The sequence below is a fragment of the Anabrus simplex genome, chromosome 1 (assembly GCF_040414725.1).
Source record: "Anabrus simplex isolate iqAnaSimp1 chromosome 1, ASM4041472v1, whole genome shotgun sequence".
Lineage (NCBI taxonomy): Eukaryota > Metazoa > Arthropoda > Insecta > Orthoptera > Tettigoniidae > Anabrus > Anabrus simplex.
In genome coordinates, this window is record NC_090265.1 from 116584966 (window position 1) to 116729144 (window position 144179).

At 41.0% G+C, this 144179-nt stretch overlaps 1 protein-coding gene across 1 annotated transcript; it reads left to right on the plus strand.

Moving 5' to 3' along the window:
- The first annotated feature begins 21374 nt into the window (after window positions 1-21374).
- On the plus strand, window positions 21375-83768 carry LOC136862466 (chymotrypsin). Its single transcript, XM_067138884.2, has 5 exons — window positions 21375-21521; window positions 40364-40530; window positions 69356-69448; window positions 76394-76533; window positions 83326-83768. Exons 1-5 carry the CDS (start codon window positions 21430-21432, stop codon window positions 83494-83496), a joined length of 663 nt encoding a protein of 220 aa, XP_066994985.2. The 5' UTR covers window positions 21375-21429; the 3' UTR covers window positions 83497-83768.
- Window positions 83769-144179: the final 60411 nt, after the last annotated feature.

Here is a 144179-nt window from a genome sequence, read left to right on the forward strand (position 1 = left end):
GAAGATACCGGCCAAAACGACCTCTTATATCCAGTTCCTCTTCAGGTGAAGATGAATCGGATTTCAGCATTGCTTCTTCAGGAAACAGACTACCAGACATCAGTTTTGATGAAGAGGAAATGGGTGAAGCCACCACCTCTCTGACTCCAATAGATGCACCGGAAGAATCTCTTCCATGCTCGTCCGTCAGGAGAACGTCCTAGAGAGATAATGCACTTGGTTCAGACAGGGGACTATGTTATCGTAGCATGGCAGCAACAGCAATATCCTGGAATTATTGTGTCCATGAACAATGAAGGAGAAGGAGTTGAGTGTCTTACAAATGGAATGTCAAGATGATGATTTATCTCCCAAAACGAGTCGGACGAGGCTGTTTTTCAGTGACTTAACTCATTCCGTATGCTTATCTACATTAAAGTGTTTCTTGGACTAAAAAATTCAGTGCTTGTAGAAAAATGTAAACAATGGACATTTCTTGCAAAATATTACAAATTGTGTCCGAGTATTGTTATACCGTTCAATAAATGCTGTTTTCTCGCCTGTTCTCAGGTTATGCTTTACTTAAATATGCTGTTCTTCAGTCCTACTTTGTCCCAAACACGCAAAAGCAGCTTTTGATATACAGAAAGATGCATGGGTCAAAGGAACCCAAAATAAGGTTAACTTTAGCCCATTATTTCAAAAATTTATTGTTCAACCTATATGGAGAAATATTATAACTAAACTGCTTAGGAATGTCCCCTAGTTCCTAGTTTATCTGTAAAGAATATTAAATACAGAAATATGTTATAGTAAGGCCCGGTTCACAAAGCAAAATGTCAAAAACATCGTATTTTTGGGCCAAAGTAACCTATGTTTACGGTACCCTCCTACCATTGTTCCCACCTGTTTGTACCAGCAATCATACTCGCCACTTTCATGTCTTGTACTTCTAACTTATGAATAAGATATACCGAGTCCACCCAGCTTTCGCTCCCGTAAGGCAAAGTTGGTCTTAAAGCAGACCGATGTAAAAGATAGATTCGTCCGGGAGCTGACTTCCTTCTTACAGAACACTGTTGATCGCAACTGTGAGCTCACTGCATTAGCTTTACTACACCTTGATTCAATCTCACTTTACCATTCTGGGAGAACACACAACCTAAATACTTAAAATTATCTACCTGTTCCAGCTTTGTATTACCAATCTGACATTCAGTTCTGTTGAATTTCTTACCTACTGACATCAATTTAGTCTTTGAGAGGCTAATTTTCATACCATACTCACTGCACCTATTTTCAAGTTCCAAGATATTAGACTGTAGGCTTTCGGCACAATCTGCCATTAAGACGAAGTCGTCAGCATAGGCCAGACTGCTTACTACATTTCCACCTAACCGAGTCCCCCTGCCACTTTATACCCTTCAGCAGATGATCCATGTAAACTACGAACAGCAAAGGTGAAATATTACAGCCTTGTCTAACCCCTGTAAGTACCTTGAATCAGTAACTCATTCTGCCATCAATTCTCACTGCAACCCAATTGTTAACATACATGCCTTTGATTGATTTTAATAATCTACCCTTAATTCCATCTCCCCCAGTATGCCGAAAATCCATTCCCTCGGTACCCTGTCATATGCCTTCTCTAGATCTGCAATGAAAACCTACCACTTGTTTTCCAGTCAGTGACCGAGTCAGGGATGGAATGAATGAAGCCCACATCTTGCGTCGAGGATAGGAATTGTGACGGCTACCGAGGCCTGTCGCACTCCTCTAAGGCAATGATTAATGGCTGCCAGATGCAATGAAATGATAGTGGCGAGTGTTGCTGGGACAACCGGGGTACACAGAGAAAAACCTGCCCCGCCTCCGCTTTGTCCAGCACAAATCTCATATGGAGTGACCGGGATTTGAACCACGGAACCCAGCGGTGAGAGGCCGGCACACTGCCGTCTGAGCCACGGACGCACATGCTTTCTGTAGATCTACGAAACATAAACACAACTGTCTATTCCTCTCGTAACATTTTTCAATTACCTGACGCATACTGAAAATCTGATCCTGACAGCCCCTCTGTGGTCTGAAACCACACTGGTTTTCATCCAACTTCCTCACAACCACTGACCGTACCCTCCCTTCCAAGATGTCAGCGAATACTTTGCCTGGTATATTAATCAATGAGATACCTCCATAGTTGTTGCAGTTCTTCCTATTCCCTTCTTATAGATAGGTGCAGTTCCTGCTTTTGTCCAATCTGAAGGTACAGTACTGTAACGGTTCAAATCCCGCTACAAGATAATATGTATATTATTATTATTATTATTATTATTATTATTATTATTATTATTATTATTATTATTATTATTATGTCCGTATTATTATTATTTTATACGTGAGATTACTATTATTTTGTTATAATTCTTGTTCAATTCAATTTGCAATGCTTGTCGCTTGCAGGATTGTACTTAAAATATGTATGCATATATACGTGTGTGTAAAATAACACTCAATACATGTACAGTGAGAATTGTTATATATCAGATGTTGGATATGACGTTGTTATATTTTGCACTACTGGCGATTCTGCCAAGTCATCGCCACGTCATGGCTACGTCATCGTATTTAGTTAGCACTGAGCTCATTTTCTTTGAGAAACCCAGCGTGCCGGCGGCAGTTTCACAACTATATGTAATATTTGCCGCGTTGTGGGAGTATGTGGAGATTACGTAGCTGTGTCAACCAACGTCTATAAAAGGTGGGTGCATATTGTAGCGTCAGTCATTATTTAAACGGAAGCAGTACAGTGAAGAAGTCTACTAGATGAAGAGACCTCAGTCGGTCAGTCAACAAGTATGAACGAGAGATGGAGAAGACTCAGTGAGCCATTAATCATTGGTCATTGAGTGAGTGAGGCCAAAGTTAGCTGGTCGTTCACTTAGTTGAAGACACGGATGCAAGGGCTTACCATGGAGTCAGAGAGGGATACCATATTGACTTACAAAGAAGTCAGATGATATGGAGAAGAAGCAGTCACAAGGATGTATCACCAAGTTTGGCGTGACACATCTACAGTAAACACCAGATCAAAGGATTACGTCGTAATTACACTCAAAGTGTTGAAGGTACAGTCAAGTGAATCAGTGAGGGAAATATTTCGTATATGTTGTTAAATGTCCGGTCAAGAAGAATTCAAATTCATGCCTAGTTTCTTTCAGTTGCAATGTCATAATTTCATATTCTCATCTGTTTTATCGCAACAAGACTCCATATTTTTTATATATTATTTAAAGAATATATTTTGTTCTATCAAACGAATTCATAGTTTTATTTCAATGACAGTAAAATATCTTAACCTCAAAATTAATGGGGAAACCGAACGCCAATCTCCTTTTCCCAGAACTTATATGGTATGTTGTCAAAAGTAAGCTTATTACCCCACACCCTAGAGATAGTCAAGATTCTCATTCTATTATTGCTGCACTGAGTGGCAGCTGGCGCCCTTCAAATAACGTATGTGTAAGTAAGCAGGTAACAAGTAAGTGTGAGTACAAGGTCCGACGAGTGTGTATTTTATTTAATGAATATTAATTTCCATAATTTCCATATTAAATTCAGATTTATATGTTTCAAAAGATAGTCAGCGACATAGGAACATGTCACAGTACCTTACCAACACTCCATGCTAATCTTACTACTCTATGAAGCCATTTTATCCTTGCCTTTCGATTATACTTCACAATTTCTGGTCTAATTTCACCTATTCCTGCTGCTTTATGACAATGGAGTTTATTTATCACCCTTTCCACTTCCTCAAGCGTAATTTCACCAACAATTTTCTTCCTTCCCATGAACTTGGTTATTCGCGACACCACCAGGAAGATTTCCTTTTACGTTGAGAAGATTTTCGAAATATTCCCTCCACTTGTCCAGTGATTCCCTGGAATCTGTTGTGAGTTCACCTGAATTACCCAAAACAGTGTTAATTTCCTTTTTCCCTCCCTTTATAAGATTCTTGATTACCGTCCAGAAAGGTTTCCCTGCTGCTTGACCTAGCCTTTCCAGGTTATTACCAAAATCTTCCCACGACTTCTTTTTGGATTTAACAACTGTTTGTTTTGCTCTGTTTCCTTCATCTACATACAATTCCCTGCCTGCATTGGCCCTTGTTTGGAGCCATTTCTGATAAGCCTTCTTTTTACGTTTACAAGCTTTTCCTACTTAATCATTCCACCGAGATGTTCGCTGTTTCTCATTTTTACACACAGTCGTTCCTAGGCATTCCCTTGCTGTTTCCTGTGTGCCATTCTGTTTTTATATCCTGAACATGTTTACTGTCCACTGTTCGAAACTTCTTACAAATCATATTCATGTACCGCTGTGTAATTTCCTCGTCCTGGAGATTATCTACCCTTATCTACCCTTATTCCTTTATTTCACTTTCTCTATCCCAGGCCTAATATAATTACACTAGTTCACTACAGATCAGATAGTGGTCTGTATCATCAAAAAATCCACGAAAAACCCGTACATTCTTAACAGACTTCCTGAATTCCAAGTCGGTTAGTATATAGTCTATTATGGATCTGGTACCCCTAGCTTCCAAGTGTAACGGTGAATAGTACTTATATTTGAAGAATGTATTCGTAACTGCTAAACCCATACTAGCACATAAGTCCGGCAAACGGTTCCCATTTGCATTAGCTTCCATATCTTCCCCCACATTTACCAATCACGCGTTCGTATCTTTCAGTTCTATTTCCAACTCTTGCATTGAAATCGCCCATTAGCACTATCCTGTCTTTACTGTTGACCCTGACTACATGCTTCATAAAACTTGTCAACTTCATCCTCATCTGCACCCTCACATGACGAATACACTGAGACAATTATAGAGGAAAAAAAGGGGAAGTGATCCAATTCTTCGAGGAATGAAGGTAGGGAATGGCTAAGAAAACTTTAAAAGTGGAACATTCTTCTGGCCTGATGTATACAATTCCACCAAGGTCGGAAGGAAGAATAGACGAATAGCGGCCAGACAGGGAGGACGGAAGTGGTACAAGCAATGGTCGACTCAGCTAGGGGTCTGGTTAAACTCCGCCTTGAATTTCAAGTCAAGCAGAAGATGCCATTGTACTTGATGCGAATAGGATGACAGCGCTTCGTATGGAGTGAGTGGCTGCGGGGTTTCGGCCATGTAGCTGTCTGCCTGTACCTTAATTAAGACCACGGCCGCTTCCTTCCCACACCTAGCCCTTTCCTTCCCTGTCATCGTTTAAAAACCTATCTGTACCAGCGAGTTGGCCGTGCGGTTAGGTTCGCACAGCTGTGAACTTGCATCCGGGAGATAGTGGGTTCGAACCCCACTGTCGGCAGTCCTGAAAGTGGTTTTCCGTCTCCGAGGCATGTGCATTTAGTGTAGGTAAATACGTGTATTATATAAGGTAAATTAAGATATTGCACCTACACACTATTTCTAATGGTTCTTAGCCCACGTTGAAAGGCATCCCAAAATGAATTTGACATCCGGTGACTGAGAAAATTTCGGATCGGGGTTCATTCCTTCAAATTGATACATGTCTCCTTACTCAGCAGTCCTAAAAGTATGTGTATTGACCGATTGGAAAGTTATACTAAAACTTAAATTGGCAGCACTGAACACATGGCTCTGGAACAATATCAATTTTGACGTAAATTTGTTTGTGGACCTCTCACTTCTTTCCAGCACTTAGTCTAGGGAAAGAATATACAAACCCGGCACGCTAAGACTTCATAAATGGTATCACAAAGTTGCTATATTTCATTTATTAATTTCTGAAAAATATTTAGTTGACAATTTTCAGACTTCCAGAATGAAAAGAAATATGCTATTCTGCTTATTAGTAAGACTTCTCATTATGATTGTTGTGACATCTCGTCCTACTGATTTACCGACTGAACGTTTGGGGTTTAAAACCACACGGCTGGTCATAACAAATTTGAAAATGTCCACCGAAATCCTAAGAGAACGTTATTTACTCCCATATTCAAATTATTCCCATCGCACAGTTTTTGTACTATAAGCCATACTCCTGTAATATTGCTGCGATTTCGTATAAAATACAGGGCGAGTCCTTTAAGGATTGCCGTCTTTCTTGCATGTTGCCTGTCGGTAAACGAGAGCATGATTGCCGTTACACCATCCTCGTATGCCCGTATAAAACCCAGCTATTTTGACGAATGGACAATGAGACTGAAAAACAAATAGAAAAGTAATAAAACTTACCGTACTGCATTAAGTGTTGAAAGTAATCACCCTCAGCCTGTAGACAAGTGTTGTAGCCTGTGATGTTGTTCCAGTTTGCTCTATACAACTGTCTCCTGAATCTTCGAAATTTATGTGTGAAATGTATTTAAAAAACTGCAGCAGACGAAAACTCGCTCTTCAATACTTAATTCAGAAGCCATGAAAAGCACTAAACCGATCAATTACTGACGTATAAGAAGCATTTACGCTATACGCTGCACGAAAGCTTATCGCAAATTAGCTGAGAGCATGACATCACTGGATGAACTATTGTATCATTCACTCGCTCAGACACGGCACAGGCAATATCCGGCACCTCGACCGAGACACTCTGCAAGGTGAAATATATTTTTCTTTTACGGACATGGAATATTTTAGTCCTTGCTACATCCATTAATGAGCTGCAGTCGCTTAAGTACGGCTTAAGTACGGCCAGTATCCAGTATTCGGGAGATAGAAGGTTCGAACCCCACTGTCGGCAGCCCTGAAAATGGTTTTCTGTGGTTTCCCATTTTCACACCAGGCAAATGCTGGGGCTGTACCTTAATTAAGGCCACGGCTGCTTCCTTCTCACTCCTAGCCCTTCCCTGTCCCATCGTCGCCATAAGACCTATCTGTGTCGGTGCGACGTAAAGCAACTAGCATCCATTAATGTCAGCCATGAAGATCTATAGTCTGTATCAAATGAGATGCGTTTTGGTCTAGAGTGGCTAGGGAATTGAGCCCTAGAACTTTATCAAGTCCACATGCCCACAGTTATCATCCTCGACCATATCAGAGTGTGGGAAATGTAGCAGAAGAATAACTGGAACAAGAAAATAATTATTAGTGTAGGATTATAAAAGCATTGGATTTTTCACTGAATATAATACTTTATGAATATACCGAAAAATGTAAGTATTATACTTCGTTTTTGGAATTAGAAAAGGGTAATTGTTTCATCTGTTATATTTTTTGTTGGTTGGTTCGTTCGTTTGCTTGTTTGTTTGTTTGGTTGGTTGGTTGATTACTCAGTCCAAAACCTGGTTGGGCCGTCAACAGCTCTGCTGTCTCCTGCCATAGATGTCCCATGCTTCAATGAAAACGTGTACCAAGGAAATGAGGAGTGAGGTAGTTTCCCGTTGTTTTCACCGGGCCAAACGTTGCTCTAACATACCAGCCAGTCAATCCTATTGAAATGCACGCACCAACCGACCCTATGAGGGACATTTTCACACCATTCACAATAGGGACTGGCTGCGTTACAAGGATTGCTCATATTATCAAAGCCAAGAATGAGTTTGAGATAATCCAATGAATGTAACAGATTTGTTCTAGACCATGCCAGAAGACATAGTACACTGTAAACACTATGATTCTCCAAGAAATATATTAGAGCTGTAACGGTACATTCAATATTGACTGTACCAACAGCAGCTTCTGATTCACCAGGATTTGATAATCCCTTCCATGGATGAATGTTAAATTATGATATTTTCGAAGTCTCAAGACGCAAATCCAAAAGATAGGCTCAAATAATAACACAGATTTAGACCTCAAATAATATAGATCATATTGGACAAGTTCTTGGCTATGATAGTCACGGCTATGGTATTGTAGTCTGCCATCATATGCCCGACCGATCGCCCTTGATAACGTTCTTCCATTGTCTCCAGGTCTTGATGGAAGCGTGCCCCCTGCTCATCGCTAACATCTCCAAGGTTTTCGCGAAAATGATTAAGATGGCTGTTCAGGAAGTGCATCTTAATACTCATTTTGCATGCAAGATCGCAAAATACCCCTTTAGCAGCCTTTTAACCAGAAGTACATAGTCTTTAGCCTTGTTATCAAGGACGTTCCTTAGTAACTGCTACAAGAGATATCCATACAGCTCTCTCCCTTTGATCCATCTTCCTGAAAAATTCCTCGTCACCTATAAGGAATCGAATGTGAGGACCGTCAAATACACCTGATTTTATTTTCTGGAATGACAGACCAGGAAAAGCAGAAAAAAGTATGCTGAAAACATTCATTTCAGCATTCAGACCCTTTACGAATTGCTTCATCAGACCAAGCTTGATATGAAGCGTGGCCTGTATCGGCTGGAAATTCACAGTATTTGGGATCCCTAATTCGAGAGTTTCACGTTCGGACCACTCCTTCTATCTCCTGTGTTTCTCCGGAGCACGGCTATCCCACACGCTCAGGTCGAAAGAACATTTCGTGAAACTTTTCTGCATGGAGGAACATTACCGTTTTAACATACGCCTTTCAGCGTTCAGTCTGCAAGCCTCTGTGAATTTACTAAACGTCGCCACAATCCTCGATTTGCAACTAGTGTTGTGGCCTCATTTAGTTCTATACCTCTTACTTTTAAATCGTTAGACACCGAGTCTAACCATCGTTGTCTTGGTCTACCTGTACTTATCTTACCCTCCATAGCAGAGTCCGTTTTTCTCCTAGGTAACCTATCCTCCTCCATTCGCCTCACATGACCCCACCACCGAAGCCGGTTTATGCGTACAGCTTCATCCATCGAGTTCATTCCTAAAGTAGCCTTTATCTCCTCATTCCGAGTACCCTCCTGCCATTGTTCCCACCTGTTTGAACCAGCAATCATTCTTGCTAATTTCATGTCTGTTATTTCTAACTTATGAATAAGATATCCTGAGTCCACCCAGCTTTCGCTCCCGTAAAGCAAAGTTGGTCTGAAAACAGACCGATGTAAAGATAGTTTCGTCTGGGAGCTGACGTCTTTCTTACAGAATACTGCTGATCGCAACTGCGAGCTCACTGCATTAGCTTTACGACACCCTGATTCAATCTCACTTACTATATTACCAACCTGGGGGAACACACAACCTAAATACTTGAAATTATCGACCTGTTCTAGTTTTGTATCACCAATCTGACATTCAATTCTGTTGAATTTCTTACCTACTGACATCAATTTAGTCTTCGAGAAGCTAATTTTCATACCATACTCATTGCATCTATTTTCAAGTTCCAAGATATTAGACTGCAGGCTTTCGGCACAGTCTGCCATTAAGACCAAGTCGTCAGCATAGGCCAAACTGTTTATTACATTTCCACCTAACCGAATCCCTCCCTGCCATTTTATACCTTTCAGCAGATGATCCATGTAAACTACGAACAGCAAAGGTGAAAGATTACAGCCTTGTCTAACCCCTGTAAGTACCCTGAACCAAGAACTCATTCTACCATCAATTCTCACTGAAGCCCAATTGTCAACATAAATGCCTTTTGATTGGTTTTAATAATCTACCCTTAATTCCATCTCCCCCAGTATGCCGAAAATCCATTCCCTCGGTACCCTGTCATATGCTTTCTGTAGATCTACGAAACATAAACACAACTGCTTATTCCTCTTGTAGTATTTTTCAATTACCTGGCGCATACTGAAAATCTGATCCTGACAGCCCCTCTGTGGTCTGAAACCACACTGGTTTTCATCCAACTTCCTCTCAACGACTGATCGCACCCTCCCTTCCAAGATGCCAGTGAATACTTTGCTTGGTATAGTAATCAATGAGATACCTCGATAGTTGTTGCAGTCCTTCCTGTTCCCTTTCTTATAGATAGGTGCAATTACTGCTTTTGTCCAATCTGAAGGGAGCTTACTAACACTACTACTCTATGAAGCCTAGCCTTTCCAGGTTATTACCAAAATCTTCCCATGACTTCTTTTTGGATTCAACAACTATCTGTTTCGCTCTGTTTGTTTCATCTACGTACAGATCCCTGTCTGCTTCGGCCCTTGTTTGGAGCCATTTCTGATAAGCCTTCTTTTTACGTTTACAGGCTGCACTCACTTCACCATTCCACCAAGATATTCGCCTTTTCCCACAGTTGTTCCTAGGCATTCCCTTGCTGTTTCTTCTACAGCTTCCCTGTATGCCACCCATTCACTTTCTATATCCTGAACCTGGTTACTGTCTACTGTTCGAAACTTCTCACTAATCATATCCATGTACTTCTGTATAATTTCCTCGTCCAGGAGATTTTCTATCCTTATTCGTTTGCAGACATATTTCACTTTCTCTACCCTAGGCCTAGAGATACTTAGTTCACTTCAGATAAGATAGTGGTCTGATTCATCAAAAAATCCCCGGAAAACTCGTACATTCCTAACAGATTTCCTGAATTCAAAGTCTGTTAAGATATAGTCTATTATGGATCTGGTACCCTAGCTTCCCATGTGTAGCGGTGAATAGCCTTATGCTTGAAGAATGTATTCATAACAGCTAAACCCATACCAGCACAAAAGTCCAGCAAACGCTTCCTATTCCCATTAGCTTCCATATCTTCCCCACATTTACCAATCACCCTTTCGTATCCTTCAGTTCTATTCCCAACTCTGGCATTGAAATCGCCCATGAGCAATAATCTATCCTTGCTGTTGACCCTGACCACGATGTCACTCAATGCTTCATACAACTTGTCAACTTCATCCTCATCTGCACCCTCACATGGTGAATACACGGATACAATTCTTGTCCTAATTCCTCCAACTGATAAATCTACCCACATCATTCGCTCATTTACGTGCCTAACAGAAACTGTGTTGCGTCCCTTTCTAACACCCGTCAAGTACACTTTATAATCTCCTATCTCTTCCTCGTTATCTCCCCTTACCCGAATATCACTTACTCCTAGCACACCCCGATGCATCCTCTTTGCTGCCTCAGCCAGTTCTACCTTCTTTCTTCCACAAGCCCCATTAATATTGATAGCTCCCCATCGAATTCCATTTCGTTCGCTAAGTTGTTTCCAAGGAGTCCCTCGCCTGTCAAATGGGAGTGGTACTTCATTACTCCCATAGTTCTGAGGCTTGCTTAAAATGTTCTGAGCTCGGTAAATTCATGAAGCAGGATGCTACCCTACTTGCACATAGTCCAAGTGAGGATCTCTCCTCTAACGGGTTATGGACCACCGGTGAATTGTATAGTCCTAGCCGCCTGAGCACAAGGAGGGCCAGGACTCAGAATATGTCCGAGATGCTCACTCGCATTCCATAGCAACTGGTATCCCGACTCTCAGGACCACTTACTAGGCCACTCAGCCGTTGCCCATGGTTCACGAACTAGGACGTGACTAGAGTAACCCATAAACAGCGAGACAACACCTAGCAGGCTAAGAAGACGTTTGATATCATGACAGTAAACAAAGTCTCTGTATTCAGAGAAGAACTCAAGAAACATTTCTACCCGCTTTATGAAATATGAAATTTTAGCTGATCGGTGAAATAAATTATTTTCTCGCAGCCTGGGGGCTAATATCTCAGCTGCTTTCTTGGAGAGGCCCAGGTCTGGTATTAAGTCGTTCAATTCAGACTGGTTGTGCTGTTGGTGGGTTAATGACTGCTTGTATCTGAAGAAGATCCGTCAGATTCTGCAACCACATCCTCATGCATCTCATGAAAAGTCTCTTGATCACTGTGTTCACTTTCTGTGTCATATGAATAAAAATCGTTGAAAACTGGAACCGGAAGCATGGGAGAGTGTGGGATGGGCCGTGTTGCTAACAAAATACTGGGATATGTAATACTATGACGGGTTTTCTTGCCAATACCCTTCGTATTAACCAGGCAGAAATAGCACTCACTGCTGTGGTCGTTCGGTTCACGCCAAACCATGGGAACACCGAAATACATACCATTTTGTTTACCTTTCGTCCAGTCTCGAAGCATTTCCACACACTTATGACACACAATATACGTAGCCCATTTTTTGTCTTGGTCACCTACTGGAATTTCAAAGTAGGTTTCAAATGCACGACTGACAAATGATGAAGTATTGCGCCTTTGAAGTTGAAGAGTGTAAAAGACACATAAAACAGAATGCATCAGAAGACAGAAGACATGGTAGCCTAGAGTCTGAAAAAAAAAAAGCATGTTTGTCATATGTTCGTATATTATGTATAAAAATAATCAAATGGTAAGCAATTAATTACCTTGTAGTTATGCTCAATCTATAAGGAGTTGTAGTAGTTGTTGTTGTTGTCCCCTAACTTAACTGTAAAACAAAATATGCAACAGTAATGAAAACCATATTGTATGAAAAATAGAATATTCAGCATAAAAACCAAGATCAGCAACAAGAATCAAAACTCATATTGCAGAAAATGTAGAGCATGCACAGGAAAACTAACTTTCTATTTGAAATCGATGATGCTAAAATACACAGAAACAATTGAAAAGTCCCATGCAACACAAGCATTTCTTTCCACTGTGTTATTATTCCTAGATAGCTTTAGTATGATTTCATTAATTCCATAATTTATTTCAAAATAATTTAGGTTTCCTTTGTTTGATGGAAGAAAGAGGCAGAACCTTCTGCTAAATAATCGCTGTTCATACTTCTATAAATGGTATGTTCGTTAGCCTTCTAATTCTTCAGTCCCCAATTCATCATCTATAAATAGAAAAAAAAACAATTATTCCCCACACACCCACTGTCGTATCCCCAGTCGCAATGGTTACAATACATTGCCTGTTATTGCAGGAGGGAAAGAATCCCTCGTTCAGTTCGAGGGTAAACGCGCGTTGGAGGATAGGCGGGGAAATTTAAAGAATAGTAGAGGTGACAGTGATTGCTTTTTGAGAGGCAAAACAATTATACTGCATACCGGTACTATACTACTAGATGTTATATCTGTACTCAACAGGTCGGCCATTTGAGCGGTTCGGAAAAATGGAGAAAAGCAATAAATGAGAGTAAAATACTTTGTGGGTGCTACTGAGTAACTTAAGATTCTTTTTCTATTGGTGGAAGGAATATTCTTCTATTAGAGAGCCTCGAAATAAACAATAGAGTGGATCTCACCGCCTGGCGCCTGTAAAAGGAAGACAATTAAAGCAGTTGCCTCGAGAGAGGATGTAGTAAGGTTGTAAAGGAGAGGGCGTTTAAGTCATTGATAACACACCAACTAGAGTATGGTTCCAGTGTATGCGACTCAAACTAGGATTATTTGATTCGCAAACTGGAAAAGATCCAAAGTAAAGCAGGACATTTGCTCTGGGTGATTCCGACAAAAGAGTAGTGTTAAGAAAATGTTACAAACTTTGGGCTGGGAAAACTTGGGAGTAAGGAGATGAACAGCTCAGCTAAACGGTGTGTTCCGAGCAGGGAGAGATGGCTTGAAATGACATTAACAGACGAATGAACTTGAGCGGAGCTTTTAAAGGCCGGAAAGATCATAATATGAAGTTAAAGCAGGCATTTAAAAGGGTAAATAAAGGGACATATTGTAGGGAGAGGGAAATTTGATCAAGTGAGATGTTTGGTAAAATTCCAATTTAAGAAAAGACTAGGTAAACAACCGTTAGGGAATCTGCCACCTGGGTGACTGCCCTAAATGCAGTTCAGTGGTGACTGATTAATCGATCGATCGATCGATTGATTGATTGATTGATTGATTGATCGATCGATTGATTGATTGATTGATTGATTGATTGATTGATTGATTGATTGATTGATTGATTGATTGATTGATTGATTGATTGATTGATTGATTGATTGAGCAAGCAACGTACAATTTGCCCACGGCAGACACATCGCGAATTTCCAACCTCCACTCCAGTGGTAGTGAACGTTTGGCGTTGCGACTTATGCACATGGACATGACAAATCAGACACTTACGGAAAACTGCCTGGAAAAGGAAATACAAGGTATACATACAGTTCCATACCTTCCAGTATCTGTTAAATTTTTTGGAGCTTAAAGGGATCATTCATAACGCCACGTATTTCGAGCAAAACGAGGAGTGAGGTGGTTTACCGTTTTATCACTGAGGCAGAAGTTGCTATTACATATCAGTCTGCCAAGCCTACTGAAATGCATGCACCAACCGACCTTATGAGCGACATTTTCACACCATTCATAATAGGGACTAGCTGCATACGGAATGGCATTTCTAGTGTTACTCAATTACTTTCACATTGTCAATGCCAAAGATGAGTTGAGACAGTTCAGTTCAAGTAAAAAACATGTAGCCTGTACTAGAAGACGTGGTGCAGAACATGGTCTCGCGACCAAATGCAAAGTTATCGATGACGATAAAATAATTCAATCAAAGCACATTCCAAAGGAAGACTTGTAGGCAACAACTCTTCACCGATCTCAGTGGCTCACTCGGTTAGTAATAGTCAGTAAGATAGCAGGTTCGATTCCAACTGAGGTCAGTATCATTTAGGTGTTAAAGAACACCTGTAAGACGAACTTATAATCGGCCCTGCGGTCCAGAGATAGCGAGTCTGCCTCTTACCCGCATGCCCTGGGCTTTCACCTGGATCTGAGGGCTGGTTCGAGGTCTTCTCAGCCTACGTGATTACAGCCGAGGAGGTATTTGAGAGTGGGATAGTGGGACCGGTTTAGAAAGTCAAGCGAATTCGTCGCACTGACGACGAATCACTATGTAATCTGCAGGCCTTCGGGCTGAGCAACGGTCGCTTGTTAAGCCAACGTCATTTATAGGCTGCCCCACCACAGTTTAGTTTTGTGATATAAATTTCAGACACCCTGACGTCCTTTAAAACCCATATATGACGAAGGGATGTTGACCAAGTTACATTATTATTGAAAGGAGTTACAGTAAATATAATGAAGTAAGGCAGAAGTAATCTAGAGTGTGAACTGGAACTTGAAGCTAATACCTTCTCCGCCTATTTAAACTGACTTGCACTTGTAAACTCCCCAAAACTTATGATAATTATTTGGGGATATTAGGTCGTGTAATATTAAATACTAGTTGACGCGTTTCGATCCTGCAACCAGGATCGTCTTCAGAGCTGTGCTTAACACCCTAATCAGCCGAGCAAGGGAGGTTTGTGAGCAGGTTAAATTAAACGGTGAACTTGAGTTCCTGACCAGAACATTTCTGAGCAATGGCTATTCAAGGAGACAGATTGACGAAGTGCTACATCCTAAGCCAAAAGACAGATTGTCACGTGATTCTCGTCCTTTGAGTCTGGCCTTCTTGCCATACGTACAATCTGTCACGGATAGGATTGGCAATATTCTCAGAAAGCACAATATCAAAACCATTTTTAAGCCTAATATCATCATTGGCAATTGTTTACGATCTGTCAAAGATCCTATTGGTTTAAACTGCGCTGAATATATATGATTCCTTGCTCCTGTGGATCGGTTTATGTTGGCAAGACATGTAGGAAGGTACCAACAAGGGTTAAAGAACATCGCGGGCACTTACGTCTTTGCCAGCCAGAGAAGTCTGCTGTGGCAGAACATGCCATACATAATGACCATCAAATAATTTTTGATGCAACTTCTGTCATTTGTAAAGAGGAACATTTTATTCCTAGAATCATTCGTGAGGCGATAGAAATTGCTAAACGCCCGAATAATTTCAACAAAGGTGGCGTCTATATACCGAGTAGATCATGCCTACCTTCCATAGTTAACTCGTCAACATCTTTCTCCATGACTCTGGAGGCCCTGGAATTAACTATATTCCTAACAGTGTCTCTCTATCTTTTGTCTGGTTACTATGGAGTGACAGTTGCCATTTTGATTTGTTATTGCTCTGAAGACGATCCTGGTCACAGGATCGAAACGCGTCAGCTAGTATTTAATATTACACGACCTAATATCCCGAAATAATTATCATAATGTCATTTAGTGGTCGTGAAAGTCTACGTATTAAGATTCCCAAAACTTTCTTCTTCTACGCTTAGATGCTCTACCATCGAATTGTTAGCGCACACTCATAGACTAAAAACAGACGAATAGATTAGGAAATTTCGTTTTTGTTATTGGCAAACCTTTTCCTGAAAATGGTTTTTTTAAGATACCGATGTTGTTAACACTTCTGATGGTTCCTCCTCCATTGTGATCTACCTATCAGATGCTTGTAAATATGTTCTCTAGCCAATCATACCCTTGGGTGTGTATAGGAATTCAGCCTATGAGCAAAGTGTAGTTCAATTTAATATGGAAGCTTCCCCTACGGAACTATAAAAGCAGGGCACTTTAGGGCCGTCTGGTATGAATTGCTCCAGTGCTTGAGAGTGCGACTTGACAGAGGGCTAGGGGGAGGGACGCGGTCTGCTTGAAGAACATCCACCGATACAAGGTACTGGCAGAATTTACTTAAACATGTGATAGCACCTGCGGGTAGTTTGAAGGGAACCAGCCGTTTTATTTTAATGTAATTTTGTAAAGTGGTGGTTTAAATGTAGGATTTTCGGCGAAGTCTGAGGTCTCTGCTTCTATTCCCTACTGGGAAATATGTAATGTGGGGGAACAAAGAGTGGTGACCCACTGCCATTTCCCATTCAACCTTGCTATTGTGTGACTAAAGTTTTCAACCTCTAAATTTTGTAAATCTTGTCTCGGCTTTGAATGTTTCTCCTTTAGTCACCCCTTTTAGTACGGGCTGCCTGGCCGAGGTGGTAAAGGCGTGCTCGGTTCGCCCGGAAGGACGCGGGTTCAAATCCCCGTCCGGAGGTGCATGTGGCCCTGAGGTTCACTCAGCGTACACCAAAAATGAGTACCAGGTTAATTCCTGGGGGCAAAGGCGGCCGGGCGTAGAGCTAAACACTCTACCCCATCACGTGCCGAGGTTAACAATAGTGCAAGCCTTTACCTTCCTGTCCTCCAAGGTCCTTCATGACCTGTACGGAGGTGACTTTGCTTTGCTTTGCACCCCTTTTAGTATAGGGTAGTCTCTGCATCACTGGGCCTTAAGTTCACTTAGGTTTCCAGAAATTTCTGTGAGGAGTGCTGGTGTTTTGCCTCCTTGCCTTTTGTTGGTGGCCCGTTATGTGTAACCCTTTCTTTTTACTATTATGGCCGTGTAGTATGGGTAATTATGCCCCTGTTTATTCTGAACTTTCATAGGGTAACTGTTTCTCCGTTTTAGTTCCCTTTGGGAACAGTGACTACTATTTTTGTTATGCAAGGGATACGCCTAACATGGGCCAATCGTGTTTGGAAACTTCGAAGAGGGGTTGCCAATTTTAATTTTAAGTGTGTCATAAGAGACTGATTGCCTCATTGTGGCTAGACTCTTGTATTTTGGAGTTCAGACTCCTGTGAATTGTACCTGCTCGGAGCAGATCTTGCTCTTTCAAAATATTGTACCTGTCGGGAGTAATAATGCTCTTTTCTGTGTAATTTAAGGACTAGGAAGTTAAGTTTTGAATCGGTACCTGATTTCAGGACTTTTAAGTCCAAGATTTTGTTAGAGTTGACGAGTTCATTATTAACCTGTTCAATTGCTTTGTTATTCATTCAGATTTCCTATCTCTCAATTTTAAGAAAGGAAAGAAATAAAATTTCCAAAATATGTTATGTTAATGAATAAGAGATTTAAAACAGAAAGGCCAGTTATATCATACAGAACATTGAGTCACACTGGAACAGTTAATTCTAGACAGAAAAATCAATAGTCTGATTGCAAATGGAGAGAAGCTAAACGGAAATTATGTTGGATAAAAATGCTACAAGCTTTAATGTAAACGAGTACACAATTGCAAACGGTCTGAGGAGACTAACAAGGAAGGCAAGAAAAGAAAGGCACAGAAAAGAGAGAGAGGGTATAGAAAAAATAGTAAATCACCAAAAGCATTACATTATTTAAGGTTAACAAACTAAGAACTCGACTATTTAAACCACAGATCAATGAATCGGTGGTACAGTGACATCTACCCCGGCTGAGGTGGTCGATTTTTGAAGTGCAGGTTGAAAATCTCCGCGAAGTGTACTCGCTGTTACTGAAAAAAAAAACTCAGCCATAGGAATCATCCAGTAATATTCCGCTTTTGTTGCTAGAAAGCAGCACAATCAGAATGTCGAAATTGGTAGGCAGGCTCCGCAGAGGGCACAAGTTTGAAAGGTCTGCAACTCAGTACCTGTGGCCATATGATGGCGATGATGATGATGATGTTGTTGTTGAATGTTATTATTATCACCACGGATCAGGCTCATGTCGAACTAGTGAAATGTTGTATGTGTGTATGTCTGTTTGTTTGTTTGTTTGTTTGTTTGTTTGTTTATCAGCGTGGAGGCTGGCTGGATCCTCAGATAGCACCAACAGTGGCTATGCAGTTATAGGGAAACCGCAGAAACCAATTCCGGGGACAAAATGGGGAGTGCTGGGCAAACTGAGGAGCGAGGTAATTTGCCATTGTTTTCCTCACTGGACAAGAAAGTACTAGTGGAGTATGGCTTTTCTTGACATTCAGACGCACTGGTCGTGCTCCGACTGTCATTACTCAGCACCACTCATACCACAGTAGCTTCGATATTGTCACAGCCTGGGACTTCGGTGGAAGCTACATTTTGCTCTGGCCTTTGCCAAGAGACAGACACAAAAGCACTGCATCCATATACATGTGGCATAATCGAAAAACATAAGGAATATTTTGAGTGACTCTTAATTCAGTGCATTAAACCGTATGATGAAGAATCCTTTGTCGAAGAAATTTCATTCTTTTCAGTTGAGAAAAAGACGTAGGTATTCCGTGAAGAACTACGAAGCTAAACTTCGTCCTCTTGCAGGTTGTTTTGCCTTTCGGCAGGTCCAATCATGGCTGTGACCTCCATGTCTTCTTCCCTTTTCTTTACCTCTGCATATCTTTCTTTTCCTTCTACAATATTGTCCCCTTCCTCGTTTCTCTTTAACCATCCTTTACATCACCACTCGTAATAAGGAATCACGCCGTAGATTATGTTCTATCCAATTTTGCTTTCTGTTTTCGACTAACGGCTAGCATGCTTCTGTCTTCTTCCGCTTTCTTCAGCACTTCTTCGTTCTTTTATTCTAACTTCCCAATTCACTCCTTCAATTCTCCTTCAAATCAACATCTCGGATGCCTCTATTATTCTCTGTTCTTCCTTTCGCGCTTAGCTGAGTGGCTCAGACGGTTGAGGCGCTGGCCTTCTGACTCCAACTCAGCAGGTTCGAACCTGGCTCAGTCCGGTGGAATTTGAAAGTACTCAAATACGTCAGCCTAGTGTCGGTAGATTTACTGGCACGAAAAAAGAACTCTTGCGGGTAAAAATTCCGGCAACTCGGCGTCTCCGAAAACCGTAAAAGTAGTTAGTGGGTCGTATCCTCAGATCATTCCCTAGTAGGCCACATTCCTTAGCTATGGGAATTAGGGCTTTTATATCTGTTGTAGAGTAGAGGTATTCAGTTATAATATGTCCAAGGTATTTAAACCTGTTCATCTGTTCGATAGTTTCTCTCTCTCTATCTTGTTACTTTTTAATGTTGAAAACGTTTCTTCGCAAACAAAGTACGAAACACGTAAAATTAAGCAATTTCCTTAATTGTGCCGAAAGTTGAAGGGCTAAAGGGCCCGGGGAAATTTCAGTTGTGAGTCTTGGAGAGCTCTGAAAATGAAAATGAAAACCTACAACCTGTGTTCCAGTCATTGACCGGGTCAGGGATGAAATGAATGAATCATATATAGGCTATTAGTACGATGGGGTCGCCACTCCCAAAGTGATTTAGTAATGACTGATAGATGCTACGAAATGAGAATGGAGAGTGTTGCTGGAATGAAAGATGACAGGGAAAACCGGAGTACCCGGAGAAAAACCTGTCCCGCCTCCGCTTTGTCCAGCACAAATCTCACATCGAGTGACCGGGATTTGAACCACGGTATCCAGCGGTGAGAGGCCGACGCGCTGCCGTCTGAGCCACGGAGTTGGAGAGCTCTATCGAACTAAAACACAAATTTAGAAAATCACTTCCACCCTAAATACAGTTCCGGTTAAACCTCATAAAATCGCTTGTTTCTCTACTTGTTTAATTTTTTAATTCAAATCCTAGTCAAATGAACTTATTTATTTACATAATTCTTTCTATAATGTGTTCCTTGGTTCGATACCCTCAGGGGTTTTTGATTTTTGAAAAATGTCCACACCGAATGTATTTATGAGGGCTTAAGTGAAACTCTGCATTGACTCACGTTAGCGCTCGTAGTGGTAGAAAATGCCAAATTGCTAATCTAATCGACCGGATGACGATGATCAAGAAAAGGATTGTAATATTTAGTTATAAATAATATATTCTCATACTTTATTATATTTTATTTACCTAAAATTCTTAGGTCGTATCCATAGGATGTTTTCAGCATTGAGTTGCTTGTGGATTTTTATCTTTGTTTGCAAATATCATGAATTTTGCACTTGTTATTTAGTTCTCTAAGCATTTTGTGGAAGGCCTTAATGTCCTCAGCTAGTACTGTCATATCATCAGCTAATGCATTCAATTCTCTTACCTCTAATATTGACTCCTCTCTTTCCATACAAACTTTTGTAAATTATTTTCTCTAAGTAAAGGTTCAACGAAGTTAGAGATAAGTAGCAGCCCTGTTTGGTTGTAATAAAATTACATGATTATTCTTCTCTCTCTCTCTCTTTCCAAACCAAACCAAACCAAACCAAACCCCATAGCACTACAGCCCGCGAAGGGCCTTGGCCTACCAAGCGACCGCTGCCCAGCCCGAAGGCCTGGAGATTACGAGGTGTCATGTGGTCAGCATGACGAATCCTCTCGGCCGTTATTCTTGGCTTTCAAGACCGGGGCCGCTATCTCACCGTCAGATAGCTCCTCAATTCTAATCACGTAGGCTGAGTGTACCTCGAACCAGCCCACAGGTCCAGGTAAAAATCCCTGACCTGGGCGGGAATCGAACCCCGGGCCTCCGGGTAAGAGGCAGGCACGCTACCCCTACACTACGGGGCCGGCCTCTCTTTCCATAGTAAAAGTAATTTCATGATCTTTTATTTATTGAAGAGGAGCAGCTCCTTTCATGAACACCCCCAAGATTGGATAGGAGCACGAACCCAAGAAAACGTAGCTAATCTAGGTTTTGACTCAACGACGTATTTTTATAGATGTGAAGTGAGTCCAACTACAACTACATCAAACCTTAAACAATGAGTTGCAATATGACGTTGGCAATAGATTAGGTTTGAGTATCATGTGGTTGTGACCTTGAAACAGGCATTTCTGAGTGGAAGAAGTATTCAAATTTCCGTGCGGTATCTTATTAAAGCTTGAATAATGCACATTGTATATTGATTTTTGTATTGGTTATTGCTATACTGGACTTTGGGTCTCTCTCCTAGGTAACTTGGATTCGTGGAAGTATTTCGCTTTCGAAGCAGAGAGGGGACAGTTCCCTTACATGGTGGTCGTCGTGGGGAACGACAAGCACCTGTGTGCCGGTTCGTTGATTACACCTACATTTGTACTGACTGCCGCCCGCTGCGTCGCAAGGTAAGCGATACCGACGGTCATTATCAGTGTCAATGTCAAAAGAATTTGCAAGCCTTTTTACTCAACGTCAAACTAAGTTGTGTGTAGCTTCATTCCTATCAAACTCAATCTCTTATCTTATCTAGCTTTCAGCCCACTAGCATACCTGGTCTATATGCCATCATTGCTAACCAATCTCCTGAAAATGTGGAGTTCCACTCCCTATGCTAGCCGCTACGTACGAGTGACAAATCGGCTAAAACAGGGTTCACCCTGCCTCATGAGATCAGCTGGGAAGCGGCTTAATATGAGCAATAGCGTCTAGGATAACTAAGCCGAGATCAGCAAGTGAGGTACCGGGATATGTTTTGCATATATCCGCTATAATATAGTATGTGGCAAAACAAACAGACCGAGGACCGAGCGAGTTGGCCACACGGTTAGAGTCGCTTAGCTGTAAGCTTGTATTCGGGAGACGGTGGGTTAGAATCCCACCATTGTCAGCCTTGAATATGGTTTTTTGTGGTTTTCAATTTTCACACCAGGCTGTTGTCTTAATTAAGACCACGGCTGATACCTTCCCATCCTTGCATCGTTAAAATCCTTCCATGTGTTACTGCTATGCTAAACCTCTAGACAAAAAAACCCTCTGAAATTACAAACATGATCTTAACATTATGGTACGTCCTATGAACATATCCGTCCCTTTTTTGTGTAATTCGCTTTGCATCACACCGACACAGATCGGTCTTATGGCGACGGTGGGATACGAAAGAACTAGGAATGGGAAGGACGCGACCGTGATCTTAATCAAGCTACAGCCTTGGTGCGAAAATGGAAAACGACGGAAACCAGTTTTAGAACTGTCGACAGTGGGGTTCAAACGTACTCCCTCCCGAATGCAAGCTGATACCTACGTGACGCAAACCGCGCAGCCACTTGCTCGGTAACATGCCAGCTGACGACGGCAACGCTGTGTCGGTGCAGCATGTGTTCTAAATGCGCACCCTCAGCTCTCACGCATTGTGCACGACGGTCTTGTAGATTCCTTCATGAAGCCCCATATGCAGGCATCCAGGGGCGAGTGATCCGGTGAGTGGGAAATTAAACAACCTCCCAAATGTTGAAGAAAAGCAAGTGACCTCCTCCCCCCACAGCCCACCAACGCAGCGTGGGCTGCGGCTCCATCTTGCAGCTTCCATTGCCACTGCAGTGGTAGATTCCTGGCAACATTCTTTACTGTTTGATGTTCAGAGCATATGTTATGTTATGTATATAACCGAAAACAATTTTTTCATGTATTATAGGCTAGGCACTATTTTAGTTTAATCATCTGTGATAACTCATGTATTATATCGTCGTTGCCGGGACGAAACCTCCTATCGATGGCCTAGAATGAAAACTTCGTATCTCACAAAGTTCTTCCTATCCATTATTTCCCTTAAGACTGGTTACGCCTCCCAGCCACACATGAATATGCAGTCCATCAGAACAATGTTCGTTGTGTTCTTTATTCCTATGCTGACGTGTGAAGGAAAATAAACCTTACCGTACCGTACTATAGGAAAGTGTCTGTGTGACGTATTTACTAACTCCTAGAGTATAATTTTTATAAGGTCCATTTTCCTTTACGCGTCAGCATAGGAAAATATACCCAACGAACATTGTTCTGATGGACTGCATATCCAAATGTGGCTGAGAGGCGTGCCTAGTCTTAAGGGAAATAATGGATAGGAAGAACTGTTTGAGATACGAGGTATTCAATCTGGGCCATCGCTATGTGATAATATTTTTGGAGATATACTGACCCGCAGCACATATATTATGAAGAGCGAGAATGCCTTGACAATATGCACACAATATTGCACCTTTTTAGATGATAGAACCGTCCGCCTCTGTGGTGTAGTGTTTAGTGTGATTAGCTGCCAGCCCCGGAGGTCCGGGTTCGATTCCCGGCTCTACCACGAAATTTCAAAAGTGGTACGAGGGTTGGAACGGGGTCCACTCAGCCTCGTGAGGTCAACTGATTAGAGGAGGGTTCGATTTCCACCTCAGCCATCCTCGAAGCGGTTTTCCGTGGTTTCCCACTAATTTAAGGCCACGGCCACTTCCTTCCCGTCTGGGCGAGGTACTGGTCATTCTCCCCAGTTGTATCCCCTTACCCAAAGTCTGAAACTCCAGGACACTGCCCTTGAGGCGATAGAGGTGGAATCCCTCGCTGAGTCCGAGGGAAAATCCAACCCTGGAGGGTAAACAGTTTAAGAAGAAGAAGATGATAGAACCTTACCGACCAAAGTTCTAAGCTAAAATATTTCACATAGCAGGTTTTGTACCGGCAGCGACGATATGCTAGGTTATATTTATTGGTTGTAAATTCATTTTCATGGTTTGAAGCCATTTACGAAACTTCTGGTTCTATGTGTATTACTGGAAGTCCGGCTCCATGGGTAAATGGTTAGCTTGCTGGCCTTTGGTAACAGGGCTCCCGAGATCGATTCCCGACAGGGTCGGGAATTTTAACCATCATTGGTTAATTTTGCTGGCACGGGGGCTGGGTGTATGTGTTGTCTTCATCATCATTTCATCCTCATCACGACGCGCAGATCGCCTACGGGTGTCAAATCGAAAGACCTGGACCTGACGAGCCGAACATGTCTTCGGACACTCCCGGCACTAAAAGACATACACCATTTCATTTCATTTACTCACTGGAAGTTAAGGTTATATAATTTTTATCACTTGTAGGTAACCGTCTGTGTTTCCCAAGTTGCTCAGGAAAACCCCCGGAGTGTGTGTGATAATGTAAGTGAGGTCTGGAATCTTGGTGTTCCAAGGACATGTTTTATAATATTCTACTGTAGATTTTGTAGAGATCTTTAGGTTATATGCCACAGTGAAAAACTTGCTTCAAGACATTTCTAGAACAGATACTTACTAAGGAAATTCCGATATTATTACAGAATCTTACGGGTATCTTATAGAAAGGAGAATGATCCAGAATCCTAACAAAAACCAAACCCCATGGTACAAAAGCCCCGAAGGGCCATGGCCTACCAAGTGACCGCTAGCGAGCACGATAGCTGCAGTCGTTTAATTACGGCCAATATCCAGCATTCAGAAGATAGTGGGAAGTATAAGTGGACAGTTCTGCGGCCTCCTCCTCCTCCGGCTACGCAGTATGTGCACAGTGTGTTTTTGATTTTTACACTTGGCAAATCATTGAAGTTGTACTTTTGCAATGTCGTTTACCGAGCGAGTTGGCTACGCAGTATGTGCACAGTGTGCTTTTGATTTTTACACTTGGAAAATCATTGAAGTTGTACTTTTGATTATCGTTTACTGAGCGAGTTAGCTACGCGATATGTGCACAGTGTGTTTTTGATTTTTACACTAGGCAAATCATTGAAATTGTACTTTTGCTCAGAACACATCAAACAATGTTCTGATCACATGTTGAAGTTAACAACATCGATTACAGTGTTCGATTCAAGTCTTGTTATGTTTCAATCTCATCTTCCTACAACAAAGGTATCCCCTAACATATTCTAAACACATGTTGTATCGAGTACAGTGTTCGATTCTAGTCTTAATCACTTGTGTACTGTTCTGAACACATCAATCAATGTTCTGATCACATGTTGAGGTTAACGACCTCGTGTACAGTGTTTAATTCTAGTCTTGTTATGTTTCGCAAGTCTAAACATGCACAATGATGTTATCGCTGCACACTCTTGCCTTCGCAATGCATGTTCGATAAAGCTATGCCTTGACATAGGATTCGGAGGAGGCGGAGGAGGAGGAGGTGAAGGAGGTGGAGGTGTAGGAGGAGGTGAAGGAGGTGGAGGAGGAGGAGAATGATGAGGCCTTAACAGCCTATGTATAGCCGCCATTGTTTAAAGATGACAGCTGTTAAAAGAATATTTCAAATTGCCGCCACCACATTTCAAAGGTATGAGGTTTAGTGCTGTAAAGATACCTGCACGATGCTCTGTTGATTAAAGATGAGAGCTGTAAAAAAACAGCACGTGGAATTTTACAAACGAGAACACGTAGAATTTTAAATTGCCCTCTACCGTATGCATAACAGCAACCGCCATCTTTCGCAGTAGCCTCTAAGCTAGCTTTCTTCATCAGAGCAGCCACCATCTTGAGTAAGCACCCCTAGGCCGTATCATAAGGAGCTGTGTATTGTCACCGTCTTGTCGCTGCTACCTTGCGCAAGCACCCCAAGGGCATCTCATAAGAGCAGCAGCCATCTTGTGCAAGCGCTCTTAAGCCGTCTCATTAGAGCAGCAGCCATCTTGTAGAATTAGATAGCTGCCAATGCCAAAGGGCCTAAGTAGGAATCGAACCGTTGATCTCATCATTAGACTACCTTTTTCTTATGCTATCATGTTCCTGATACTGCGAACCTAGGTATTGGGCATAACAATTATGTCCCTTTTGCTCTACGATGCACCGTTTTCGAGATATTTAACATTTTGCATTTAAGCCCCAAATTTAATGAATCGAACCAGCACAGGACGTTATACTTTCTACTATAGCTAGACCTGATCATGTTACAAAAACTTGCTTCAATACAAACTAAAACAGAGTAAATGCCAATGGGCCTAAGTAGGAACCGAACCGTTGATCTCATCATTGTTGCTCTACGACGCACCGTTTTGAGATATTTAACATGTTGCATTTAAGCCCCAAATTTAATGAATCGAACTAGCACGGCACGTTAGCCTCTAAGGTAGCTTTCTTCATTAGAGCAGCAGCCATCTTGCGCAAGCTCCCTTAAGGCGTCTCATAAGGAGTCGTGTATAGCCGCCATCTTGTGTCCGCCATCTTGTGCAAGCATCCTTAGGGAGTCTCAAGCCTTCTTGCGCAAGGACCCTTAAGCCGTCTCATAAGAGCAGTCGCCATCTTGATCAAGCATCCCTAGGGCGTCTCATAAGGAGCCATGTATAGTCGCCATCTTGCGCAAGCATCCCAAGGGAGTCTCATAGGAACCTATGTATAGCAGCCATCTTGCGTAAGCACCCTTAAGGAGTCATGTATAGCCACCATCTTGTGCAATTAGCGTCGAGAGATGGCTGCTGTGGTTTTTTATAAATTATCCGCCACCATATTTCAAAGGTAGTAGCTGAAGAGTGCAGCACTGAGGTTTGCGATGCAGGATGGCGGATGACAGCTGTGATGTAGAAATTGCCCACTACTACGATAAAGATAGCGGCACGATGCTCTGTTGATTAAAGATGGCTGCTGTCATAAATAATTTTTCTAATTGTCCGCCACCACATGTTAAAGGTATGTAGCTAAAGAGGGCAGCACGGTGCTCTGTTGATTAAAGATGGCGGATGACAGCTGTCAAAAAGCACGCGGGTTTGTTTTCAAACAAGAGCGAGTAGAATTTGCTGCCACCACATTTCAAAGGTAAGTAACTAAAGAGTGCAGCACTGTGCTCTCTTGATTAAAGATGGCGGATGACAGCTGTCAGAAAAGCATGTGGCTTTGTTTCCAAACAAGAGCGCGTGGAATTTTCCGCCACCACATTTTAACTAAAGAGTGCAGCACTGTGCTCTCTTGATTAAAGATGGCGGATGGTAGCTGTCAAAAAAGCACGTGAGTTTGTTTCAAAACAAGAGCACGTGGAATTTTCCGCCACCGCATTTCAACTAAAGAGTGCAGCACTGTGCTCTCTTGATTAAAAGTGGCGGATTACAGCTGTCAAAAAAGCACGTGAGTTTGTAAAGCACTTCGAATTTGCCGCCAACATATTTCAACTAAAGAGGGCAGCACGGTGCTCTGTTGATTAAATATGGCGGATGACAGCTGTCAAAAAAGCACGTGGGTTTGTTTCCAAACAAGAGCGAGTAGAATTTGCTGCCACCACATTTCAAAGGTAAGTAACTAAAGAGTGCAGCACTGTGCTCTCTTGATTAAAGATGGCGGATGACAGCTGTCAGAAAAGCATGTGGCTTTGTTTCCAAACAAGAGCGCGTGGAATTTTCCGCCACCACATTTCAACTAATGAGTGCAGCACTGTGCTCTCTTGATTAAAGGTGGCGGATTACAGCTGTCAAAAGAGCACTTGAGTTTGTAAAGCACTTCGAATTTGCCGCCAACATATTTCGACTAAAGAGGGCAGCACGGTGCTCTGTTGATTAAATATGGCGGATGACAGCTGTCAAAAAAGCATGTGGCTTTGTTTCCAAACAAGTGCACGTGGAATTTTCCGCCATCACATTTCAACTAAAGAGTGCAGCACTGGGCTCTCTTGATTAAAGATGGCGGATGACAGCTGTCAAAAAAGCACGTGAGTTTGTAAAGCACTTCGAATTTGCCGCCACCACATTTCAAAGATATGTAGCTAAAGAGTGCAGCACTGTGCTCTCTTGATTAAAGATGGCAAACGGTAGCTGTCAGAAAAGCATGTGAGTTTGTAAAGCACTTCGAATTTGCTGCAACCACATTTCAACTAAAGAGTGCAGCACGGTGCTCTCTTGATTAAAAATGGTGGATGACAGCTGTCAAAAAAGCACGTGGATTTGTTTCCAAACAAGAGAATGTAGAATTTTTGAAATTGCCGCCACCACATTTCAACTAAAGAGTGCAGTGCGGTGCTCTGTTGATTAAGGATGGCGGAGGACAGCTGTCAAAAAGTACATGGGTTTTTTCCATACAAGAGCACGTGGAATTTGCCACCACCACATTTCAAAGGTAAGTAGCTAAAGAGTGCAGCACTGTGCTCTCTTGATTAAAGATGGCTGATGACAGCTAACAGAACTTTTCAAATTGCCCGCTACTACGTGCTTAAGGTAGTAGTCATAAAGAGGGCAGCACGGTGTTCTCTAGATTAAATATGGCGGATAACAGGTGACGAAATTGCCTGCTACTGCGATAAAGAGGGCAGCACGGTGCTCTCTTGATTAAAGATGGCGGATGACAGCTGTCAAAAAAGCTCGTGGCTTTGTTTACTGATTCAAATCTCGCGCTAGTAAGGTTAAGTTGGCAGCACTGAGGTTTAGGCCCGTTAAGATAGCAGCACTGAGGTTAGCGATACGTTGTTGTCTGTCAAAAAGCACGTGGCTGTCAAAAAAGCACGTGGATTTGTTTACCAATTCAAATCTCGCGCTAGTGAGGTTAAGTTGGTAGCACTGAGGTTTAGGCCCGTCAAGATGCCAGCAGTGAGTTTAGCGATGCGTTGTTGTCTGTCAAGAAGCACGTGGCTGTCAAAAAAAAAGCACGTGGCTTTGTTTTCCAATTCAAATTTCGCGCTAGGAAGGTTAAGTTGGCAGCACTGGACGAGGCCCCTGGCTAAGGAGGAGCTGGCCCCTGGGAAGCCCCTCCCCCGTGCGGCGGCGGAGGAGGAGGCCGCAGAACTGTCCGATTATACTACTATAGTGGGTTCGAATCCCACTGTCGGCAGCCCTGAAGATGAAGGCAAATGCTGGGACGGTACCATAATTAAGGCCACGACCGCTTCCTTACCACTCCTAGCTCTTTCCTGTCTTATCGTCGCCATACGACGTGCCGGTGTGACGTAAAGCAACTTGTAAGAAAAAAAGCGACCATTGCTCAGCCTGAATGCCTGCAGATTATGAGGTGTCATACGGTCAGCAAGACGAATTCTCTCGGCCATTATTCTTGGCTTCCTAGACCGGGGCCGCCACCTCACCGGCAGACAGTTCCTCACAGTTGTAATCACGTAAGTTGGGTGGACCTCGAACCAGCCCTCAGGTCCAGGTAAAAATCCCTGACCTGACCAGGAATCGTACCCGGTGCCTCCGGGTAAGAGGCAGGCACGCTACCCCTACACTGCGGGAATCTGGAATCCTAGCCAGTGTTGAACGAAGTTGAATTTTACAGATATGAGAATTGGTGTTGTTTTTATAGTTCACATGTTTTGACACCGTAAGGTCGGGGATCGACAGTGAGTTGTTAAGGAAGTTGTGTTGTTGATACTGCGTCCGCAGATCAATCGTTGTTTAGTAGAGAGATAAGTGAAAACAGTCAGTTGTTGATATACTAGCTATCGTAGGTCAGTCGTACCATATTGATAGTGCGTGGCAGATCGATTGTAAATTATTGCATGTCATATTTCAAGTGTTACTGTGGTTGTGTTGAGTGTAAATATATGTAACGGGTGGATTTTAATGACATGTCATATGTTTACTTGAAAAGTCATTTTTGGACAAATTTAAGATATTGGTCATATTTCTGCTTGACGCGCGATGAAGTTATATTTCCTGTCATATTCTAAGGATTTTCATATTGAGTGAATTCTTGTGGCAAGCTATTCAGCGAGGGAATCTTGCTGTATTAGTTAGGGAGTCTATTCGTGGACTGAATATTACTCTGTATGCGGGAATGGGCAGGTAGCATGTAACTGAAATCATGAACAAGGGATCTTCTAGGAATTTCCTAATGAGGAGCACAAAGTAATCGACATTACTCAGGAGAAAGGCATCCCGGGGTGCATAGGTAGCTAATGAACTGGTATTTCTGTTTCCTAGAAAATATGCGACTGTCTGGCTTGTTGTTTTGAGACCACTTCTTCAGTGTACTTACAACATGTCTAAACCGAAATGTTCAGAGAGTGTGAAATTAAGGCTGTATGTTAAGGAATTTGGTCAGTAGAATTTTAGTAGTGATGGTGTTATTTTACATTGTAAACTGTGTGAAGTGAAGGTATGTGCTCAGAAACGTTTTAATGTGCAGCAACACTGCCCTACAACTAAACATCAGAAGTACTTAATGAATTATTTCGCGGCCGAGAATAGGCAGCGTTTGCTTTTTGAAAGGGCCTCATGTGCAGCTACTGCTCCGTCAGACAACAGATCGGAATTCTGTAAGGATCTCTGCAGGATGATGGTTACTTCAAATATTCCCTTGAAAACTGAACAGTGGTCCTTCTAGAAGTATGTCAGTCAACCTATTCCCAATGAATCAACTTTGAGAAAATTGTGTATCTCGAGTCTCCATGAAGATGTTTTAAAGAAGATAAGATCTGTAAGTTCTCAACCACAAGATATGGGTTTCATTGGACGAAACAACTGACGTAAATTGGAGGTACGTAGCTAACGTAATTATTGGCATTCTGAAAGATGGCAAGCCCGGTAATGTGTTTTTCCTGACGGGTGCGGTTTTAGAGAAAGTAAATCATTCCTCCATTGCAGTGCTGTTTGATGATGCTAGGAAGTTACTGTGGCCAGATGGGGTAAAACGAAACAACGTACTACTTCTTGTAATTGATGCCACCCCGTACACGAAGAAGGCAGCCAAGGACTAAATCTACTTTATCCGAAAATGGTCCACGTAACGTGCCTTGTCCATGCTTTGCGTAGTGTGGCCGGAGATGTTCGGAGCAACTATCCTGAAGTAAATGAGTTAATTGCAAATGGCAAGAAAATATTCCTGAAGGCTCCCCTTCGAGTTCAAAAGTTGAAAGAAACTGCTCCTACTCTGCCTCTTCCACCTCAGCCTGTCCTTACTCATTGGGGAACGTGGCTCGACGCTGTTCAATATTACTGCAGGAATTATGATTCCTTCAGGACTGTTGTTCAGGAATTTGATCCTTGCGATTCATCATTGTCAGGATTGTGCATAATTTGTTTACTTCTACCAGCTTGGTCGGAAATTTGGTGTTCATATCATCTAATTTCGCTGTGATACAAAGAACAATCACTCGTCTTGAAACTGTGGGGCTTCCACTAAGTGACACGTTGGATATTGTGGGGAACATTGAGTGAGCTTTAAAGAAAGGGAAGGGTGAAGTGGCTGAAATAATTCTGGAAAACTGCAAAGAGTGCTGTTCTCAAATGAGGATTATTCTATGCTTTGCAAGATAACTGACATTCTTTTTGGAGACCATACAACATTTGAGGATTTTCAGCAGCAGTTTTCTCTGGAAGACCTAACCTTGCACAAATTTGCTCCCATACATCGTGCGACGTCGAGCGGAGTTTCTCCAGGTACAGCATATTCTGCCTGACTACCGAAGAGGGTTCGAATTCGACAATTTGAAAATACACATGATTATCCAGTGCAATTTCACTGCCGGAAAGGCTTACTAAGACTAGGTATGGACATTTTCATAGTTATTTTTATAGAAATTTGCCGATTCAGAAGTAGTTAAATACTTTATCAGATCATAATCCATTACTAATTATTTCTTAATTTTTCAGGATACGTGTGCTGCCATATTTGAAGAGAACTTTGTGATTAACAGAAATTGAATGTAACAAACAAAGCGACAGATGTTCATTTTTAGGCCTAAATTAATCTGTTATAATGTGAGGTCATATTTTTTCCTTTTTTGGTCATATTAAATATTTTTGGGGTATATTTGCTTGCGTATTTCGAAGTGCAGTCAGTGATATTAGTCGTGTTTATTATTTAACTGTGTTCCCGTATTCTAATTCAGTAGTGTTTGTTTAGCCACGTAGTAAATACAGGGCCCCACTTTGAAAGCGCAAGACGCACAAGTAAAATTAAAATTCAGGAGACTCAATCGTAAAAAATTACCAGTGTTTCGCCCAGAGTGCGGCATGGGCTCATCAGTTGGATACCGCTCCTTTTCCAAGACACTGGCCGTGCATTGTGCTTATCACATGTATGGCTTGCAGTAGTGTTGCTACCGGCGTGCTAGCCAGCCAGTGTCTTGGAAAAGGTGCGGTATCCAACTGATGAGCCCATGCCGCACTCTGGGCGAAACACTGGTAATTTTTGACGATTGGGTTTCCTGAATTTTAATTTTAGCTATCTCAATCGGAAGCCATATTTTGGTCAAAACGCACAAGTGTTTTACAGCAACAAGTGGAGTCCATAATGTGCCGGACAACGATCACGCCGAGCTTTCGCGAGGTTGATCTATATGAGAATTCCTTGCAGTGTAATAGCGAGAAACCTTGGTGGGACTATGACTGAAGCTCTTAATTGAACGGAACATACAAAATATGTGTGTCAGAAGGATTTTGCTTCGCCTCATCTATTGAAAAGAAGCAAAGACATCTTATAACCGGACATGCGACGAAGACTAGTCCAGACTTTCCTATCCTAGACTACTGTGACGTAATCCATGCTGACACAACTAAGGAAAAAAACAATGAAACTACTGCGATCTTTGAACCGTTGCTCTCAGATTAATTTTTAGCTTTAGACTGACATGTATATAAATCCTTACCATAAAGAACTTCACTGACAAAAGGCGTAAGTGTCAGATACTTGTATTAATACATAAATTCCTACGTAACAACTCACCTCAGCACATTTCCTCCAAATTTAACTTTCTTTCCTCCTTTTATAATTGTAACACTCGCGCGGGCACTACCCTTACAATTCATCTTCACCATTCATCTACGTATAACAGTTCTTTTTACAGCGATCGGTTCCAGCCTTTGGAATTCCTTACCAGTCAGGGATTCATCAACTAAATTAAAAAGACCTTGCCAAGATTACCTGTTGAAAGCTACCGACTGACGTGTGTACTATACAGCTGAGTGTGTGTGTGTGTGTGGCGAAGGAGTGTTTGTTTCGCATTTGTAGACCTAGTTGACAGTTGTGTAATATGTGTACTTATTTTGCGTGTGGTTGAGCAATATTGTTTCAAATTGGTTAATACAAAGTATACTTCTATAATTATTTTGTACATATGAGTATTCTTCTTCATCGATGTCCACCATAATATAGACTCCCGTTGTTAGTTAAATGCAGTTACACTGTGCAACTATTAGATCGTGTGGTGTACATCTATTAAGTGCCTAACAGGTACTTAGTGAAGACTTAATGTGGGATAGCGCGAGCTGGGGCCGGAACCAGGGATCTCACCTTGTATTGGGAATTATTCTGAAGCACTGAAGTACTATTACATGGTATTCTGTTTACCTGCTGCGGTGTACACAGCTATTGGTTTTGACAGCCCCACTAAAGGTTTAATTAAAAAGAAGTATTCCATTTTCACGCAGCACTTCCCGCTGGGAATGTAGAATACATCCATGGGATGGTATAAGGTTTGTAAAGCCTAGGGAGTCTTTCAATTTCAAGTCCTTTATGCTCTTCCCTTTCTTTTAACAATATGTTCGTTCTTCAAACGGTGAAAACTCTTTCATTCCTGAATATACTTGACAGTGGATGGTTGTGTAGTTGGCACTTTCCTTCAAATAATCATCAATATTATTATTATTATTATTATTATTATTATTATTATTATTATTATTATTATTATTATTATTACGGAGCAAGTGACTGTGAGATTTGGGTCACGCAGCTTGCGTTCGTGAGATAGTGGGTTCGAACGCCACTGTTGGCAGCTCTGAAGATGTTTTTTTCGTGGTTTTCCATTTCCATACCAGGCAAATGCTGGGACTGTATATTAGACGAACTGAAAGAAAACATTACGAATGATTTCAGAAACATTACAATGGTAGAAAACTAACTCGCGTCAGCCACACTATGGTTATCAGGTAAAATGTCTGTATAACTCAGGGAGGACGACGCTCCCAGCATCTTTTATAAGGTAAAATTTCACGCTGAAAGCAGGGTGGCCGGCGCTATCTAAGTTCGCCGGAGGCAGCTGCCGTAGCGCACACTACAAACACCGTGCGTTCGGTCTGAGTTTATATGAGAGACCCTGAACTATTCTTCTTCTTCTTCTTCTTATTATTATTATTATTAAGGCCATGGTCGGTTCCTTCCCACTCCTAACCCTTTCCTATCCCATCGTCGCAATAAGACATATCTGTGTCGGTGCGACGCAAAGCAAACTGAAAAAAAAAAGGTCTCTCATATGAACCCAGACAGAATGCACGGTGTTTGTACTTTGCGCTACACCAGCTGCAGTATGAGAGGCACGCGCATAGTTCTTGACCTTGCAAGCAGCCTGCACGTGTTCGACCTGGCAAGCATGAGTCGACAGTCTGTTAATGTTCTGATTTCATTTTATTGGTCGTGTGAACAGTCATAATTCTCGCTATTGGTGTGCAAAAAATCCTAATGGTGTATATGAAGTCCCTTATTATGATAGGAAGATTGGTATTGGGTATGCTGTTAGAGCAAGACGAATAATTGGGTCTATTTTTTTCGAGACGAAAGTAAATGCAGAGAGGTATTCAAGCAAGAGGTGGATATTTAGAACTTCTTCTGTAATGACAATGACCTGCGGAAGAAAAACTTCCCGGTGAAGTTCAGTGTTGTGAATTCCATAACTCGGAAATGAAGCATTTCCGGACACAAGTTGCAATGCACTTTGATTGTCTACATGTAATGAATACATACCTGAAATTATGCCCCCTATTTTTGAAACACGCTGTATATATTCATTGGAGTCTATCTGTAGCGATGTAGAAAGGGTGTGTTTGCCATTATAATTAATATTTTACATCGATAATGGCTCTCAGCAGCAGGGCTTCTGCTATCGTAATCATTACTCTCAACATCGACTTTGTCTGGCAGTAGAAATCATATCCTTCTCCAACTCCGTTGTAACTAGTATTAGTAAGGAGGGACTGCCATTGTAATTAATAATTCCCTTCTCAATTTGAATAGCAAAAGTCAAGGAAGTATGAATTTTTCAAAACTCCCCTAACTGATTTTGGTTGGGAGCAGGCAAGTGTGTTCGCCATTTTAAACAAATTTACCCATCTAAAATATGATTGGCATTAGGTATAGTGGTCTTGCTATTATAATGGAAACTCACCAACTCGGCGTGACTGTCATTAAGAAAACGGGCCTGTCATTATAATGATAACAGCACAACTCAATTTTGACTGGCAGTAGGGAAGGTGCCTGCTATTATAATAAAAACTCCTCAATTGCAATCTGCCTGAAGGTAGGAAAGGGCGCCTGCCTTTTTAACGAAAACTCCCCAAATGGATTATGACCGCGCAATAGGTAAGGAGGCCTCCCATTATAATGAAAACTTATCTACTCGATTGTCAATGGCAATAGGAAAGCAGTAGGCTAAGGGCTCTATTCAGTATCAGAATTCAGGACAGGTGTCTGTGAGAAATTGGTACGAGTCACTGCAGGTAGAGCAACAGTGGGAAGACGATTAACAGGGAACTGTTGCTGAGAAGTGTGGAAGTAGGAGGAAGGGTAAAGGTAGGAAAGTGAAATGTGGAGTAGCGGATAGGAAAAGACAGGTGGAACAGGGTCGTGTGAGGCAGAAAAGGGAGGAGGAGGAAGTAGCTTCTGCAGCTGTCAGGAAAGATAAGGTTGACCAGGTGGGGAGGGGATCCAATGAGATGGTCAAGGTTGAGGCTCTGGTCATGGGGTATTCCATTGTTAGACATGTGGGGAAAGTGTGTGGAGGAAAGGGAACCAGGGTAGAGTGTTATCAAGGAATAAGGTTGAGGCAGATGTTGAGGAGAGTAGAAGAAAAGGAGGAGGGAAGGAGAATATGGTCGTGTTTCATGTTGGTACTAACAACGTAAGACAAGCAGTTATAACTACCAACATGTTTGGGGATGTGTGAGATCTGGTAAATGCAGCACGGGTGAAGTTTAAGGAAGCGGAGATTGTTATCAGTGGGATACTGTGTAGGAGGCAAACTGACTGGAAGGTGATTGGGGATTTAAATGAGACTATGGAGTGGGTATGTGGAAAACTTGAAATGAGATTTCTAGATCCAAATAGGTGGGTAGGAGATAGGGATCTGCCCTTAGATGGCCTTCACTAAAACCGCAGTGGTACATATAAGTTAGGACATTTGTTTAGAAGGGTTATAGGGAGGTACAATCAGGGAAACGAGGTGGCCTAGGGAGCGGTGATAAGAGTACAGGGATCTGAAATCAAGTAGAGATGACATAAAAATGTTAGTGCTCATCTGTAGAAGTATTGTAAAGAAAGGAGTAATTTAATAGATATATACTTACCAGATATTGTAATAGGAGTTGAATCATGGGAAATTATATAATGGATGCAGAAATATTCTCACGGAACTGGAGTGTGTATCATAGAGATAGGATAGGAATGGTGGGAGGGAGAGTATTAATTGTGGTGAAAGAAGAATTTGTAAGCTACGAAAAAGTTAAAGATGACCAACATGAAATTCTAGGATTAAGGCTCATCTCTAAAGATAACAGGCAACTTGATGTCTTTGGAGTGTACAGACTGCAAAAGGGTAGCGCTGACGCTGATTCAGAATTATTTGATATGACAATCAGCTATGTTGGAAACGATATGGAAAGGAATGTGATAGCAGCAGATGATCTCAATTTACCAAGTCTCAGTTGGGAAGTTAATGCAAACGACTGGAAGCATGACAAACAAATGGCAAATAAGTTAATATGGGAAGGAGAGGTGGTTCAGAAAGTGACGGAACAAACTAGAGGGAAGAATATTCTGGACGTGGTACTGTCAAAACCAGATGAGCTCTATAGAGAAACCGAAGTAATAGATGGTATTAGTGATCACGAAGCTGTTTTTGTGGTATAAATATATAATTTCGTGTGGCTATTTCTAGCCGAGTGCAGCCCTTGTAAGGCAGACCCTCCGATGAGGGTGGGCGGCATCTGCCATAGGTAGGTAACTGCGTGTTATTGTGGTGGAGGATAGTGTGGTATGTGAGTTGCAGCGATGTTGCGGACGGCACAAACACCCAGCCCCCGGGCCATTGGAATTAACCAATGAAGGTTAAAATGCCCGACCCGGCCGGGAATCGAACACGGGACCCTCTGAACCGAAGGCCAGTACGCTGACCATTCAGCCAACGGGTCGTCTTTTTTGTGGTAGTTAAAAATAAATGTGAAAGAAAGGAAGGTATTAAAATCAGGACTATTAGGCAGTATCATATGGCTGATGAAACAGGCATGCGGGAGGTTTTGAAAAGTAACTATGTTCGGCGGAAAATGGTAAGTAAAAATGTAAACAGACTCTGGGATGGATTTAAAGCAATTGTTGAGGAATGTGAAAATAGGTTTGTACCTTTAATGATAAATGTCAACTATATTATAACAGAGAAGTAAAGAGACAAAGAAGGAGGTGCAGGTTGGAAAGAAAAGCAGAGTTAGAAATGGCTGTGGAAGCAATGAGAAATTGAAGGATCTTATTAGGAAATTGAATCTAGCAAAGAAGTCAGCTAAGGATAACATGATGGCAAGCATATTGGGCGGTCATACAAATTTTAGCGAAAAATGGAAGAGAATGTATAGGTACTGTAAGGCAGAAACAAGTTCCAAGAAGGACATCCAGGAATCATTAATGAACAAGGGAAGTGTATGTGCGAGGATCTTCAAAAGGCAGAAGTAATCAGTCAGCTTCATGGCCTGTACGGAGATGACTTTGCTTTTTGGCTAATATAATCAGAAAGAATTTTTTCCTAAAGCTTACATGTAATGCATGTCAAACTCATTGGCCTGTAATTTTCAGCGTTATGTCTATCACCCTTTCCTTTATATACAGGGGCTACTATAGCAACTCCCTATTCATTTGGTATAGCTCCTTCAATCAAACAATAATCAAATAAGTATTTCAGATATGGTACTATATCCCAACTCATTACCTTTAGTATATGCCCAGAAATCCTATCAATTTCAGTCGCTTTTCTAGTTTTCAACTTTTCTATCTTGCTGTAAATGTTATAATAAGTAAATTTATAATAAGTAAATTTAATACTTCTCTAGTATTAGTCACCTCCTCTATCTGGACATTATCCTTGTAACCAACAATCTTTACATACAGATTATACCCTTGGCGCGACATCTCGCGAATCCTGGGCTCCGAAGTGGCCAAGCTCTAGATGCGATGTATATCGATTACTAACATGTAACGATTGCAAGTTTCCTTCATTATTTCTTAATCCGTTTACCCTCCAGGGTTGTTTTATCCCCTCACACTCAGCAAGAGATCGCATCTCTACCACCTCAAGGGCAGTGTCCTGGAGCGTGAGACTTCGGATCGGGGGATACAACTTTGGAGGATGACCGGGACCTAACCCAGGCGGCCTCACCTGCTATGTTGAACAGGCACCTTGTGGGAGGATGGGAAGATCGGAAGGGATAGACAAGGAAGAGGGAAGGAAGCGGCGTGGTCTTAAGTTAGGCACCATCCTGGCATTTGCCTGTAAGAGAAATGGAAAACCGCGGAAAACCACTTCGAGTGATTGACTCAGTTGACTTCCCGAGGCTGAGTGGACCCCATTTCATCCCTCGTACCACTTCGCAGGAGTGGCGGGAATTGAATGCGGGTCTCCGAGAGTGGCATATAGTATCACTAACCTCTACACCGCAGAGGCGCACATAACAAATTAAAATTCTGCAAATAGCTCTAAAACAAAAGAGACCGCAGATAATAAATTACTGACAAAATAAAATAAAATACGGGATGTATCAGTAAAAGAAAACAGTGCTGACCAAGGTCGGACTCTCACTCGAAACCTTCATATCCCAACGCATATGCGCCAGCGACTACGCCACGGAGACAAGTAACAATTATCTTAGGGAATAAGACTACAAAAGTTTGAGGTTAGATTTTATACGTTAAATTTTTAACAAATTAAGGCTCATTGGTAAAACTGCTCGAACGGGGCTAAAATATTTTTAATGGAGGACAAATCCTCAAAATTTGAACACTTTTCTAGAAAACCACATGGCGACCTCTCCAAGATCACGCAGAACATGTCCGCTCGAATGGACAGAACATGTCATTCTGTAAGTTCATTTTTTGTGACTTATCTTCCTGCTTTTGTTATATATTGTGTTCGATTGATTGCATTTTTTCCTTCACATTCTCTCTTTTTACAAAACCCTGAAAACCATCGCTACTAACCAATCAGATTATTCTGGAAGCCGGACAAAATTGAGAAACTAATAATTGAAATCACTAAAAGTTAAGATCAAAACGTATGCACTTGCTTGGACTAAACATATTCAATTGAGTATAGTAACGTTTCTTTTCCTCATTTTATATCAAATTTTAGTTAATACAAAACTATGTTCGACTGACTACTGATTTTTTTTTTACATTCTCATTCACCAAAGGAAAAATAATATTCTCTATGAGATTGATTCTAATGTCGTCCTGCGAGGTGTTGTAAAATTGAGCATTTTTGGGTTTGAATTGATTCTCAAGAGTAAATATCCGTTTGTTTACAAAATAATTACGGAGATCGAGTCATAAGTCATGGCAACAACACGGGAAATCTAAGATATCAATTTGGAAACGTACGGTATGTACTTGCGTATGATGCCACTAGATTGTGTATGTAAACAACAGTGTGGGTCTAAGCATGCCCCCAAGTTCAGTGTGTGAGTTAGAGCGTCACAAAATGGAAGTCAACAAGCAGGAGCAACGATCGTATATTAAAATAGCAGTTCTCCGCGGCAAAAATGTACGCCACACCCGCCTTATTCGCCTGATCTGAGCCCATGTTACTATGATCTAATCCTCAAAGTCAAGAAGCCATTACGTGGACAACGGTTTGCTAAGATGACATCGTAACAGCATTTCGGAGTGAGGTGTCACACGTTAGCGATACACATGCAGCGAATGGTATTCAGCGCCTGCTCCACCGCTGGCAACGCACGGTGGAAACCTTGGGTGATTATTTCGAAGGTCTATAACCAGTGGAGACCTGTCCTTTGTACGTAGTATTGTGTATTTGCTGTATATACCATAATAAAACAATGTTTACCAATGGCCTGTATTCTGTCACTTTCCTACGAGAATCTCCTGAAGTCAGAATTTGTCTTCAGGCATTATACATAAGTACCTGCCTTATATTTGTAGATGCATATCTTAGACTTTCGGTGTTGTGGCCTGTTCGCGAGAAAAAATAGTAGTTGCCATGACTTATGACGTGACCCTCGTATTAATTTATAATAATAAATTATAAATTTAATACATGGATTCAAAATCAGGTAAACGATATTTTTCAGGTATGAGAACTTCACCCTTTACCTTGGAGCACATGACATGACAGCCAGAGAAAAGAGTCGGGTTGGTTTAATAACCACGTTAAAAGTGGTACACTCTGGATACAATGAGACAACTGGACACAACGACATAGCTGTCATAGAACTGCCCCGCAAAGTACGTCCCTCAGGTAAGAATATTTTTAGTAAATATGTAACGAAATTTCATAGTAATGGTCTTAAATGACTATCAGAACACTTAAGAGTTTCTAAAAAAATCCAATATCTTGAATTATGCGAAAAATAAAATACTTTCAATCAATCACTACTGATCTGCATTTAGGGCAGTCGCCCAGGTGGCAAATTCCCTATCTGTTGTTTCCCTAGCATTTTCTTAAATGATTGCAAAGAAATTGGAAATTTATTAAACATCTCCCTTGTTAAGTTATTCCAATCCCTAACTCCCGTTCCTATAAACGAATATTTGCCCCAATTTGTCCTCTTGAATTCCAACTTTATCTTCATATTGTGATCTTCCCTACTTTTAAAGATACCATCCAAAGGTATTCGTCTACTGATGTCCTCCCACGCCATCTCTCCAATGACAGTTTGGAACATACCACTTAATCGAGCAGCTCGCCTCCTTTCTCCCAAGTCTTCCCAGCCCAAACTTTGCAACATTTTTGTAACGCTACTCTTTTGTTGAAAATCACCCAGAACACATCGAGCTGCTTTTCTTTGGATTTTTTCCAGTTCCTGAACCAAGTAATCCTGGTAAGGTTCCCATACACTGGAACCATACTCTAGTTAGGGTCTCACCAGAGGCAAACATGCTCTCTCCTTTACATTCTTACTACAACCCCTAAATACTCTCATAACCATGTGCAGAGATCTGTACCTTTTATTTACAATTCCATTTATGTGATTACCCCAATGAAGGTCATTCCTTATATTAATACCTAGGTATTTACAATGATCCTCAAGGAGAACTTTCACCCCATCAACGCAGTAATTGAAACTGAGAGGACTTTTCCGATTTGTGAAACTCACAACCTGACTTTTATCCCCGTTTATCAACATACCATTGCCTACTGTCCATCTCACAACATTATTGAGGTCATTTTGCAGTTGCTCACAATCTTGTAACTTATTTATTACTCTGTACAGAATAACATCATCTGCGAAAAGCCTTGTCTCTGATTCCACTTCTTTACACATATCATTGATATATATGAGAAAACACAAATGTCCAATAACACTGCCTTGAGGAATTCCCCTCATAATTTTTACAGGGACAGATAAAGCTTCACCTACTCTAATTCTCTGAGTTCTATTTTCTAGAAACTGAGCGACCAATTCAGTCACTCTTTTGTCTAGTCCAATTGCACTCATTTTTGCCAGTAGTCTCCCATTATCTACCCTATCAAATGCCTTAGACAGGTCAATCGCGATACAGTCCAATTGACCTCCTGAATCCAGGATATCTGCTATATCTTTCTGGAATCATACAAGTTGGGCTTCAGTGGAATAACTTTTACTAAACCTAAACTGCCTTCTATCAAAACAGTTATTAATTTTGCAAGCATGTCTAATATAATCATAAAGAATGCTTTCCCAAAGCTTACATACAATGCATGTCAAACTGACTGGCCTGTAATTTTCAGCTTTATGTCTATCACCCTTTCCTTTATACACAGAGGCTACTATAGCAACTCTCCATTCATCTGGTATAGCTCCTCTGACCAAACAATAATCAAATAAGTACTTCAGATATGGTACTATATCCCAACCCATTGTCTTTAGTATATCCCCAGAAATCTGATCAATTCCAGCCGCTTTTCTAGTTTTCAACTTTTGTATCTTATTGTAAATGTCATTGTTATCATATGTAAATTTTATTACTTCTTTGGCCTTAGTCTCCTCCTCTATCTCGGCATTATCCTTGAAACCAACAATCTTTACATACTGCTGGCTGAATACTTCTGCCTTTTGAAGATTCTCATATACACACTCGCCTTGTTCATTAACTATTCCTGAAATGTCCTTCTTGGAACCTGTTTCTGCCTTAAAGTACCTATACATACTCTTCCATTTTTCACTAAGATTAGTATAGCCACCAATTATGCTTGCCATCATGTTATCCTTAGCTGACATCTTTGCTAGATTCAATTTCCTAGTAAGTTCCTTCATTTTCTCCTGACTTCCATAACCATTTCTAACTCTATTTCATTCCAACCTGCACCTCCTTCTTAGTCTCTTTACTTCCCTGTTATACTATAGTGGATCTTTACTATTCCTTACCACCTTTAAAGGTACAAACCTTTTTTCACATTCTTCAACAATTGCTTTAAACCCATCCCAGAGTTTGTTTACATTTTTATTTACCGTTTTCCAGCGATCATGTTTACTTATTAAAAACTCCCTCATGCTTTTTTTTATCAGCCATATGGTACTGCCTAACAGTCCTAATTTTAATCTCTTCCTTTCTTTCACATTTAATTTTAATTACCACGAAAACAGCTCCGTGATCACTAATACCATCTATTACTTCGGTTTCTCTATAGAGCTTATCTTGTTTTACCAGCACCGCATCCAGTATATTATTCCCTCTAGTTGGTTTCATCACTTTCTAATCAGGTGCCTTTCCCATATTAACTTATTTGCCATTTATTTGTCATGATTCCTGTCGTTCGCATTACCTTCCCAATTGAGATTTGGTAAATTGAGATCACCCGCTACAATCACGTTCCTTTCCTTATCGTTTCCCACATAGCTGATTATCTTATCAAATAATTCTGAATCAGCATCTGCGCTACCCTTTCCTCGTCTGTACACTCCAAAGACATCAAGTTGTCTATTATCTTTAGAGATGAGCCCTAACATTTCGTCTTCGTCATCTTTAAAGTTTTCATAGCTTACAAAATACTTCTTTCACGAGAATGAATACTTCCCCTCCTACCATTCCTGTCCTATCTCTACGATACACCCTCCAGTTCTGTGAGAAAATTTCTGCATCCATTATATCATTTCTCAGCCATGATTCAACTCATACTACAATATCTGGTAAGTATATATCTATTAAATTACTTAGTTCTATTCCTTTCTTTACAATACTTCTACGGTTGAGCACCAACAGTTTTATGTCATCCTTACTTGATTTCTAGTTCCCTGTTCCCATAACATCGCTCCCTAGGCCACCCTGTTTCCCTGAATGTACCTCCCTATAACCCTTCTAAACAAATTTTCAAACTTACATGTACCACTGCGGTTTAAGTGAGGCCATCTGAGCGGAGATTCCTATCTCCTACTTTTATTACATATAGCACGCACCAAAACAAAACCCGTATTGTTGCAAAGAAATACGAGTACAGTATATTATACGCCCATTTTTTTCTTTGGGTTTATCGGATTGTTGTAATATGTTACACCAAATACTGTACGTTGCAATATCTGGCATTATATATTCCAGCAAAGTACAGCAGTCATTTAAACAATTGACAATATTTGGGCAACTGTATTTACACCTGACTATAATGACAGACTATTTCGAGGACGTACAGTCTAATGTTTGATATCTTGAAGAGAAAAATAACGTAGAGCAGTGAGTATGGTTATCGGTAGAAAAGAGACCTAAATATGACTAAGGAGCAGAGATGAATTTTATTTATAGTAGGTAGATCATTTCTAGAATGTGTGTTCAATCAATATATCATCAATCAACATTGATGTTCATTTAGGATGGTCGCCTAGGTGGCAGAATCCCTATCATTTGTCTACTTGGAAATTTAGGGAACATTTCCTTTCATGATTTATTCCAATCCTCAATTTCCCTTCCTATGAATGATTTGCTCCAATTTGTCGTCTTCTGAATTCGAAATTTATCGTCGTCATATTGTGGTCTTTCATACGTTTGAATGCTCCACTCATGTTTATTCATATACCAATATCATTCCACGACACCTCTCCATTGACAACTCGGAAAATCGCACTTAGTCAAACAGCTCGTCTCCTTACTCCCAAGTCTTCCCAAATTAAGTTTGCAACATTTTCGTAACACAGCTCTTTTTTCGGAAATTTTCCAGAACAAATCATGTTGCTATCCTTTGGATTTTTTCCAGTTCTCATATCATGTAACCCTGATGTGGGTCCCAACACTGGAATCATAAAGTGGATTATTACCAGATACTTATATGTCCTATCCTTTGCATCCTTACAACAACCTCTAAATACCCTCACCACCTTATGAATAGAGTTATGTAACCTTTCTCTACAATCTCGTAAATGTGAATACCCCAATGAAGATATTTCCTACCGAGCTCGATAGCTGCAGTCGCTTAAGTGCGGCCAATATTCAGTATTCGGGAGATAGTAGGTTCGAACCCCACTGTCGGCAGCCCTGAAAATGGTTTTCCGTGGTTTCCCACATTCACACCAGGCAAATGCTGGGGCTGTACCTTAATTAAGGCCACGGCCGCTTCCTTCCAACTCCTAGCCCTTTCCCGTCCCATCGTCGCTATAAGACCTATTTGTGTCGGTGCGACGTAAAGCGACTAGCGAAAAAAAAAGAAGATATTTCTTTATATAGGGCCTCTCATATAAACCCATACCGAACGCACAGTGTTTGTACTGTGTGCTCCGGTAGCTGCAGTATGAGAGGCACGCGCATTATTAGGCATGCTCTTGTTCTCATTGAGAGAATGACAGTGTGATTAAGTTGTGAATAGTGTAATAATGATGACCAACCATACAGTATTTAGAAATGTGTGCACAATACTCTCATATAAATACAAAATTTAATTTACAGATAATATTCTGCTTTGACCTACTTGAATACGGTACAAATTCAATCTTACGGTTCTTTTTAATGAAGGGGTTATTAACGTCAAACGTGAGTTGAACTTTATTTTAAGCCTTCTGACCATATTTAAGGGTGCTCAAGTACGTCAGCCTCGTGTGAGTAGATTTACTGGCACGTCAAAGAACTCCTGCGGGACTAAATTCCGGCATTGCGGCGTTTCCAGAAACCGTAAAAGTATTCAATGGGACGTAAAGCCAATATTATTATTAATAACTTTATTTTAAGCAACATTTTCTCCATTGCTAACAATGAAAGTCTTAATTCCTCTTGAGTTATTCTGTAATGTGTATTTATGTGCTTTAGCGTCGAAAACGAGTTTTTTAAATGTTCAGGTCAGGGCATCTCAGGGTGCATGCACCGGTGCATTGCATGGCGCAAAGTGCAAATGACGACCTCGCTAGATTGACCAGAGTGCAGACTCCCACCAGGCCCTGTTCCTCGATTTTGCGCAATAGCGCTGTCTCTCATTTTCCCCACGCCAGCCTCGGTCGCTCCGCCTGTCTCCCTCTTCCTCACTTGCTCCACTATTCGAGCAGAACTGAGCCGAGCTTAGCCGAATCACCCCGAGACAAAACATTGGTCCGAACCGAGTCTGACCGATGCACGGTGCACAGAACCTCTGTGCCTCGATTTGCACGCGTGAGATTTTGTGCGTTTGAGAGGCCCTGGTTTAAGTTCTTAAATCACTTTTGTACTGCAGCTCGTTGTCACCAGAAAACAGAAGACAAAAGGTAACTAAACAACTTTGTTTGTTTAATCGATCTTGCTAATCGGTGTGTATTCTTGTACTGACACTCACTGAAAAAACACATTAGAGACTACTTGATTAAAATATATTTGTTAATAAACTGTCGATAACACGCACTTCTAACGACTAGTTGGTATCCATCTTAATACCTTGAAATGAAGAATAAACTTATAACTGTAGCAGTTTGCGTACATAGTTCCTTGAAAAAGTGTTGACTTCAGTGTATCGCACGCTGAAGCTCACTGGTCAGAGCAACATTCACCCCGTTTGCTCTCTGCTCTAGTCTGTCTTCTTTTTCTTTGTTAGAGTTTGGACATCGTAGTAACACACAGCGTCCAGGCGCTGGTTTGCGGGTTAGTTATACTACTGTATGTACCAAACCAAACCAAACCCCATGGCACTACAGCCCTTGGAGGGCCTTGGCCTACCAAGCGACCGCTGCTCAGCCCGAAGGCCTGCAGATTACGAGGTGTCGTGTGGTCAGTACGACGAATCCTCTCGGCCATTATTCTTGGCTTTCTATACCGGGGCCGCTATCTCACCGTCAGATAGCTCCTCAATTCTAATCACGTAGGCTGAGTGGACCTCGAACCAGCCCTCAGGTCCAGGTAAAAATCCCCGACCTGTCCGGGAATCGAACCCGGGGCCTCCGGGTAAGAGGCAGGCATGCAACCCCTACACCACGGGGCCGGCTACTACTGTATGTACCAAATTTAAAAGAAATGAATAATTTAAAGTAAGGGATGATTTTTTTTATTGGGCTATTTCATGTTGGGAAAATACTAGAGTAGTTAATTACCACTTCGACAGGTTTCTGTTATTTGGATTTTAAACACAGAACTGAGACACATGGTCCTAATCATTCACGACTGTGTGATCCATCACGGTGGCTTACTACTGACGAATTAGACCGGATCACAAAAAGGGAATAGGATTTTACTGTATATAACTTATTTTAACTGAAGATTTCATATTTGGAGATTGCTGTACATTCGCTGAAGAATCTGGTTATTATTTCTGCAATGTGAACGTCGGATGGCACACCAGACATGAAGCATTTAAAAGAAGTTGGTAGCCTGTATCTAGGAGTTTGGTTATGAACTCACGTCGCTGTTGTTCATTTGTCGTGCATTGGGAGAGGATGTGATTTATACTACAGATTTCCTTTCGACTTTCAATAATATTTATGCGAAAAAGATGTTCGGCGTGCATGCATGGTTTAAAAGAAGACGTATAATCGTAGTAATATGACGACGAATGGAATTTCCGAATGCAAACCACGATAGTCTGTGTTTAAGCAACAGGGTATGACGAGTCGAAGAAGCGAGTTTGGTTATAAGAACGCATAAAATCACAATGCTGTAGCGAGGAATTCGCAGCTCCCACAAACGAGCAAGCATGGGCCTTCGATACACAATACCAAACTGAATATGTCCGACTCGTCGACTGAATGATCAGCATTCAGGCCTTCGGTTCAGAGGATCCCAGGTTCGATTCTCGGCCGGGTCAACGTGCGGTTAGGGGCGCGCAGCTGTTAGCTCGCATCCGGGAGATAGTCAGTTCGAATCCCACTGTCGGCAGCCCTGACTATGGTTTTCCGTGGTTTCCCATTTTCACACCAGGCAAATGCTGGGGCTGTACCTTAATTAAGGCCACGGCCGCTTCCTTCCCATTCCTAGGCCTTTCCTGTCCCATCGTCGCCATAAGACCTATCTGTGTCGGTGCGACGTAAAGCAATTAGCAAAAAAAAAAAAAAAAACAAAAAAAAACCGGCCGCGTCGGGAATTTTAACCTTCACTGGGAATTCCAATGGCCCGGGGGCTGGGTGTTTGTGTGTTCCCAACATCCCTGCAACTCACACACCACACATAACACTATCCTCCACCACAATAACATGCAGTTACCTACACATGGCAGAAGTCGCCCACCCTCATCGGAGGGTCTGCCTTACAAGGGCTGCACTTGGCTAGAAATAGCCACACGAAATTATTATAACTCAATATAACTGCGCTCGCTCAAGACATCTTGTCTCTGTAAAATAAAGGCCTGAATTGAATGAATATAAATGCATGCATGATTTAGTAAATACATATTTTTGCTATCTCAAGTAATAAACTTGGACAGGAAGCGCGGAAAACCGCCTTCCTGTGAAAATGTCACTCAGCTGTCACATCTCTCGGAGATTATAATGCCAGAGGATATTTGTAGCAAATGATTCAGAGTCATTTTTGAATTAATACGTTGGTGAAACTTGACGTATGAATACGCTGAGGTTATGAGAGATTTGATCAAGTATTTCCCCTGTGGGTGGGGGCGGTAGAATAACACCCACGATGTTCCTTGCCTGTCGTATGAGGTGACTCTTAACTTGGGAGTGTGAGTTGGCGACCGCGGGGCTCCTTAGTTTAGATTTAGATTTAGATTTATTATTTTTCTTTAGATCTACAGTAATAATACCCATTTGATCCGTTATAAAGAAAAATAACAATGTCCAGCCTAAGCCAAATTACATACTACTAACTTGGTGGACCCTACACAGGCGGAATACCGGACAACCATGCAAGGTTCCACCCCTAGCTAAATCTGTTAAGCTGCCTCTAACATGGACGGATGACCGGCTCACATGCTAGGGCACCCCCTATCTCTAAATTAAGCCTATAACTAATTACAACATTAAATCTATACTAATCTATCTTAAGCTGCCTCTAACATGGACGGATGACCAGCTCACATGCTAGGGCACCCCCTACGTCTAAATTAAGCCTATAACTAATTACAACATTAAATCTATACTAGTTCTAAATCTATACTAATCTATCCTAAGCTGCCTCTAACATGGACGGATGACCAGCTCACATGCTAGGGCACCCCCTTCATCTGAATTAAGCCTATAACTAATTACAACATTAAATCTATACTAATTCTATCCTAGTACCTCTTATCATTAACTAATAAATCAAAACCAATACTGTCTCAATACACATAAATACACCTTCACTTGAATAAATACCCTCTAAACTTCGCTATCTTTCCTAATATCCATAAATACACCTTCACTTGAAAAAATACCCTCTAAACTTCGCTGTCTCTTTTAATATCCATCCATCGAACTCAACAATCATTCACTTCATTTCCATGCCACATATCATTACATATCTACCTCTTATCATAAAGACACCTTTACTAGAATAAATACCCACTAAACTTCGCTATCTTTCTTATCATCCATTCGCCACCATGCCCCTGCTGAACATACACACAAACCTTTGCACATTCCATTCCTCCTACATTTCCTCTACTTGTCTCTCTCAGGGTTGCTGATTCCATGCTTCAGCGGTATTATGAATGTCACAAACCCCATACACGCTAACCTTAGCACATTCCATTCCTACTACATTTCCTCTACTTGACTCCCTCGTGGTTGCTGATTCCATACTTCCGTTGCACTCACATTCTGCTACTACGTATTCTACTCATGTTGCAATTTTATCACTGCACTACCTATCTATTCCTGCTCATCTCATTCAACCATGCTTAATCTAATTAAATAATCATCTAAAACCAACTTTGCTTGCCGATTTACCATTAACTATATAAATCACTTACCAATACCATTTAAACTTCGCTACCTCTCTTAACATTCATCCATCATCGTCATACTTAACACTTCAATTCCAGTCCTCATTCACTTTACAATTATAATACACATTAAGACATCTTTACTTGAATAAATACCATCTAGACTTCGCTACCCCTCTTCTCATCCATCCATCGAATTCAACAATCTATCCATCTTATATCTCAAGTCTCATTACTTGAATAAGTACCATACAATTACAGTACACTTAAAAACACCTTATCACCTCGCTACCTCTCTTATCATTCATCCATCATACCATACACATGCAGATACCATCACTTCTTTACTTTAACCATTACAATGCCCTTCGAACTCAACAATCCATCCATCTTATATCTCAAGACACCATTATATGAATACGTGCCATACAATTACAGTACACTTAAAAACACCTTATCACCTCGCTACCTCTCTTATCATTCATCCATCATATATCTATTATCATCACCTTTCATATTTAACACTTCAATTCCAGTAGATACCATCCAACCTCCTTTATATCTCCAAACTCGTAACAATTACACTACACATATAGACATCATTACTTGAGTAAGTACCATCTAAACTTCGCTACCTCTCTTATCATCCATCCATCTAAACTCTGATCCAACTTCTAAACATCAATACATATCTACCTCTTATCATTCTTCACTTGAATAATACCCTCTAAGCTTCACTACCTCTCTTATCATCCATCCATCGCACTCCACAATCATTCTCTTCAATTCCATACCACATATCCTTACATATATACCTCTTATCATTAACTAATAAATCACTCACCAATACGATCTCCGTCATGCCATCACTTGAATAAATACCATACACTTGGTCTATCCATCTTCTACCTAAAGACACCATCACTTCAATTACAATTATACTACACATACAGCCACCATTACTTGAGTAAATACACACATACAAACACCACCATAACTACGCTTCTGTCCTCCATCATAGGCAAACTATGTTACTTACTACTGTTACTTGACTTTTTACTTCTCGTAATTATTCCTTCCATTTTTCCTTTTTTGTCCCATAGGTCCTTCAAACTCAAGCTTCTCCCTTTGATCCCGGCACTTCTTACTTCTGCTTCCTCCCTCAAACCATTATTCTCGCTCCGATTCTGTCCGCTTGTCTTCCCCTGTGGTTCTTTTTCTTCCCTCGCGCAGACTTCCGACACTAATTCGTCCATTAAATTCCTGACTACTTCCATCCTTCTTGCATTTACTTTTTCTTCAGCTCTTTTCATGATCTCTTCCCAGGAACCCCATCTACTCAGTGTTCCTTCATTTACAGTATGTACATCAGCCCTGGTAGTAGTTTCTTCTTGCCTCGAACTGTCAGCCCTGCTAGTTTCTTCTTGCCTCAAACTCTCATCCATTAATTTCAGTTTCGATATTGTCCACTTTCGGGTCCAATTCCTGTCGCTCACCACGAGTATCTGACCACTAATATAATCCCTGAATTTTTGCTTTCACAAGATGTTTCTTAAGAATTTTAAAATTTCTACTCTCTTCTCTTCCGAAATCTCTCTTAATTCTAATGTTCTCACACTGTAGATTACCAGCGTTCCTTATCACTATGTCTGCCATCAATGAAGATAGCAGCGACACTTTTATGGGCCTGTGCCCTCCCACCTTGCCAACTCTCTCCACATTGTCTATATCTACCTCACTGAAATTTATTTTCATTTTTTTTTGTATAACATCTACCACTTTGTAAATAATGTCCACTTTAGATTCTGCCTTGTCTTCCTCCACCCCATAAATAAATATGGATTTCTTCTTGCGCTCCTGTCTGCAGAATTCGATTTCTTTCTTCAGGTTTGCCATCTCTTCATCCATATTTTTTATTTTCTCTCTTAGTGACACCAGTTCTTTCTCGCTGCCTTCTATCATCGCCTTCGTATTCTTCATATAATCCTGGATCCACTGTCTCGTCTTTTCTTGCTCCTGGCCTTGTTCTTGAAGCATTTTCTTTAATTGTTCAAACGGACATACCTCCTGTATTACTTCTCTTACTACTTTCCTCATAACCTCTACGTCTACCCAATTCATCGTATCTATCTCCTTGCCGACCGCTTGACCTTACCGCTTCCTCACTCTTAATCCACTCCACTCAGCAGGCGCACGCCACACGACACGTCCGTCCTCCTCACTGGCTTAAGCTAGACTGCCGGGGCTCCTTAGTTGAGTCCTGGCATTGTTTCCACTTACTTATATCAGGTTCCTCACTTTCATCTATCCTATCCGACCTCCCTTGGTCAACTCTTGTTCTTTTCCGACCCCGGCGGTATTAGGTGTCAAAGCCTAGGGAGCCTTTCATTTTCACGCCTTTCGTGGCCCTCGTCTTTCTTTGGCCCATACCTTCATTTTTCGAAGTGTCGGACGGTTGCATTTTCCCCCTCTGATTAGTGTTATATAGAGGATGGTTGCCTAGATGTACTTCCTCTTAAAACAATAATCACCACCACCACCACCAATTGATTAAGTATTGACGACATCTGGATGTGAAAATTCATAAAACAATTCACTTTAGTGAGTAGAGTAAGCTTTCCTGAATCCAAAAACAAATAAAGAATAAAAAATAAATATATGTATAACAATGTGTATGTTTCTTCAACAAAAGTACATTTTAAGTGGATATTTACATATGGTGGCATCACTGTCACCCTCTCAGATGATAGTATTACATATCTGAAAGCGACATTTTTGAATCTTAAGTTATACTTTTCTCATGAACAGTAATAGAGGATCAGTGAAAGTGGGACCCATAGGATAGAAGGTTCAAGAAATTAGGTTAAGATAGTATGGTCATGTGCAGAGAATAGGTGAGGTTACGTGGGGAAAACAATTGGAAACCTGGAAATTGAAGGGTCAACGAAGAGAGTAAGACCAAAAATGAGATGGAAAGGCGAGGTAGAAGAGGATCGAAGAGATAAAGTTTGGAAGAGGGAAGACGCATTGGATAGACATTCATCGAAGAGAAGAATCCACCAAAGCAACGCTGATTCTACGTGATGTGGGAAAAGGCTGAGATAAAGAAGAAGAAGAAGAATAACTAGAACGACCAAAGTCACGAGGGCATACCACGAAGTAGATATCATGAAATGTGACAAATGGTTCCAAATGACGTGTCACCTTCGAAGTCGGGGTCACTATCCCATAGTGTGTGCACGGAATGAAGGTACCGGTAGGGCATACAGAGTGTAACAATAACATACGGCCCAATTTTCAGGTCATATTCCTCACACGTAGAAGAAGAAAATATGTTGAAAGGGATGGGGTCCGGAAACGCATTATAACCATGTTAGAACACATTTTGTACATCTGTACACGGTACAGTGGTCATGGAAAACACACAGAAACAGAACGTACCAACATACCACATTAAACTCTGTCTTATGTGAAATGTTAAAAATGTGCTCCGTTATCACTGATGAACTATTCCTGTGCGTCCTAAAAGTTTAGTGCTGGGCTGAGTGGCTCAGATGGTTGAGGAGCTGGCCTTCTGACCCCACTTTGGCAGGTTCGATCCTGGCTCAGTCCAGTGGTACTTGAAGGTGCTCAAATACGTGAGGCTCGTAAAAGAACTCCTGCGGGACAAAATTCCCTCGGCGTCTCCGAAAACCGTAAAAGTAGTTAATGGGACGTAAAGCAAATAACGTTATTATTATTATTAACATTTTGGCCGTAACTTACTTGTTACACCCTAAAGTTCTCCTCAGAAATGTTCGTCAGCCGAGTGGGAAGAATGGGTAGCCAGGTGGGGAATACTACAAAAAAATGAATATGATATAATTTAAATTTATTACCCTCAGGTCATTATTAATAATAATAATACTGATAATAATAATAATAATAATAATAATAATAATAATAATAATAATAATAATAATAATAATAATAATAATAATAATAATAATAATAATTGTACCGGGTGGTACACCTCCACGCCGCTAATTTAAATGCGCGCCAGTTAAAACTCCTCTGCTGGAGGAAGTCTGAACTTTATTGACGGTATTAATTTTCTACCTTCTCAGAAGATGTCACTACCTGTAAATTTTGGAGTTTTAGAACTGTGTCACTTTTGATGTGTTTTTGTTTCGCTTGAAGTAAGAAGTGTGAACTTTCTCTTCTAGAGGACACTACTGAAGATCTACAATAGTGCAACCTAGTGCGGAGTCAAAGAACTATTTTTTTTTTTGGAGAAAATTTAATTTCAAGAGTTTGTTCTTTGTTAAATTTCTTTCTGTCATTGTTTAAGTTGGCAATATTTACCCCTTTCTTCCCCTTGTTATGAATGTATCCAATCCCGAATTTCTTCTATTAATTTCTGACCAATCTGGTGTATCTTCCCCCAACTTGAATCTGTTGCGGGGTCCTACCCAATAAAGAGTTTGTGGGAGGGTGTTTTCTTTCCCCTAACGCCTAGAACCTTCCGCGAGAGGATATAAACTGCTGATTTTCGGGTCTCCGGGCCACTTCTGTTCAATCTTTCAGTGTATTAAGTACACAGCAGGGGGCGGGAAGCGCCTCTTTCTTCTCCAGCCGTTCAACACCAGGTAATGGCCGATTAATAAATTCTTTCTTTGCTAGCTCAGCAGTTTAACTTTCGGGGCGGGTTCTAGGCCTTCCACCATGTAACTTTCCTTTAAAATGTAAAAACTACTGGTATCTATTCTAGCTTTCAAACGACATATCGGGATAGAGAGTGCTTAACCCTCTCGAGCTCCCACTCACATCGTCTTGAGGTGAACTTATTTTTCTCAACCAATTCTTCCGTAATGTAATGTAAATTGCTATTAAGTCACCTCTGTAGTATGGGATTAGCCCTTGTATTAATGGCCTAGTGCCAAGTAGGTCTTAAGCAAAGTGTATTAGGAGTGCAAATTCGCCTCCTCTCAAATTGTATTTTAGAGGTCATGTATTAACCTTTCTGTCATTTAACAGACCTCAGTAGGTTGGGTATTTTACCCCTGTGTATACGTCCTTGGAGGACAGCTTAAAAGTGGAGTTTGGAGTGGCCTATGATAGGCTTGTATTTTAAGGGGAAGTTGCCCTTTATTGAAAATTGTGTCTCTGCCTCCAGGGGGCTTTTGGGTGTAATTGGAAGCAAATGTTTCTGGCATGTTTGGGGGTTTTCGGCCCCTTTGTTGTATGGTGTTCATTGTAAGGTTGGTCTCCTTGCTCAAGAATTATGTTTCTGACTTTTGAAGCCCCAAACGGGGTACCTATGTAAATGTATTTTTCAATCGTGTTTCGGCTACTAAGTACCTGTTCTATTTGTTGTTACCTAATTTTGCAAAGAAAATATAACCTTGTTAAATTTTAAAATTAATTTCACTTTAGTAGCTTGAGACCTATTCACCACCCAGCACCTTCTTTCATGCATAACTACCACCAAAACACGGTAACAAGTGGTAGCAGAGCGTGGTTGAATGGGTCTCAATTTAGCCCCTTTTGACGGCTACACATTGTTTTGATCCGAACTCTAACCATTTTCTCAGTTGCTGGAATTTTTTGACTTTTTCAAAATTGTTCTGTCATCATGCCAGGCCCTCGCGATGTTCTCCATCTTAATTATTTACGCAAAGAGGAGTTGATCTATGAATTAAATATCAGAAATGTGCAATCTGGAGGCACGGTTGCAGTAGACACTAACAAGCTTAGAGAGTCCCTTGATTTGCCCATTTCCATCCCCAATTTGGGAGAGAAAGAAATTGACGATTCTCTTTCCACGATCACGGAGAATGTTACTGGGCTAGCTTCTGTAGTTAGTTTTTTTGATGAAAATGATCCGTCTCCGAATCAAATTAAGCGTGTGCAAGGCAGGCTATATCATTTTTCGAATAGGGTTAACGATCTGTTGTCTCTAAAACTGAATGACGTTCAGAGGAAGGAAGCTAGTACGCTCCTGGAAAATATTTCCGAATTATCTAGTAAGGTCACTCAATTGTTAACTGGGGAAGTTCCTCCCAAATCTGATCAGCCCACCATAGTGAATGTAGGTAGCGAGGAAGAACCTGCTAAGGGAGAAGTAAATAGGAAAACCATCGCTGCTCAAACTATCTCTGCCCCATTGGACAACGAGTCTGAACGCCGTGCATCGCTGAGTAACATCCGCTCTGAATTAACTTCTTTGCCATCGAAACCTTTACCTACTATGTCACCCGGGTTTAGTAGCTTGCCTCATCCATTGGCAATGTTGCTCAGAGGTATATCTAAGTTTTCCGTTAATACCACCAGTGACGTAATTTCATTTTTAAGATTTCTAGTGGAATTTCAGGATCATGCCCTTGTTTTTTCTCTTTCTCCATGTCAAATCTTGCAAATTATCTATCCGTATGCTATTGGTATTCTCTCTGACAAAATAGTTAGAGCCATTGCCGAGCAATCATCTATTGAGGATTTCCATGCCCATTTGCTAGCTAACTTCATCCCAGCTAGGGCCAGGTCCTCCCTTATTCAGAAGTACTATTATCGTGTACAGCGCTTGGATGAAAACTTGGCTGATTTCATACAGGACATTAAGTTTTATACTAGGGTGTTTGCCCTTCATTTTCCTGAAGATCAGATTGTACAGGCTATTGTAGAGGGAATTTCACCTCCCTATAGGTCATATTTGTGTTTCGCGGCGTGCCCGCAAACCTTCTCTGAACTTGAAGCATTGGCCGTCCCAGCGGAAGGAGTTAGATACGCCGATTCTTTGCGTGTCGCGAAAGAACCCCCGCCTTCCTTTAGTAACACTCGGCCTCCACCTCGCCGATCAGTCAATCCCCGTAAATGTTATGCTTGCGGGTCGCCTGACCATCTGCGCAACAAGTGTCCGCTGATCAAGTGAAGTGGGACAAGGAATGGAGCCGGGTCATCACAAGGCTGTTTTAAATGTGGGGCTTTCTCACATATTGCCAAGAATTGTCCCAACTCAAATAGCACCCCCTCCTGCTCAACTTCTGGTGCAAATTCCACCTATGCCAATAATAAAAAGTGACTAGTGGCTTCGGCTGAGTCGACTAATCCATCTTCCCGAGACTCAGCCCCTAGTAAACAGGTTGTAAATGTAGAGAACGATCAGCCTTCAAATTCATCTTTTGAATGCCCTAAAGAATGTCTTAGGATTGCGGCGGATACCCCCGCACCTGTTCCTTTTCTTAAGATTGAGTTAAATAACGAGCCTATAACAGCTCTCTTAGATTCAGGCAGTGTTTGTTCGATTATTTCGGCTGAATGGTATTCTAAATTGAAATCGGTTTGTAAACTTCCTGACTATGTCTCTTCTCCTGTTCAATACGTTTCGGCTAATTCATCTCCATTAGAAATTCTAGGTTCCTTACTGGTCAAGATTCGTATTTTTAAGTTTACATGGAAAATTAAATTGTTTGTGGCCAAGCAATTGTCTTGCCCCATTATATTGGGAGCGGACTTTATTTCTCACACTGGTCTTGTGCTCGATCTCCAGTCTAGGTCGTGCACATTCAAATTTGCTTCTAGTTGTAAAATACCACTATTAAAGTGTAATTCTGTGTCATGTTCTTCTATTTCGCCTACCCAGGATGAGATGTTGTTAGACCTTAGACATCTACCTGAGGAGCAGGCTGATAGTATTCGCAAACTGTGTCAGTCGTTTCCCGAGGTGTTCTCTGATACTCTTGGTGTTACTGACCTTATTGAATACAAAATTGAGGTCACGGATTCGATTCCTGTCCGTTTTCCACCTTATAGGCTATCTCCACCTAAAATGAAGGCTCTGAAAGAAATTATCGATCAGATGTTGAAGGATGGTATTATTAGGCCCTCTAAGTCGGCGTATTCATCGCCTATTTTCCTAGTCCCGAAACCCCAAGGAGGCTTCAGGCCTGTCATTGATTACAGGGCTCTCAATCGGAAGGTGGTGTTGCAATCTGTGCCCCTTCCTGACCTTCATTCTTGTTTTTCATGGTTTCGTAAGGCCAAGTTCTTCACCATCTTGGACTTAAATCAGGCCTATAATCAAATTCCCCTTGCCGAAGAGTCTAAACACCTTACAGCGTTTGCCACGGACTGGAATTTATATGAATACAACCGCGTGCCTTTCGGGCTCCCTACGGGAGCAGCTGTGCTCACTAGGCTACTAGATAGGGTCTTCTCCGACATCAAATTCGAGTACTTATATCACTATTTAGATGATGTCGTCGTATTTTCAGAGACTTTTGAAGAACATCTAGATCATCTGCGAGAAGTTCTAGATCGCCTTCGTAAGGCTGGGTTAACTGTTAAGTTGTCCAAGGTTGCCTTTGCTAAGCCCTCTATGTCATTCCTAGGGCATATTGTGTCACCCGAGGGTGTAGCAGTCGATCATTCTAGAACACAGGCCATCCGTGATTTTAAACCTCCCAAGGACATTAAAGGTATCGCCAGGTTCATTGGTATGGTGAATTTCTTCAGAAAGTTCATTCCTAACTTTGCTAATAGAGCGGCGCCCTTAAACCTTCTTCGTAGGAAAGGCATCAAATTCGAGTGGGGACCTTCTCAACAAGCCGCTTTTGAAGATCTTAAATTAGCTCTCTGTAATGCCCCTGTCCTTGCTATGCCTGATTTCTCAAAGAAATTCATCGTCCAAACGGACGCGTCATCGTCAGCTGTAGCTGCAGTCCTTCTTCAAGAGACTGAACTAGGGAGGCGACCCATCGCCTATGCATCTAGGACTCTATCGGCTCAAGAAGCCAAGTATTCCATCTATGAGCTCGAAGGGTTGGCAGTCTTATTTGCCTTAGAAAAGTTCCGTCTCTATCTGGAACATGTCAAATTCGACCTGGAGACAGATAATCAAGCCTTAAGCTGGGTCTTAGGTAGGCCGCGTCGTACTGGTCGTATAGCCCGCTGGGCTATTCGTATTTCCGCCTTCCAGTTTGATGTTAGACATATCAGAGGTACCGAAAATGTTGTTGCTGATGGACTCAGCCGTATGTTTCATAACGACGTAGAGACCCACGAACCGGTCGACAGTTCATCACCTTCCGAGTCCATACTATCTGGTGTTAATGGCATCTTAACAGATGCTCCCATGCTTTTTAGGGATATTGAGAAATACCAACGTGAAGATCCGACGCTGGCTCCGATAATGGAAACCCTTTCTTTTGGGGAACATGCTGTCCCTTATGTTCTGAGGAATGGTGTTCTATGTTGCCCTTCGAGGCATGATAAGTTGATGAAAGTTGTTGTTCCAGCGGTTCTTGTACCTATGATCTTCAAGTATTATCATGAGACCCCATTAGGAGGGCATCTTGGAATCTTTAAAACCCGTGAAAAGATTCGTGAAATGTTCATCTGGAAAGGTATGGACGGCGAAATTCGTGAACTTGTAAAAGCTTGTAAATCTTGTTTGCTCAGTAAACCGACCATGTCCACCAAGGTAGGCCTCTTGTCGTCGCATCAAGCATCGCGCCCCATGGAACGCCTGTATATTGATTATGTAGGACCCTTCCCCCCGTCAAAGGGGAATGCCAGCAAGTTCATCTTTGTATGCGTAGATGGTTTTACAAGATTTTCGTGGTTATTTCCAACTAAGCTGGCTACCGCTCAGTCTACAATTACTTGCTTAAATTCTATTTTTGCTTCTTTTGGTCCGTGCCAATATAATGTATCTGATAATGCTAAGGCTTTTACATCTAATCTTTTTCGTAAATTCTGTTTTGACTTGTCCATCTCTCATGTAACTACTTCTGCTTATTACCCTCAACCATCCCTGGCTGAACGGGTTAACCGTAATCTCAGGTCCGCACTTATTGCCTATCATCATGAAGATCATTCCAGGTGGGACACGTCCCTGCATTGGATAGCTTTTGCTTTGAATTCGGCGGTTCATGAATCTCACAAGTTTACTCCAGCTTCTTTGATGCTTAAGTTTGTTCCCAACACGCCGCTCTCTAACCTCTGGTCTCTGAGTGACATTCTGCCCGAGACAATAGATCCGGACAACATTAAAGATCTTTGGAAGAAGGCTAAAGCTAATCTTAAAGTATCTCATGAAAAGGTTAGGGAAAGGTATGATCGTGGACGGAGACCCACCCCTTTAAAGGTAGGTGACCAAGTAATGGTCAAAAATTTTGTTCCCGCGGGCAAGCTTGCCCCCAGATTCCATGGGCCATGTGTTATTCTCGATTTCCTCACCCCGGTTACGTTGTTATTAAGCAATCCAGCCACCGAGAGGATATTTAGGGTTCATCTGTCCCAGGTGAAACCGGTGTAATTTCTGTGTTAACTTGCTTCATATTATTTTGAAAGGATATGAAGGTTATATTTTTTTTTTGAGTGTCGCTTTTAAGGCATTCTGCCCCTTCTGTAATATTTTGGTTTTAGATGTAAGCCTTTTTTAAAACCTGCCCCGATCCGTTAAACTGCCATCCTGTCCTTGCCACGGCCATTACCACGCTCCCGTCTCCTGCTCCACCTTACACAGTGGCTTAACTTATGCCATGGATATTTGCACGCCGCTGGCCCCTCAACCTCTCCACAAGCCTGTACCCTCAAAGAAGATGATAGTCCAACACAATTCTGCCGCCTAGCTTTAATGTTTCAGTGCCCCCGCAGCCGCGCGGCGCTGTCCCGCGGCTGGGTTCGAGGACGGGCCCCTTCGGCCCCAGCGAGGACGACATGTGCACGGCGAGCCGGAGCTCTCCTCCCGGCCTAGGCTGATGTGCGGCGCACGACCTGCTACTTGCCCGCAGCCTGTATATGTTCACCGCGGGCGCGGCGTGCTTCAACACCTCTGCTCCCTCATAGTGCGGGCGAGCGGTATCTCAGGGTACTTGAGGGGTCCGAGCGGTTCCCTTTGGACGCAAGCTGCAACGGCCGGTCTGGCCATCCAACTTAGCCTACATCACCTACATGGACAGTCACTATAAGAGATGACTACACTTGGGAATTCAACAGCAATATTTGGTGGACATTGCAACATTTTTCTTCACTTTTAAGTATTAAAAGTTTATCTTCAGAATTCAACTACTACAAACAGAAAGACTTTGCCTCACCTGCAACAACAAAATTTTGGAATTTCTCAAATACTTCTGCAATTTTTTTAATATCAACATCAAAACTTGGACCTTATTTTCAAACAAAAGTTTATGTTCTTCTGTGTTACCCCTTGGAGGACCTTTGGGGGGGGGGGGGGGGAGGTCTGTACCGGGTGGTACACCTCCACGCCGCTAATTTAAATGCGCGCCAGTTAAAACTCCTCTGCTGGAGGAAGTCTGAACTTTATTGACGGTATTAATTTTCTACCTTCTCAGAAGATGTCACTACCTGTAAATTTTGGAGTTTTAGAACTGTGTCACTTTTGATGTGTTTTTGTTTCGCTTGAAGTAAGAAGTGTGAACTTTCTCTTCTAGAGGACACTACTGAAGATCTACAATAGTGCAACCTAGTGCGGAGTCAAAGAACTATTTTTTTTTTTTTGGAGAAAATTTAATTTCAAGAGTTTGTTCTTTGTTAAATTTCTTTCTGTCATTGTTTAAGTTGGCAATATTTACCCCTTTCTTCCCCTTGTTATGAATGTATCCAATCCCGAATTTCTTCTATTAATTTCTGACCAATCTGGTGTATCTTCCCCCAACTTGAATCTGTTGCGGGGTCCTACCCAATAAAGAGTTTGTGGGAGGGTGTTTTCTTTCCCCTAACGCCTAGAACCTTCCGCGAGAGGATATAAACTGCTGATTTTCGGGTCTCCGGGCCACTTCTGTTCCATCTTTCAGTGTATTAAGTACACAGCAGGGGGCGGGAAGCGCCTCTTTCTTCTCCAGCCGTTCAACACCAGGTAATGGCCGATTAATAAATTCTTTCTTTGCTAGCTCAGCAGTTTAACTTTCGGGGCGGGTTCTAGGCCTTCCACCATGTAACTTTCCTTTAAAATGTAAAAACTACTGGTATCTATTCTAGCTTTCAAACGACATATCGGGATAGAGAGTGCTTAACCCTCTCGAGCTCCCACTCACATCGTCTTGAGGTGAACTTATTTTTCTCAACCAATTCTTCCGTAATGTAATGTAAATTGCTATTAAGTCACCTCTGTAGTATGGGATTAGCCCTTGTATTAATGGCCTAGTGCCAAGTAGGTCTTAAGCAAAGTGTATTAGGAGTGCAAATTCGCCTCCTCTCAAATTGTATTTTAGAGGTCATGTATTAACCTTTCTGTCATTTAACAGACCTCAGTAGGTTGGGTATTTTACCCCTGTGTATACGTCCTTGGAGGACAGCTTAAAAGTGGAGTTTGGAGTGGCCTATGATAGGCTTGTATTTTAAGGGGAAGTTGCCCTTTATTGAAAATTGTGTCTCTGCCTCCAGGAGGCTTTTGGGTGTAATTGGAAGCAAATGTTTCTGGCATGTTTGGGGGTTTTCGGCCCCTTTGTTGTATGGTGTTCATTGTAAGGTTGGGCTCCTTGCTCAAGAATTATGTTTCTGACTTTTGAAGACCCAAACGGGGTACCTATGTAAATGTATTTTTCAATCGTGTTTCAGCTACTAAGTACCTGTTCTATTTGTTGTTACCTAATTTTGCAAAGAAAATATAACCTTGTTAAATTTTAAAATTAATTTCACTTTAGTAGCTTGAGACCTATTCACCACCCAGCACCTTCTTTCATGCATAACTACCACCAAAACACGGTAACAACAATAATAATAATAATAATAATAATAATAATAATAATAATAATAATAATAATAATGAGATCGATAGCGGCAGTCGCTTAAGTGCGGCCAGTATCCAGTATTCGGGAGATAGTGGGTTCGAACCACACTGTCGGCAGCCCTGAAGATGGTTTTCCGTGGTTTCCCATTTTCACACCAGGCAAGTGCGGCTGTACCTTATTAAGGCGCCGCGACCGCTTCCTTCCCACTCTTAGCCCTTTCCTGTCCTATCGTCGCCATAAGACCTATCTGTGTCGGTGCGACGTAAAACAACTTGTAAAATAATAATAATAAAATAATAATAATAATAATAATAATAATAATAATAATAATAATAATAATAATAATAATAATAATAACCGTATGGCCTCAGCTACCGTGTGCAGACGTTTTAATTTGACCCATCTGGCTATCTGCTCGTCAGTTTCGACGTTCTGTTTTATTCTAGGACTACTAGATGGCAGAGTAAACCAAACCTCTCTGGGGCGTCTATGGCTGAATTATATAGGGCACACAGCAAATGTTTCCCCAGAGATCTTTTACTCGCCGACATCGTAAGACATGGAGTGTGGAATGGACTTTCTTCCGCCCTTCAAAAATCCGTCTACCTCTGGCAGATTTGAACCCGCTGTCCTGGGATACGGAGGCCTACACTCTACCGCTGATCCACAGAGGACATAAACAATAATATTAAACGGGTAAACATTACCTGCAAAGTTGAACTGCAGTATTTTAGTGTTATGAAAAATGAAATGAAATGTTGTATGGCTTTTAGTGCCGGGATATCCCAGGACGGGTTCGGCTCGCCAGGTGCAGGTCTTTCTATTTGACTCCCGTAGGCGACCTGCGCGTCGTGATGAGGATGAAATGATGATGAAGACAACACATACACCCAGCCCCCGTGCCACTGGAATTAACCAATTAAGGTTAAAATCCCCGACCCGGCCGGGAATCGAAACCGGGACCCTCTGAACCGAAGGCCAGTACGCTGACCGTTCAGCCAACGGGTCGGACATTTTAGTGTTATTATCACGAACAAGACATAACAGAATATTTTGAACTTCTAGTGTTCTACTGCGCGTTCATAATCATGTAACACCGGGGCATACCACTGGGTTGCTGTGAATTGCCTTACGGGTTTGTGATGTCATGTGGAATCGAGTGCTCGCATGGATGATACTACATCAAGGCCTGTCAGAGTGCATGCAACGGCGCACTGCACGGCGCAAGGTGCAAAAGACGACGACGCTAGGTTGACCAGAGTGCTGGACCCCCACTCCTTGATCTTACAGCAGTAGCGCTGTCTCGCTCGCTCCGCCTGTCACCCTGTTCCTCACTTGCTCTACAGAGTTCCACCATCCGAGCAGAGCTGAGCCGAGCCTACCCGAGTCGCCCCGAAACTAAACGCTGGTCCGAAGCGAGCCGAGTCGGACCGATGCACGGTGCATAGAACCTCCGCTCCTCGGTTTGCTTGTGCGAGATTTCGGGCGTTTGAGAGGCCCTGCACTACATGATAGTCAAGCTAAATATTTAAAATCAGTTGTAATTGATGCAATATTGCAATAATGATTTATAATTTATGTACCGGGCGGTACACCTCCGCTCCGCTAATTCAAACATTGCGCCAGTTGAAACTCCTCTACTGGAGGAAGCATGAACTTTAACTACAGTGTTAATTCTCTAGTTTCTCAGAAGATGTCCCTACTTGTAAATTTTGAAGTGTTCTGAACGGTGTAGTTTTCGATGTATTTTTGTTTTGCCTGTAGTAAGAAGTGTGAACATTCTCTTCTAGATGGCACTACTGAAGGACTACAATTATGCACCCTAGTGCGAAGTGAAAGAACTGTGTTTTTGGAGAAATTTTGTGTTCATAAGTTTGTTCTTTGTTAAATTTCTTTCAGTCATTGTTTAGGTTGGCTGTATAACCCTTCACTTTCCGCCAGTTTTGAATTCGACCAATGAGTAATTTCTGTAATTAATTTTCCACCAATCCTGGTTTTCTTCTTCACTTCTGACATGTAATATTTTGGTCGTCCAATAAAAGGCTTGTGGGCGGGTGTTCTCATTCCTGAAAGGTCTCGAATGTTCCGCGAGAGTATATAAACTGCTGATTTTCGGGTCTCTGCGCCACTTCAGTAACATCTATCAGTGTGTAAATTATGTAGCAGGGGGCGGGAAGCGCCTCTTTCTTCGGGCAGCAGTTCAACCACCAGGTAATGGCCGCCTTATAACTTCTTTCTTGCTAGCTCAACAGTTTAACCCTCGGGGCGGGTTTGAAACTTTTATCATGTAACTTTCCTTTAAAATGTAAAAGACTCTTTGTATAAATTCTATCTCTTTAAACTACAAATTGCAATAGAGAGTGCCTACCCTCTCGAGCTCCCTTTCATATTGTTCTTGAGGTGACTACGTTTTCTCAACCATTTTTCTTCGTTTCGAAATGTAATAAGTTTTCCTATCGTGTCAACTATTTAGTATGGGATTAGCCCTTGCATTAACGGCCTAGTGCCAAGTAGGTTTTAAACAAAATGTATTAGGAGTGCAGTTTCGCCTCCTCTCAAGTTGGTATTTTTGGAGGCCATGTAATTGTCCTGTTTCTTCACTGAATAGGCCTCAGTAGGTTGAGTATTTTTACCCCTGTGTTATTGTAATTGGAGGACAGCTTAAAGGTGGAGTTCGGTGTGGCCTTTGATAGGCTTGAATTTTGAGAGCGGGTTTGCTCTTTCTTAAAAGTTGATTTTGTGTGCCTCGAGGAGGCTTTATTAGGTAATTGGGAGCAAGTGCTCCTGGGCATGATTGGGGTTTTCTGCCCCTTTGTCGAATCTTGTATTTGGGTAAAGTTGGGCTTACTGCTCAAGAATTGTGTGTCTGGCTCTCGGAGCCCAAATCCTGTAACACTGTAATTGAACATTCTCGATTTGTTGTTAGGCTACTGTGTACCTGTTATATTTGTTATTTCTTGATCTTGAAAAGAAAAATATAACCTTGTTAAATTTTAAAATTTAACTTTAATTTCGTAGATTGAGTCCTATTCATCCCAGCACCTTCTTTCACCTCTAACTACCACGGATAACTCCGTAACAATTTAAATAAACAATTTTACAGTATACACGTTTTAATTTGTAGCACACAATTACTCAAATATGTATTAGTAAATAGAACATATCTAGGTTATGTTAGCCGGGCGGTCTGTAGAAACGGTAGGGCGGTGCACCTATTATAAAGATTATATCTAGGGGAAACACTGCATCGTAATGGTTGATATCACCGAAGCGAGAGCTTTGTGCGAGAACGAGTCTCAGGCAGACGCCAAGTCATCGGACTCCCCTAAATGAATGTCAGAATATTGATGTGCATTATGTGGGAGATTTATAAAAGGATAAAAATAATTATTTGTTTAATCTATATAAATAAACTCGTAACGACCGTGTGTGTGTATATTGACTATTTTGGAGACATTTTCAATCAGTTGACCGTTTCAGGTATAATAATGGCCATCTGCAAATTTTTAGCTTTGGTGTCTGTTTTGTCTGAGTTCTGATAACTTGAAAACTACTGGATATATTTATACCTAACTTCATATTTAGAATCCAGCTGTCCTCGGGTAGGATTCAGGATCAATATTGTTTCTAAATCCCTGAAATGACTGGGGATTTATACGAAACCGAAAACCGTAATTGTGCACTCCCACAAAATATACACAACCAAACTTAATGGAAATCTACCTGCCTTAATGGAAATCAATTTCTAAAACTTTTTTCTCGTGTGCATCATTTCGATACGAATAAGAGAGATATCATTAATGGACCGTTTTTCAGTCTAACTTCGAGCGGACATTATTTTTTTGCTTTTCTGTCGATTTGTCTGTTCATCCGTTTGTTGAGTTCTTATAACTGTATGTCTGTACTTTGCCTGTACTTAGGTAGATATTAGGGGCAATACTATTGCTAAATCCAGGATTGGTTTGGGGTTTATAGGAAGTCGGAACAGTGATTTTAGCCTCCCACAAAATATACGTGACCAACCTTAATGGAAAACTACTAGCCTTAATGGAAATCAATTTATAAAAACGTTTCTCTCATGTGCTCCTTGTCGATAGGAGTATTACAGGGCAGTTATCATTAATGGACTGTTTTACTGGCTGTCATATCATTTCAATTCGTGTTAAATGGTTTAACTAAAGAGCCATTTTACTCTCTTCGATAGAACACATAATGACGGAGTTTATCGTCAACGACTGGTTTCACGATTCTTCAGCCACAGTGCCACTCTCGGCTTCAGATGAACAACAATATGTAACAGAGAAATAGGGAGAATTACGCACAATTCCGGGCCAGGAGCTGTATCGTACAATAAAATCTGTGATCTACCCCATTCTGTCTCCAGTTTGTTCAGCTTTATCGTACTTCACGTTACTACCACGTGCTTTCGTAGAAGAATATCAGTTTAACATGTCGTATTAAACGTTTGAGTACAGGCATATAACTTCGCATAAATTTAGGAAGGAATCGTAAAATCGATTACCAAATCGTGTTCGAAGAACGGTACATATCATCGTTGCCGGGACAAAACCTCCTATGTGATAATACTTTTGGAGATATACTGACCCGCAGCACATACTTTATGAAGAGCGAGAATGCCTTGACAACTGTCACACAATATTGCACCTTAGATGAGAGAACCTTACCGGCTAAAGTTCTAAGCTAAAATATTTCACATAGGAGGTTTCGTCCCGGCAACGACGATATGCTAGTTAATGATAATGTTACAGTACAAGTGCCACGTACCATCATTCCTGTTTGCTAGAAACAAACAGGAGATTAATCAGCATGTTGGCTGCGACATTTTGCAGATGTTGCTGGATAGTTTACATCATAGAAACACGCAAAACGCACGTGCAAGAGATTGAAGTCAACATGTAGATTAATTTTCTATTTGTTACTAGAAAATGTGTCGCACATGCACTGTACATTTATCATTAGTTATCTCGTGTAGAAACAATCGTTTATAATCTTCCGTTTTATGAACATCAATATTCTGACATTCATTTACAACAGTACAGTCTCGTTACAGTACATGTTCCCGTTTCGAAATGTGTGTATGATACGATGTTACACAAGCCTTAGACAAACGTCTCTGGCGCTGTTTGAATCAAGGATCCTTCACTTTCTAACCCCGCGTAATAACCACTCCTTCACCCCAATACGACAGTGGGCTCGTAAGTTGAATTGCTATGCCTTTCCAAGACGCTGACGGGTAGTGCACTGTTAAGATACCACTGCAAGCATCTTTGCAGGACAATGCAGAGACGGTGCACTAGGGGTGTTGAATGCATTTCTATCACTTTGGCTTTCATATCAAAAATTAAATTCCAGCTACCACACTGGGGCGAAAGTCTGGTAATTTCACGATTGAAAAAGACTGAAGTGCCTGAATACGTATATCAGATCACGGTAGAAAGAGTCACTGAAAACTGGGACCTTACTTCGTTTCAAATATTGAACAAAATTTGTTTTCTGTTCTCCGTTCTGTCTGTCTGTTAGATTGCCAGCCCAGAGGCTGGTTGGATCCTCAAATAGCACAAACAAAGATTGTGTGGTTATAGGGAAACCGCAAAAACCGACGGCATCGCAAAATGAGGCATACTAAGCAAGGTGAAGCGTGAGGTAGTTTGCCATTGCTTTCCTCACTGGGCCAGAAAGTGCTATTGCAGCACTATTGACCCTATGAGTAACGCTTTTCATAACACTCAGACACATTGTTCGTGCTCTGAATGTCGTTATTCAGCACCACCCATATTTCAGCAGCTTCCATATTGTCAGAGCCATGGATGAGACTGGGACTTTAGTGGAAGCTGCACCCTGCTCTGTGCTAAGAGACAGATGCAAAAGTACCGCATCCATCAAGAACTAGTAATAGGCAGCTCTCATTCCTATGGCTTGGACTTGTATATGTGACTTCAAATCTCTACTACTGATCTGTGTTTCAACCTGATACACTTGGTGGGCTTGTACTCTTGCGTTGTAACACGGTGCTCTGATGTTTCTGAAGCTTGCCTAAATTAAACAGAAATGGGCTTTTGGCTGTGCATGATTCGTTCTCATTTTATTTATTCAAGCTATTCCCATAGGCGCAAGAAGTGGTGACAGAAAGACAGGAAAATTTATGGACCGCAAAAATGCTATCATAAAGTTTCTGTCGTCTCGGTATGTGTGGAATTCTACAAGGAAATCGGAGTCTTCCCTCATTGTTTATAACGCTAAGTATTATAGCCTTGATTGTATATCACCTAGTCTGTTATTCCGTCGAACAAGGAGATTTCTGGCGTGAAATTTGGTTTATAGTAGCGATTTCTTTGTGCTCAGTGGTAAGACATTACAAGAAACCACTCCAATTTGTATTGCTTAGCTGACTCACTCGATATCATTTTTCATACGAAGTAGTGTATGACAAACTAAGTGTATAACGATTTTCAATACTGGATGATGTGAGGGAATATTATGAGAAATTAATGCGCTGATTGGTGGATAAAACACGTGATTGTTTACCATGCGTCAGATATTTCTTTGATGGTGACGACTGGAATTTAAGGTTCGCTTTGTCTCGTGAAGGCAAATGATAAGCTAATGAGTGTGAAAAATAGCATTGCTTTGGAGCGATCACTCACACTGACTGTATCACATAATGAAGAAAGACATCGTTAATTTTCCCCACGGATATAGAGTAGCTAAGTGTTTACTTTGATTGGGGGACTTTCCTGAAATTCATGTTTTTAGCTGAGTGGGTACTATACACTAAGCTATATTGTCGGACAAACACGGGTGCTGTGTCTAAAAATGGATACGGGTTTAAATTATGCTCTGAATGTCCGTTTTAGAAACCTTCAATATTCTGATAACAATAATTAATTTTCATTTTATTTCTAGAAGGCAAATGTGTATGTATTTTTCCTTTATAGCATCAAATATATTGAATGACGTAGAGGCGACATTTCAACTTGTTTCACATGAAATGATCTGTTTGTGAAAAGCACATCATCTTGTACACTATTGATATTAAAATAAATGTTTATATTGCTATGGCTATTTATTTTATATTATAGAGCACATCCAACTCGTAGAACTACCTAGAAGGAAAGATCTGCTCTTGGATTCCGATGTAGCCAGCATAAGTGGCTGGGGTCTCTACAAGGACAGTAAGTAGAATATAATAGAATAGAATAGAATAGAATAGAATAGAATAGAATAGAATAGAATAGAATACCTCCTTCCATTTCTCGTACCAAAAACTGAGGAGAGATATTACTTTATAGTAACCCAAATTGTCTAGGTACAAGCATTTTATAATCATCGTTATTACTTATTGTTATTATTTGCACCTGTTTCATTTTAATTAGATGTAAGCAGTGTTAATACACCCATTTTACACGTCATTAGATTTTATAAGTCCTAGATATTAAACAGTGTAATATACCAGGATGCCCTCCAGCCTCGTACATTCTACGTATAAGTGTCCCGCATGCACCAGTGATGAACGGTATGCCTGATCGCTGGTTTACAAAGGAGCGCTGCGAGGTGCTACAGTATATTTCGGATGTGAAACAAAGAGCAGTCATTTTACCATACACGTTCCCAATGGGGATGCAGAAAATAATGATTAATCACTCATTACGTTATGCATGAACAGACACTCCAATCAATCAATCAATCAATCAATCAATCAATCAATCAATCAATCAATCAATCAATCAATCAATCAATCAATCAATCCTGATCTGCATTTAGGGCAGTCACCGAGGTGGCAGATTCCCTATCTGTTGTTTTCCTAGCTTTTTCTTAAATGATTGCAAAGTAATTGGAAATTTATTGAACATCTCCCTTGGTAAGTTATTCCAGTCCTTAACTCCCCTTATCAAAAAGTTGCTTCTATGTGCCTTGAGCGATTCCCTAGCTCTTAATTGCAACTCCGTTCTATGAAATACGTGTATGGAAGGTAGGTGGCTATTTGGAAACTCCTGCGCATACCGTCTGCGAGCTTCGGATGCATTCCGACCAGATTTTCCAAAGACTAAAATAATGTGTATTCGTCGTTGCTGAACACACCAGCCATGGTCAGTACTGTATGTTGCAGCAACGATAGTGCTGCTGTACCAAATACCAGCCTACTGTCCGGCTCCATGGCTAAATGGTTAGCGTGCTGGTCACAGGGGTCCCGTGTTCGATTCCCGGCAAGGTCGGGAATTTTAACCATAATTGGTTAATTTCGCTGGCGCTGGGGCTGGGTGTATGTGTCGTATGTGTCGTCTTCATCACTATTTCATCATCACGACGCGCAGGTCGCCTACGGGAGTCAAATCAAGAGACCTGCATCTGGCGAGTCGAATTTGTCCTCGGACACTCCCGGCACTGAAAGCCATACGCCATTTCATTTACCAGCCTACTAATATGCGTTCGAAAACGAGGCTTAGTAACGCAAGAGGGCGCATTAGACGGGTAGCGCTGAGGAACATGCAGCGAGCGGCCGTCCGGTTGTTATCTCTTAGTATTCTGACGTAACTTACCTGCAGGCAATAAAACCCCTGCGAAAATCAGCTTTAGACATCCCATTCATCACTAGTGCATTAGGGGCACTTATAGGTAGAAAGTAGAGCGCTGGCGGGCCATCTGGTATATCTCGAACAAACACGTCTCCTACCGTTCAATATTTACATTAGTGTTTATTTTCTTTACATTTAATAGATACTCGTTGTTATACGAAACAATTTCTACATAAATAAATAAGTCTTATGGTTGGGGGTTATCTGAAAATTTGCGTCACGAAACTGGTGATAAAAACGTGTGACGTGATGTTACCTAGCAACCGTGCAGGCTGTGATGTGAAGTATTGCTGGAAGGCGGAGAGACGTATTATCAAAGAGGGACTTTAGAGTACAGATGGACGATGTGATCTTGCAGGAGATGATGTGAAGTATTGCTGGATGGCCGTGGCTGAGAGACCTATGTCATATATCAAAGAGGCTTCATCTCATTATACCCTACTGAACCCATTCGTGCTAGTTTCCTAGGCCCTGAGCAAGCTTCCACCTTACGATGCCCTGAATCCTACACTTGGTCGACTCACAAATTCCATATACATGTCTCTCGAAAACGATTAGTTAGATGAAAATAAACAAATCGTTAAGAATTTGAGTTTCATTTATTGAAAGACATTTGTAATCCTTTGATTTTCCCAAAGGGAAATTTGACAAAACTGTTTTGTCTTTCCCGGTGCGATCCAATTTTTAATGAATAGTTTGACAAATGTAGGCTATAAAATTCTTCCCTCTTTCTATTATAATCTTACAATTAGCTTCCATGACGGCTTTCTTCATAACGAAGGTTCGTTCGTATGCCTCCGGATGTATTATTATTATTATTATTATTATTATTATTATTATTATTATTATTATTATTATTATTATTATTATTCACTATTTGTGAAGAGTGCTACTATAAATCGTAACTCAATTCTACTACACTTGAACAGTGCTTCAGATGTTTCCTTGCATGGTCCTTTGATAAATAGTTTCCCACGTTTGATGCCTGTTGTGGTTTTCCATCTTATCTGCTATTCGTCCCTCCACCAGCTCGCGATGACTTATGTAATACAAGACTTGGTTATAGTCCTATTAAGCATGATGTTGATCCCTGTCTACAAGTTCGTCAGCTTTGAATTTCCCTCAACGCCTTTGTGACCCAGTATCCACAACAGATTGACATAATTGTTTTATTCAATGTTCGGGAATGCGTTGAGGCGTTCTTCTACCGGTTTAGAAGTCACTTTGGGAATGCTGCTTGGCTGTCTGAGAATACAGGAATCTGTTTGCTTACAAAATCTCTTATTATATTTTCATATACACGCTGCAGGATTGCTACTCTCAGTTTGGACTACTGTGGCATATCTGCCCAAGGAGAAGCTTATGGTTCCTCTTGGTCTGATTCCATACACCACCGAACCTTCCCCCCAAGTCTGCTCTTGATCCGTCCGTAAACCAGACCAAGGAATCCTCAGGATGGGCAGGTTCTTTCTTTCAGTAATTTGGGTCAATGATGGCCTTAAATTTATTCTTGAATTGATATTTTATGGTTGTGCAGTCTGACTGCATTTTTAATAATAATAATAATAATAATAATAATAATAATAATAATAATAATAATAATAATAATAATAATAATAATAATAATAATAATGTCCGCCTCTGTGGTGTAGTGGTTAGCGTGATTAGCTGCCACCCCCGGAGGCCCGGGTTCGATTCCCGGCTCTGCCACGAAATTTGAAAAGTGGTACGAGGGCTGGAACGGGGTCCACTCAGCCTCGGGAGGTCAACTGAGTAGAGGTGGGTTCGATTCCCACCTCAGCCATCCTGGAAGTGGTTTTCCGTGGTTTCCCACTTCTCCTCCAGGCGAATGCCGGGATGGTACCTAACTTAAGGCCACGGCCGCTTCCTTCCCTCTTCCTTGCCTATCCCTTCCCATCTTCCCATCCCTCCACAAGGCCCCTGTTCAGCATAGCAGGTGAGGCCGCCTGGGCGAGGTACTGGTCATACTCCCCAGTTGTATCCCCCGACCAAGAGTCTGAAGCTCCAGGACACTGCCCTTGAGGCGGTAGAGGTGGGATCCCTCGCAAAGTCCGAGGGAAAAACCGAACCTGGAGGGTAAACAGATGATGATGATGATGATAATAATAATAATAATAATAATAATAATAATAATAATAATAATAATCGTATGGCCTCAGCTACCGTGTGCAGACATTTCTATTTGACGCCATCTGGCTGTCTGCTCGTCAATTTCGACGTTCCGTTTTACCCTAGGCCCACTAGATGGGAGACAGAGTAAACCGGATCTCTCTTGGGCGTCTATAGCTGAGATTTAATAATGAATTTTGTCGGGTAAATACCAAATGTATCACCAGAGATCTTTTACATGCCGACATCGTACGACATGGTGTATCGAATGGACTTTTTTCCGCCCTTCAAAAATCCGACTACCTCTGCGGGGTTTGAACCCGCTATCTTGGGATCCGGAGGCCGACACTCTACCACGGATCCACAGAGGCAGATACTGCATATTTAATGGTTGCCTACAACTTCCTTTATGGTAAATATTCCTGTCACCGAACTCGGAATGATTAGTTATAGCTCTGCTGCATTCCATGAAGTGCTACCCTAGCCTCCCTTTGACCAAGTTGATTCTGGTTCAATAGCACCTCCATCGCCGCATTTGGGGCTGTTTTAAATGCTCCTGTAATAGGCAGGCAACCCACTCTTTGAATCTTGCCCAGATGAGATTTTTCAACCCGCGATCACAGGCGACACCAGTTATCATTCATTACTTCATCCAGTCTGCGTTAATCCTTGCATTCACCTCTCCAATACGTTGGCAGTAGTCAGCAAATGTTAGACCCAATATACAGTACAGTGTCCGCCTCTGTGGTGTAGTGGTTAGTGTGATTAGCTGCCACCCCCGGAGGTCCGGGTTCGATTCCCGGCTCTGCCACGAAATTTGAAAAGTGGTACGAGGGCTGGAACGGGGTCCACTCAGCCTCGGGAGGTCAACTGAGTAGAGGTGTGTTCGATCCCCACCTCAGCCATCCTCGAAGTGGTTTTCCGTGGTTTCCCACTTCTCCTCCAGGCGAATGCCGGCATAGTACCTAACTTAAGGCCACGGCCGCTTCCTTTCCTCTTCCTTGTCTATCCCTTCTAATCTTCCCATCCCCCACCAAGGCCCCTGTTCAGTATAGCAGGTGAGGCCGCCTGGGCGAGGTACTGATCATTCTCCCCAGTTGTATCCCCCGATCCGATGTCTGAAGCTCCAGGACACTGCCCTTGAGGCGGTTGAGGTGAGATCCCTCGCTAAGTCCGAGGGAAAAGCCAACCCTGGACAATAAACAGATTAAGAAGAAGAAGATACAGTACAGTATTTAACCTCTTCAGGGGCAAATTATTCTTATTCTGTATTTGAGAGTATCGTATGGCATGTATGGTTTTATTACCCTATTATACAGCCAGTGAATCATACTAAGTTATAATCCCCACCTATTGCCATGCATTTCCATGACGCTTAGTTAAGGCTCTGCCTCTTTCGTTCGCAGTCGGCAACATTCAGTAGGCTACTATAAAGTGTGATGTGGCATTCGACGGTGCGACAGATGTTCGATTTGCGGAGATTTTTCAACCCGCGATCACAGGTGACACCAGTTATCGTTCATCACTTCATCAAGTTTGCAATAATTCTTGAATTCACCTCTTCAATAAGTTGGCAGTCAGCAGTTTTAGACCCAAGGTATTTGACCTCTTCAGGGGCAAATCATTTCTTGTGTGTTAAGAAATATTTGAATGGTAGGAAATAAAAAAATTCAACAGTTTGTCATAGAATTTTTAAACTTAGGGGTTGCACAGCACATTGATGCACTTATGGAGCTTGTGTGGTTATAAATAAATTCAGAGAGGAATTACTGGCCGCCTCTGTGGTGTAGTGGTTCGCGTGATTAGCTGCCACCCCCGGAGGTCCGGGTTCGATTCCCGGCTCTGCCACGAAATTTGAAAAGTGGTACGAGGGCTGGAACGGGGTCCGCTCAGCCTCGGGAGGTCAACTGAGTAGAGGTGGGTTCGATTCCCACCTCAGCCATCCTGGAAGTGGTTTTCCGTGGTTTCCCACTTCTCCTCCAGGCGAATGCCGGGATGGTACCTAACTTAAGGCCACGGCCGCTTCCTTCCCTCTTCCTTGCCTATCCCTTCCAATCTTCCCATCCCTACACAAGGCCCCTGTTCAGCATAGCAGGTGAGGCCGCCTGGGCGAGGTACTGGTCATACTCCCCAGTTGTATCCCCCGACCAAGAGTCTGAAGCTCCAGGACACTGCCCTTGAGGCGGTAGAGGTGGGATCCCTCGCTAAGTCCGAGGGAAAAACCGAACCTGGAGGGTAAACAGATGATGATGATGATGATGATGAGGAATTACTACCCTAAAAATTTAATGGTCATATGATTATGTGCCAATCTCCCTTTGTTGAATTGCCCAGTTGATATTTTCGTTCTCGGATTTGGCGTTGGAGATCAAATTTGTTTTCGATTATCAAAATGAAAACAGCAGAATATATATTAGAAGAACATATGACATCTGAAAACCTAGAACTAGTAATTTTCCATTTATTCCCACGAATCTAGTGCCATATTAGGTAGATTATCTGATATCTGGAAATGTCGCAGCACTTTCATTGGGTATCACTCATCCACAGTATAATTTTTTGAAGTTTTTTTTGGGTATTTATTTTACGTCGCATCGGCACAGATAGGTCTTGTGGCGACGATGGGAGAGGGAAGACCAGGGAATGGGAAGGAAGCGGCCGTGGCCTTAATTAAGGTAGAGCCCCACCATTTGCCTGATGTGAAAGTGGGAAATCACGGAAAATCATCTTCAGGGCTGTCGACAGTGCGGTTCGAACCCACTATCTGCCGGATGCGAGCTCACAGCTGCGCGCCCGTAACCGCATGGCTAACTCGCCCCGTTTTCCAAAGTTCCTATGGGTACAATACATGTTAAGACAAATCGATATTATGCTATTTTATGTTTGATATATATATATGTGTGGGTGTGTGTGTGTTATATATATATTTACGACTGACTTTACGTTCCACCGACACCTTATGGTGACGATGAGAGAGGAAAGGGCTAGGAGTGGGTAGGAAGCGGCCGTGGTCTTTATTAAGGTACAGGCCCCGCACTTTCCTGGTGTGGAAATGAGAAACAACGAAAACCACCTTTAGGGCTGCCGACAGTGGGATTCTAACCCACTATCTCTCGAATCCAAGCTCACAGCTGCGCGCCCCTAACAGCACGGCCAACTTGCAAGGTGTTATTTTTATACATTACACTTGGAATAAGCTTGACAATATTTTCTTCTTTTAGATATAAAAGTACAGGTAATTTTTGAGAGCCACTGATTTACAGATATTTGTATTAGTAGTTTCTGTGAAGTAAATCCCGATAATAACACACAGCACGACACATGAAAGACAAACTAATTTATTGATTTATTTCTGGTGGACATTGTTACTGGGTTATTTCTTCTACCTTGGTTTTTTCCCCTCGTTTTTTGTAGACGGCAATCCGAGTGCAGTTCTTCTCCATACGGTTCTGGATGTTATTACCAACGCAGAATGCTACCAGAAATATGGTCACGACAGTATCATCCATTCAGAACTATGTGCAGTTGGCTATGATAACCGCAGCCCTTGTGATGTAAGTGCAAATAATTTAAGTAGATATTAGTTTTTGGTTTGGTCTATTAGTTGCCTTCATGGTGCTTTCGGGAGGTATTCAGTAAACCCTGGCATAAAATCTAAGGCTTTCACAACTAGATTTATGATACTAAATAGAGAGATTGATAATCCGCCTAGTCAATTCTATGTATTAAAAATTTATTTACAGTTCACATTTACAGTATATAATATAGTACATGTTTCGAGAATATGTTCATTCTCTTCTCCAGTTAAATAGGTTAAAATTCGTATAATACAATAAGACCTAATGAATCAGGGCGGCCCCCGCTAAGAAAACTAAAACTGTGACATGTACAATGTGACATATTAAAAATTGATGAATAGTGGCATGGAAGTTAATTCCATCTTGTCATCTCCATATATCGTAAATATGAAATGTAAATACCTTTTTTAATACATAGGAGGATTATCCACCTCTCTGTTTAAGCCAATATGGACCCAATACTGGCCATTATGGTCAATATTTTGTATTAATGACTATATAAGGCATTTTGCAGGCTCGTAGGTCATGGTTGAATTGGGTTCCTAGCATCCAACGTTTCAGCGGAAACTAATATTCAAAAGAACCTTGGTTTATTTTCAAGCTCGTAGCGAATTTTCTGCCCAATGAACCTGGAAATCTGTGCTGTTATTGTTATAATCTACCATTTCATAATCTCATCTTCTTAAAATAATTACAGGTAGGAATTATGGACAGACTACTTGACATTTGTTCAAAAATATTTCTTCATTTTCAGTTCAACGGAAGTACCTTAAAAGTCAATATTGCTGGTTCTAAAATCATTAAACGTGAAAGCAAACTGACAGTTACGTAACCCGAACAGCGTAACCAACTCGATCAGTGATTATCATTTAAGGGAAAATCTGGACATACAGTTAATAAATGTTTCGGCCCTTCGAAGAATTAGGGCTTAGTGAAAGGAAGGGAAGTGCCATGAAACCTGTAAATTAAAGGCTACCATGACCTTACACACCCAATACTTCTGGGGTGACCCCCGTGGGTGACGACGGTAGAATTCATCCACGGTATCCCCTACCTGTCAAAAAAGTGGCTGAAAAGTGATTCCATGAACACCCAACTTGGGAGCGTGGTTGACGACCACGGGGCCTCAAGCTGAGAATGGAACTGCTTCTACTTATTTGCACCAGTATCCTTATTTTCATCTTCCCTATCTAACCTCTCTTCGCCAATTCTTGTTCTCTTCATGCGAGGCCTAGTGGGTCTTCCCTTTCCTTGACGTTGTAACTTTTTCCTTTTTTTGCCCATAACTTTATCTTCGAAAGTTCGGACCTCTTCCTTTTCTTTCTTTCTGATTAGTATTTGGATGCTCGCCCAGTTGTACTTCATCTTAAAATGATAATCACCGCCAGAGTGGTGCGGAAAGGTGCAATATATAGTTGATCACGAAAAGATCGGAGGGATGTAAATGAGGAGTCTGGCAGATTCAGCCTGGTGGCGGCTGCTCCACTTTCGCAAATACAAAGCCTCTGGGGAAAGGAATACATGTTGTATCACAATGCATGCTTATTGTTAATTATAGTCTATCATTCGGCAGTCTGAACCATTATTTGGAATTTGCATAACATCACTGCTGTTTGCGTCCGGCTCCTTGGCTAATTGGTCAGCGCAGTAGCCTTTGGTTTAGAGCAGGGGTTTCCAAATGACGGCCCCCGAAGTCATATTTTGCGGCCCGCGAGGGCTCTAAAAAGTTTATTTTAAGAAATGTGAAGAAAATGCCCAAACAATTTTCATAACTCTTTCAAAAATGTATTATTTTTATACCCTTTGTAGATCCAAGTCATAACTAATTCATTCTTTAATATTATTTCCTGTAGTATTCACAAAATCTATTATTTTTCATCATCATCATCATCATCTGTTTACCCTCCAGGTTCGGTTTTTCCCTCGGACTTAGCGAGGGATCCCACCTCTACCGCCTCAAGGGCAGTGTCCTGGAGCTTCAGACTCTTGGTCGGGAGATACAACTGGGTAGTATGACCAGTACCTCGCCCAGGCGGCCTCACCTGCTATGCTGAACAGGGGCCTTGTGGAGGGATGGGAAGATTGGAAGGGATAGGTAAGGAAGAGGGAAGGAAGCGGCCGTGGCCGTAAGTTAGGTACCATCCCGGCATTCGCCTGGAGGAGAAGTGGGAAACCACGGAAAACCACTTCCAGGATGGCTGAGGTGGGAATCGAACCCACCTCTACTCATTTGACCTCCCGAGGCTGAGTGTACCCCGTTCCAGCCCTCGTACCACTTTTCAAATTTTCGTGGCAGAGCCGGGAATCGAACCCGGGCCTCCGGGGGTGGCAGCTAATCACGCTAACCACTACACCACAGAGGCGGACATCTATTATTTTTGATTTTTTTAAAAATCCGAACTTGGGCGGAATATGAGCCCTCACAAATGCCAGTGCTAGGTCTTAACCATGATACAAATGGCTATGGGATCCATACCAAATCTTGAACTCCATGCCAACCACACTGTGTAAATTTCATGCAAAGTAGCATGAAATGGCCGGCCCCGTGGTGTAGGGGTAGCTTGCCTGCCTCTTACCCGGAGGCCCCGGGGTCGATTCCCGGCCAGATCAGAGATTTTTACCTGGACCTGAGGGCTGGTTCGAGGTCCATTAGATTTGAGGAGCTATCTGACGGTGAGTTAGCGGCCCCGGTCTAGAAAGCAAAGAATAACGGCCGAGAGGATTCTTGGTGCTGACCACATGACACCTCGTAATCTGCAGGCCTTCACGCTGAGCAGCGGTCGCTTGGCAGGCCAAGGCCCTTCAAGGGCTGTTGTGCCAAGGGGTTTGGTTTGGTTTGGTTTGCTAACATGAAATGAATGCCAAGAAATACTTTAATTGCCATTGGTGTAAGAAGCGGTTTAATTTCTTCTCTCATTGGTAGTACTGGCTGGTACACAGTGGTGCACACTCGAAGAAACTTTCAGGAAAATATTCCTGAAAGCACATTGTTTGGATTTTAGGCTCTTACAACTGTATATCATTGTTCCCTTCACACTACTCCCACTAAATTCTTCTTCTTTAGGTTTTGTTTTGACTACATCATTAATTTCAGTTTGTATTTAGGTACAGTTTTCCCCCTTTTTTTTTGATTAGTCAAATATTAATTCAAATGAACTGATATTGTTGGGTGCACTTCGTCCAAATTAAATTGTTCTGGGAATAATAGTGTTTATTTTTAATTCCACTCATTTACGCTATTGTAAATTATTAAACCTTCATTTTAATTGATCTATGCATATTATTTCATTCTGGTACCTCTGTTACATTTGCGAAATTTTACGGAAATGGCCTATTATTAAAATGCAGCCCGCGATCATGCCTAAGGTTTCCAATGTGGCCCTCGAGCCCTTAGAAATTGGAAACCCCTGATTTAAAGGAACTCAGTTCGATTTCCGATCGGGTCTGGGATTTTAATATTAAATTGTTAATTCCCTTGGCTCGCGGAAAGGATGCTTTTTTGTTCCCAATATTCTTACACCACACATAACGCTACATTCCACCACAATAATACACGACAGATGCCGCCCACCTACGTCGGAGGGTCTGCCTTACAAAGGCTGCACCAGACTAGCGATAGCCACACAAAATTATTGTTACTTTGTATAGCAGTTGTAGTTCCCAGGGTAAGCACCGTAAGTAACTGAAAATAATATTCTTACGGTGTTAAAATTACCCTTTAGTACATGCGCATTTAATTCTAACTTGAGTACACGCGTTGTGCACCACAGTTACTATCTGCGTCTCACGAGAAATCGCGTCAGCTTGTAGGTACGAGCGTACGACACGAGGTACACTAAGCTACAAACATTACTCATGAGTCATGACTCATGATGAACAGTGCGAGCTGAGATGCATGTTCATTATTAAGCGGCTCATTATACAGTACTTATAGTCATAATAATAATAATTTCGTGTAGCTATTTCTAGCAGCCCTTGTAAGGAAGACCCTCCGATGAGGGTGGGCGGTATCTGCCATGTGTAGGTAACTGCGTGTTATTGTGGTGGAGGATGGTGAGTTGCAGGGATTTTTGGGACAGCACAAACACCCAGCCCCCGGTCCACTGGAATTAACCAATGAAGGTTAAAATCCCCGACCCGGCCGGGAATCGAACCCGGGACCCTCTGAACCGAAAGCCAGTACGCTGACCATTCAGCCAAGGCGTCGGACAGTACTTACAGTAAATGTGTAACTAAAGCGCAATCGCACCAGCAATTTGAAATTTCACAGCAGCTCCTTAGTTGACAAGAATCACAGCGGACAGAATCGAAGTTTGCTATCAGGTCTTGAGACTTGAGATTGGCGCATGCGCAGTAGCCATGCTTACCCTCCGTACCCCTTGCCCCGCATGCACGTGACTTCTCGTCCGATGACCATAGTAGTTTCATGTATGGCACTATATAAAATAAGGTGTTGCATTTCTTCTTGTTATAATAAACATACCAATACTTATTCTTTTCCTAATCTGTTTACCCTCCAGGATTGGTTTTTTCCTCGGACTCATCGAGGGATCCCACCTCTACCGCCTCAAGGGTAGTGTCTTGGAGCGCGAGACTTTGGGTCAGGGGATACAACTGGGGATGAGGACCAGTACCTCTCCCAGTCGGGCCCCACCTGCTATTCTGAACAGAAGCCTTGTGGAGGGATGGGAAGATTGGAAGAGACAGGCAAGGAAGAGGGAAGGAAGCGGCCGTGGCCATAAGTTAGGTACCATTCCGGCATTTGCCTAGAGGAAAAGTGAGAGACCATGGAAAACCACTTCGAGGATGGTTGAGGTGTGAATCGAACCCACCTCTACTCAGTTGACCTTCCGAGGTTGAGTGCACCCCGTTCCAGCCTTCGCACCACTTTTCAAATTTCGTGTCAGAGCCGGGAATCGAATCCGCGCCTCCGGGGGTGGCAGCTAATCACGCTAACCACTACACCACATAGGCTGACCCATACCAATACACCCCGTTAATTTACAATGTTTCTTTATCATAAATACAAAAGTAAACTTATGTCCTCATCCCGAGGTGGTGCAGCTCTTTTCAGGCGCACTCCCAATGGAAGTGTGCTGCACGTGCCATTTCAACCAAATACCAACGCTGCTGCTATTCTTAAATTTCTGGCAGTACCGGGAATCGAACCCGGGCCCCCGAGGACGTAAGCTAATAATGCTAACCGTTACGCTACTGATGCGTACTACAAAGCTAATACGCAATGCATTTGCATCTTAGGTACCCAACACTTCATCATCGTTTTGTGACGAAAGGTTTATTTAGCCACCTTAAAATCTCTGATTTACTGGCTATAGTCAAATTATATCACTGCATCTACTCCTAACAACATACAATATAAATAAGGCAAAAATATACTGTTTTATAGCGGAAAATCTAATCAGCTTGGTTCGAGAATACAACGCCAAATATACGTGGGCAGTGGTAAAGAAGTAGGGGACTGGAAATAGTAATGATTTTGCATTGAAAATTACTCACATGTGTTTAGGGCTCCATTTTGAATATTATTAGGTCCCGAAATGTAGCATTATTAGTGATTTTGTGCGTAATTTTGGTAATAATTGCACACAAGAAGTAGGAGGATATATTTATGATAGTCATCTTTGTTTCCAGAGATGTTATAGTATAGACTGGTTACTTTGACTTTACAACAAAGCAAGGAATTTCAGATAGGTGAGAAGCATGGATGTTACAACATAAAGCATGGATGTTACAACTCCTCTAATTTAGTAGCTGTAATTTATCTTTGCAAATTCAGGCCAACCTCTGTCATAAGGGGACCACACTCCTTTAGAAAGGCTCTTAACTATCGCCGCGGCACATACTGCCCGCACGGCAAGAAAAAATATAATTTAGTAGCTGTAACATATCTGCAAAATCCAGGCCAAGCTCTGTCATGAGAACAGTGGCCCACTCCCTTCGAGAGGCTCTAAACTATCGCCGCGGCGCATACTGCCCGCACGGCAAGAAAAAAGTATAATTTAGTGGCTCTAACCTATCTTTGCAAAATCCAGGCCAACCTCTGTCATGACAATAACATATTTGCATTGTAACTTCCATGCTTTGTGTTGTAACATCCATGCTTTCTAATGTAACATCCATGCTTTCTAATGTAACATCCATGCTTTGCATTGTAACTTCCATGCTACTATGCTTTCCAATGTCAAAGTAACCAGTCTATTCCATAACATCTCTGGAAACAAACAAAGATGGCTATCATGAACACATCTTTATGCTTAATATGTGCAATTATTACCAATATTACCGACAAAATCACTAAGAATGCCACATTTCGGGATCTAGTCCTGAACACAAGTGAGTAATTTTCAATGCAATGTTATTATTATTTCCAGTCCCCTACTTCTTTACCGGAGCCTATACGTGCAGAACACAATGGTACACCATTGTACATTCGAAGTGTTTAGCAAAGAATACTACTACAAAACAAAGCGTGTGAATGACTGAAGAATTGCAGGGGAAAGTGTCAAAGCAGAGTATCATAAAAACCAGTGCTCTTAGCAAGCACTGTTGTGTTCCGTACGTGCATTGGAGTGTAGTGTCACAGTAGCCCCTTAACATATCATTGTATACTTTATGGTAATATCATTGTGGTGGATGAACATGTGGCCCAACATAAGAGTTTTAGTCTATATTAGAGGTTACTTGATATGACTGTGAAATTTCATGTGTTACCGATTTGTTAAACATATGTGATATATATATTTTCAGGGTGATGAAGGAGCTCCATTGGTTATCGCCCGCAACGGCATCTGGAAACAAGTGGGCATCATGAGCCATCGTTTGAACACAGTATGTTCCAACAACAGTGTGTCATCGTTCACGCGATTATCAGCCTATCTTGATTGGCTGGAGGCTAACACCGGCGTCAACGTCGATTAGAATATACAATTACAAGTCATATTCCAAGGAAGTTACCTTCACTTACTGTTTCGAAGGAGGTCGTTATTGGCTTCCCGAAGAATTGCAGAATACGAAATCGTGAATGATTTTTAAATCTTTCAATTTCCCGATCGAACGTTTTGTTGTACCATTAACCCTGCATACCGTAACGCCATTTCTAAAATCTTAAGAGTATAAATATGTTGCCACTGAAATCTTTCTCCACAGGTGAGTTGATGAATGAATAAAAAAATAAAAATTAAATTAATAAATATTGATTAATAAATGCTTTGCTTTGCTTTCATCATCATCATCATCATCATCATCATCTGTTTACCCTCCAGGTTCGGTTTTTCCCTCGGACTTAGCGAGGGATCCCACCTCTACCGCCTCAAGGGCAGTGTCCTGCAGCTTCAGACTCTTGGTCGGGGGATACAACTGGGGAGTATGACCAGTACCTCGCCCAGGCGGCCTCACCTGCTATGCTGAACAGGGGCCTTGAGGAGAGATGGGAAGATTGGAAGGGATAGGCAAGGAAGAGGGAATGAAGCGGCCGTGGCCTTAAGTTAGGTACCATCCCGGCATTCGCCTGGAGGAGAAGTGGGAAACCACGGAAAACCACTTCCAGGATGGCTGAGGTGGGAATCGAACCCACCTCTACTCAGTTGACCTCCCGAGGCTGAGTGGACCCCGTTCCAGCCCTCGTACCACTTTTCAAATTTCGTGGCAGAGCCGGGAATCGAACCCGGACCTCCGGGGGTGGCAGCTAATCACGCTAACCACTACACCACAGAAGCGGATTTGCTTTGCTTTACGGTAGTGAAAGCTGGGTGGACTCAGGATATCTTATTCATAAGTTAGAAGTAACAGACATGAAAGTAGTGAGAATGATTGCTGGTAAAATCTGGCAGGAACAATGGCAGGAAGGTACTCGGAATGAGGAGATAAAGGCTAAGTTAGGAATGAACTCGATGGATGAAGCTGTACGCATAAACAGGATTCGGTCTTCGGGTCATATGAGGCGAATGGAAGAGGATATGTTACCTAGGAGAATAATGGACTCTGTTATGAAGGGTAAGAGAAGTAGTGGGAGACCAAGACGACGATGGTTAGACTCAGTTTCTAACGATTTAAAGATCATCATCATCATCATCTGTTTACCCTCCAGGTTCGGTTTTTCCCTCGGACTTAGCGAGGGATCCCACCTCTACCGCCTCAAGGGCAGTGTCCTGGAGCTTCAGACTCTTGGTCGGGGGATACAACTGGGGAGTATGACCAGTACTTCGCCCAGGCGGCCTCACCTGCTATGCTGAACAGGGGCCTTGTGGAGGGATGGGAAGATTGGAAGGGATAGGCAAGGAAGAGGGAAGGAAGCGGCCGTGGCCTTAAGTTAGGTACCATCCCGGCATTCGCCTGGAGAAGAAGTGGGAAACCACGGAAAACCACTTCCAGGATGGCTGAGGTGGGAATCGAACCCACCTCTACTCAGTTGACCTCCCGAGGCTGAGTGGACCCCGTTCCAGCCCTCGTACCACTTTTCAAATTTTCGTGGCAGAGCCGGGAATCGAACCCGGGCCTCCGGGGGTGGCAGCTAATCACGCTAACCACTACACCACAGAGGCGGACACGATTTAAAGATAAGAGGTATAAAAATAAATGAGGCCACAGCACTGGTTGCAAATAGAGGATTATGGCGACGTTTAGGAAATTCACAGAGGCTTGTAAGGGGCTGCCTGGCCGAGGCGGTAAAGGCGTGCTCGGTTCGCCCGGAAGGACGTGGGTTCGAATCCCCGTCAGGAAGTCGTAAAATTTAAGAAACGAGATTTCCACTTCCGGAGGTGCACATGGCCCTGAGGTTCACTCAGCCTACACCAAAAAATGAGTACCAGGTTAATTCCTGGGGGCAAAGGCGGCCGGGCGTAGAGCTAACCACTCTACCCCATCATGCGCCGAGGTTACGGATAGTGGAAGCCTTTACCTTCCACCGCTTCAAGGGCCTTTATGGCCTCTACGGAGATGACTTTACTTTACTTTTACAGAGGCTTGCAGACTGAACGCAGAAAGGCATAATGGTCTATAATGATAATGATGATGATAAATGCTAATGGTTACATATTGGCAAACTCAAGGCGACATCAGTTAATGAAACTGTGACCTCAAAATCGCAGTAAGTTAATCGTTATCCTCCTGTTCTCAAGACAGCAGTTCCGAATCTGGCTCAGGTCTATGTCATTTGGAGGGTGTTTAAATGAAACAATGCGGGCATTTGATCTCTGATGCATTTATTAATGACTGCGGGTTCTCGGTGTTTAAGAAAATTTATGACAAATGGAAGGACATAAGAATATGATTATTGTTAACATTGATGTTTCATTGCCCGTACTTGTAGACACGATGATAATAATAATAATAATAATAATAATAATAATAATAATAATAATAATAATAATAATAATAATAATAATAGTAATAATAATAATAATAATAATAATAATAATAATAAATTAAAACTGACCCTAGCTTTCAAAACTTTACAGTGGTAGTAGTCGCTTTAATGGATGAAGGGAAGAAATGTTATTCCTTTTAAAATCTTTATTAACCCTGATCATAGGAGAGAACGAGAGTATACTCTTCGAAAACTGAAGCTGTTTTTTTTTCTTCTTCACAGAACGTTGGTGACCATCAAGAAGTAATTTTTCGTATTTTGTGTTTCCCTTATCAGAGTTGCCGTATCCTCGTGTTTGTCGAACCACTCTCGGGGGTTCAACGTCCAGGATAACCTTTCCTACCCTTCTCCACGTTTCCATTCTATAGGCTGAAGAAAAAAAGAAAAAGAAAAGAAAGAACATTCGCAGGTCTCACGTACGTAAACCTGGGGGGTTGAAACTCAACAAGATTTGGCGTAGGGAGATCGCCTACAATACAATAATAATAATAATAATAATAATAATAATAATAATAATAATAATAATAATAATAATAATAATGAAATCGTGTATGGCATCTGGAGAGGACTGGCTTCGAGGCTTGCCATAACGCAAGGTTTAGGCTTGAACTTAGCGTTCCTATTCGAAATTTATTGTATTTCGACATTCACTTCACTCTCTCCTCAACCTTCTGAATCACCGTGTATATCCTTCATTTTACACGTCTTGCTTTTTGGAAATTATATTTTCATATTTCAGGCTTTTGTACGTAGTCAAAATTTTAATATTTTACAAAGATTATTCCGCTGTTTTGAATATGTCAGAAAACTTCTTGTCACCATCAACAGCTGTAATGTATTCGTTTTAAAAGTATATGTTGTAACGAAGCAATATGTTCCTTTATTTCGTAGAATAAACAAAAACTTCCACTGAGTAGCCGTGCCATTTCTAATTGTAGAATTCGAAGTGTCGAGCGCTGCTATTCCAATTCGCATGACGCGCAGTAGGCACTCGGTAGTACATAATAATGCTATTCGCTTTACGCCCCACTAACTACAGTTAGTGGGATGTAAAACCAATGACATTAAACAATATTATTATTATTAATTAATAAAGGTACTAGTACGCGAGAAAATGAACTTGTATTTTTTGTAGCTACACTGCATCTTAGGAATGTTTGGGACCTCTAGTAAGCGAATTGTCATGTATGATGTTATTTACACATCGTCATTAATACCACTCTGCGAGCCCGCCTAGTGGCCATGGTCGTTAGGTCATGAAGTCTATATGGTCTGACACCGTAGTTAGCCGGTGTTCGAGTCCCGTTATTTGAAAGAAATTTCACCATCAGATTGTTGGTCGGCAGGGTAGCAGGGGTGAAGGAATACAATTTCTAATCAATAGATTGCGTGCTGAATGATTGGCTGAATGCTCAACATACTAGCCTTCGGTTCTGAGGGCTGCCGGTTTGATTCCTGGTAGGGCCAAAGATCTTAACTGCATAAGGTTAATTCCTCTGTTCGGGGACAGGGTGTTTGTGTTCCTCTACATACAAAACACCACACCACAATTCACCACAAAAACACGCAATAGTGAATAAATCTTTCCAGACAGGGTTACTCGTCGCCATAAGACCTATCTGTGTCGGTGCGACGTAAAGCCCCTAGCAAAAAAAAAAAAGACAGGGTTACAATCAGGAAGGGCATCCGTTTGTAAAACAGGGTCAAGCCCACATGCGCTACATATTTTGCACCCTCGACCCTACCAGGATGTAGAAAAAGCGGAAAAAGAAGAAGAGTGCATGCCGAGCACCTGGATTCAATTTCAAACCTCTCTGCAGTGCTCATATGGAGTGAGGCGACAGGCGTAGGCTATGTGCTGACGCATGATTTCACCCTATACCTACTTCAATAATGCCATCGTCCCACATCCAGATGTGTAGGTCGCCTATGGGAGTTAAACAGGAAGGCGAGCCGAATATGTCTTCGGACACTCCCGGCATAAAAGCCATACGATAAATAAATAAAACCGCTCAGGGGTAAAGACACGGTTTATTGTAGAGCAGGGCATCTCAGGGTGCATGCACTGTGCACGGTGGAAAAGACGACTTCGCTTGGTTGACCAGAGTGCAGAACCCCACTCCTCGATTTGGAGCAATAGCGCTGTCTCTCTCTTTTCCCGCGCCTGTCTCGCTCCCTCTGTCTCCTTCCTCACTTGCTCCGTAGCGCTCCAAATCCGAGCCGAGTTGAGCCGAGTTGAGCGGAGTAGCCCAGAGACGAAGCGTTGGTCCGAGCCGAGCCGAGCGGGACCGATCTACTGTGCACCCGTGATATTTTGGGCGTTTGAGAGGCCCTGTTGTAGAGGGTAGTAGAATCGTAACTCTCTCCACTCTTTCTGAGAACCAGTGACGTTGCACAACAGCACAGTTATTATGTGGGTACTGTAAAAAAGATTATTTATGTTACCCCAAATTAGTCTGCTGCACAATTTACAACATTTACTAACAGAGCACAAGATGTTTAGAAGACGTAATAAGCCGACCAGATCTTATCCTCACAATGGAATAAAGCCTAAGTAAAGTTACTATATATTTCAGTTACAGTGAAATTAGTCGGGGGTCCCCTGTTAGTACCACTATGTCATTGTAAATGTATAGCTTGGGCTGCAATATTGATGAAAGGACAGTTCAATCTGCTAGGAAAGTTGCAGGAAACTCGAAGAAATATTCGAATGTTGTGGATCATGTTTTATTTTTCTCCACTAACTTTCTAACATTGGGAGTTGGCACACATCAGGCGAACCAATGCCTTGAAGTGTGTATCAGAAAGGTTGACCCTTACAAGTTGGTCGGGACCTCATAAGATTCATTAAAGAAATTGCATATTCACGTACAGTACGTGTAATGTCTTGAACATGCTTATTACTCAATCTTCCAGGTTGGACTAAACCAGAAATCTTTCACGTGGGAAGCATTTATAAAATGCCGATAGCATTTTCCATAAGCATAATTTTTTCTTCAGCGTACGTTCAGAGACGTACTTCAATAATCTCCGTCTGAAATATATGGGACACCTTTTTACGATCAACTGTAAAATGAGATGGTAAATTCTGACTTGAAATGCGTGAGATCGCTGAAATTGTGTTCAAATATTTCCTTCACGTCACACAGCAAGACATTGTAGTCACTAAATGGAGAAGCACGTTTTTCCAAATTTTCCTTCCCAAATACTGGTTTTAAGCTAGGAAAATATACTATGTTATATTCTGCCAGATGGCGAAACCTAACTTTTATCTTTCGTTGAAAATCTACAATACAGTGGTAGAAGTCTGTAATTATCCTACTCTTACCTTCAAGAGCTGTGTTCAAACCGTTCGAATGAGTCATCACGTCAACGAGGAAGACAAGATGCTTAATCGACTGAGCTGTGACATTGGCTTATTTTTGAACTGCCTGAATAATTTGATCTCCTCACGCATACTGGCATAGAAAGGAAATCGTGGCGGTAGCCATGAGATAATACGCTAGTTGGTGACGCAGCCAGACGCGGGTCAGCTCTGAGCCGCTGGCGAGAACCACGTTCAACTCATCGCTCCCAGGGCAACATTTGTTCATCACTGTTGAACGGTACTTCATCATCTATGTTAGCATTTGTCGAGAACATTTTTTTTGCTAGTTGCTTTACGTCGCACCGACACAGATAGGAGTTCTAACCCACTATCTCCCGAATCCACGTTCACACCTACGCACCCCAACTTCACGGCCAACTCACTCGGTTGTTGAGAACTGACAGCCACACCAGACACCACTCAAAATAGGCCCATGGGGCATATGGCTCTGAAATACCTTGGCCATTCTCCTTCTTTTTCATGGCCTTTCCTCCAGTTTGTTGGGGTCGCCAATTGGGAGTGTATATTGCTCAGTTTAACCACCTGATACCCTTCCTGATGTCAAACATATTTGGGGGAATGTATTCACTGTTGCGTGTTGTTGCAGTGATTGGTAGTGTGTCGTATGTACTGTAGATGAATAAATGTATAATAAAACGAGCAGAAATACCCAGTCCCCGAGCCAAAGGAATTAACCATACGCAATTAAATTTCTCAATCATGCCTCGAATCGAATCCGGGATCCTCTGGACCAAAGGCCAGGGCGCAGACGATTCAACCAAGGAGTCGGATTATCTGGTCCGTCATTAAATATATTATAGTACTAACAACACATTTAATAGCAGAAGTTATTGTTATATATTATTATTTAATCAGTTTACAATACAGGTTTGGTTTCTCCCCAAGACTCAACTAGGGATCTAACCTCTATCGCCTCAAGGGCAGTGTCCTGAAGCGTGAAATGTTTGGTCGGGATACAACTGGGAAGGAGGGCCAGTACCTAGCCCGGGTGGCCTCGCCTGCTATGCTGAACTGTAGCCTTGTGTGGGATGGGAAGTTTGGAAGGGATAGATAACGAAGGTGGCCGGAAGCGACCCTGGCCTTAAGTTAGGAACCATCCCGGCATTTGTCTGGAGGAGAAGTTGGAAACCACACGGAAAACCACTTCGAGGATGGCTGAGGTGGGAATCGAACACCCCTCTACTCAGTTGACCTTCCGAGGCTAAGTGGACCCTGTTCCAGTCCTCGTACCACTTTTAAAATTTCGTGGCAGAGCCGGGAATCGAAAACGGGCCTCCTGGGCTGGCACCTAATCTCTACAACCACCATTACACCACAGAGGCGGATGAAGAGTAGAACATAAACTTTAAAAATAAATTTAATAGGTACGGTTAATTCATTTGTTTGTATGGTCGTAGTGATGGCAGTGAGTTTAGGACATTACAATAGTTAAAGCGCGGGCTACAGTTTATTACTGAAAGCAAAGCGATCAGAGCTCGATATGATACTGCTGTTATCATAAAACAGCCATGACTATAAAAATCAGATAAAAACCACTCCATAAAATTTATCAGTGTATTCACTGTAGCTGGATCAGAATTTTAGCACCAGATATTTGTTAAAACATGCAGTAAGAGGAACTTTACGGCATCCATCGCTTATTCTGTGGCATATTGTTTTGTTGGAGCATGGATTTGATTTTCAAGGTATAAATGGATCTGTTCACGATTGTCTAGAAAGAGGAAAGTGTCGGGAACTGAAATATTACATAACAGTGAAAGAAGGAACTCTGAATCCTTTAAAGCAAATGTGTTTTAGGTGGAAACGACGTACGAAAAATTAATATACATTGATTCCAGAAATCAATCAATCAATCAATCAATCAATCAATCAATCAATCAATCAATCAATCAATCAATCAATCAATCAATCAATCAATCAATCAATCAATCAATCAATCAATCAATCAATCAATTATTGATCTTCAGTTAGGGCTCTTGCCCAAGTAGCAGATTATCTATCGATTGTTTATTTAGTCTTTTGTGAAATGATTTCAAAGAACATGGAACATTTCTCTTAATAAATTATTCCAGTCACTAATTCTTCTTCGTATAAAACAGTGTGTCCCAATTTGTCCACTTGAATTCCAACTTCATATTATGATCGTTTCTACCTTTAAAACGCTCCGCTCAAGCTTATTCGTCAACAAGTGTCATTGGACGCCATCTCTCCACTGACAGCTTGGAACATACCTCTTAGTCGAGCACCTCGTCCCTTTAATCTCAGCTCTTCCCAGCCCAAAGTTCGCAATAATTTCGTAATACCGCTCTTTTGTTGGAAATCACTCAGAACAAATCGTTCTTCTTTCCTTTGGATCCCTATCAGTTCTCGTATCGTGTAATCCTGGTGTTGGTCCCATACACTGGAACCGCACTCTAACCGAGGTCTTACTAGAGACGTATGCGCCGTCTCCTTTAGGTTACTTCTTAACTATAGTCGTGATATCGAAAGATGCTTTCTGACAGTTCTTAGAGGGAGGTCCGCATACCGCCTGCCTGGATGGGGAGAGGGGAGTAGTGGATATGGTTGTCATAGAAACGAAGGCAGTTCCACTGCGGTTGCCATGGAGATGAACCTGCTGGTCCTCTCGTGTTGCTTGGAGTTGCCAAACCTTTCACTTCTGAGCTACATATACTAGAACACAGCGGTCTGAACGAACGAACAAGTGGGCCGAAAATGAGGGGATGGAGAAATGTGTGTAGGAATTGGCAACACCGTGAAATGGCACGTGCAATGCTTCTTTCTCCAGTCCTATCTGTCAAAAGGCTTCTTTCAATATTACGGGTATACAACCCCTAAATACCTTCTTTACCATAAGAAGAGATCTGTAAACTTTATTTACAACTTCGCTAAAGTGATTACCCCAATGATGATCTTTCCTTATACTAACACCTAGGTACCTACAATGATTACCATGAGGTACAATCACCCCAAAACGCAGTAATTAAAACTGAGAGGACTTATTCTCTTGGTGAAACTTTGTGATTCGCCATTCCTTGAGCATACTTCCTCCCTGTTCTGCCCCATTTTCGTTACCTACAGCCTACAGTATGTGCTTACCGACAGACACTATTCATATATCTGAACGACACAAATCCCAAGTCAATTTTGAAATGGATTTGAAGCTTTGGGTATACTATGAGTTTACTGGTCTTTAATCATAACGTACACCCACTGAATATTCTTACTACACTATCTGGGGGTATTTTCAATACGATTATGTACCAATATTCAACACTATGGAGAGGTGAACATTTTTGGGATAGAAATGTGTTTGAATCGGTGCATACTTTGAAATTACATCGACACTCCTCCGCTCTCATAAACACAATTTCACTGCTGGCACAACGACCTTTGTCTTAGGACATCTTTGATCTTCCTATGGAGCGTGTACACACACACACACACACACACACACACACACACACACACACACACACACACACACACACACACACACACACACACACACACACACACACACACACACGGCGCGTGCGATAGAGTGTTATGTACGAAGCTCTGAAAACGTTAATGCAATCGATGTGTTTGAATTAGTTGGATAATGGCTGGACTTCGGAATAAAAGCTTTTGTACTACTCTTGACATTATATGACGGTATTTAACGGTCTTCAAAGGCAACGGCGTCGTGCTGATTTAGCAGCATATAAATTAAGTCTTTCGAGTAAACATTTCGACACCCGGCCTTCTCTGTAATGAAAGCTATTGTTCAACAGAAGGGCTTCTAACTACAAGACACGAAGAGTTTATCCCCGACTTTTCAGGTGAGATATGGTCATCTCAGCTATCTGACCAGATGCTTATAGTGTTTTTAAAGGTAAAAACTGACCGATGAATAGTGTTGATCCCACTGTCCCAACCTACATCCATGTTCCTGAAAATTTGTAACCTTTCATTAAGGATCCCTCTCTGATATGTTATTAGACCACTCTTACATTTACTTCATTTTCTGTAATGAATTTAATACAGTATAATAATTTACCGCCTCTGTGGTGTAGTGGTTAGCGTGATTAGCTGCCACCCCCGGAGGTCCGGGTTCGATTCCCGGCTCTGCCACGAAAATTTGAAAAGTGGTACGAGGGCTGGAACGGGGTCCACTCAACCTCGGGAGGTCAACTGAGTAGAGGTGGGTTCGATTCCCACCTCAGCCATCCTCGAAGTGGTTTTTCGTGGTTTCCCATTTCTCCTCCAGGCGAATGCCGGGATGGTACCTAACTTAAGGCCACGGCCGCTTCCTTCCCTCTTCCTTGTCTATCCCTTCAAATCTTCCCATCTCTCCACAAGGCCCCTGTTCAGCATAGCCGGTGAGGCCGCCTGGGCGAGGTACTGGTCATTCTCCCCAGTTGTATCCCCCGACCAAGAGTCTGAAGCTCCAGGACACTGCCCTTGAGGCGGTAGAGGTGGGATCCCTCGCTGAGTCCGAGGGAAAAGCCGAACCTGGAGGGTAAACAGATGATGATGATGATAAGAATTTACATCAACTGAAGTGGAAACAGGATAGTACATAGGTAATATTGATCGAGTAAACATAATGTTGATGAATTTTTCCAAGTTCTATGCACTTTTGTCACATTCGGAAATTTCACGAGTTTCTGATAACAGACATTACCTGAATCCGGATTTGAACTCTTGTAAATTTACTCGCTGGATCATCATCCATCAAGATGTTGTCTGAAACACCGGAGATTCGGCATGGAAGGGTAATGCGTTCAAAATTTAAATGGAACATCGTTTTGAGCTAATGGAGGCGCCAAGGCCACGCTCTTTCGCTCGTCATTTGTCACCCCGTCAGGAAGTTACGCGCCCTGACTGCCAGGTGGCAGCGCCAGTAGGGTGCGAGCGAGAGTGAGAAGAAAAGCTGGTGAGGAATAAAGAATTTCTCCGGCTCTCTCCATTAATCTTGTCGCGCGCAGCGTTTGTTTGGGCGCGTGCTGTGATATTGTAATGCCTTCCATTAGAGGGCGCTGCCGTGTGACAGCTACAGGTGGCAGGGTGGCCTACAACAGGTTCGGACTTAATGATAACGCTTACTTGGAACATAGTCATAGAAGGGTCTTTTACAATGTGCATTAATTACTTTAGCTAGGATCAGACTTTTGATCATACACACAAAAATTTCGATTGAAGATTGTAAGGCTGAAGCTTAGGTAAGAGAAGGAATTGAATTATTACTTTGAAATAGAAACTACAGTTTTCTTCTTCAGACTCTGCGTCGGGGACAAAACTGGGGAGGATGACCAATACCTCGCCCAGGCGGCCTCACCTGCTATGCTGAACAGGGACATTGCGGGGGATGGGAATATTGGAAGGGATAGACAAGGAAGAGGGAAGGAAGCGGCCGTGGCCTGAAGTTAGGTACCATCCCGGCATTTGCCTGGAGAAGTGGGAAACCACGGAAAACCACTTCCAGAATGGCTGAGGTGGGAATCGAACCCACCTCTACTCAGTTGACCTCCCGAGGCTGAGTGAACCCCGTTCCAGCCCTCGTACCACTTTTCAAATTTCGTGGCAGAGCCGGGAATCGAACCCGGACCTCCGGGGGTGGCAGCTAATCACACTAACCACTACACCACATAGGCGGACTCTCGTAAATTTAAAAATAGAAAACAGGAATTGTGTACGCACGTTCAATCCAGGAACTTACAGTAAAACTGTTTGGCTCGAGTTCACTTACATGTAATTAGGGTGAGTAGAATTGAAATTTACTTAATATATTGTGTTAACTGCATGGTTACTAGTTGCATGCCTCAGAGGAGATTCCAGGATACGCCACTGCCTAAAATGCTTAAGTTATATTTGACCTTTTATAAAAATCATAATTAGCTAGTTTTTAGAGTACATTTCCTTGCATAGTTTGTATTGCTTCAGGTCATAAACTTCCGACCTCTAATTATGATCTACGTCGAACAATATGGCAGCTGATCCAGCACACACCATTCCCATGTGATGTCACAAGATAGCCATACCTATCAATATATACGTTCAACAAAATGGTCGCTCATTTACCACAATTTTACGGGCATAAATATTCACAGTCCGCCTCCGTGTAGTGGTTAACGTGATTAGCTGCCACCCCCGGAGGTGCGGATTCGCTTCCCGGTTCTCCCACGAAATTTAAAAAGTAGTGCGAGGGCTAAAAACGGGGTCCATTCAGGCTCGGGAGGTCAACTGAGTAGAGGGAGGGTTCGATTCCCACCTCAGTCATCCTCGAAGTGGTTTTCCATGGTTTTTCACTTCTCCTCCAGGCAAATGCCGGACATTTTCCTCCACCAAAGTCCACGACCGCTTCCTTTCTCTTCTCTTCCCCGCACAAAGTTCCTGTTCAGTATAGCAGGTGAGGCCGCCTGGGTGAGGTACTGGTCCTCCTCCCCATATGTATCCCCTTACCAAAAATCTCATGCTCCAGGACACTGTCCGTGGGACGCTAGAGGTGGGATCCCTCGCTAAGTCAGTAGGGAAAAACCAAGCCTGGAGGGTAAACAGATTAAGAAGGGAAAATGAAAGAAGAAATTCCCAAGATACGTATTATGAGAACATTTCTGCTGCCTTCGGTGACATTGTGTGTAAGGTGTTTTGCTGTGGCTAAGGCTCTATAAGATGGGTATGCTTAGCCGCCATTTTGGTTCATACATGCGTAGTGGGCCATGTAATCAAATTCTATTTTCTCCTACGAGCGCTCGCTTCATCACATTGAACGTTTTGCTTTTAATCACCGCGTGCATGGACAGAATAGTGCTATGTTTGTGTGGATATTTCTTACATAATGGTGGGTTGTTCTGAACCGAATTGTGGTAATACCTGTACTGCAGGATACAAGTTGTTTAGATTCCCTTCTGATCTGCATTATGCCTCCACTGCCTCTGCTACACCTTCTACTTCAACTGCTGACTTAAACGTGCATCCAGCTCCCACTGACATTACTACACCCCTTAATTCAGTCACATTGATCATTCAATACTCAGTTCTGCCCCCCAAGTCCGGCAACAGGAGTTCAACATCCAAACACCACAGTTACAATATTTCTTAAAACTAACTTCATATGACAGAAATAATTAGTTTAACATTGGTGGTTGTACAACAAATGCATTATTGAAAACCAAGATCTGGGGTAGGCCTAAATGCAGACAGGTTCTAAACTATGAGCTTTCTGGCTCAAGCTCTGAAACATTCGTAAATTTTTAAAAAAATTGGGTGGTCTAAAGAAAACAAATTGTGAAGTTATGAAATTAATTTATAAGTGTGAGGTCTTCTATAGGGACTATAAGCATTATATAATGCAAAATGATGCAAATCTTGTAATGGAGAAAATTTTGAATGATATATTTACCAGTACATGTTCTCCAACGTGTTGTATTTTAAAAGAAAAAATGCTAGGCACTTCTTCAAAATTCGATCCTATGCTGTTGTGGACTTTAACAAGAATGTACGGAAACGAGGTAAAATGTATGAGACTGTTTTGGAAAAGAGAGAAAAATGTAAAGGCGGAATGAAATGTTATGTTTTGTAAATACTGTAATGAAAGGAGACTGTAAATTTGTAAAAGATTACTTAAATATCATTTATTTTTTAAATGTGCTGCCTGAGCAAGTTAAGCGATGTTGCAATCCTTTGAAGCTTAATAAGGTGAGTCGTGTTAATAAATCATAGTTTCTCCTCAAAACAAAGGAAAGAAAAACTTTGCCAAAGTAAAAAAATGTTCAATATTATCCACACCTCGTGGGTCACTCCCCTTACAAGTCAGTGATAACTGATTATCAGTGCAATACTTCGGTTGGGAGAGAATATACAGCTATAGAAATAGTTACTCTATTCCTATTTTATTCCTGAATGTACGTAATTTATAATAACATAACATTTGTTTCATGAATGTCCGGTTGAATAAACTGAAATCCTTGCATTACAACTGCATAAGCTGGTGAGATTCATAACACTCACCAGACATTTTTATTTTGCACATATGTCTTTTTTTTAAATACTGGTAAATAAGGAAAGGGACTAAATTTTAAAAGAAAGAAATAAGCTTAAAGAATCCCAGTTACTTGGGCGTGTTCGTCTTCGTACACCACGTTTCGGCGTTATTTTTGTTCGAAGAATATTTTTCTTGTTATTTCGACAACATTGAAAAAACTGAATCAATTTCACGCAAGTATGAAATACCGAGTGTGATCATATGGTATCAAAATCTTCTATCACAATTTATATATCTTCAAAACTGACCGATTACCACGTCAAATTCAACAATTTAAGAATGGCAGTAGCCTATATCAATACCACAGTGCCCCTTACTTCATTTGACGGTACTGCGGCGCATAGCTTACGAACAACCTATTCTACCTATCAATAATATGATAATTTTTGAAAACCGATTTATTAGTAAGCTATTTTTTCTAATATTTCTCCAGTGAGATTACATGCCTAGTTTGTTTGTTAAAAGGCAAATTATTCGACCTTGCTTTTAGAATCACCGTCTCGAGTAAAAATTACACAATAACGTACGGAACACACTAACATTTATATTGAGTAACCGTTTGAGTAATACTGAGAATGAGTGTTTTTACAGTATGTTTAGCATTATTTTCCTGCGTGGAGAAGAGTAAAAAGAGAGGGATATACAAGGCTGGGGCGGTCAACTGCCTTACCAACGTAGTGCAGGAATGAACCATAATGGCGGGCGAGCATACCTAGTCTTTAGAGAGCCCTAGCTTTGGCCTAGACGAAACGCCGGTCAAGGACAGTGGCACCGCGTTTTTAAACAGGTGCCGTTTGTACCTACAGAAGGCAGAGTTTTGGTATATGATAATAACGTATAGATAGATGACGAATACTGGTTTCTTGCTTGTTGTTTAAAAGGGCCTAATATCTAGGTCATCGGCCTAATACTGGTTTCCTGATTACTACGGTGTCTGTTTTCTGTCCACGCAATATTGTTTACGACAAAAATCATATCCATATTAATAATGCCAGTTACATTACTACAGTATAAATATCAAAATAACACAGGTTTTCAGGCAATATTTGCATAAGAATACATGGAACAGACGACTGCTCTGTCCCTAGTCCCGAAATTGAAGAATAACGAAGTACTGATATTAGTCTCGTCGTCGCTGCGCGAGCAGTACTGTGTATCTGACAACACTCTTCGTATCCATTATTTTCATTTAGAATGGTCACGCATCCCAGCCACGTACGGATATACAGTCCATTAGATCAACTTTCATGTGTATATTTTGAATCCTAGGAGTGAAATCACTCCATCCTTATGGAGTTAAACATGGTTAGCTACGGAAACAAAATTATTCATCCCTTCAAAACCGTTTGACGTACGAATTTGTAATTTTACAAGAAAAGGTTGCTTTTTAAAGCTTAAGTGTCAAGTATCATATGCCTCAAAATATTTCTCCCCTATGGGCTTTAGATGGGGGTCCACTCTGGAAATCACAATATTCATTTTTCCGAAACCGTTTCACGTACGAACTTTCAAGTTTACATGTCCAAAATGTTGGCTGAATGGTCAGCGTACTGGCTTTCGGTTCAGAGGGTTCCGGGTTCGATTCCCGGAAGGGTCGGGGATTTTAACCTTCATTGGTTAATTCCAATGTTTCGGGGGCTGGGTCCTTATGCTGTCCCTAACATCCCTGGAACTCGCACACCACACATAACACTATCCTCCAACACAATAACACGTAGTTACCTATACATGGCAGATGCCGCCCACCCTCATCGGAGGGTCTGCCTTACAAGGGCTGCACCTGGCTAGAAATAGCAACACGAAACTATTATTATTATTATTATTATTATTATTATTATTATTATTATTATTATTATTATTGTCGGCCCCGTGGTGTAGGAGTAGCGTGCCTGCCTCTCACTCGGAGGCCCCGAGTTCGATTCCCGGCAAGGTCAGGGATTTTTTCCTTGGCCTTGAGGGCTGGTTCGAGGTCCACTCAGCCTACGTGATTAGAAGTGAGGAGCTATCTGACGGTGAGATAGCGGCCCCGGTCTAGAAAACCAAGAATAACGGCCGAGAGAATTAGTCCTGCTGACCACACGACACCTCGAAATCTACAGACCTTCAGGCTGAGTAACGGTCACTTGGTAGGCCAAGGCCCTTCAAGGGCTGTAGTGCCATGGGGTTTGGTTTGAATTATTATTATTATTATTATTATTATTATTATTATTATTATTATTATTATTATTATTATTATTACAACTTTACGTGAAGATTAGCCTTCTATGTCCTAGCTTTTGGAAGAGGAATATTTTTAAAAACATTCAGTCCCTAAAACTCCTCCAGTACTATTCTACGTACGAAGCAAACATTTCACAGGTTAACGTTCCAGCTGTTAGATAATGTAAGGTTTTGAAATATTTCAATTATATGCCTTTCAAATGAGTGTCAGATCCGAAAATAACAATTATTCCTCCTAAACTGTTTGATCTGAGGTGTATTTTTATAGGCTCAGCCGACTGTGGACACTCCAAAATTTGAAACTTTGAAAGTTAACTTTGAGGTTAAAACCATAGCAAAGCACGAGTAACTTGCTACACTTAGTATAGATGATACCTTGGTAAAAGGAGTATGCGGTAATTATGTTTTATCAACAAAATTTGAAAGTATTCAAGCTATCTAAGCTTTTTCAATCGCGATTGATTGATGCCATGTGACCTCCGGAGAGGCCTGGAGCAGATCTTTCCATTCGACGTCCATGGCTGGCTTGCGCACCTCGGTGTGATGATGATGATGATAATGAGAGGGAGAGAGTGAAACATATCTCACTCCCGTCCAATAACATCAAGGGTTCTGCGGTCTGCTCAAGGTTTAACGCCCTCATCCGACGGACGATCACTGTCAACAGTGTCATATGCCCTCACTTCTTATGAACACTGAGGAGAGGTTTGAAATTGAATCCGGGCTTTTGGTACGTAGTCTAGTAAAGGTAAGGTAAGAGTGTATTCTGCCCGAAGGCAGGTCCGAACCTTCGCAGAGGTGTGCCTGAGCCGGAGTTTACGTGTGGTAGGATGGCCAGTTCCTTTCCGACCCTCCATTCCCTTACCCTCCACCCCCCCCCCCTCATCCCCAAGCAGCGCGTGGAAACTCATCCAAATCTTGACCACACCCAATGTTGCTTAACATCGGAGATCTCACGGGATCCGGTGTTTCAACACCCTCTTTCCTACCCTCTCGGCCAGCATTCTTATGATGACATTTTCCTCCATCAATATAACTTGAACCGCCTAACCACGGTATCAGACCGTAAACACTTGACGCCTCAACGATCATAGCTATCAGATAGGCTTTTTCAATAGTGAAATACACAAGTGTTCCGCCTCAGTGTGTCAGCGGGCTCATCATTTCCAAGGCACTCGCTAGTACATTGTTGTGATACTATGGAAAGTTTGCTTTGAAGCACAACTAGACGAATGGTTTTAATACTTTCATTTTTATATTATCAATCAGTGAAATTAAATTATAGTACCTTAATAGGAAACTATATTTTGAAATTTGAATTTGAATTTTCGCAATTTTGCCATTTACAAATAGTTTAAACCTTAAGTCAACGACGTACACGTATGCACAGAAATGGTGTCTCGTCATAAACAATCCAAACTGCTCCACTCCACTACTGAAAACGAGGAGAGGGAGTGAAGGGGTAGTGTTGAAGTCTACTCCCATACCGCAAGATTGGGGGGCGTGAACGAGTGGTGCTGAATGCATAGTGTGTGTATTGCTGAACATCCGCCACTTTGCCTATTTTGTTCACAACTGTCTTGTAGCGGACTGTCAACCTGCAGCAATGCGTTAAGCAAGATGGCGGGGGAGGGGGCGAATGCCATGCTTTGTTTATGTGGGGACACCATTTCTGTAAATGCGTGTACATTATTAAATTAGCTAATTATATTTTATAACAATTTTCACTCCTCAATCATGACTTTCTGCATGAGTTATAGTGAACACTTCATTTCATAGAGCAATTTTTCCGTGATTCCCTCTCGTTCACCAGCTGGTTAGATCATACGTTGTACTTAGACATGTGCCAGTAATCAGCCTAATCTACCTTACTGGGACTTCCACGAGACCTCTGTCCTTTAATTTTGCTCTGGTGATACACTTTTCCATATTTTCTGGTCCTCTTCACATTAAATTTAGGTTGACGGAGCCGAATTAAACGTGAGAGTCTCCTTTCAATGCTAAGCGCTGTTAGGATGAATTTTTCTTGTGTTGTGAACAGTCCATGGAATTCTCAACACTTTTTCAGCAAATCATTTCGGTTGCATCCATATTATTTGTCTCCTTTTTCACTGTCCTCAACTGACATGCATACATTAGCGTAGGAAATGCTACATAGTCTCATTTTAAGTTTCTTGGAAATCTTTCGGTTCTTCCACAGTCTTGTAAATTTTTTCATTACCACCTTATCCCGGTTGTATCTTCGTTTCGCCTCTTCTCCTGATGACTTGAAATTAGTGAGATGAAATTCGGGATCAATATACAATTTCAGAAGAATATCTGTAAGAATGACTTTTTGGACCTGAAAAATGTTACATCACATTAGAAGTATGGAGTCGAGATTTAATTTAATAAGTTACTTACATTTTAAGCGAGTAACATCTTGAATTTGACTATCTCTCCTAATTGGAACACTCGAGTGAATTTTACTTGAAATGTTTTTATTTCATTGAAGCCAAAGATATGCTTAGGGGTTGATATGTAATCGTGAAAGTCTTTATTTGCTAGTCATGTTTGATTGGTTCTGAGAACAAGATTTAAAGGGATACCATCGTGTTCCCTCCGGGTCACAACACAGCGCTCTAGTTTCATTAACTCAGCGCCACGTTTATTAACGTATCACACACAAACACGAATAACGTAGATTCACGGGAATAAAATAAGGCTGAAATATTTTATGATTGTTCCCCTTATTTCACACGGAAGAATGTGGACTGAGTTATCCGCCCGAAATTTAATTTAGAAGCAAGTAAGACGTCTGAGCTGGCAAGGCTGGCTTGTAGAAACTCAAAGACCTCGTAGAATGCCTTCTATAAAATACTAATATACAGGATATTGCCATCATTCTTTAAGAAATATGGACATCTGTGTTTCCTTTTCTCTCAGTCTATGAATCTGGCTGTTTCCTTATAGCAGAGTGATGTATGCGTTCTCAATTATGAATTATAGCTTCCTTAACGATAGGTTTTCGCAAGTTCACTGTTTGCAAGCAAGCAAGCAGATTTGTAGGTTGACATGAACTTTCTTGTCCTTATCATACGGGACCTCTAGTTTTACATTAAATGGAGTTATTAGATATTTTAGTATTTTTTAGACTTCAATCCTACAAAATGATTTAGAATTTCCTGTTAAATTCGGTAAATCAATTGTTAAGAAACACGTTCTAAATTTTTTGATGTTTATTAAGTTGTAGTTAAATAGTGTGTTTATACGATTCTATTATAATCCCTAAATTTTCAATACTAAATGACGTGAAAGGCTGTAGTTCTCAAGAATTTGTAAATAACAACATATATTTTACATTAGTAACAACGGCATGGTGAGTTTGGATGCCTCGAGTGTGGTATTTGGTTTACAGTAAAGTGAATGGTTGTGGTGAATATTTATAATTATTTCGAGCACCGTTCCTAGCATCTGGCATTTTATATACAGTATTTGGTACACCTATTGTAACCGTTCACTACCACGTCTTAGGCACGTCATGAGGTCCAGTTAGTATTATTTGCCGTTTTTGTGTCATTGTGCGACATATAATGTCGTAATGAACAGTTTTCGCCCAGACCGGGACACGAGCGGCGCTACGCCACCTCGGAGAGCAGAGGGCTAGTTACGCGAACCGAGAGAAAAAGAGCTTTGCACAGCGAGTCCTGGAAATAGCGCTCTCACTTCGCCGACAGAGAAAAAGGATAGCACGCCAAGCGCAGAATGATATTTAAGTTAGAAGGCGGAATCTCTTACGGTGTGTTAACGCGAGAAATAGAAACTCTAAGCGATTTCCCCGCATATTCACTGGTTCCAACCCACAGTCTTCACTTGTTAATAATAATAATAATAATAATAATAATAATAATAATAATAATAATAATAATTGTACCGGTTGGTACACCTCTACGCCGCACATTTGAATTTTCCGCCTTAGAGTACTCCTCTACAGGAGAAACTCTGAACTTTAACAACTGTATCAACTCATAAGTTTGCTCAGAAGATGTCACTACCGTAAATTTTGTGATCCACTTTCGGCAGCACTGAAAATGGTTTTCCGTGGTTTCCCATTTTCACACCAGGCAAATGCTGGGGACGTACCTTAATTAAGGTCACGGCCGCTTCCTTTACACTCCTAGCCCTTTCCTGTCCCATCGTCGCCATAAGACCTATCTGTGTCGGTGCGACGTAAAGCAACTAGCCAAAAATATTGATTACGAAGTTGTCAGTACTGTGTGGAGTTCAACTTGTTTTGTCTTCTATTGATCAAGAAATGTGGACATTCTCTGATAGATGTCTCGACAAAAACTATGACCATGCACCCTGGTGCGAAGTGGAAGAACTTTATTTGAAAAAAATTTGTATTCATAAGTTTGTTCTTTACTAAATTTCGTTCTTTCATTTGTGGGTTGGCAATATAAATCTCTTCTTTCCGCCAGTTTTGAACTTAGCTAATCCAGAATTTCTATAATTAATTTTTGACCAATCGTGTCTTTCTTTTTCGGTTTGGATGTGTAACTGTAAGCTATCCAATAAACGCATGTGGGTGTGTCTTAATTATTCATCAAAGGTCTCGAATCTTCCCCGAGAGTATAAAAACTGCTGATTTTCCTGTCTCTGGGCCACTCGAACAACGTCTAGCCTAGTGTATGGAAGTGTAGCAGGGGCGGGTAGCGCCTCTTCCTTCGGGCAGCTGCTCTTCACTAAGGTAATGGCCGTTTAACATCTTTATTTTCTTGCTAGCTCAGCAGTTTAACCCTCGGGGAAGGTCCGAAACCTTTTTATTATGTAACCTATCTCTTAAACATGTAAAATTTTGTAAATCTTCACATAACTTTAACCGAAAATCGGGGATAGAGAGTGCTTTACCCTCTCGAGCTCCCCTTCATTTTGAATTCGAGGTGACTACGTTTTTGTAACCGTTCTTCTACTCTTCCGTAATGTATTAAATTTATTCTGCATACGAGTCACTTCCATAGTTTGGGTATAGCCCCTGCTTCATCGGCCTAGTGCCTCTTAGGTTTTAAGAAGTTTCGTGTAGGAGTGCAAATTTACGCCTCCATTCAGTTTTGCAGTTTGGGCCAATTACTTAACCTATTCTTTTTCAACGAAGGCCCAATAGGTTGGGTACAAGATACCCCTGTTTCATTGTAAGTTGTGCCTTGATGGCAATCATGTGTAAAAGTCTGGTATAACCTTTATAAGCTTGAAAAACTGAGAGCGGGTTAACTCTTTTATTTGTGGTAAAAGTGCCTCAGAGAGGCTTGATATTCGAAGGTGGGAGCAAGTGCTCCATGTTATTGAGGGTTTTCTGCCCTTTGGTAAATATGTGTTTGGGAGCTGAGAGCTCAGAAAATGTAAAGTGAAGGCTTGAAGCCTAAGTTCTGTTATACCACCAAATTTTGTCGTTCCTAGACTTAAATTTTGTTACTGGTACCTTATTACTTGTTGTTATTGGTTAAAGTTGGAAATTCTATATCAAAGCTGTTAAGTTTGGCCGTTTTGAAAATATAACCTTTAATTAAATTTTAATTCATTTCTCGGCTTTGTAGTTAGATTCATTCCAGCCCGCACCTTCTTTCACCTCTGCATTCCACGGGTAACCCCGTAACAACAACAACAACAACAACAACAACAACAACAACAACAACAACAACAATAATAATAATAATAATAATAATAATAATAATAATAATAATAATTCACCTCTGCATTCCACGAGTAACCCCGTAACAATAATAATAATAATAATAATAATAATAATAATAATAATAATAATAATAATAATAATAATAATAATAATAAAAATTTTGGATATACGCTATGGAAATTTATGAGTAAGAAGTCATTTGAATCAGCGCATTTTATACAAATTAATGATGTCAGAAGATGTGCTACTTCATGAATGTAGCGGTAATGACGCAACTTAGACCGGCGCGGTTAACGAGAAACAGATGTTAGGGAGCAGGCCACTCAAGAGAAATGTGTAAAAACCCCACGATACAATAGCTCAAGCGACAAATTAATGAAAGCCTACGAGATTACGAACGATCCAACGATGCGATGTACACCAAACTAGATCAGTGAAAAGTATAACTCAAGGGCTATAATTTGACTCCTCACTCTGAGAAATCGTTATTAACGGACCAAATTTTCACAAGTGGGCGTGGGTTACCACCTCTTCCGGCAACAAGCCGGATTCACTATATAAGAAACTGCCAAACGAGGCTCACTACTCATTATTCCATTCTGATTCAGTCTACTACAGTCTATACTTGTTCGTGTGAAACGTAACCAGTTAGTGTGAACCATTGTGGTCAAACACTGTGATACAGTGTGGCTAAATAATGGTGTGTGCTATTTAAATTTGAATAATAGTATTCAAGTGATGTCTGTTCTATATCTACGTGGAATATAATCCGATCGTACGGGACGAAAGCAGGATTGTGGTGTGCGAATATAGGTGTTTGTAACTCCCATATTCGCATATTAAGGGAGTGCAGACTGTTAAGAAACAGTGGCGGCTCACATGAAGAGTACTTAAGAAAACGGGTCAAGCTCCCGACAAATCGCTCCTACGCGTTGAGATGTAACAATATCCTACGAGTATTTAACTTGCCGTAATGAAGGCAATTGCAGTTTTGGGAGACATCGTACGAGACAGTAGGAATCTAGAGTAGACAGGGAGTGCCGTCTAGTTAAACAAGTAGTGCTCATATAGAAAAACAAACAATATTCTTGACTAGTGCCCTGTGACAATAAAGGAGAAAGAAGTAGCGATCTCCAGGAACTTATTTGCTTCTCGGGTAGACTACTCGAGTTAATGAGTGGATCTATCCGTAATAATTAATTTTGAATACAGACAAACAATATTCAACTAACTATCTTTCCCGTTTGTCCATGTGTATGTGGGTGTTCGAACCCACGAGGGATCGACCAGAATGCGCTGTGTGCCTCAATCTCCAGGATTAGGAACCGACCAGTACGCGCCTGTGCGCCTGCGATCTTTAGGGACCATCTAGAACTTCCTACGGCAGGTTGCAGACCTGGACATCATATACGCGACCCAGAAGAGGGTAGACCCGGGACTCTTCGCTAACGAGGCAGCCATGATGGCAGCTTAAAACCATATGTTGTATCCCTGGATGACATCACAACTACACGCAGAAATGTTAAGTACACTTCAAATTTCTTTATGCATGGAAATCACACGTTTTCTCGAAATGTGGAATTTGCATATGTAACTTTTTTTATAATGTAAATAGTTAAAATGTATTAGAACGCTATATGTGTGTCTCGAGAGGGCAAATATTTTATAACTAAAATTTTACTTGAATTGTCTTCCGTGATTAGGAATAATCACTATTTTTTCTGGGGATTTTTTATTCTGCGTGAATTAGTATATAAGCCCCCATAGTGTTTATTTGTTTGCGAAGCAATTTTTCTTAACGGTGGAACTGATATCGTAACAGACACCATAATTTATTCTAAGTTTATTATTCGGTAAGGGTACTTAAAAAGATTCCCAATATATTTGCTTAAATGCTTCACCATTTTCGTGCATGCGTCCAGGAAATTCCATGCAATCTTAAGGATGCTGACCACAGGAAGGAAAGATACCGGCTCGGGTGCAGAACGGCGTCTTATATAATTACGCGGTTGAAATCGGTTAATTTCATTACCTATTGGATCAAAAATCTTCTTAATGCTCAATTAACGTGGGTCTGAGATACGAGTGTATGAAAGAGAGAGGAAACAGCAGATGTGATCACGTTTATGACGACAGGTCGAATAATAATAATAAGAAGAAGAATAACTATAATCATCGCAAGGCTGAATAAGCCATGTCAGTAAGAAATGATAATTTGGCAGCACTTAATAATGATGTGCCTGGAGAAGGCAAAGGAACGTACGAAGTGAATACGTACATATTTTGGGGGACAAAAATGAAAGTGATCCTCCCAGATGATAAATGTAGGCTACCGAGCAGGATGGGAGAGAGAGAGAGAGAGAGAGAGAGAGAGAGAGAGGTATAACTCTCTAAAGGGAATGAATGTGAGCCCGGTTAAGAAGGGCGCGCTCGACTGCCAAGGCTGGAGATATTTACACAGGAAATCCTTTTCTCTTTAACACCGTATTGATGATCTATATGCCATTCAGTGTTTATTATCAGCCTTGTAGATTTCTGTGAGCAATAGATGACGTGCTCCATCCCATGTTATATTGATATTAACCGATATAGGGTTTTCAGAATTGCACTCCGGAGCCCAGCGAATACAAGTTCGATACAGAACGGTAGTGATGCCCCGGGATTGATAACCAGAGGCCAGGAAGGGTCATGTCTCAAGATCTATTTAAGTGTGTGAAGTGTCCTATATTTCGATGTATTTTCAGGTGGTTGATTATTTCCTTGTGTATTATATTCATGTATTAGTGTTGTTTACGATGTTATGGAGATTTACAGGATCTAAACATTGTACAGGTCCGCATTGTGTATCATAAGGTAAGAAGGCGTCCCGGAGAGACACCCATATTGGTGGTGATGTAACATGATAATTAGTGAAATAAAATAACGTTATGTTCAAGAGGCGGCGAGGTGATTTTCATTGTATAGAAGTATGCGTAACTATATCTTATACATTATATCAAAAACCATGATCTAGAAATGTACTGCAGGATCCAAGAGAAATGTCATCTATATGTGTAAAAATATGTATTTGGTTTAGACCTTACTCTAATAGATACCATCGTGTTCCGATGATAATAAAAGAGATTCACCCTTATGTAATATGAGTGTTATAATCAGAAGTGTTGGTAATTAGTGATGGAGATTACTAAATGATAATCAGTAGTATAAAGCACTGAAAGGGACGGATACGTAAGTGGAAGGCGCCGTCACGACCCGGAGAGATGTGAATCGGCCTTGAGGTTTACGTGCTACGTAGCCCGACCATCAAAGTTCATGTTTAATAATCATTGCATTAATGCTCGCTGTATTACCCTTTTCTAAGGAACACTACTGAACAAAAGTTTGAAACAAGCAGCGGAAATTAGTTAATGACTCTTGGTCCTACATTTCTTGTAGGAATTGGTCTGCAAATATCCTGTGACTTATTTGTTTTGATGTACAACTTATAAAATGACACGTGTTGAAATATCAAATGAAGTTTGAGAGTTACAACTTTTTAAACATTTTGAGAAACTATACAAATACTCCACTTTCGGGTGTAAAGAACACCACCTTCACTAAACTATACGAATATTGTTACTTAAATTGTTCTCTAACAATCTAATAGGGCCGATGACCTAGATGTTAGGCCCCTTTAAACAACAAGCACATCATCATCATCATCAATATTCTAATATAGTGTATATTGTTAGGGCCGTTTATTCTTGAAATTTCGCATTGAAAAACTAATACCGTATTCATTGGAATGAGCCATCGTCCTCAAACGTGCTTCGCTCAACTGTTCTCAGGTGTCGAAACATGTTACAGGTCTAGCGTCTCATCTTTGAGGTTAGAGTCACTGTTCGAACTATGAAGTGGGTGTTGTCAAAAATGCATTTTCATCTTTCTGATTTTAAGGCAATATACACTCAATTGGATATGTATATAGAAAAAAGTTAGTAGCCATATACCTGCTGTAGTTTAGTTAACGGGATGGCCTTTACACCCAAAAGTGGAGTATTCTTATAGGTTCACAATATGTTTGAAAAATTATAACTCTTAAACTTTGTTCGATATTTCAACGGTTGTTTTTAAAAGTTGTGTATCTACACGAATAAGCCACAAAATGTTTGCAGACCAATTCGTACCATAAATGTCGGCCCAAAAGTTCATTGACTGATTTTCGCTGGTGGTCTTAAACATTTGTTACGTACTGTATTTTATGAATAAAACTAATTTAATCCGGAATGATCTGATTAGTACACAGTTATGCTTGACAATAAATGGAACCACTTCACTACTAATTAGTGGCCACTAAATCTCTTGTCCGAACAGAAGGTCTCCGACTTGCTGGTATTTACCAGGAACGGGAATAGATCTCACCTCAGAACAGGTCTCACCTTCCACTTCGGTTCGCACGCGTAAGTCTCTTCACACAGCAGTTTCATGCAGCCAAGTTAGAATGTAGGTCCGCAGGTTATCACAACACACTACGACTGTACCCTTAGCTAGACTCCAGGCAAGTTCGATAACTCACACAATTAACTGATGTGACTGTTCCACAAACTGAACTGTTCAATACATATCACTCGGCAAGATAACAACACAGCACCAACTGAGCACCAACCATAAACAAACAAAAAACTGTCCATTCCAACACGACTACTACTACCAACACTGCATCATTCAGGCACTCTCTCAACGCTCACTCCTCGTTTCGTTTTGAGTGTTTGGTGATTAAGTTCTGTTAAATTTGGGGTACTCCCAGAATACGAACGTTCTAGTTTCGCTTTCCGTAAAATCCACGAAAACGCTGGATGAAAACAACAATAGAAGGAGAGGCCCACATGTACCCCTAGGCCGGCAGGGAAATCCCCAGCCTGACTCACTCATTTCTTCGAAGAAATACTGAACGGGGCTGCAACAGGGCTGACAGTCGCATAGGCATTTAACAATATTAATGTTTATTCTATAGACCTGCCATATTATATGCATTCTTCTAAGACAAAGCTGGTGCTTCTTTTTCCCAGTATTTAAAGTGTATTCTGTAAGTATTCGAAGTCTCGCGTCTATAAGTAAGAGTTTGAGTCACTAAACCTTTGTAAATACATAGCTTGGTACCTATACTGAGGCCATGGTTGGCGAATACCCGTTTATGGAGGCAATCGAACGTCGCACTAACACATCAGTGGTGATGCTGTATTTTTCCGCGTTTATCTTAGCACTTGTCGATAGGTGGCTGCGAAGGCAAGGAGAATTTTCCATTTCCTCACTGACCGTGATGGAAGGAACTGCCTCAATGGTTATAGCAAAGAATCCGTGTTTTTTACTGTTAAGTTTAAACTTGATAATTGATTAATTAAATTTACCCAACTTACTTTGATAGGCCTCTTCTATATTGGCTAGAACAACATTGTTGTCTGATTATTGGAGTTCGATAACTGAGGTTGACGTTGCCCTGGTCTTGGCTCGCAGTCTGCTAAGATTAAATAATCTAGCTCCTTCCCTTAGTCCTCATAAACACCAGTTGTGATCTTAAAGAGCTCTCCAGGTCCATTGCTGCCGAGAACACACGCACTCATGCTGTCGTGTAGTTACACTCTAAGAGTTTCTCAGTTCACGCTTTCACAAATTCTATAAACTCATAACAGTATGCTGAATGTCCGACTTGTTGGCTGAACAGTTAGTGTACTGGCCTTCGGTTCAGAGGGTCCCGGGTTCTATTCCCGGCCGGGTCGGGGACTTTAACCTTAATTGGTTAATTCCAGTGGAACGGGGGCTGGGTGTATGTGTTGTCTTCATCATCATTTCATCCTCACCATGACGTGCAGGTAGCCTACGGGTGTCATATAGAAAGACCTGTACCTGGCGAGCCGAACCCGTTCTGGGATATCCTGGCACTAAAAGCCAATACGACATTTCATTTGAGTATGCTGAATACTAGTCGTGACAATATACTCGGAATTTCACATTACTGAACAAGAGTTGGGTCTTGGTGAGTTTTTTGTAACTATTTATTTACATTTATGTTTCGGCTCAAGAAGCAGAACAATATAAAACATCGCTATACAGTAAATTAGACTGTAATCTGCAACTTTATTACAGATAGAGAATCCAGAAATATAGAGCAGGAAAAGAAGAAAGATAATTAGATACGATCAGTCTTCATTTACTAGTACTTCATTGTAGGCATTTCCATCAGCAGATCTTTGAGAATGCAGATTTATAGACAATGAGTGTAGTGGTAATAGTGGGCTTCTATTTCGACTCATATCCATGAACACTGGATTAAATTCTGAAGAAGTTTCACTTTGGCAGTCTTCTTGCTTTTCCTATCCCAGAATTCTCAATCCTGAAGATTAAGAAGTGACGCATGGTGACCGCAGCAAAACCTCTCAGCCGTTATTCTTGATTTTATAGACCGGGGTCGCTGTCTCACCATCAGATAATCGCTCAATTGTTCTCACTTCGACTGAGTAGACCCCGAACCAGCCCTCAAATCAATGTCATCCCTGACTTGACCGGAAGTCGAGCCTGCGGCCTCCGAGTAAGAGGCAGGCTCACTACGCCGAGATTGCGCGGCGGTTATGAAGTTAAAGTACACCATTATTTTCACCAAGGAAACCTAATTTTCATACTCTCTTTTGATACCACATTTAGCTCTTCAAAATTAGTGCCGATTAGATTTCTTATATTTTAGATCACCCTGCAGGCCTATGTATTTTCAAATATTTGAGGAATATTAATATAAGTGGAAAAGTTTCATACCCAGATTTACTTGTAGTGATAAACTGTACTTCAATACCAAATTTCATAGTCAGAGATGTTTAACAGTAGGTAAATAGACGTTTAAAATAAAAATCAGTTATTCAAATTTTAATTTCTATATTTTAGACAGCATTTTGTCTGTATTGTATGCCAGTGGTATGGCAGCAGGAAGCTGTCAGCATAGTAACAAATGCAGTGCCACACAGTCACATATCTGCACGTGAGCACCTCCCACACCTCCCGAATACGTCGCTGTGTCATTATGTGTGAGTGAGAGTAGTAGACGTGTTTATTGACCAGTTGAATGCAACACAACATGGCGCTCACGATAAAAAAAAAGGGCGTGTTCATTGTCGAGTGTTATGCAAAGCGCGATTTGTGGAAAAGCTGTGCGGAACTGGTTTGCGCAAGAGTTTAAGACTGGAAGTGTTTTGGCAAAACCTCCAGCAAAGTCAGCAAACTCAAAATTAGAGGCAAAATAGCGTGAAATTAACTCTGTAGCGAATGAAAGCAGTAACTATCTGAAAAGAGTTCGAACAGCAGAAAACATTGCTCGAGTGAAGGAAAGCCTGGCACGAAGTCCAAGGAAATCTCAACGCCATTTATTTGTGTATGTGAGAAATAAGAGATCGTCGTGTCGACACATTATCAAAAATCCCTTTAGGCAAGCAACTCAATGTGTAAAACATCCTTGGCATATATGCTACGAATTTTAGGTAAATATAATATAATTAAGTACGAAAATATATTCTTTATTTATTTCTAAAAATTGCAATCCCTTTCTTAATCATCTTATCCGGTCGATTAGATTAGAAATTTGCCTTTTTCTACCACTAGGAGCGCTAATGTGGGCCAATGCAGAGTTTCGATTCCTTAAAAATTTACTATTGTGCATGCGTTAAAGATAGCTAACCAACCTTCGCGTCAGGGGTTTCTGAGTAAAGTGGAGTCAGATCAGTTTTTCATTTCTTCGGACGTGGCTATTTCCAGCATCTTCTGCGCTATTCATTAACAAGGGTCGATACCGCATCAGTTGCATAGTAAATATTTTCCGGGCCAGTTTTACTTTTCACACCCTGTATATATAGACTATGTCGCATCTAAATCCCGAGTTTTTTTGGGCAGTAATAGGTTAGAATGCAACCTAATTTAGTTAGTAGGAAATGTCGTGCAACCCGTTCTTCTACAGTGTAGCAAGAGTAACATAAATTCTAGGAGTTCTCATAGGATGTACCCTTAATGTTTATGCAAACCTCATAGCATAACCATTGTACAGGATAGAGTATACTTGTTATTCCCTTCAGTAAATTTGCATTCTAACGAATTAGTGCCTCAAAATCTGGGCTCTAGATCCCTCATCACCTACTATCTTTTTGCCGTAGAGGAGAGACTCATCTCGTGTGTAGAAGTCATTAAGGTCCTTGGTCCGGCAAGACGACTGCTTTTAATACGGATGGTCTGGACATATTAATATATCACGATGTTAGCCTGATGACATTCTCAGCCGTATCAGACATTCTAGGCCTGTTCTGAGGCATAATTTGAACCGTGAACCTCTGAACAAGAATCAGCACGCTACTATTATTCCGCAGGGTTGATTTCAAGAGTCGTAGAAGCTGAGAAAAATTTACTCCCTAGTCATAAAATGCCTTGAATATCCGATGAGCTTCCAGACATGGTAAACGTTAAGCTATTCTGTAAGAAAGAAGTCAGTTCCCCGGCGGAACTATCTTCACATAAATCTGTTATCCGACTGACTTTATTGTGCGAGAGTTAAAACTAGGTGTACTTAGAAGGATATCTTATTCGTAAGTTAGAAGTAACTGACATGAAAGTAATGAGAGTGTTTGCTGGTACAAAATGACGGAAATATCGGCAGGAAGATACTTGAAATGAAGAGATAAATACTAAGTTACTTATGTATAAGCTGTACGTATAAACTGGCTTCAGGTGGTGCGTTCATGTGAGACGAATGGGGGAGGATAGTTTACGTTGGCGAATAATGGACTCGGTCATGGATGATAAGAGAAGCAGAGGGAGACGATGGTGGAGGTTGTTCAGTTTTTAATGATTTAGTTATAAAAGGTGAGGAAGTAAACCAAACCACAGGATTGTGAGAAGCACTTAGTTAATCACAGAGGCTTGGAGACTAATATTGAAAGGCATAAAAGTCTAATATGTATATAGGCATGATATAGGCTTTTCGGGCTTAATCCGTGTCAAGAAAACAAGGCGAAATTATTTACGTTTCGCAGAGAACTTTACTCTGCGTCTTCAGGAGAAAATCTCGACTCTTCACGAGGAAGACTTCTCCAAGAATGTGAGCTTGAATTTAGACGTTAGTAATAGAAGTGTAAGTGTCGTTCGTCACCAGATGGTGCACCGTACGCGGTAGAGCGCTAGCATTCGAAGTGGAAGCTGACGGTTCTTCAGAATTAGTCTCTCAGTCTGAGAGGGGGTCACATAACAGGTGACACACATGAAAGTATGACACTGACACAAGCCTGGAATGAAACATCTGGTGATGAGGAACGTACGAATTTGGAAAACACCGAAACGAAATAACAACCGTGAAGGGACAGGGAAGGGAATTACCTAAGTAAATCTTCAAATTACTTAATTAATAGCCAATGTCTCTGTTGAAATTGTTAGGATATCTACGTATTTCCACAGCTTCCCGTATAATCCTGGACGTATAGTGTCTAGTGTGGGTAAGAGCTCGAGTATCTTGTAACACGACATCCTGACCCGACGATAGAGCGTGCTCAAGTACTGCTGATTTGTGTGGCTGGTTGAGACGAATATTTCGTTCGTGTATGTGTGTAACTTATATGTCATCAAGAACCTAATAATTCAAGACTGGAAAGAAACAATAACTTGTCCAAGTAAGAAATTAACATGAGTTGTCTGCGGAAGTAATTGACGGTAACACCAGATTCAACTGGCTCCCCATGCTGGCCAAAGTTATCCCAAAGCGCGCGAACCGCTATAAAGAAATTACAGAACTGAAATTGGTACTCAGGTTTTTACACTTCTTTTCTCAATATTTCTGCATTTCCTGAAAGAACGTAATATTTCGTGAGCAGTTCACCTCGTGTTATCTTTCATTCTCTAGTTATCGGTCTAAGTTGCTTCACATTGACAATGCGTGACTGGCATGCTCGGGCACGGTCTTCAGGGAACTAACGAATGTGAAGTAGAAGGAACAAGTTGGAACACTTCAAACCTCACCCTGCGGGACTCTCGGAATGGACATCATTCTGCACTTGAAACTTTAACGCTGCAGGCAACACAATTTTTTAAAATAAAAAAGTTAAATTGTGTGTCTTCATTTCCCATGGCGTCTTCTCTACTCTGTTCAGCGTTCCAGAATTCGATCAGAAACTTCCTTCTGTCTTCTTTCTCTCTTTCTACCGTCACTCGCCAGCCGCGTGGAGAATAACAAGTGGACGTGTTACCTGAATTATTTGTAGAGTACGTCGTATTATTGCAAGGGAGTGTACTGTATATTTAGACATTAGAAGATTAATATGCCACGCTTTGCCATCTCTTGATGGACACGTTATTTCCGTATCTGTCTCTTAGTACAGGCTGCAACAAAATATATCTTTATTTTTATTTATTTATCTAATCACTTCCTGTACATGGCGGGGCTCAGGCTACGAAGTCTGCTTTTATGTCAAACCATATAATTACATAGAGAGCAACCCAAGCACTGCTTAAAGTTGAAGCATGGTTAGATAATAATGAATTGTTCTTAAACATTAAGAAGACAAATTTTATGAATTCTTTAATAACAGATACAAGGAACGATTTTAATGAATCGACTGTACACAATATCAACTGTAAATTTAATTGTAACTGTTAAAAAATTTATAAAGTAAGTATTTTGGATTATTAAGTGATACTAACATGAAATGGAAAAGTCACAATATCGATTTTAAAAATAAAGTCAGAAGAACTATTTATATATTTCACAATCTTAAATACATATCCAGTATCAAAGAGTTAAAAGAGGTTGATTACGTTTTATGAGCCTAAAAAATAAATCAATAAAATACAGGTTGTTCAAAACGTTATATTACGAATAGTGTTTTTTTTTTTTTTGCTATTTGCTTTACGTCGCACCGACACAGATATGTCTTATGGTGACGATGGGGTAGGAAAGGCCTAGGAATTGGAAGGAAGCGGCCGTGGCCTTAATTAAGGTACAGCCCCGGCATTTGCCTGGTGTGAAAATGGGAAACCACGGAAAACCATCTTCAGGGCTGCCGACAGTGGGACTTGAACCCACTATCTCCCGATTACTGGATACTGGCCGCACTTATGCGACTGCAGCTATCGAGCTCGGTACGAATAATGTACCAGAAAGGAAGATTATACTCAAGTAGTCAATTATATGCTAAAGCAAATATATTTAATGTAAAGCAGCTCTATGGCCTTGAAATATACAATATATTAACAAACTAGCAAATGTACCCGTCCTTCGCTACGGTATTCTACATTGTATACGTATATCGAAGTATATTACTGTACATGCAGTGAATAATATTTTTTAAATTGCATGTCTCTTAGCGTTATCCAGAAGCAGGAGCGGCAGTTTCGCATACGTTGTTTGCAATGTAAAGTGCCAGTTGCGGAGTTGTGATGATAACGGTAGGCTCACTTGCCTACTGCCATTCACAATCGAGTAGGGGAATTTTCATTATATTGCGAGGCCTCATTACCTACTGCGCGGTCACTATCGATTTAGGGAGTTTTCCTTACAATGGCAGGCGCCCTTTCCTACTGCCAGACAGATTACAGTTGAGGAATTTTTATTATAATACCAGACACCTTCTTTACTGCCAGTCAAAACTGAGTTGTGCTGTTATCATTACAATGACAGGACACTTTCTTAATGTCAGTAACACCGAGTTGTTGAGTTTCCATTATAATAGCAGGCCACTATGCCTAATGCAAGTCACATTTTACATAAATACATTTGTTTATAATGGCGGAGACACTTGCCTACTCCTAAACATAATCGGTTAGGGGAGTTTTGAACAAAACCGCATACTCCCTTGACTTCTACCAGTCAAACCGAGAAGGGAATTATTAGTTAGAATGGTAGTCGCTCTTTACTAATGCTAGTTACAAAGGAGTTGGAGAAGGATCCCATTCCTACTGCCAGTCAAAGTCGATGTGGAGAGTAATGATTACAATAGCAGACGCCCTCCTGCTGAGAGTCACTATCGTTGTAAAATATTAATTATAATGGCAAACACGCCCATTGTAAATCGATACAAATTGACTTCAATGAATATATATAGATCGACATACGATGTATATGCATGTTTACAATATTGCAAAACTTAATTTACAGATTAACCGCTGCTAACACGATACATCATATCGACAAAAAGATGAGACCATAAGACGCCTCATTTAGCCCTCTACAGTATGTATGTTACAGGCTGTATGTTATTTATGGGTAAAACTGAGTTAGAAACGTTGAATAGGGTGAAATTTGGGTAAGGGTTTTTCATAGTGCATTACTTTTGAGTACTTATGTGACAGCTACAAACATAGAATTTGGCTCACGTAATGGATACTGGGTGGGTCAATGTTCGTGTAGAATTGAATGATTTTATCTTTCGTATAAGTGATTCTAAGTACGAATTATACGTGCACGAAGAGCAAAATGTAGGTATAATCGAGAAACAGAGACAAATTTAACGTATAAGGAATAGAGATACGACAAACGTCATAGGATGCCATGGTTGTAGATCACTGCAAATTGAACTGAGATTTTGCCATCCGTTTTGTGATACGACTTACCGTTTAGCCACGAAATACCTCGAAACGAGCGCCTGCACCGACATTAAAATTGCCTTAATATTCTGATATTTTTGGGGATAAAAAGTGAAATATTTAAAAATCTTGGAAGTTTTCCGTCTGTTACAGGCTAAGACATATATTTTTGCCGAATTTCAATTTTCTAGTTCGTCTAGCAGATTGTGTCTCAATCTTGCTTTGGGAAGTGGGGTTACAAATGAGGACATTCAGGAAACAACTATGCACATGGTCATTATTACACCCGAAACAGATAACTGTACGAAAATTTCGCCTAAATTGTCAATGTACGGACACACGGTCATTACGATTTTATTTATATAGATAAGGAATCTGCTCTATGTACAGCACTTTTTGGGCTATGTTCGCTGGACTTAGTCCGCAGAACCGACCGTTCATGATATCTCCCTTATTAATCCTCCTATAGGAAAAATGCACACGAGAAAACAGTTTTAGAAATGGATTTCCATCAAGGTTTGTCGATTTCCAGTCAGGTTTGTTTTGTATATATTGTGAGAGAGTAAATTCACTATTTCGGTTTCCTACAAACCCCTAGTCCATTCCGTGAATTTTACATTGTAAGGGCCTAAAACTTACATTTGGACAGGAGGATGCTAAATATGAAATTTGGTTGAAATATCTTCAGTAGTTTTCAAGTTATAAGAAATACGCTTTACACGCACCCGCTCTTGAGTCAAGTCCGGTGGGACTTGTAGCGTAAAACGGCCCGCTACTGATATCTCCCTTATTAATCGTCGTATCGAAATGATGCACATGCGAAAAAAGGTTTAAAATTTGATACCCATTAAGGCAGGTAGATGTCCATTAAGTTTGCTTGTATATATTTTGTGGGAGTGCAAATTCCCGGTTTCGATTTCGTATAAATCCCCAGTCAGTTCAGGTATTTAGAAACAATATTGGCCCTAAAACCTACCCAAGAACAGGTGGATTCTAAGTATGATGTTTGGTGGAAATATATCCAGTAGTTTTCAAGTTGTAGACAAACAGACAAACAAGTAGACAGACAACAGAGCTAAAAAATATGCAGATGGGTCATTATTACATCTGAAACAGGTAACTGAATGAAAATTTCACCAAAAGAATCAATGTACAGGCACACGGTCGTTACTATTTTATTTATGTGGAAAGCAAAATTATAATTAAGAACATTAAACATGAATGTTCAACACGCAGTAAGATGTACCACCGTTGCATGTTACATAAACGCAAACTTAGTATAACAAGACGCAATTTCTTGTACTTCATTCCAAAATTCTTTAATGTTCTTTCAGGTTCTTTACAAACTACTTCATTAAGCCAGAAAATGAGTCTGAACCATCTTAAATCCTTTGTCATGGATAATTAAACTGTTATTGCAGAAATAACTAAATGAAAATATCACGTCATCATATTCAATTTCTATTCGATGGTCCACCATGTGCTGTTGATCATACTTAACATTCTCTTATACCCATACTCATACTTCAGGCATCATTGTTAAATATATTTCTTTCTATATAATTAATATTCTAAATTACCACACGCAAGGTTTCACCTTTGGTGGTGTTTTTGTTACATAATAATAATAATAATAATAATAATAATAATAATAATAATAATAATAATAATAATAATAATAATAATACATCTATTATTGGCGCAAAGAAATTAATGTGATATTGGGTTACAAGAACATGAACCCTCAATTGATTGCATAGCTTTTGCAGATGGTCCAGCAATTTTCTCTGATTCTTTAGGCATGGCTTCACTTCAAGACTTATTTGCTGCAAATAGCTTATAAATGAACACTCCATCAAGAAATTATCTGACTTCAATCTTCAAATTCAAAATTTTCTAAAGTGTAAAATTTCAAAACTGTGTCAATCGTGGAAGATCTTAAGGGGGTGATGGTCTGTACCGGAGGTACACCTGCTCCGCACATTTCAATTAAGCGCCTTTTAGAAGGTCACCTATAACATGAACAAAGAAACCCGTTTCGGAAGGAGTTTGAACATGTATCGACAGATGTCTCTACCGTCAACTTACGTGCGCCCTCCGGGGCGAAGATGAACAATTAATTTTCAAAGTAATTTTGTGTGTCAAGGTTTCCTAAAGTGCATTGTCTTTAGATTGTTTTTTGTATTCTAAGGTTATCAGCACTTCTATCTCTTCCCCCAGGCTTAAAATTATAGCCAGCAGGGAATGTTGTACGTTTGTTTAATCCATCAATCAGGAATTTTTGATATGAATTGGATTAATTATCGAATGGTAATTGTGGGTGTGTCCAGGGCTTCGGTCCAGAGATTTCGGAACCTTCCTCTCCGTTATAAAAGCTGGAACCTTTTTGTTCCAGTCCAGCAGTAGTGTATGTTCATCGAGGAGGCAGTCCGGCTCCATGGTTAAATGGTTAGCGTTCTGGCGTTTGGTCACAGGGGTCCCGGGTTCGATTCCCGGCAGGGCCGGGAATTTTAACCTTAATTGGTTAATTTCGCTGGCACGGGGGCTGGGTGTATGTGCCGTCTTCATCATCATTTCATCCTCATCACGACGCGCAGGTCACCTACGGGTGTCAAATCAAAAGACCTGCATCGGACACTCCCGGCAGTAAAAACCATACGCCATTTCATTTCATCAAGGAGGCAAGGGACTCGCTTCGCCCATCTCCGGACAACCCTCCAGCTTAAGGTAATGGCAGACTCTTGTAATCATGTAATCATCTCAGAAAGCTAGTTCGAGGGGAAGGTTTCAAAATATTTTCTTAATGTAACTTTGTAAATCTTTAAACCAGGTCTAAGACCTTAGACGAACTTAGGGAATAAAGAGTGCGAATCCTCATTTATTTCCCTTCAACTTGGTATTAGGTAAGGTAAGGGTTATTCTGCCCGAAGGCAGGTCCGAACCTCCGCAGAGGTGTTCCTGAGCCGGAGTTTACGTACGGTAGGGTGGCCAGTTCCTTTCCGCTCCTCCATTCCCTTACCCCCCACCAACAGAGCGTGGCAACCCATCCAACTCCTGACCACGCCCAATATTGCTTAACTTCGGAGATCTCATGGGATCCGGTGTTTCAACACGGCTACGGCCGTTGGCAACTTGGTATTGAGGTGTCTATGATTTTGTAATTTTTAAAATCTATCCCTTAATTTTGTAACTTAAAAATTTCTCTCCCTCTAGTCACCTCCGTAGCATGGGCTTAGCCTCAGTAACGTCGGGCCATAAGCCCAAATAGGGTTTTAATGATGTTCTAGTGAATTCCAAAGGAGCGCTAGTGTTCGCCTCCTAACATTTTGATTTTCGGCCAATAACGTTAACCTTTTTCTTTTATCACTTAAGCCGTGTAGAATGGGTACTTATTACCCCTGTTAAAGTTAACTACTATTATTCTATTTCCTGTGCAAATTCGACTGTTGAGCAGAGAAGCAGTGAACACTATTTGGTTTTGGTAAAATGTAGATTGTGCCTTTAACAATCCTGGATCTTGTAATTTTCGGAGAAAAGTCTCCTAGAGAGAAGCTGTGTGGAGCAAAGGCACTCATTGTAAATGTAGTAAGTTTTGGAGCTCAGTTTCCTTGTGGGTTTATTGAAGGGAGCAGTGGTGCTCTGGGGAGCTTCAAGCTCAGGTTGTTAAATCACGTTGTCTGGTTGTTGTAGACATTTCTAACATTATTTCTCCAGCTCAGAGCTGAACGTTTGTACCTGATTATTTGTTATTGCTTTGCAAAGTTTAAAATCTGAAAAGAAAAGAAGAAAGGGAAGAAATAAAATTCCTACAGTTAATGTTTTAATTTTTTTATTTATTTAGTATATAATATAATGGCGTATGGCCTCCGGAGAGGCCTGGTGCAGGTCTTTTTCTAGTTGACGGCCTATTAGGCGACCTCCAAGTCTGTGAAGATGAGGGCCCTACCTGGGGTGATTTCTAATGTTGAATACGCCACACACACCCAGCTCCCGAGCCATTGGAATTAACCAATTAAGGTTAAAATCCCCGACCCGGCCAGGAATCGAACTCGGGACCCTCTGAACCGAAAGCCAGTACGCTGACCATTCAGCCAACGAGTCGGACATTTATTTAGCATTTAGTATTTATTGAACATAACAGGCGCTCAGCCCAAACACGTGCTCACATTACAATAATAACAATAATAATAATAATAATAATAATAATAATAATAATAATAATAATAATAATAATAATAATAATAAAATAAAAATCTATTTACTAATTTGATACCTAAAATAAATACTAATTGGATACCTAAATAATACAAATCTAGCCCTATTCTGACCTCAAGTTCTACTCCTAACAGCCACAACAGATCATAGCTGCAAGACCGCTGACTACACGTTTCACCATACTCAGCACGTGTCCTTGTTTGTTCAGCTGCTTGTTACGCATACCTTGTTCACTGACCCACTCTCGCTGGATTCTAGTACACTAAAGTTTTAAATTGCTATTGAATCTTTTCTTTATCCACCCATTCATGCCCGAATCTTCTTTCAGCTCTCTGTTCCACAAAACAGGGTAACAATTATTATTATTATTATTATTATTATTATTATTATTATTATTATTATTATTATTATTATTATTATTATTATTATTATTATTATTATTATTATTATATTCATGTTATTGTAAATCGTTTAATGTTTTCGGGAGAAGTCGAGTTTCCGAATTTTGTACCAAAGTTGTTCCTTTACGTGACGATAAACCTATTGACCACATACCAACGGAATGGACTGGGATCAAATCTGCAAACTTGACCACAGAAGGCCATTTCTCTACTTTCTGGTCCATTCAGTCCAGATTATGCATGTATGTATATATGTATGGATTGATGTATGTATGTATGTAACAATGGTAGTTATTCTAGTGACCCATAATTTAAAAAAAAGAACTGCTTCACTGCGTGGCCTTCATGTCTCTCTGGGAATGAGATGGTGAACATGAGCAGCTTATAAAAGTTTAGGTCACAATCTCCATTACTATCTCTACTTTTTGCTTACTTGTTCGGAATAACCTGTTGAGTGACGTGTGTATTGAGAGAGGTTGGCCGGGATATTGTACCGTCATGTTATTGAGTGCAGATAGCGGCAGAAATTGACAAACTTTTTTTGTCCCTCTCTCCTCGTTCGAGGACGGTTGGTTTGGAAAATGACCCCAGCCAGCTGAAAGGAGCGTTCACCGCAGTGACAATGGGAGATGGCTCTTGGGGGAGAGAATATTGGTTTTCTGGTTCATATCGAAATCGTTGCGTTAAAAGTTGTTGGAGTAAGTCTCGCCAGAGAAAAGAAAGCAAAAGAACTCCCAAGAGACGAACGTCACGCCCTGAGTGGACCTCACAGTTCAAATCTTCAACTGCTCCATCTGCCGAGGAATGATGTAATCAGCCTTGGTGGATCGCAGATCCACTTCCTTCGAACAAGAATTAATGAAATGCCAATCACAGATTGAGCGCGAATTTATATTCATATAATAGAAAAATCTGATTAATTGAACCTGGGAAACCTCTCACGAGTGTTCCATGCAAACAAATTCTTCGACATTGTGATGATTAGGCCGCAGATGTTCATGACTAGAACGCGGATATTTAAGTTCTAAAAATGTATTTTAGGTGCCTAAACTAATATTTTTCAGTAACTTATTTAAGCTTCATAATATAGAAACTAGACTTCAAAAATATAGGATAGGCTGGATCGGCCGATGTGTGGGAGGATTAGGCTTCGATCACATTGGAGGCACGCTTGTGCAAGTAATTTGGTGGCGCGTGCGTGCGCAAGCGTGCACATATAAACAAAATCTGCAGGAGAGCGACAGAAACAAGTGGTGACTTGTCCATCGCCGCTCACACTGTCCGCCACAAGCAAGTGCACGCTTGCGCAAGCTTGATCCGACCCAACTTCGAAACAAAAATATTTGTTTTGTAGTTGCAAGCGTGCATGATCTCAGTTGATTTCTGACCATCGAAGCAGTGACAGTGTGGTAATTTGGAGCTCTTCAGGTGACACACACTTTCGGCAATTAGACTGCCTCCTTATTTTAGGTGTGATTTTGTCCAGTATATATAAGTAGAAATTGTCTGGTATCATTCTGAAGTATTATTATTTATAAATTTCATTTTCCGTATTGACAGATTCAAAGTGTAGATAAGAAAAGTGTTTTTCCACCAATCAATACACAATTTATTTTAAATAGATTAAACTAGTACCGGTTTCGGCTCCTTGACGGCCATCATCAGCTAGTACATGATTTGTTTCCAGCCATTAGACAATTCACAAGTTGTTATTGTATTAGACACAACAAACCTTCAAACACATCGGCACAAGACTTCCACAACAACTAAAACTACAACCACAAACGTAGACGAGAAAGGTGTTACCACCAACTACTTCTAACTCAAGACCTGCTGTTTACTATATTAAAACTTACCAGAGTACATCACAAGTTGGAATATATAACACAATATATATATATATATATATATATATAAGATTCTTCATGACAAAGGTCCATATCAACATGACGCATACCAGCTTCAGAACTTTCTCGAAGATTACCATACACAGCTAAAATCAACATAACATAAAAGCAAAGGAACTACACAGAAGATAGAAGAATGGAACCTATGTAACATGAACTAAAATTTTTTAACAAGTGTCTACCTATACTTACCAAATTTTAATGTGTTAAAACTTTTTAAGTGATTTATATTATGACCCATATGTTTTAATATGTCCTACATACTCATGTTCTAACTTATTGTAACTTTTTACCTTGACTACTGATATTTTAATTACATGCTACTGTATACATTTCCATCCCCCATTAGACATCCGGATGTCTAATACAATCTTTGGTCGTCAGAAGTACTCATGCTTCGTAATGCAGCAGTAAACGCTGCCAGCTTCGAATCAAACTCAGGAGGTTTTCTTTCCTACGGCAGTTCCCAAGCAGAGAGCGCGGCACAATATAGTTTCAGCTGGGACGAGCCTAAACCTGAACGTAGCATCATATAGTACGCTCGCTAGTATCGGTCCTGGGGTGGTGCACGAGACTGGCAAATTATCAATTCAAGTGAGGTGAGAGTAACTGTAGTTAGCATCTGTATAATTAGCCTATTATTTCGTGTGTTTTAATTGCCGGATATATTTTGGTTTTAATATGAATGTGTAAGTAGTTCATTACATAACGATAATAACATTTCTTATTCATTCTGTAAGCTTCTATTATAAAAATCAAAAATATAAAATGAAACAAAATAACCGAAAAGTATAAAAATGTGACATGGAAAATTTTGGTGCAACAACCAGCTACTGATACAAGTGTATTAGGTTGATATTCAGACTGCAGTACAGTACAAAATATTACATTAAAATACAGAATAAGAACAATACGATTAAGGTCAACAGTTTTACAGCGAATGGTATATTCAGATTCAAATCTAGAATCCAACTTTCGAGGCTTCTTAGAAAATAGACTCAGCAGATCTCTTGGTTCTACAATTATGTCTCTGAATGTTTACTTAGCTTATTGTGTACTGTCAGTTTCTGTTTTTCTTTCAAAAAATCCATGGGGACGGGTCTAACCCGCAGTACGTCCCCCACTGGCTGCGCCCCTGCTATAAACATAAACAAATTAGTACACTGTTTACAAATTACGACCTTTATTGGCAAAGGCAAATAAACCAACATTAGATCTGCACATAGAGATGCAGACTACCACAAACAGTACTTACGTGTACAAACTGTGTTTATATAAAATAATTCACTTTCTTAAAGGTGCTGTCACTTAAAATTGTATGTGTACGCCTAAATCTATTTAAAACTTCACAAAAATTGAAGCAACGAATTGTTTTGAGTATTCACACTAGAGTTGGATTCGTAATAAATTACTGAAAACCTTCGTGGGGGCATGAGGAGGTGTTCGTTATTTTAGTTCATGTATGTATGTGTGTATGTTCAGTCCTCGCCGGCCGCGCGGTGTAGGGGTAACGTGCCTGCCTCTTACCCGAAGGCCCCGGGTTCAATTCCCGGTCAGGTCAGGGATTTCACCTGCATCTGAGGGCTGGTTCGATGTCCACTCAGCCTACGTGATTACAATTGAGGAGCTATCTGACGGTGAGATGGCGGCCCCTGTTTCGAAAGCGAAGAATAACGGCAGAGAGAAACTGTCGTGCTGACCACACGACACCTCGTAATCTCCAGGCCTTCGGGCTGAGCAGGGGTCGTTTGGTAGGCCATGGCCCTTCGGGGCTGTTGCGCCATGGGGTTTGGCTTGATTTTTATGTTCAGTCCTCAGCCCGAAGGCTGGTTGGATCCTTAACAGCTCCACCATTAACTGTCATAGTTGGCCTATGCATCACTGAAGAGGCGTACTAGGGAATTGAGGAATGAGGTAGTTTCCCGTTGCTTTCCTCGCTGAGCCAGAAGGTTCTACTACATATCAATATTCCAAGCCCACTGAAATGCATGCACCAACCGATCCTATGAGCAACGTTTTGACACCATTTATAGCAAGTTTATGAAAGTCTAAGCCAAGGGTAGGATTGAGACAGGTCAATGAAGGTAACAAAATTGTTCTAGTCCATGGAAGAAGACACAGTGCACTGTAAACACTAGGTCTTGCCAGCAAAGGCATGTAGGTATGTGCAATTAAATAAAAGAATTTGGTACTAGTTTTAATTTGTAGCATTTTTTTCTTGTATGTATGTTCAGTCTTCAGCCCTAAGGCTGGTTGGATCCTCAACAGCTCTGCCGTCAGCTGTCATAGATGGCCTAGGCATTACTGAAGAGGCGTACTAGGGAAATGAGGAGTGAGGTAGTTTCCCGTTGCTTTCCTCACCGAGCCAGAAGTTGCTATTACACACCGGTCTGCCAAGCCCACTGAAATGCATGCACCAACTGACCCTATGGACAACATTTTCACACCATTCATAGCAGGGACTGGCTGCAGAAGGAATGGCATTACTAGCACTGCTCATACCTCAGTCACTTTCATATTGTCAAAGCCAAGGATAAGACAGACAGATCAATGAAAGTAACAAAATTGCTCTAGCCCAGTACACTAGGTCCTACCAGCAAAGGCATATATGTTCATATTAGACGTATTAACTATATGTCCCATTTTCATTATCGTGAAAGGAGGGTCACCCTATGAGTTTATTTTGTTTTAAATTCAATAGCCAAACGGATATATCATAAATATTAAGGAATATATGGAAATTTATATATTGATGTGTTTATAAAGGTAGGTTAAGTAAAACTTCAAATTTTACGTTTATTACTGAGAAAATGAGGACATTCTGGCAAATTATAATAAATCATTTTAAAATAAAAGGTAAAAATCTTTCTCGCAACGTATTCGAGAATCTGATGTTGTTATTGAACCATATCACTGTTACTTTAATCGTGCTCGGGTTAAATATCTCACAAACTGGAGATGGTGTGGTGGAAATTGTGACTAGACTGATTTGATTATTATTTTTTGATTCGTTGTGCCCAACTCTGGAGCGCGTTTGAGCTTATTTTGCATAATGTTTCTTCTTGTTTTCTTCCCAATATCTCTTCATTTTTTCTCTGTGTTCCTTTCTGCGTGTTTCTGTCCAGCCTGTATTTTTTCTTGTTGGTTTCTCTGCAAATTTATGTTTGTTTACTAAGCTTCTAAATTTCATTCTATCTTGAATGGTTTCGTCCTCAATACCCATTTCTTGTAGATCTTCATGAATTTCTGCTAACTAATTGTTGCGGATTTTCACGGTTAGAGCTAGATTTAGAATTTTCTTTGTCAGCCTGTTGTTATCCATTCTGTGTAGGTGTCCGTAGAATTTTAGTCGTCTCTTTCTGATGGTATCTGTGAATTGAAAAATTTCGTGTGGTTTCTTTTTCATCCAAATTCCATTTTCGAACTTTGGTCCTAGGATTTTTCTGAGAATTTTCCTCTCTTGTTTCTCAATGTTTTTCATTTGTGACCTGCCGCCAATGATCAGTGTTTCAGATGCATAAAGTGCCTCTGGTTAGATGATTGTATTGTAGTGTAGTAATTTTGTATTTTTGATATACATCTTTTGTTGTATCTGTTCCATGTGATTTTGTAAGCCCTTTGCAGTTCAGAAGCTTTTTCTTTGTTAGCTTTCTGATTTAACCCTGCTGGCTGAATAATTTCACCTAGATACTTGAATTTGTCTACTTGGGAAATTATTCCACATTTGGTGATTAATGGTTGATTGTAGAATCTTGATTTAGTTCCTTCTTTAAACTGCGTCTTTTCAAATGAAATTTGAAGTCCGGTTTTTGCGGATATTTCATGCAATTTTTCAATGGAGTGGATTGCTTCTTGTCTGTTGTTCGAAAGGATCGCAAAGTCATCTGCGAAAGCTAAGCAATCAAGGAGAATTTTGTCTTTAAGAAGTCTGCCAATGTTTATACCTTTAGTTTCTTTTCTCCATTCACGAATCACTTTTTCCAAAACTAAATTGAATAGTAGTGGGGATAGTCCATCTCCCTGTCGGACACCAGTTCTGATTTTGAACGGTTCAGAAATTTCTCCCAAGAACTTCACTTTTGATGTTGTGTTGGTCAGAGTTTGTTTAATCAATTCCCTCGTTTTCCTGTCGACTTGAAATTCCTCTAGTATGTATGACTGGTTTGATTTGTTATAGAAAGATCCCTAATTTATTCATAGTAGTTGATTGGTTCTGCTAGGGGTGCGTGATTAGCACAGTGGCTCTTCTGACCTTCTGCCACCTTCTTCTGAGCCTCTGACATTCTTCACAAACTTCCAGTTTTCTTCTATCTTCATCATCATCATCTCCCAGAGCGCGCGTAACTGACACTCCATTTTCGTGTGACTTCTGGTCACAAATCACGTACAGTAAACTACCTGCGCGCGTGCGCTTACTATTATTCGCAGATGTTCTGGAATGCTCTCGACGCTGTTGTGTTCCCATCCGGAAAGCTGAGGTGTGAGATCCCTTTTTTTTTGCTAGGGGCTATACGTCGCACCGACACAGATAGGTCTTATGGCGACGATGGGATGGGAAAGGCCTAGGAGTTGGAAGGAAGCGGCCGTGGCCTTAAAACACGTTCCGTGCGGTTCGGGTCACCATGTGCCCCGAAACATGTTACTCTTATCCGTCGGTGCGAACTTCCCAGAATTGCGAAGTAAGTAACTACGTCCTAGTTACGAATTTCCGTTAACTAATGGCAACATAGTGTTCCAATTGAAGCAAAGGATCGAGGCATACTGCTAGTTTTGATCGGCCCACCGGTGACCCGAAGGAAGTTTTTTTCATCTTCCATTCATATCGCTTCGGGTCACCCTGAGTCCCGATTGTTGTCTGACCTATATTTTTACGCGGGAATCGCTTAGCGCGGTTACGGTGAATGAAGCCTAGAGTGTTGCTGCCCGCAGATCGTAGACTGTTGTTTAAGGAGTACCACCCTTCTGATATCTGCTTTCTACATTGCTCTTAGGAAAGCCAATAGAGGTTATTGGAGTTATTGGAATAGTTATTGACATGTTTACTATCTTCCGTATATAATATTTACAAGCAATTTCACGTCCTTTTTTAGGTATGGAGCTTTCACATTCTGACACACCGGCGGCACGGAAAAGAAAGAGGGTTAGGACAGCACTGGGGTGGGCATATTTAAGGTACAGCCCCAGCATATGTTTGATGTGAAAATGGGAAACCACGGAAAACCATTTTCAGGGCTGCCGATAGTGGGATTCGAACCTACTATCTCCCGGATGCAAGCTCACAGCCGCGCGCCTCTACGCGCATGGCCAACTCGCCCGGTGTTTGAGATCCCGGTCGACCCTGCAGTGATATTTTCATCTCAAAAATCACATGTTTTCAGGAGGGCACCCAGCCTAATATCCCTAGCCAAAAGGAATCTGAGCCTGGTGGGCACAGCGACACCAGAATTAACTGGGATAAGCTGATGACAGTTTATGCTTCTCTAATGGCCCGCGCTAGTTCGTGCAGGCTAGAGCGTTCTCGATTACAGCTATTCGATGTGCGGGAAAGATTCAAATGATTTGACGATCGTATGTATCAAACCATCCATTATGTGAACGATGACAAATGGGAAACATTCCTACAGCCAGACATGCTGGACATTACCTGCCGTACGAGTTTCCTCCTGTTTGCGCTAGCTTTCCCCTTTCGACAACTCTTACAAAGGCAATTCTAATTTGTTTTACCTCTGAACACCGAGCCTCTGTATTTTTTAATTTAACTTGCTTTGTACTTCAGTTGAGCGTGTTACTCTGCTTGCAGGGTGTACCTTTGGGGTGGCGCATGTGATCATCTCCAATACGCCATGTGCTTGCTATTCCGTACCAGTTTAAACATTTAAGACCGGAGGCCACGGGAATTCTGATTAACCGTGAACCAATTTAGATTGACGTAGCCTTTGAATACACTTAAATCAATTTCACTTTTTGTACGGATCTCAATTAATGGACTTTTAATCCAGCATCAGTGATGCGCGCGCCCACTATGCTGATTCGGACGGCTGAGTACTTCGCTTAGGGTTCAGAGACAAGTGTTACTTACGATACAATTATACGGGCACATTAACTTTTGGGGAAAAGTAGATACCCTTCAGCAAATGAAAAAGCACAAACGGAAATATAAACGCAATTGTGCTAGCAACTGAACGTGTAGAAAGAACTGAATTACTACACGTTACATAGAGACTATCAAACCTTTCAAAACCGGGCGAGTTGGCCGTGCGCGTAGAGGCGCGCGGCTGTGAGCTTGCATCCGGGAGATAGTAGGTTCGAATCCCACTATCGGCAGCCCTGAAAATGGTTTTCCGTGGTTTCCCATTTTCACACCAGGAAAATGCTGGGGCTGTACCTTAATTAAGGCCACGGCCGCTTCCTTCCAACTCCTAGGCCTTTCCTATCCCATCGTCGCCATAAGACCTATCTGTGTCGGTGCGACGTAAAGCCCCTAGCAAAAAAAAAAAAACCTTTCAAAAATACATAATAGACTATCAGCTAACTGAAATTAAATTAAGATATAAACTTTGTATCTACATTGGTTTCAAAAGACTTTCCATTTTATATAGACGCAGCAGTAAGTCAGTTACCATCAAACCTCAGTAAACAACCAAGGGACCAATTCACACACGGGATACACCCGATTTAAATTTCACCTACTAGATCAGTAATTCTCCGTTAGGAGACCTATGTCAACACATTACTGCACAAAATAAGTCTGAAACACAACGCGAGGCATCCTATAAAGGCTAATTTACGCCGATTTAGACGACGTTTTATCATCCGTGAACTTCGTTTTTCAACCATCATATGTGATTTCAGCATTCCTCATCATGATTATTTTTTAAAAACAGCATCATAGTTTATAATAAGAGCTCACCCTGATATGAAAAACTGTTTTTATCATAAACAGTCTAATGCAATCGAGCGTAGATATAATGGACAACGATTTTTAAGAACATCTAACCACTACATATTATTTTAACATTTTAAGTCATCCATTCCATTTTATATTTTAAGCAATTTTAATGATCAATTTTTGTTTTAATAGACACGTATAATCTTATTGATTATTTTTAAAGTGTTAAATTCATATATTTTTATCAATGTGTATTAGACATTCTTTTGTGATATACACCAGGATCAGGGCCCTGACCCACCAATGATTTATGTTATCTAAGGCTGATGATGCTCAGTAAGATTGAGCGAAACATGTCCAATTTGTAATTAAATGGTTTCATCCTAAATATAAGGATTTTGTGTATTGGAAAGGTGGTTTTTAAATATAATAATTTATTATCCTTTTGTAGTGTCAATACATGAGAGATCTTCATTATCAGCTCAAGTTAACGACAAGAGATTCTCCTACTTCGAAAGACACAAGTTATTCAAAATCTACATCTCATAATATTCTTCCTGGCCTTTATCCCCCAAATTGATTGGGGATTATTTATTCGTTATTTTATTTATTTACTTTCATTTTGATTGCATGTTTAAGGCTACGAAATCTTTTCTTACTTATACTAAGCCAGCATTAACAAATACATGAAACTAATACAATTTCACCGAGCTCGATAGCTGCAGTCGCTTAAGTGCGGAGAGTATCTAGTATTCGGGAGATAGTAGGTTCGAACCCCACTGTCGGCAGCCCTGAAGATGGTTTTCCGTGGTTTCCCATTTTCACACCAGGCAAATGCTGGGGCTGTACCTTAATTAAGGCAACGGCTGCTTCCTTCCCACTCCTAGCACTTTCCTATCCCATCGTCGCCATAAGACCTATCTGTGTCGGTGCGACGTAAAGCAACTGGAAAAAAAATACAATTTCAAACCAGGCGGAAATCATTACTAACTCTCCTATACAATAATTACAACTATACTAGGAATTTGACATACTATTACTCATTAGCATTATCATCAACATCATATTATTATTATTATTATTATTATTATTATTATTATTATTGTTATTATTATTATTATTAGTAGTAGTAGTAGTAGTAGCCGGGCTGAGTGGCTCAGACGGTTAAGGCGCTGGACTTCTAACCCCAAATTGGCAGGTTCGATCCTGGCTCAGTCCGGTGGTATTTGAAGGTGCTCAAATACGACAGCCCCGTGTCGGTAGATTTACTGGCACGTTAAAGAACTCCTGCGGGACTAAGTTCCGGCACCTGGGCGTCTCCGAAGACTTTAAAAAGTAGTTAGTGGGACGTAAAGCAAATAACATTATTATTATTATTATTATTATTATTATTATTATTATTATAATTACTGGTGTCCTGAAGCCAACTCCTCTCAAGAAAATCAATTACCTTGCCGGTATTGCTCCTTGTGACGTTAGGAGAGAGATTGCTGCTAACAACGAAAGGCTTAAAACAAATTTAATGCCTTCACATCCACTCTTTGGATATCAACCTGCCCAACGAAGATTGAAGTCCAGGAAAGCATTTTTAACATCTTCTGAACACCTGGAAGGATCATCGGACAAAGCCAGGATTACCAAATGGAAACAAAAGACCACTGGCCTTTTGAAATGGATGGAACCACGGGAAGCGTTGCCTTCCGGTCACACCGAGGGCTGGTTGACATGGAGGTCCTTAAACAGACTTAGATCTGGAGTGGTTAGAACCAGAGCGACTCTACAGAAATGGAATTTCCCCATCGATATGGCCTTTTGTGGCTGTGGTGAACTTCAGACAACTGATCACCTGCTATGTTGTCCCTTGTGTCCATCAAACTGCACAATTGAAGACTTGATGCTGGCTAATCCAAATGCCCTTGAAGTGGCCAAATTTTGGGCCGAATCTGTATGACATATATTGTTGAAGACCTTTCACTTGTATATATTTGTGTATATAGTTTGTTTCTTTTAAATGTAGCATTATTCGATTGTACTTCTGATTCGAATAAAGAAAGAAGAAAGATTATTATTATTATTATTATTATTATTATTATTATTATTATTATTATTATTATTATTATTATTATTATAAATGAACTACTACTAATAATAATACTAACCATTAGTGGAAGTACTTTAAGGTGCAGCATCTTTAAAAAATATAGCTATTTTCATACGGACAGGTCAATACATTGAACCAGGAGAGCTGATACAGCGTCCCGTCTCGAAGTATTTAAAGCTTAAAATATCCGCTGCGCGCGAGATTAGCCGAGCGCAGCTGGCAAACGAGGAACGAGCTCGGTACTGGTCGGTCGAGGGCGGGTTACGTCATATAGCATGTTCTATATTTCCAAGCCTGATAACTCAATAAATATAACTAGCATCACGATTTGGACTGCATTACCGTGTAGCCAATGGTAAATTATGCATAATTACCAAGTCTCAAACAAATCCATGGAAAATTGACGAACTTAGTGCAAGTTGAAGTTATAGGGAAATCTCGTGACTCGACCAGCTAATTTTGTATGAATGGAGGTCCAGGTGATACGACAGACAGTATGCGTGTGATTCTACAGCCTAGCAGTGATGGCTGACTGTAGGACGGCCACTGCTAACTTCGACAGAAATCTATCGCATAAAAATGGCTGAATATTTTCTGTCAGTTCATATTCCGAGTTGTGTACGCCGGACTTGCATTTTTCAAGTTCCTAGAACTGTGCAGCCTCCGTGGCTCAGACGGCAGCGCATCGGCCTCTCACCGCTGGATACCGGGATTTGAACCACTGTGCTGGACAAAGCGGAGGCGAGACAGATTTTTCTCCGGGTACTCCGGTTTTCCCTGTCATCTTTCATTCCAACAACGCTCTCCATTCTCATTTCGTAGCATCTGTCAGTCATTAATATATCACTTTGGGAGTGGCGACCCCATCGTACTAACAGCCTATATCTGCTTCATTCATTCCAAACCTGATCCGGTCAATGACTGGAAAACAGGTTGTAGGTTTTCATTTTCATTAGAACTGTGCAATTGTACTTAGATTTTGTAACTGTGAATTCAAACTTAGTTTAATGTCTAGTGCTAATCTTAGGACTTGTATTTCAATGTGACATTCATATCCTTTCTTTCTTCGAGTGGAGATGTTGACTTAGTATTTAAGATAATGCATAAGACTAAGAGTTCGTAAATACAGCTCGAAAGCAGATTAACGTTTTTTCAACATTAGAGTTGAATACTTAACCAAGTGGCCTGTTAAAAAAAATTACTTTCTCATACAAGTGGTTGAAGGTCATGACAATACTACCTGTAATATTAGATATAACAAAGTGGTGTCAGTGAACAAAAGGTTATTTATCTTCGTAACTAAATACCCCATATTATCATGTGTGCGTGGAACTAAATTCACATTTTGTAAATATCAAGTGTCATGTTACAATAGCGCGTGAACGGAACTAAATTCATACGTCCGTACTTGACATGTTGTAGTCTCACCGACTTGTAAATAATTCTGACAATAGTAGGACTTAACAAAACTTCTTACGCATTTATGTCCTCTTACTTCATGTACCGTGAAATGTACAAGTGAATCATTACTTTTAATTTATTTAAACCTGTCCCCAGTGAACTTTTCTTTTTAAAACTATGCCAAGTTTATAATATCTTTATCAAAACTGTGCCAAGTGAAATAGGTTTGAGTAAGGTGAGATGGAGTGAGTTTCGGGAATTCTCAACCCATGATGGAGCAACATTTGTATACTCTGGAAGACCTGAGGGCGACGGAGCGAGTTATCGAGGTATGGGTATATGGACAAGGTGGCCAAGAGGAACCTTATGGAGTGGTACGCAGTGACGGAGAGGATAATAGTGGCACGTTCTATTAACAATATTAGAAACGTTGTGTTGATAGTATGCTATGCACCTACGGAGTCGGCGGATGAGGAAGACAAACAGGCGTTCAATGGACATCTTAATAGTACGGTTAAGAAACAGAAAAGGAAGCATATCATCCTAGTTGGAGGAGACTTGAATGCAAAAGTGGCACGAGACAAGGAACGACTTGAACATACTATGAGAAGGCATGGTTTAGGAGAACGAAATGAGAATGGACAGCTGTTTGTGGACTTCTGTGCAAGACACGATTTGGTTATTGATGGTACTTTATTTCTACATAAAGACTGCCATAAAGCGACATGAGTATCACCGGATCATACGACAGAAAGCCAGATAGATCATGTGGCTATTGGACGAAGGTGAAGGAGTTCATTGTTGGATGTGAGGAACAAGAGATGTGCGGATATTGGTAGTGATCACCATCTTGTTGTGGCTACCTTTAGAATGAAGATCCAGGCACGAAAGAGAAGGATACAGCAGACAAGGAAGCGATATGATGTCGGAAAGCTGAGGGATGACAGAAATGTGAAAGAAGCCTTCAGGATAGAACAGAATCGATTTCAAGCACTCACGGAAGTGGAGGATGAAGCTATTGAGGAAAAGCGGTCAAAGACTAGATATGTATTTACTGAAGTGAAAATATCCTGGGTTTTAAGGACAGAAGGAAGAAGGACTGGATGACTGACAAGACATGGGAAATTATCAGACGAAGGAAAGAGATAAAGGAAGTAATGAATGCATGTAAGACACGGGCAAGGAAGGCAGAATTGCAGTCCAAATATGCTGCGAAGGATAAGGAAGCAAAGAGAAGTGCTAGGAGAGATCAAAGGAAATGGATAGATGACCTATCTCAACAAGCAGAGGAGGAAGCAAGAAAGGGAAATCTTAGAGAACTTCATACCATCACCAGAGTTCTGACAAGCAAGCAGATGCAGAAAAACCGTCCAGTAAGAAACAAAGATGGTGTCCTCCTAACAAACTCTGAGGATCAACTGAAGCGATGACAGGAACATTTTTCTGCGGTGTTAAACCACTCCTTGGAGGAGCAAATAGATGCGGAAAAAGAAGAAGAAACCCAGCCTGATCCAAGGATTAAAGTCTGCATTCCAACAGTGGAGGAAATCAAGCGGGCATTGAAAGGGCTGCATATTTGTAAGGCAGCAGGAGTTGACAATATTCCAGCAGAAGTCATGAAGGTTAATATGGATACCACTGCCATGTTTCAGCCACTATTTGAGAAAATATGGGTTAGTGGAGAAGTGCCGACAGATTAGATATATGGGTTGCTGGTCAAGTTGCCAAAGAAGGGTGATACGTCAAACCGTAACAACTGGAGGGGCATTACGCTTCTTTCAGTTCCCAGCAAAGTCTTCACTAGGGTTCTGCTGAACAGATTTTTTTTTTTTTTTTGCTAGGGGCTCTACGTCGCACCGACACAGATAGGTCTTATGGCGACGATGGGATAGGAAAGGCCTAGGAGTTGGAAGGAAGCGGCCGTGGCCTTAATTAAGGTATAGCCCCAGCATTTGTCTGGTGTGAAAATGGGAAAACACGGAAAACCATCTTCAGGGCTGCCGATAGTCAGATTCGAACCTACTATCTCCCGGATGCAAGCTCACCTGAACAGGATTAAGGAGTATATCAACTTGAGGCTCCGACGGGAACAGGCAGGCTTTCGATCGAATCGCTCGTGTGTAGACCAAATAAACACTTTGAAGATATTTTTGGAGCAGTGTGCTGAGTGGTCATCTTGCTTCTATGCAGTGTTCATCTACTTCGAAAAAGCGTTTGATTCGATCAACAGAGAAGCTATGTGGAAGAAAGTGAAGCGGTATTAAGTGCCATCATAAATTATCAACCTCATTCAAGAAACGTACCGTGATTATACATACAGAATAATTCATGAGGGCCGTGTATCTGAGCCTATATCTTTACGTTCAGGAGTACGTCAAGATTGTATCCTGTCGTCAACCATGTTCCTGGTGGTGATTGATGCGGTAATGTGGAACGTAACGCGAAATGTGAAACGTGGTATCCAGTGGCGATTGTCTAATAGATTGGAAGACCTAGACTTCGTTGACGATGTGTGTCTCCTGTCAGAGGCACATGGTGAAGTGCAATCAAAGATTGAAGACTTGGTAAAAGAAGGAAGAAAGTAGGACTAACGATCAACTGAAAGAAGACTAAGGCCCTAAGGACTAACACCAACAAACTAGACCAATTTATCTTTAGTGATGAACCTATAGAGGATGTAGATAGTTTCACCTATTTGGGCAGTGTAGTTACCAAAGATGGAAAAACAGTGCAGGATATCTCTCAACGTATACAAAACGCAAATGGTGCCTTTGTTCGGCTCTATCCTGTATGGAACAACAAAATATCTATCAGGACCAAACGTCGCATTTTCCGAAGTAATGTAAAGACTGTTCTATTAAAAGGGTCTGAGACATGGAAAGTGACTAAGTGATTACCTCCAAGTTGCAGACCTTTGTCAACCGCTGTTTAAGGAAGATTCTAATATATACTGGCCGGAAGTAATCTCCAATCATAAACTATGGAGAAGGACGGGTGAAACCGAGATGGCCATACAGATAAAGTGGCAGAAATGGAAATGGATAGGGCATACGTTGAGGAAAGGGCATGAAGCCATTGAGAGAGAGGCAATGGATTGGAACCCGCAGGGTAAATGGAGGAGAGGACGGCCCAAACAAACATGGCGAAAATCTATACACATGGAGGCAATGGAAGAAGGCAAGACCTGGAGAGAGGTGAAGAGGTTGGCTGGCAACAGTATCAGATGATGATGCTTTGTTGATGCCCTATGTTCCACAAGGAACAACAGGAATTAAGTCAAGTAAGTAAGTCAAGCCAAGTGGAAGGTTTATTTTGAAAATCTTTAAAAACTGTGTCGAGTGAATGTTGCTTTTGAGTGCGCGTTTAATCTCATCAATGTATAAACCGCAGACTAATTTTATTTTCATAAGTTATGGCAAAGAAATATTCGGGAAACATTATATTGACATTCTACATGGTATAACCATCTTTCTTTACTCCCTTCATGGGGCCCATTCGGCCCATTCGGCCCATTCAATGTAATTCCAAACTGCACCAATGATCATTCGAGTGTACACAATCGTACCGAATGAGTGAACCCTGGAACTTAGATTCCCAGACCCTCTGCGATCTGCCAGAAATTCTAGTCGTCGTGAGAATTCATGTGGTCCCGTGGTACAGCGAGCTGACCTATGGTGTGGGAAAGGAGTACCAGCAGCGAGGGACATCGCCTGCCACAACACTAAGGACATTCACTCCTCTCTTCCAAATCCGGCTCTATGGGATAAGGGAAGTTCATGTAACTGGTTACAACCTCAATAATGTGATTTTATCAACACATTTCTTACACCTTTTTGTATGTATTTTCTGCCCATAATTTACATCATCTTTCCCTACTAATAATAATCTCAACAGTAGTTGGCCCAGTTTTACGGGCGATGCCCTTCCTGACCAAACTATATGGAGAGGGATGCTGTATCTGCGTCTCACGAAATGAAATTCTCTGGAATAATAACATTACCCTTATGAGTTTTGACAGAGTTGTGTGGAATATTTCAGGAATCAGTAGAAACTTTGTAATATTTACTATTAGTATTGGGTCCTCAGGTGTTTAAAATTGAAGTGATTGTATAGGCGTATCTTTGCTTGATTTTGTTGTTTTCGTATCTCTTAAAATTTCGAACGTACATATTACTTTCAGCTAAAATTATATATTTGAATTATAGATTAGATTCTTGAAAAAAATAGTGTATGATATACAAACCGTATAATATTAAAATTACAGTACATAAGAAATGAAGGAAAAAAACTACGCGGTGAACAGTGGATCAGCTATCCCTACAGCTGGTAATTAAGATTTTTCAGTCAGTAGATTACATCGGATATGACGTCAATAAAATCTTGTCGATTTCCTTTAAGATCTAACAGGACACTCGAAAGTGGTACGACTCAGAGGCTATCGTTCGTTTCCACAGTCATATACAGGTGATTGTTTTATTCCCGACTTCGTGGCCTAGTCAGCACAGTGTCCATGATTTGTAGTTATTGGCTCATAGTGGATGGGGTAGGTCAAATCGCGAAGGCACAGCAGTACGCTTTCTTAATGGATTATACATCACCTCATTTCTGTTTCAACTTAAAATTGATCACAGTTTGGAGGGTTTCTGTAAATATCGAAGGTTTTCTTGAGGATAGTCGAGGATTCTTGAGTTCTGACATGTCAGCATGAGCTGGTAACTGAGGGTTGAACTAAAGAGTTTTTCCTCTTGAGATATGGAGGCGTTTTATCGCAGGGTGTTGGTAACCAGTAGAGTGGCGTGTATTTAATGGTCCTCCAGCTTCACTATCTTATTTAACTGGACGTCAATCATATTTACTTGGCAACTATTAAGCCAAGTTGATGCACAGTATTCATTTACGAAGCGAACTAGACCATGTACAACGGAGTAGACTTGCTTGTGCATCACTCACATGAGGTACAGGAGGTTTCGGGCTCCAGTTTTAGCTTCAGTACGGGAAAGGTGCTGGCAGTATATTAACAATCTGTTCAGAGTAGAAACACTCAGCTATCTAGGTGCTTGTTGTACTGAAGCTGTGTGTTAGATTACGTGAATATGTTATTTTCCTCGTGTGACGAAAACCACCCAAAGCAGAGAAAGTGATGAAGTTGCGTACCATCTGTCCTCACAAACGTAGGAGTACGTCAAAGATTCACGCTGGTTGTCTGAGTCAGACAGTCGTCGCTGACTGTCTGACTCCGAGCGGCAGGTGGGATGTGGCCATTATGAAAGCTGGTTGTTATTATTATTATTATTATTGTTATTATTATTATTATTATTATTATTATTGTACCGGGAAGTACACCTCGACTCCGCTCATTCAAAATAAGCGCCTTTATAAACTCCACTATCGATCAAAAGGTGAAGCTGATAATACCTGAACTTGGAACTTTAATCAGAAGATGTCACCACTGAAAAATTAAGGAATAGTTTTATTGTGAAGTTTCCTGAACTGATTGAATTTCTCCTTGTTTTGTTTGCCATTCATCAAGAAGTTTGGACATTCTTCCACAGGTGACACTACCAAAACTATCGTCATGCACTCAGGTGCAAGGTGAAAGAACTTACAACTTAAAGAAGTTTTGTATTTCTAGGTTGTCCATAACTGACTCTATGTTCATTTATTTTTGGGTTGGTAACACTTCTTTTTCTTTCCGCCAGTTTTGAGTCTAGATAATCAGGAATTTTTGTAATCAATTTTCAACCAATCCCGCATTTTTTGCTCACTTTGAATTTGCCAATAAATTTTGAGAGGGTGTGACCGGTTTAGTCTTGAATTCTCTAGAACATTCCCTGAGGGTATATAAGTTGCGGCGTTTCCAGTTTCCTTGCCAATTGATCGTCGTCTTCGGCCAGCAGAACATATACAAGGTAATGGCCACATAAATTCTATCTTTGTTGCTGTATCCGCTAATCAACCCGATGGGAAGGTCCGAAACTTTAATTATGTAACAATACTTTTCTAAAATGTAAATCTACTTTCGGCTAATGTAAAGATTTCATAAAGTTTTAACTGTAAAACGGGGATAGAGAGTGAGTTGCCCTCTCGAGCTCCACTTCATCTTGGTTTGAGGTGGCTACGTTTTCGCTACCTTTCGTTTCTGTAATGTATTTAAGTTATTTCCATTCGAGCCACCTCAGTAGTGTGGGAATAGCCCCAGTTTCATCGGCCAAGAGCCCTGTAGGATTTTACATTTCATTATCTGGAGTACAGGGTACGCCTCCATTCAGTTTCTGCTCGGGCCGTTTATTTAACCTGTTCTTTTTTCGCAAAGGCCCCGTAGGTTGGGTACTAGATACCCCTGTGTAAGATTATTCGCATTTGTAATTCGTGTCTTGAAAGGCCAGAGATTGTAAGATTTGGATGTAATGTTGCCTTGAGTAGGCTGGAAGAAACTGAGAGCCTGTTAGCTCTTTTCAATATTTTGTAATAGTGAAGGGTGTCTCTGGAAGGCTAGACATTGTAATTTAAGGAGCAAATGCTCACGAATTAGGGAATGTCTGCCCTTGACTAAATTATTTCTCATTTTGAATTGTAAATTTGAGCTGGTAGCTCAAAAATGTTAAAACTAGGGGCTTGAAGCCCATAATTAATAAAGTTCTAAATCTTGGATTTCTCCAGGTCTTGTTTCATGATTGCTAACTGTACCTGTCATGTTGTTTTTGTTAATTTTTGAGATTCTAAAGAAATATAACCTCAATTAAAGTTTTAATTTATTTCTTGATGTTGTAGTTAGATCCATTCAAGCCCGCACTTTCTTTTACCTCTCTCTGCGTTCCACAAATACCCCGGAACAATTATTATTATTATTATTATTATTATTATTATTATTATTATTATTATTATTATTATTATATTCGCCTTTATTCGTAGTGGCGAAGTTAGGATTCTTTAACGTTGTACATATGAGAAAAATATTCCTAATCTTATCTTAGAAACTAAAAGTAACATGACACAAAATAACATAAGCGCAATAAATATTATTAGTAATATCTTAAAACTGTCGCTATGTATGTTGAGTATTTAGCCCGAAGGCTGGTTTGATCCTACACAGCTCCTCCAACAGCTGTCGTAGATAGTCTAGGTGTCACTGACGAGGCATACTAGGGAATATATATTTATTTATTTTTTGCTTGGGGCTTTACGTCGCACCGACACAGATAGGTCTTATGGCGACGATGGGATAGGAAATGCCTAGGAGTTGGAAGGAAGCGGCCGTGGCCTTAATTAAGGTACAGCCCCAGCATTTGCCTGGTGTGAAAATGGGAAACCACGGAAAACCATTTTCAGGGCTGCCGATAGTGGGATTCGAACCTACTATCTCCCGGATGCAAGCTCACAGCCGCGCGCCTCTACAGGGAAATGAGGAGTGAGGTAGTTTACCGTTGCCTTCCTCAATGAGCCAGAAGTTGCTATTGCACATCAGTCTGCCGAGCACACTGAAATGCATGCACCAACCGACCCCATGAGCGATATTTGCATGCCATTCATAACAGGGACTGGCTGCATAAGGAATGATATTACTAGCATCGCTCATACCTCGGTCACTTTTATATTGTCAAAGCCAAGGATGAGACTGAGACAGGTCAATGAAAGTAACAAATGTATTCTATCCCATACCAGAAAACATAGTGCACTGTAAACACTACATCCCGCCGGCCAAGGCATAACACTATCCTTGCTAAAATAAGTATCTGGGTAGGCAAGAGAAGATAACACCGATAAAGAAGTAAGATTAAAAATATATCAAACTAATATGTAGAGATATGACGACATGAAATGAGATAAATGGGTTTCAGAACCAAAGTGAATAATAATAATAATAATAATAATAATAATAATAATAATAATAATAATAATAATAATAATAATAATAATAATAATAATAAGAGGAGAAGAAGAATAAGCGAAGAGTGAGATCGCGCAATGTGAAACTTCGTCATCACAGGGCGGTAGTTTTTCCGGAAATATTATATGCCTCAGAAACTACATCTCTAGGAGGCCACTCTAAAATTGATAAAATTGGAAAGCAAGAACGAAAAGTCCTTGGGAAAATATATGGTCCCACTCTTGCAAATTGCGTATGGATTAAAATAAAAACTACAGGTCTGTACACAACAACAGATACGTTGACTGATGTCGTATGTAGGAGTCACTTAAAATTCTATGGTCACATCTGCAGAATGGACAATAATAGATTTGCTAATAACATGAAATGAAATCCTACAACCTGTTTTCCAGTCATTGACCGGGTCAGGGATGTAATGAATGAAGCAGATATAGGCTGTTAGTACGATGGGGTCGCCACTCCCAAAGTGATTTATTAATGAATGATAGATGCTATGAAATGAGAATGGAGAGTGTTGCTGGAATGAATGATGACAGGGAAAACCGGAGTACCCGGAGAAAAACCTGTCCCGCCTCCGCTTTGTCCAGCACAAATCTCACATGGAGGGACCGAGATTTGAACCACGGTATCCAGCGGTGAGAGGCCGACGCGCTGCCGTCTGAGCCACGGAAGCTCGCTAATAACATATTAACTATAATCAGTTCAAAGATGGTCAAGATCAAATTAAAGAGGATCTACAAGAAATAAACGCTACAGAGGATACCATAAGAATTAGAAAAATCTTTGGAGTTCTGGATGCAAATTACACATTCGTGGATAAAGCTAAAATAACCACTAGAAGACAGTGGACAGAAGAACGGAAAAATCACCAACGTATTTATGAAAGAATTTTGGGAAGAGAAGAAGGGGAAGCAGTCAGACCGAGCTAAGAGGTTCAAACGAGATCCTTAATAGGGAATACCAAAAATAAATAAATAAATAAATAAATAAATAAATAAATAAATAAATAAATAAATAAATAAATAATAATTATTATTATAAACGTTTACATTGTGAAGAATCCTGCTGGTCCATGGTAGAAGGCCGTCTTTACATCCCAAGGGTTTCAGTTCTTCATGCGGTAAATTAACCCAGGAAATCTTTGTCCTGTTTCCATTCTACAACTCTTGAGTCTTGTTTTCTTTTAATTTCTTTCTCAGTGTTCTTATAATTACCTTTCTTCCTTCAAAGAAAGGGCCAAGATAAGCATTCCTTTTATCTAATGTTATTTCATAATTCAGAACGTCTCAAAGAAACGTATGCACATATCAAAGAAAAGAAGGACCGGAGAATCCAAGCTCCTCACACAAAAAGTTAAGATAATATTTTTTTCTGCGTAGGAGTAATTGAAGTAGGGTGAACACAATGGCTGCATCCACTTGCCGCGGGGGCCAAGGAAATGGAGACCGTATATTACAAGCATAGCCCTCATACTTAAACTACTGGGAGATTCATCAGTTGAATACAAACAATGTTTTTAATGGTATCCATATAAACAAATTTAATTAA

What these genes read in the sequence shown, in the direction of transcription:
- LOC136862466 (XM_067138884.2), top strand. Translation starts at nt 21,430, where the DNA reads ATGGTGGTCGTCGTGGGGAACGACAAGCACCTGTGTGCCGGTTCGTTG. An exon ending in CCGCAAAGTACGTCCCTCAG is followed by an intron (nt 40,531 to 69,355) that starts GTAAGAATATTT and finishes TTTATATTATAG; the next exon opens with AGCACATCCAACTCGTAGAA. An exon ending in CTGGGGTCTCTACAAGGACA is followed by an intron (nt 69,449 to 76,393) that starts GTAAGTAGAATA and finishes CGTTTTTTGTAG; the next exon opens with ACGGCAATCCGAGTGCAGTT.